This window comes from Monodon monoceros, unplaced genomic scaffold (genome assembly GCF_005190385.1).
Source record: "Monodon monoceros isolate NGI ecotype Baffin Bay Population unplaced genomic scaffold, NGI_Narwhal_1 Super_Scaffold_12, whole genome shotgun sequence".
In the NCBI taxonomy this organism is placed as follows: Eukaryota; Metazoa; Chordata; class Mammalia; order Artiodactyla; family Monodontidae; genus Monodon; species Monodon monoceros.
Window position 1 is genome coordinate 94,660,518 of NW_021703768.1, and position 144,179 is coordinate 94,804,696.

The window sequence follows — 144,179 nt, forward strand, 5'->3', positions numbered from 1 at the left end:
AGAAATTCAAAAAAAAAAAAAAAGAGATGAACAAACCAAAGCTGCTGACAGCAAGCACTCACGGTCTGCCTGAGACAATGGACAGTAAACAGGTAATTACTGCCCAGCGTGCGAAGTTCTCTAGCAGAAGCACATAAGCAGAACCAGGGAGCAACAGGGTGGGAGAAAGACTATAATGGGCCAGTGTCTTGCTTTGTCTAATTCAGCTGGGCAGGTGAAACTGGACTTTTAAGTTGACAGTTGAAGGATAAGAGTTCAGAAGGGCAGGTAGAGGACGTTCTAGGCTGAGAGGCGGTCTGCGCAAAGTCAAGAACAGAGAGAGCAGAGTGCCTTCAGGTATCACGGGTTGGGCAGAGGGGAATGACCAAAGGTGAGGCTGGAAAGGGAGGCAGGGCTTAGGTCTCCAGGGCCTGACACAGCATTATGCTAAGGAGATACATGTTACCCCGTGGACAGCACTTCTCAAACTTTAACGTTCACAAGACTCACTGGGGAGCTCATTAAAATAGATGCTGATTCTGTGGGTCCGAGCGTTACCTTTTCTAACAAGTGCCAGGTGATGCTGCTGCTGCTGCAATGAAGTGGTTTTCAGGCCTCACTGAGGTAGCAGATATTCGCCAATTCCAATAGCTGAAATGGATCACCTGCGTGCTAAGATATGCCACCTTTAATCCTTTGAGAGGAACGGTTTGGGGTGGGACCTGGGCCAACAGAGCCTCTAGGATTGTGCCCATAAGCTGCCTCCTGGGCTGACTGTGGGTGCCCTACCACCTTTTCTATGTGTTCTATGATGTGAGGAGGGTGGAGAAGGCAAGCCAGTCCAAACAAGCAGCTCTACACTGTAAGAACCACAATCTGGTTTTCTACGGAGAAAACACAGTGCTGCAACAAATAGCCCGTTACCCAAAGCAGCTGAGACTGGTTGTCGGCGTGGCCCAGAGCCTTCCCTCCTCAAGCATTAAGCGTTAGGAGATTGAAATCTTGGTTCTAGTTCACCTCTGCAGGGGACTCAGTTCATCCAGGCTGTGGTGGTGTCTGTGGCAGCCCAGCTCTACCAAGCTCAACGTTTCCACTACGCAGGGGCAACAAAGGAGTGGTGGAAATGAGAAATGAGAATCTTGTTCTATGACTTTCCAGATATAATCGTTTATTTTTTATAAGTTATTTTAAGTCATTCCTTAGTCCTTTCTCAAATTATAACAGAGATGATTAAATTGGCCATTTTTCCTAATAACCGGTAACAGAAATCTGGAAAAGGAAAATGCCAGGCTGCGTAAAATAAATGGAAACTTGAATTTCTGCTGAGTTGATTGGTCTTGAGGTCACCATCATATGTAAGCGTGTGAATATAAACACATTCACACGTATGTGGTTGCATGTGCAGGTCCTTTTATAGAAGCTGGTCACACACGTTGCCTCTGCAGAGGGCTGCAGAATGCGGGTTGGTGTGGGAGGAGAGTTCCTCATCAACAGTACCCTTTTTGTCCTGTTTAAAGTTTTTCTGATATAACTGCTTACCTTTTAAAAAAAAAGAGAAGACAGATGTCTCAGTGGTTGAAAAGCATGATGACACTTGCAGCACCCTTTAGTCTGCTGGTTTGGGCAGTAACACTTTCCTCCTGGGCCACCTCGTCTTGAAGCTCTTCTTGTTCTGCGTGTTTAAGGGGAAAAGATGAAAGTCATCAGGTCTCCTGAAGCTAAATTACCCAGAGCCTGAGTAATTTATTAAGGAACTAAACCTTTGAAATAAATTCCCCGTAAGTCAGAATTTTTTTCAATTGTGTCCTCAGTTGACAGTTTCTGCCCTCTCTTCAGAAAACGGTGAAATATAATAGAAATGAGATGTAAGATTACAAAATAAAAATGAACTGGAAGGAAAGACATATCTTTTTAACACAGGGAAACATCTTCATTGATGCCCTTCCTACCACCTTCTCTTCCCCAAACACACTATGACAGATCTCTGGGGAAAAGCATATTCCAGGTAGATGCCATACTGACTATTAACATTTAATGGATAACTTTCATTATGGTATTATATATTTATAAGCAGAGAAGAAGCATCGTGTCTTCCATAAACACTATGAGTATTAAACATACAAGTTATAACCCAGTGTGCAACCTGCTCTGACTTAAAATCTCATTTTAGTGAACTGGAGTGAGTTCTCTGAAGTCATTTAGACACTAAGGTAATATTGGTACATGCCTGTTGTAGAAATGAAAGCTGAAATAATTTGGTTTGGAGCTCTATGTCCTGTAATCTGTATTTCCTCTCCTCATAGAAGGTAGTACAATGTTTGAAAAAAACTTAGAAGTAGTGCTTCCTGAAACTCGTTTGTCTACTTACATATTAATAGGCCTTCCACTTAGAAATTCTCCCTGCATTTTTACATTTCATCTAGGAGAGATTTAGAGATAATATCTAAATATTTCAACGTAGTAATTAACATTAAGCCAGTCCCCACTTCCTCAATGTTTTCAATAAAGACATCTTCCTTCTCCAGTGTTGGACATAACCGCATCGAGCTAGGTCTGACAGAGAAAATCCAAGAGCTGCTGGGATCCTTACCTCTTTTGTTCTCTTCCAAATCTTCAGGCTTCTTAGTACTGAGGAACTTCTGGTGTTGGGCAGGGTGGGGCGGGGCCGCGTGGGGCGGGGCCGCGTGGGGAGGTACATACATATACTTTGCCTCCTAAAGACCCTGCTCCCAACTACCATTTAAGAGACATACATTTGTCAACCTGAAGTCACCTTAAGCTCATCTACTCTCCATGTTAGAATGGACCTTTTGAGTTATTTAATACAGTGATTCTTAAACCTGGCTTCTCTTCAGAATTACCTGTGGAACTTAAATAGATTCCTGTCTCTACCATAACCTTCTGAATGAAAAGTTTGGAGGTGAGTCTCACCTTTTTCAAGTGCAGTTCTGAATTTGTCAATCCAAATTCTGAATGTATCTCTATAATATGAGAAAAAAATTTTGTATAACACAAACCATTATCACAACTAACAAAATTTAAAATAATTATTTAATATCACTAAATATCTAGTTCATATCAAATTTCCCTAGTCCTCTCAAAAACGTCTTTTGAAAGTTAGTTTGCTTAAATTAGGACCCAAGCCCAAGTCAGGTCCATGTGTTCCTATGTCTCTTACATTTCTTTTAATCTAGAACAGTCTACCTTATCCCTCTCCTTCCACTTCCTTATGCCATTGGCTTGTTGAAGAAACCAGATTTATCTTTAGGATGTGCTACCTCTGACACAGTTGGATGCTTCCTCGTGGTGCCATTTTACTTTTCCCATTTCACTGGTGAGATCTAGACATTAGCTCTAGCAGATTGATTAGCTTCAGTCTGCGCTGTTTGGGCAAGGATACTTTGTAGCTAGTACTGTGTACCTCACTCTGCATTAATCAGGAGGCTCTTACTGATTGTTCTCCTTTTAGAGACAGCAGGGTTAATTAGTGGATTCAGGTGCTGGCAGCACGCGCCTTACTTTTTTTTTTTTTGCGGTACGCGGGCCTCTCACTGTTGTGGCCTCTTCCGTTGCGGAGCACAGACTCCGGACGCGCAGGCTCAGCGGCCATGGCTCACGGGCCCAGCCGCTCCGCGGCATGTGGGATCTTCCCGGACCGGGGCACGAACCCGTGTCCCCTGCATCGGCAGGCGGACTCTCAACCACTGTGCCACCAGGGAAGCCCGAGCCTTCCATTTTAACATTCTCCATCACCTTTTCTCCTAATGGTTTCAGTATCCACTGATGGTTTTAGCCTAGAGTCTATGAGCATTTGCAAAATAATTCTTTTCTGCCATCATTCCTTTTACATTTAAACTGAGAATTTTTCTGAAAACTGGAACTTTCCCTCATCAACTAGGATGATTTGTTTACTCTGAAAATGCAGGTTGTTCAAGAACAGGCAACAGGAATGCTGACTTTTAGAGAAATGAGGTAATGCTCTAAAATAATGGTGTCCGTTTTCCTGTTTGACACTTCCCTGTCCAAGCTGACTGTCATCTGAAAGTGAGTCTAGCTATGCACTGCCAGCCTGCAGTCCTCTGCTTCCTCCCTGGCTCCCAGCTGAGCTTACCTTCTCCAGGGCAGGGAGCTTACTGGTTCCATTCCAGCTTCACACAGCTCTGACGTTGCAGTCCTTTATCTTTCTCACATACGGATTCATTTATCAATTCCACTATTCGAAAAATATTATTTGTTGTGCATGTTTAAAGTTTTGAGCAGTCCAGTTACTGGTGGAGCCAGAATGTGACTAAGGAGGGGTATATGTTAAGATTAACCCCTAATCCTCACAAGCTCTAAAGCCAGCTCAAATGATCACACAATAAACAGAGTTCGGTGATATGCAAATCAACTTCAAGGCAAGTCCCCTAGGCCTCACCGTCTTAAGATGGCCACCCCCTAAGCCCACACTAAACAGAAATTCTAGAGTTGGCACTGAATCTAAACCTTATTCCACAGAACAGCTCTTCAGCTATTTGAATATGATAAATATGGCCCATTTCTCCTTGCCCTCCTAGAAAGCCTGATCTTCCCACTTCTGACCTTTTTAATATGTGGTACCTTGAAACCAACAGTACACAGTGGTGTCATCACCTCCTTCATTTTAGCTGCCCTACTTCTATTAAAATGATACTTTAATAGGCAGGGATAGTAACTTTGAAAAACTGTTGATTTTTTTTGCCTTTGCATTTCTTGTTCCACCAGAGGCACTCATTTACCTTGAGAGGTTTAGCATATTACAGCAATGAGGAAGGGAGGGAATAAGCAGCTTTAGAGTTTGTAGCAAAATAAGAATCATAAAGCTAGCCTTTGTCATTTGAGAAAGGATTTTATAAATTAAACTGCAGTTTAAGGACTTCCCTGGTGGGGCAGTAGTTAAGAATCTGCCTGCCAATGCAGGGGACACAGGTTCCAGCCCTACTCTGGGAGGATCCCACATGCCGATGAGCAACTAAGCCCGTGTGCCACAACTACTAAGCCTGCACTCTAGAGGCCACGAGCCACAACTACTGAGCCTGTGTGCCACAGCTACTGAAGCCCATGCGCCTAGAGCCCGTGCTCCGCAACAAGAGAAGCCACCACAATGAGAAGCCCACGCACAGCAACGAAGACCCAATGCAGCCAAAAATAAATAAAAAACAAAAACAAAAAAAACCCCTCCAGTTAACATGTCAAGGCAATGGTAGAGAGAACTCAGAAAATGAAGAAAGTCCCTGCCACAAACGAAGGCGAGAAATCTTATTTACTCCCAGCCCTGGGAAAGTGTGGAAAGGATGAAAGAGATAGGCAGAGGAGAGGAGGTGCGTGGAATGCCTACTTGCAAGGTCTAGACAGGTGTGAAGGAAACTAAGGACATAGGGCCTGGTAGTCTGTCAGTACTGCCCTTAGATCCAGGCAAGAGCACCCCATTCCAATGCTCCCCATAAGACTGGTGGGTCCCCTTTCTAGAGCATGCCCCCAGCTACCAGAGATCATGGAATTCCCGTGTGAGCCCACTTCCAGGGCCTCCATGGGGTTCTCTCTTGGGTCCCTTTTGGACTGTGCTGCCAGGGTGTGTGTTCACACTTGGATCCAAGGTGTGATGATGGAGCAGCTGCCTGGGGGAGGTGGAGATGACACGGAGCTTGTCAAGGTGTGGGAGGGGGCCTAGGGTGGGGAAAGAGGGCTGGCCATGGGCTGGGAACCCTGAGGAGGCCAAGATTTCTAGATCTGAGCCTGAGTTTCCTTTGAGATGCTTGATAGGGTGATGTTGGTAGGGTAGGAGGCTGGACACGTATGTGGGCGAAGATCACCTGACTCAGACTGTGTGGGGTAAAGAGAAGCCTGTGCTCAGATGGAGGAGGTGCAGGGGGGTGGAGAGAGATCAAGTGGGTGTGAAAGAGCCACCCCCTACACTCCCTCCAAGAAGAAGAAGTGAATGTGGAATCTGTGGCTCTCTCTAATGACTGCAGGGAGCCAGGGCTGGCAGGCTAGCAAATCAGGGAGAAATCTTTCCCCTTTGCCTGCTCTGCTCCAGCCCAGCAGCACCGACTGCCAAATCATGGCCTGGAGTGGAAAATGAAGTTAATTGTGCATTTATGCTATTCACAATTATTTGGTATGACTTGCTTTCCCCCCCACCAAATCTGTTATTATATTTGTCAGTCTAGGAGGATAGAACATAATTTTCTGGTGTGATTTGTAACTCTTAAATATTTAGACATGTGGTACGTGAAGTGGCCTTCTGACCTGCTTCTCCAGGCTTCCTAGAAGAGGCTGCAGTCCTAGGAGAAATAGTTTTAGCTTACCTCTACACCCAGGGTGGCTCAGTACCATTAAGTGGAAGGGGAGGTTACTAGATAAATGAAATGACAGTGTTTCAGGAATAAAGACCTAGGAGCTTCTGCATAGGCCAAAGAGATGGGGTGGGGTGGGGTGGGGTGGGGTGTGTGTGTGTGTGTGTGTGTGTGTGTGTGTGTGTGTGTGTGTGAAGGGGACAGGAGGGTGCAGATACAGTGTCACTAAAATCAGGGAGATTGGCGGTGGCCTGGGATTAGAGCAAAAAGGCCATAGTGCTGGGACTGTGCAATTAGCGGTAAATGGCAGCAACCCACCTGCAAAGGCCACACTAGACTGGCGGCAGACACCTTAGTAGACACCAGATCAAAACAGCAACCTGCAACAGAGGCCCCCACGAACTGCCAGGAGGCACATATACTCAGCCAACAAGGAGCAAGAGAGAAAAAAAAAAACACTGATATCAGAAGAGACTGAGATTGTTAGCTGACAAATTTAAATGACCCCGCTCCTTAGCCTCCGCTACCGCTTGATAGACGAAGATACGGGCAAATGAAGATTGGGTCCATTTGAGAAAATAAATGTCATATTTTCTTTGCATAGCTGAGCATTCATTACATTTCAACCCTATTACCACAGACTAAGATCACATTAGCTTTTTTGGAGTGGGAGCAAAGAGCACATTGTTGAATCGCACTCAGCTTACTGTTAACTAAAACTTTTTAAAATTTACATTTGCAAATAATTATGGGGTTCTTACTTGCTTCTCCTGCCCAAGCTGCTTTTTCTAAATCAGTGATTGGTTCTCAAATTTCAGTGTGCATCAGAGCCATGTGAGGTCTTTCAAGAGTTTTAAGATTTTCTCATACAGGTTTTGGACCTCAAGTTTACATATATGTTTCTTGTTTTTTTTTTCTTTTTTTGCAATCATAAAAGGGATCTTCTCTTCAAGAACATCTTCTAACTAGTTTAGGTTTATATACATATATAGTCTTTTATTCTTTTTAGTAAACATTTTTATTGAACTGTAATTATACGTACAGAAAAGTGCACAGATCATAAGTGTACAGCTTGATAAATATTCATAAAGTGAATGCACCTATGTAACCAGCACCTAAATTATGAAACAGAACATCGCCAGCACCACAGACTCTGCCTTGTACTCTTCCAGTCCCTGTGGAGCAAAAGAAACCAGTTGAAAACTAATGCGTCGATTATGATTCCACTTAAAGAAAGTTCAAAACCAGACATAACTGATGGTGATTTAAGTCATGATAGTGCTTACCTTTGAGGAGGGAGGTAGTGATTGAATGAGGGCACTAATTTCTGACACCATAGACAATTTTGCCCATTTTGAACTTCATCTAAATGGAATCAGAGTATGCACTCTTTTGTGTCTGGTGAAGGCTACCGATAGTTGTATGTTAGTTGTATGCAATTGCTACTTTACTAAGTTCTCTTATAGCTTTTCAACAAATTCCTTTGTGCTTTCCAGATATAAAATCATATTTTAAAAGTTTTCCTCTTCCTTTTCAATTCACGTCTTTGTTTTCTTTTGTCTCACTGACTAAATCCCCCAACACAAAGTTAAATAGTAGAGGAGATAGTGGGCCTTGTTCCTGACTTTAGTATCGACATTAAGATGCTGGCTTTTGGGCACAGGTACACTGTCAATGAATTACGCATCAATTTCTACTTATTGAGTGTATTTAACATAAATGTTAAATTTTGTCAAGTGTCTTTTCTGCAAAGATGGAGATAATCATATGATTTTTCTCCTTAACTCTTTTAATATGATGAATATTAATGGATTGTCTAATAATATTCTTGCATTCCTATAATAAATCCAACTTACTCATGACTTAATATTTTTTGAAAGTGCTGTTGAATTGTTTGCTAATGTACTGTTAACATTTATGTACTGATATATTCATAAGTGAGAGCGGTCTATAATTTTCTCTTTGGTACAAACTTTGTCAGGTTTTAGAAACAATGCTTATCATGTTCACTTTACAAAATGAATTTAGAAGCCTTTTTTGTGTTTTTTGCCCTCAAGAGTCTCTTTATAGCCCCTGGAAATGTTTAAACAACATTAGGATTATTTAATCATGACAGTTTGGTAGAAATACCCTTGAAACAATCTGGGCCTGATTTTTTTTTTTGTAAAGAGTCCATTTGTTTTGAATTTCTGTATCTACTTTGGTAATCTTGGCAATTGGCATTTTTCTAAGAAAGGTTATTATTTTCTAATTTATTATATAAAATTACTCAAAGTAGTGTTATAATTTTGAAAAATTTCCTGTTTTATGTTCTCTCTCTTGTCATTTAAACTTTTGTGTTTTTGCTTCCTCCCTTTTTTTCTTGAAAAGATTGTCTGGTGGTTTGTCTATCTTGTCTTCCCTCCTTCCCCCTTTTAATTAATCCCTTCCTTCTACTTCCTTTTGGTTTGCTTTTTCCTCCAGTTTTTAAGACTCAATTGTGTAATTCTTAGCTTTTCTCATTTTTATTGATATTGCTCTAAAATTATAAATTTCCTGTCATAATGGCTTTTTTTTAAGTCAATAAATACTAGGTTTTCATCAGTCTTGTGGTCATGTCCTGCTGGTGTGCTTCCAATGTCTGTGGGGATATTGGGCTGCTTATTCTTTTATTCCTTAAAACAACTTTGAATGGGCTTTGACTGTAATCCTTCTCAGGTTTTGTTGTTTTTGGGTGAAATGAGTTTTCCTGTACTTTTAGGAGGAAGGGGTGCCCTAGGACGACTTTTCTTTGCTCTATGGCCCTAAAGTTCCTCTTTCATTTTCAAAAAGTGATTTAAAAGATTATCTATGTCCACATATAATGTCTAGGTATATTGACTTTCCTTCCCAACATTTATCTGGACTCTCTCTTCTCGTTGTCCTATTGTACCTATCCTGTCCAATTTGGATTCTAATTCTAGCTAGGCTTTATCTCATTAGTCTTAAGATGTAGACAGGACAGGGCCCAGACTGCTCTAGCACAATCATCAGACCATATCATATTGCTCTAACACTTACCTGCAAATGGGGACCTGTAGAACCCCTCCCAGTTTCAGCTTTTGTTCTCAGACTGGCCCACTGTACTTTCTAGTGAGAAACTGGGGGCAATGCTATTGTTCTATTCTCAAGGCTGTCAGAAACCAGCTGCCTGCCTTTCACTTCCTCCCACACAGATGCTGAAACTATGTTGGTCAGTGGTTTGTCCTTAAAAAACTGTATTCTAAAGTTCATGGGGACACCCTGTCATCTAGTTTTGTAGAATAGCTATCCTAGTTACTCTGGATTCGAATGGGGAGATTCAGAAACTACAGTGCTGCCATCATCTTCCTCGAGTTTAAACTCTGTGAGATCTCTATTACAGAAAAGAGAGGTTTTAAAAACAATTTTATGATGGTTATGACAAATTATAATTAGGAATTTACTTTATTTACTTAGTACTATGCTAAGTACTTTATATGTATTACCTCATTTGATCTTCAAACAATCTTGTGAGTTAGATTTTTCCCCCCTCATTTTATCAAAGGGGAAGTTAGGGTCCAAGATTACACTGGTGAACTGGCAGATCTAGGATTTAAACCCAAGTCATCTGACTCCAGAGCACCTCCTTACTATACTGACTCTCAAATATTATCAGGCCCAACAGTTTCAAACTATGTACCACTGTCGGCAAAACTTCTATTTGAATTTGAATATTTATAAATAATTATTTAAAGATCTAATTAAAATGTACACATATTATAGGTCAAATCTAAAAGCACTGTAGATGATAAATAGGTTGAATTGTGTTATACGACCTGATGAACCTTGTTTTCATGCATATGCTCAAAACAAGGCCTCTCCAACCATAGTCTAAAAAATACCATACTGGAGTTGGCCGTAGAGCATAGGGAACAGAGTTACTGAGACTTCATATTCCCCTTCTTATTCTATCACCACTGCTAAAGAACCAAGTATATATATGAAATAGTGCTTATAATTTATTTTATTAATACTTTCCTTGTAGGTAACTATTTAGAAAAAGTTGGGAATAGTTTCTCCACAATTCACAATGGGCTGGTATTTTTTTGGTCAATATGCTGCTGTGGAATGTGAACATTCACTGGCCCATAAAGTTTCACAAGGAGGTCTCTCACGAGTATATCAATTAGAATCATATTGTAATATATAATCTTATGCTATTAAATTACACAAGGAGTTAGAAAATATTTAGTAGTTTTTTGAAATACTTTGACCTTGGAATTCTCCTTCATACGAATACGGTTACTATTACTAACTTTTTAAGCTTCCAACCACTAATGGCAATTCAGGAAAAAAAAAAATGGGGGCTTTTTGAATAGTTCTAAAGCGGTTACATATATGCCATTTTAACTCCTGATGTCTACGAAATGAGTTAGTTTGAGATGTAGATGTCTTAATTTGTCAGAATTTAAACTGGTACAAACTGGAATAACTCGTGGAAGGATGACATCTGTTGTTAGGCTTATTTTATCCCCACCATCAGAAAACTGATTTTATTTCTAATTAAAAAAAAATTTTTTTTTGACTTTGGCAAATTGAGGTTTAAAACTAAGCATGCCAATAATAAATGAATCATTTCTCCAAGTATATACTAGGTTTCCTTTGGGAAGGACCATTGTTTAAGGGTATTTTTTCTCCACTCTAGGAAAGAAATTAAAATAAAAATTTAAATATTACAATACCTAAACAGTGATATTAGTAACTTAGTTTTTATACTGATACTTGTAAAACTAACAGTCCAACATTTATTATCACCAAGACTTTAAATGAAACCCAGTCCCTCTGGTGAAGAGACTTCCTTCTCCATTTCAGCACTACTCTCATAACTTTGAACGTCATAGAGCAACAGTGACAGATGTAATTTATTGATAAATTGATTACTAATAAAAATGAGTTTTTATACTAATTCCTTTACAATTAGCTAGGTCACAGAATGAAGAAAACAAAACAAAGAAAAGCAAAACCCCAGTCCTTAACCCCTAAACGGTACATTTCCTTCCCACTTACCTGAAAATACAAAAATATGAATGACCGTGTATGGAGCTACACCATTAACTTTACTTGAGTGGTGCTATTTTTTTTACTTAAATGTTTACTTATTTCATTTGAAAAAATTAGAAAATCATCAGTTTGAAATTTGAGCAGCTAACACACTGGGGCAACAAACTAAAAATAACAATCCAAATGGCTAAAAATAACTCAGTTATAAAAGTACGAGTATAATTTACAGTATCACATATCTCAGAAAAAGAAACAAAACCATTAAATGGCTTTCCTTCTAGATAAGACTGTTTTCTCTGCAGAAAGGAAAAAAAAGGAACTAATGATTTGAGATTAAAATCAAACATAACTGTTATTTACCCCAGCAACATCTAAAATAAATGACCCGCACAGCACAAAACTTCCCCATTCACAATCACATAGAGTTATATTACTTGTCCCTCAGTTACATAATAGTCTTCTTAAAACAATCTCCCTTTAGAAAATTATTGTATTAGTTAAGCCTATTCATTCTTGCTATGAAGTTAATTTCATTTGTATAGGCCACAAAAGTTTAATTGGCACATTTTACTTAAGTCAAAATAAGTCTTCTTTTTAAAAATTATGGGATCATCTGTTTTCAAAGAATAATCCCAGATACTTAATTCATTAAAGCAATGTTCTACCATCAGCAGTCAAGCTTTTTAAATGATCACTAAGTGTTCACCTGAAGATTATCAACGCTATGTGAACTGTAAACTTCTTTTGAAGATTTGTATTTATGATACAATTTTGTACTGAAGAGCTTTTTAAAAAGATAACCTTCATACATACAGTTAGTTTGCCTCAAAGAACTTAGAAATACAGTATATAAACATTTAAGAACCACAACAGAGTCCACTGTGGTTCAAACTTCAACAAAGATTTCCTTGAAACCTAGTACGAAGGTTACTGGCTCAAGACCATATACCAAAGTGACATTAGCACAAGATTCGATTGTAAGACTCTACCTCTTAAAAAAAAGAGCACACTTGGTTATACATGGCTTTTAACCTTGAGCTACAGTTAGGCTACAAATCCCCCCACCCTCCCAATCTAAAGTTAGTCATGTGGAGATGTGTACATTCTCTGAGCACTGTTTAGAGTCCTTGGTTTTCCAGCTCTGATGTAGATCTCGAAGGCGCTCAGAAGTCCGTGTGCTTACGTTCAGGGCAGGATGAACTTTACAAATGCCACTTTCCTCCATTAGTGACAGGCCACAAATTCCAAAGTATGCATGCAAAGCATCTGAAAATAAGGCAGTTTTATCACAACAGGCATTCTTATTTGTACAAAATATTTTAGCTACTTATCAGCCCATCACTACATTAAAAATAAATTTAGAAAAATACTAAATACAGTTTTTGAAATATTTGCTGTCTCAAACCCCAAATTTTTAAAAACCAGGTGATCAAAATCAGATGATACATTATGCAAGAAAACATCACTAACAAAGGAGAACAGTTCCTAGCTGAAGGAGTGACATTACCAACATCCTCTGTGATTAAAGAACAAAAAGGAAGAGTACCAGTGATATAAAAGACTTCTCACTCTAACGGGTTTTCCCTTTTGCTTACTATAGAATATGGAAACAAGGAGCTTTATATCATAAACAGAAATTTTTTCTTAAAAGTGAAAATAAACCTCAGAATCTAAGTAGCATTAGCCCTCCCCCCTAAGTTTTACCTCTGACAGTTCCTAAACCATATATGATGACAATACTATGTTAAATGAAAGAAGCTTAGGCAAAATAATCCATTCTGGAATGCTGTACCATATTTAACTTCCCTATTTCAGGTAATGTCAGTCATTCTAAAAATATATGACCTGACAATAAAAACAAACTCACACGTTCTATTTGGTCATAATAATGTGAGTGTTCATACCATAACAATTCTTCTACAGTGGCCTCACTACTGTTTCCCATCTTTCAGGGGGCAGCAACTTTCTTCCATTAAATGGCCACTGAAATCACAAGGCTGTTGCTTGCCTGAGAGCCTTATATGACTTCTGAAAGGGCTCAGAGCTCTGCAGTTATGGGAACGCTACAAAATGCAGATTTTGTAGCAGTCAAAATTTTTTTCTGTTTTTGAGTTCGTCATCATTTATGGTCTCATGAGCTATTAAAGTTCAAAACATCTTTTGTGTCAAAAGAATTAAAGAGAAAGTTTTACTCACAAAAGTATCATTTACTTTTCAAAAAAGGAATGACAGATAGTTGTGCTTACTCAATGTTATTTGTGAAAAAGTTATTTCACCAATGAAGGTCCATGTTAATCCCCTTTTATGTCTTTTTCAGAGAATACTTAGGTTTCTTCTAGCTCATTTTCCTCTAATTTTCAGACCACAAAAAATAAACTTGATTTTTCCTATACTATTATAGTTTTCTTGCAGTTTTTCTAAAATTAAAAAGCAACATTAAATTTTATTGTACAGAAATAAGGAAACTTTTCTAGGAAAAGAATGCAACAGAAAATACACTTAGAATAAATAAAATAGGATCTTACACTTTCCAGTAATGTAAGAATAATTTTTTTTTCTCAAAAGGATGTTTTGTAAAAGCTAATGAAATAGAAGTTAAATGTTTCAATCCTCAAAAACAAAAAAAAAAAAACCAAAAAACCCTCTTTGTCTGTAGGTGATGACATATTCAAGCACTTCAGAGTTGAAATATATATTTTCCTCATAAGTTTTTCCTATAAATGTATATAAAATCTCTGTGTCAAATCTGCTACTAGATTGATTTATTAGAACCAAGAATAAGCTAATTTAAAAAACTCTTACTAAAATGATTTTTATAACAGCTCTGGGAACAGATCTTTTCCACATAAATTCAATTTATCATACAAAGACTCCCTATGCTCTGTAATGTACAGGAACTGAAGACATTGTAACATATCTATAAAAAATATTACATCCAAGTATTTACTCAAATGTTAAACAACTGATCTCTCTAGAAAAAAGCTCCAAGAATTTTCTTTTAAAAAAGCTACTGTAAAACATCAAAATGTATCTCAGTATGTTTATATAACAAATGCTTTTCAAGAGACTGTCATTTCCCTATTCCCATTATTTGTTAAAACAGTACATTATTTTTTAAAATAGTACCATGTACTGATTGAAAACAATGGAATCAATACCAAAAGAACTGTTTTCTTGAGGCACTTTTCAAACATATTTATAGCTATGTGTTACAGATATCAAAATTTTAAAATATTATTTTGCTTTAGAAATTAAAAGCATTGTACATTTTTTAAAAAGAAGCATAGTTTGCATGAAAATACACGTAAATATGGATGTCAGGAAATATTCCTGCTCACTTCAGGTAAAAAAACATGATTCCATGAGCCCCTTATTTATACTTCAATTCAGGTACATATCCTGACCGTAACTGTTCTATGACAAGAGAGGAGGTGAAGAGGTTCTAGACTAATAATAAAAACCATGACACTACTGCAATGCTGCAAAAACAATCATTCCTTAAATCTAGTGTCATATATTTATAGCTAATACTTGGTCAATTTGCTTATCAAAAGTGTCAGTGTTCTGACTTATTTTTAACAAAGTCTTGAATTGAGTTTTTTGGAAGCTATAAATAGATTCATTTTGTTGGAGGTGAAACCTAAGGGGGAAGGGCAAGCAGCTTGGAGAACGATGCTAGCGGTGGGAGAGGAGCCAAATCCTGGGAAGGCCTTGTGTGCAATGCCAACTGACTCTGAGTGCTAAGAAAGTTTTTCAACAATTGTAACAGACTTAACAGAAGAGTTTAGATTAGAGGTTCTCTTTTGCATCAGAGATCCCTTTGGGAGTCTGAAAAGAGCTTTGGCCCCTTTCCTCTCATTTAAGCAAATGTACATACACACACACAGTGTCACTAGGAGGGGCACTGGACTACAGGAAGACTGGTAAGACATTTTCAGAATCCTAGGCCTGAACTTGGGCCTAGTGCCACCAAAGTTTTGGGGCAGGGCAGAGCACGGAGATGATGAGCTGTGTTGGCAGGCTAGGCCTGAGGGGTCTGTAGATGGCATCCATGTAGTTACTGACTTTATTATAGTAGAGCATGCAGCTTAGACTATGGTCTGTCTAGGTTTGGAAAATAGCAGAATTATCCACATATTTTGAAGAAATGTCATTATTTCTGAAGAACCCTTTTAAAAGTACTTATGAAATACAAGAATCCTCTGTTCTTCACATCTATGCCTTTCCTGAGCTGGGAAAGCATGGAATATTGTATTGTCTGAATCTATTTGGTTCCTGGGTTTTAGAGTGAATGGTCTGAGAGTTCATATAGCAAAAGTATTCATCTAAAAAAATAACCTGAATCTGCCAAAATTCAGAGAATAAGAGTATGGACAGTGAGGGGCACCTGTATTCAGGATTTGAGATTTCTGATTTAATGACTTACGAAAAGAGTAAGAACTAGCTCCCTTTTGGATTTAAGAGTAATTTATTCTGCAGAGCTCAAGTGATAGCTAGTAATCCTAAAGATCTTGGATGAACCAATTCTATTTTGGAAAGGGACCATTCAGACCATCTGCCTTACTGCTCGCAACAAGATGAAACACTGCTAAGTGAAATATATGGAAAAAAGGGCAAACTATACCAATACATCTTGATAATCAAATCCTTCCTTTACACCCCAAAGACCCTAAATCTACCGTAAACTTAAACAATTTACCTTTTTAAAAACATTATTTAAAGTAAGTTTACAACTGTGCCTATATTTTCTACCATATGCCCTTTCTGACAAAGATGCTTGAAGATCTACTCAAAAAATAAACAAAAGTTGCTCTGGATTTATACAAAAAGTAAATTACCTGGATGACTATCTGGCCACTTGGCAAATCCCCCTACGAGGCGATCTTGAGTTGATAAGATATAATTTCTATTTTTCTCGAAGTTAGTATACTGGAAAATTTTCAGAAGCTGAAATGACATTACAAATATAAATTTATTGACATAAAACTTTCATATTGACCTTTGGCTCAATTTTCAGATATATGTAATTTAAATATGCTTTTCTCTAATTAAGTAAGGCTCTCAGAGCAAGCCTAGGGGGCTTGAGCATTTAAAATTCTCAACCACATTAACTTTTTTTTATCATCTTATCAAATATACTCTCCTTTTCTTGACCCACTCACTATTTCCTTCTTTTGAACCATACCCAACTGACTTCTCTGCATCACATTTAGCTACATTCAAAACACAACTTCCCAGTATGTTCAACTTCATCAGTTATTTTTAAAAGGGCAATTTAATTAACCTATATTCTAACTCTTATGACAGGCTTTTGAACTATTAGTTACAAATTGCTGGTAATGAAAACTAAAAATATTTCAAAAAAAGAGCAACAAAAATTATTAACCACGTGCTAGAGACAGTTTTGTTTGAGAAGAGTAAAAAATTAAAGCTCTTTAATTAGGAAAGATACAAGGTGAGACAAATACAATTTTAGCATAAAAAAATTATGTAGCTTAAAGATTTAGGACATGTATTTGTCCTTTCTCTGAAGATCCCATTCAATAGAAAAAAATAAAGGATTGTCAAACTGTGAAGAGAACGGGGTCAGAGAGTGGTGAGCAGTAGATAAGAAAGTTCAAGAAGTGTCACAAAGCAGCTGAAAGTGTGTCAATAAATCAGAGAGCCACGAAAGGTATTAATGATTAATAAAGAAGCATTATTTCTCAAAAAGAGAAACAAGACCAATAATAAGGTTATGGTACAAATAAGAAACCAACTTATTCATTCATTTGGTTTAATTAATAGAATATAAGCAGAGACTCTTTAGACTCCTGATGCTAGAAACATTTTTCATCAAGTGGCACATAGGTCATTACATAGAAAGAAAGAACAATAATCTTAACACTGTACTTGGTTTAGCAATAAAAAGTATTTATACAGCCCTAATATGTGATTACTGGTTTTCAAATTTTAAAAAAGGCAAAGCATAAAATATTTGATTACTGTTACTGCACAAAATATGAATGTCACCTAAGTTGATGTTGTAAAAGTAAAGGTAAAGGTAAACTGAAAGGTTTAGAAGGGAGAAGAAGAGAAATGGTTCAGAACTAAAAAAAATATATACCAGTAACAATATGCTGGAAAAAGGGGAGGCCAAATCTTCATTTTTCATGGTTGGGAATATGTTTTCATAGCTGGGATAATGCCTAAAGGTGTTAAGTCAAGAAATCAGCATATTTAAAGTTATTATTTAAAGTTATCCATAAGAATTAAAAATTTTAAAAAGGTTTAAAAGTAGTTGCCTTTAGAAAGTTGTCAAAGACCACCAAGGTCATATCAAAAAGACTCAAGAAACAACTTGAAGGGGCTCCTACTGGCTAAAGATGGGACAATTTGAGCATCAAAAAGAACAATGTAATGGACTAAAATGGACAAAATATATTAAAATCTATGAGTTCACAGTGATACTCAAAGGGTAAAAAAGAAAAAACCCTAAAACCCAATTATTTTATTGGAAAACTTTAGAGGATGCTAGGGAACCAACTCACTGACTGAATGAACATTATTAAAATTAAGAGAAAGAATCATCTGCCTTTCTCGGTATAACCATACCTTAAGTTAAAGTGAAATTCTTCTTTATAAAAGAATCCTAGTTAATAAATTTAGAGGGAATGATAGAATATCACCATATAGCAACCCCCAATGACATAATGGACCTAAGTAATGATCCTCAACAGCTGCTAAAACCATTCCGTAAGAAGATGATGAAGCTTTTATACATCGGCAACAAACAATCCAAAAGAAAACTAAGAAAGCAATTCCACTCATAACAGCTTCCAAAAGAATTTAAATACTTAGGAATAAACCTATCTAAGCAGGCGAAAGATCTGTATGCAAAAAACTACCAAACACTGGTGAAAGATTAAAGATCTAAATAAATGGATAAACATTCCATCATCATGGATAGGAAGACCTGACATTGTTAAGATGTCAACACTACTCAAAGCAATCTACAGATTCAATGTAAACTCTATCAAAATTTCAACAGCCTTTTCCCTAAGAAATGGTAAAGCCAATCCTTGAATTCACATGAAATTGCAAGGGGCCCTGAAGAGCCAAAACAATCTTTAAAAAGAAAAACGTCAAGAACTCATACTTCCTGATGTTGAAACTTATTACAAAGCTACAGTAATTAAAACAGTAAGGACCAATGCAATAGAATGGAGAGCCCAGAAATAAACAGATGATTTTCGACAAAGGTGCCAAGACAATTTAATGGGTAAAGAACTGTCTTTACAACAAATGGCATTGGGAAAGCTGGATGTCCACATGTAAAAGGATGAAGCTGAAGCTCTTGCTTTATACCATATACAAAAATCAACTCAAAGTGGATCAAAGACCTAAGTTCAAGAACTAAAACTATAAAACCGTTGGAATAAAACATCGGGGAAAATCTTCGTAACATTGGATTTGGCAATGATTTCATGGAATAACAACCAAAAGCACGGGCAACAAAAGAAAAAATAGATAAATTGGACATTTCACCAAAGAAGATACACAGGATGGCCAATAAGCACATCAAAAGGTGCTCGATATCACTAATCATTAGGGAAATGCAAATCAAAACCACAATGAGATGTCACCACATAGCCATTAGGATGGTATTATAAAAAAAAAAAAAACAGAAAAAACAGATATTGGTGAGAATGTAGAGAAATTGGAACCCTTATACATTGCTAGTGGGAATGTAAAATGGTGCAGCCACTGTGGAAAATAGTTTGGTGGTTTCTCAAAAAGTTGAACACATAATTACCATGTAATACACCGATTCCACTCCTAGGTAATTATCCAGAAACAGATATTTATTTTACACCAGTGCTCACTGCCACCATATTTACAATAGCCAAAAGGTGAAAACAATCCAAGTGTCCATCAACAGATGAACAGAAAAACAAAATGTGGTATATACATAAAACAGGTATATTTACTCAACCATAAGAAGGAACGAAATTTTGATATATGTGACAAAATGGATGGAGCTTGAGAAATATAAGCCAGACACAGGACACAGTAGATTATATGATTCTATTTATATGATGTACCTAGAATAAGTAAATTCAGAGACAAAAAGTAGAATAGAGGTTAGCAGGGGCTGGAGGGATGGGAGAATGGGGAGTTACTGTTTAATGAGCACAGTTTATGTTTAGGATGATGAAAATGTTTGGGGTATAGACAGTGGTATTGGTTACACAACACTGTGCTTTGTACACTTATAAATAATTAAACTTTATTACATTACGTATCTTTTAACACCATAAAAAAAAGTGAAGAAGGCTCATGGGGAACTTTATAATGGATGAATCTGTTTTGACAACTCTGGAGCCCTTTGATCAAAAGGAGAGCCAGCCAGAGATTATATGCCTCTTGATGTGATGCAATAGGAAATATATATCATCCTGACTTGATATTTAATGATAAGGAACTATGGCTGATTTCTTAGAAGTGATATTACAGTTCCAGTTTTTAAAAAGCTCTTTTTGTTTAGCGATTATACTGAAAATTTTCCAGATAATATAAAATATGGTATCTGGGATTTGCTTTAAAATATTAGTCAGTGAGGGTGAGGGAAGTGGATAAGTATATGGATGAATGAAGGCTGGCTTTGGGATGACAACTGTTGAGATTGGTTGATGAACATATTAAGGGTTCATTATACACTATTCTCTCTTCTTTTGGGTATGTTTGAAATTTTTCATAATTATAAAAATTAATATGGTGCACCTGAGGAATGGCACTAGAAGTCAGGAGACAGAGACTACTGCCTTCATTTTAAATCGTTCTATTTTCCCAATTCATTTCAACCACATGTATGAATTTTGTTTAAGAGAAAAAATTAGGATATTATAGTAAGTCCCCACATACGAACCTTTAAGTTGTGAACATTCAAAGATGCGAACGTGCATTCACATGTCCAATCGCGTAAGTCAGTTCACATGTCTGGCGTATACTGTCAGATGCGTGCATCGTCTACAAGTGGTTGTGCTTTTGTGTACTCTACTGTACAGTACTGTATAGAGTACAGTAGTACAGTATCTTTATTTCAAGCTAGATCTGCAAGAGGACGACTTCATTGAATTCCTTGCTGTGCAACAGGAGAAGTTTACTAATGAAGACCTGATGGAACTGGAGGCCCAGAGAAAGGATGAAGAGAGACAAGAGGAAGAAGTGGTAACTGAAGAACCGAAGAGATTCATGATGCAGGAAATGGCAAGGGGATTTTCTTTATTTGAGGAGACACTGTTAGTTTTTGAGGCACAGGACCCGAATGCAGAACGGTACACGAAGGTTGCAGCAGCCATTCAGAATGCAATCCAGTGCTAGCGTGTCATCTATGACGAGAAAAAAAGAGCTACTAACCAGACATCACTGGATCGTTTTTTCAAGAGAGTAGATAGAACTGAATCCAGCAAGGAACCAGAACCTGTGCCATCCACGTCAGGCGTGAGTGAAATTGCAGCTTGCCCTCCGTCTCCTGTTGCTGACGATCCTTTGGCTCTACCATCTCCCACCTCCTCTCCCATCTCCAGTCAGTAACTCTTCTTGCCTGTTCACTCAAGGCCAGCCCCTGTATGCCAGCTGTGGTACTGCACTATAGTACTTTTCAAAGTACTATACTGTAGGATTAAAAATGTTTTACTTTTTGTGTTTGTTTTTTACATATTATTTGTGTGAAAAGTATTATAAACCTATTACAGTACAGTACTATACAGCCGATTGTGTTAGTTGGGTACCTAGGCTAACTCTGTTAGACTTACAAACAAACTGGACTTACAAATGCACTCTCGGAACGCAACTTGTTCATATGCAGGGGACTTACTGTGTATAGATGATGAACATAGACTTTTGTTAGATTCCTGAATATCAGGCCTAGGTGATATGTTTTAAAGGCAAAAAGGGCAATTTTAAGGTATTGAAAACTTGTGGGTATGCAATGGCTAATAAGCTTATGTATTTAGGTACATCAAAAGGTAGTAGAGATGGGGAAAATGTATGAACATATTAATCAATACATTTCAGAAGGCTTATACAAATAAATTAATACAAAATAGAAAACCTTAGATGGTTTCTAAAGGAATGACCCATGGTTTACCTTTTAAGATTAAATTTTCCCATAAACCCTTTACTGGTATGTTCAGACAGATCTCCTCACTAGACAGACCACCGATCAGTTTCAGGTAAAAGTTTTTTATGACATTACACCTACTTTCTTACATAGGTTCTGGGACACTAGAGCTTTATAAGAATAGAAATTTCTAAGTAGTACAACAGATAACTGAATTCTGTGGAAAAACCATACAGAGACTAGCTTTGCCAGAGCAACAGGAAAAACCTTTTGCCCTAAACCTAACAATATTTAATGAACATTACAAAGACCAAACCCTTTACGCACCGTTTTTTTATTAACAAAGAGTAAAGGTTTCTCATTTTTATTATTTCTCTTACCTTTAGAGTTGCTCCCACCCAAAAAGAATAACAGGTGTCGACAGGCTTATTAGGTCTTCCATGATAACCATTTTGTTGTCTCATTATACACCACCTCTTTATCCTGTTCAATTCTTTTTCTGAAAAAACTTCTTCTAGTTTACCCATCAGGCACAGTGATGCAATGCCACAAAAAGTTGATCCTCCTGTTAATTAAAACCACACAATACTTTAAACTTATTAGATGTCTAGGAAAATAATATGAAATGATTGAAGAAAAAAAGGGTTAAATAACTCTAGAAAATAGTGAAATAAAATTAAAAGACAATTAATTTTACTTTTATTTCACTATTTTATTTACCTTAATTTCACTATTTAAAATAACCACTAAGCACTGGAGTCTTCAATATGAACTTGATGAAATAGAAAAAAATTAAAATAACTTAAGGCCGTAAGAACAATTTTTTAAATGAAAAAAGATTTAGAAAGTAGTTCAAAATTATATGGTTAATGGGAGAGTTGAAACTAAAATCTAGAACTCCTACTCCCTGTCTACTACTCTATCACCTGAGTCTGATTTTAATTCCCTTAAAGACAGTGTATTGATTATGAATTGAGGTTCCATCTGCCTAAAGCTACAGACTGATTTTCACATATAACATAAACTAGAAGCTTATATGTCAGCTTAAGAAATTTAAGGAAGAAAAGTTTCAGCAAAGGGCAAGAGTGTGTGTGTGTGTGTGTATGTATGTATGTGTATGTGTGTGTGTGTGTGTGTGTGTGCGTGCGTGTGTGTTGGGGATGGGGGTAGTATGGAGAAGAAAACTGTATCTGGAAGTAGATGCACAATACAGGTCCATGCTCACTATGGTAGACTGACTAATGCCCCCCAGTGATATCCAGGTCCTAATCCCTGAACATGGGCATGCTACCTTATATGGCAAAAAGGACTCTGCAAATGTGATGGAAGTTAAGGATCTTGAGAAGGGGAGATCATCCTGGATGGGGTGTACCCTAAGTGTAACCACAAGTGTCCCTATAAAAGGGGGGCAGAGGGAGATTAAACTACAATCAAAGAGGAGGCATTGTGACTATGGAAGCAGAGACTAAAGTGATGAGACAAGAAGTCAAAGAATGTCAGCAGCCACCAGAAGCTGAAAGAGACAAAGGAACAGATTATCCCCTGGAGCCTCCAGAAAAAACCTGCTCTGCTGGCATCTTGATTTGAAGCCCTGTAAGATGCAGTTCAGACTTCTGGCCTCTGGAACTGTAAGAGAATAAATTTGTGTTGTTTTATACCCCTAAGTTTATTAAAATGTTACAGCATCAATAGAACCAATATAGTCACAAAGGTAATTACTTTCCTCGGGAAATGAAAAGTCAGTATTTTTCCATAAAGGAAAAAACAACAACAAAAAAACCCCCGCCACTTTCCATTGGCGTTATCTGCTGTCAACTCCAAACAATTTGAAAATACTTATATTTCCAACTTATTACAACTTGACCTAGTGATTTTTATTAATTCCATCTCTTTAAATAGATTGTTCCTAATATGCCTCATCCTGTAACTTTCCTTCTGGTGTTACAAATCTTGGCTGTATTCTCTGGCAAAGGAAAAGTGAGCATTTTCTCTAGAAAATGCAAGGCAGCTATCACATTAAAAGAGTCACTGTCAAAAAATAAAAATAAATAAATAAAAGGGTCACACTGTAAGAACTATTTAGTCTTCAGAATTTTTCCCAATGGAAAAAAAAAAGGGAGATCTATGTTAGTCATGAGTGAATTAAAATAAAAGTAAAACAAATTTATCATAACCTTTTAGAATAATTTCTATTTAGCAACTATCAATCTTATTTCCCCTTCAATGACCTACTAGTTTCAATTTCTCTTTCATGAGAAGCTGGCCATGACTTCAGGTATTATTACATCATTAAATATAAAGCCTCTAAGAGAAAGTACATAATCTTTAAAACTATCTACCAAGAAATAAAGACACACTTAATTGTTACTCTCCAAAATAATTGTTCGGATTTTTTAAAGCAAACTGGCACAATTCAAAATAAAAATACTCTTTACTTTGCCCAAATGACCAGATTTTGAAAATGACAATTTCTGAAGTAAGCCTGGTCTCTGAGTAGCCAAACACAGTCATTACAAAGTCTATTCTTTAAGCTAAAATTCACTTATCAACATTTACCCCTGAGAGGTTCCTGTGTAAACAATTTTAGAACACCAGTTCTAAAAATCTGGATTAAAAGTAGGATGTTAGAAGAGTGTTAGAGGCAGACAAAAACAGCAAGAAAAGACAGGTAACATTATGACAATAAGTACAGTAAGAAAAAGCAGGCACGAGAACTCAACTAGAATATCCTTTTGGGGCTAAATAGGATTAGGTCAATGATTCCTACAAGCTTCAAAAAACTTTGAGAATGTTACATCACTATATATATTAAAGTACAATTTAAGAATTCCTTCTCATAATAATGATCTGAATTCATCAAGAAAAGATTAAATTCTGTTCATTATGCCCTGGTTGAAGAAGGTTATGAAAATAACCTTCTGTATCGAAGGCATGTAAGAGTACGAGAATATTAAGGCACATACAAATAAGAGAAAGATTTCCACCTGAAATTGCTGAAAGTTTGCCACCTAAAGTGGAATGCTTCAGTTATATGGATAATTAATGTACACAGAATACCACTGTCATAAAAAAATCACAGCTGGGAGGGACTGGTTCTCTCTTTACAACCTACCCCAGTTCTTCCAGTTGCAGGGTAAAGGAGATGTTACTGACTCTGGTTCTGTTTGCTATGCTTTACTTATGTTTTAACTTATTGTTCCCATAAGGTTTTAAAGCTCGTTTTTAAGCATTCTCTTAGTATCTATTTGTATATACCAAATAATTTGAAAGAATCTATGTGCTCTGAAATGTGTAATTTAAGATGGTCAACAAACATACAGCTAAAGTAGAAAGCTAAGTAAACAGGTACACAAATAAGTACATCATTTTACTCTTAAACACCACATGAAAAAGGTAAAGTGAGGTAGATTCAAGGGAGTTGAATGCTTAGACGAAATCAGGCCAAGTAAAGTTTAATACTTCTCTTCTGGATTAAGGAGTAGAGATATTCTAAAAGAATCATGGAATCAAATGAATATATGTGAACTTTTACATTATGAATCTCAAGAGGAAAAGTAGTTTCAATCCTAGCGAAGTAGGAAAATCTAATTCTTCCAAAACACATGAACATTTTCCCCTAAAACTGTACTATCATAAAAGAATCACTAGGATAAACAGAATCATAACATTTGATAATCATGGCCTAGAAGGGTACAATGTGCCTATTTAGTTCTCGTGACAAATGGACTCCAGGCTAAGCAGGTGTTGGAGAACAGCAGTTGAGTTAAAAAGAAAAAGAAAACAGTATATTAAGTAGCATTTAGACTGCAGAATTAGGACAAAGAACACATGAAAAAACTTGATTAACATCAAACTGTAGCAGAAGTACACATTCTAAATTCAGCCTTCCCAGCTTTCGGATGCAGAGTGGAATACAGCATAACTAACTCATCGAATATGTACTGGACAACTACAATATTCAAGGGCATATGGAGTATGACATAAATAAGACACGATCAGCTTACAACCTAGCAGAGAAGGTAAACAGAAGTAAACGGTACAAACCAAGTATTACGGGAATATAGAAAAGGGAGAAATTGCTTAGGGCTGGGGGGACAAGAAACAATGAAAGATTTTACAAAGAATGTGACAGTGAAACTAAGCATAGAAAGATGGGTAAAATTTGAAGTTTAAGAAAAGGGAAATGAAGAGAAGTAGAGGGGAAGCATTTCAAGTATAGGAAAAAGAACATTAGTAAAGTCCAGGGGTGAGAAGGCATGTAAGAACATTTGGAGAATACATTTTCTCTGCAACCTAGAGCACATGGAAGGGATCTCTCACATTACAAAGCTAGGCTGGCACTGGACCACGGAGAACTACACTAAGAGATTTAAATATGGGCAGAATGGTACTGCTGAACAAGCATAGGGTTTCAAGACACTTACCTGATATGTGAGCCTAGGAGTTAAGTTACTTACCTTCTCTGAGTAAAACGACAATAATCACTGTAGTGGTTTTATACTGTGTTAACTTGGCTAAGCTAGAACTGTTTCCCAGAATCCCCTTCTTTATATGGTCTGAAGCTAGAGAAATCTGTGTGAGATCTCTAAGGTGGAAGTGAAGCAGTAGCCATTGCCCTGGTTGTGGGCACAGAAGGTAAGAGACAAGGGTAGAGGTGCTGTGAGAGTCTAGCTTGCCCTTATTCTCCCATATACTTGGAATCCAAGTTCTTTCTACTTCTTGCTCTAGTGACACCAGGCCCACGAATGGATGTACAAACAACAGCCTTCCAGTTACATTCTGGCAGCTGGATGCACCTGGCTCTCCAGATTCCCCTGCAAGGTCTCACTTGTCCACCTGTGCCAGTGCCTCAGGAGAGCTTGTCAGTGACTCTTTCCTGATCCACCTACTACCCCTTTCAGGGCCTTACTTCTCCATCTTCTTCCACAACCATGTAAAATCTTACTCCTATAATAAATTCCTAGTCTTTAATATTCATAGTGATTTTGCTTCTGATTGAATCTAACTAATACAAAGATGTCCACTCTCGGAGGGCTAGTGTGAGGATTAAGTGAGAATAACTGTTAGCTGGCACAGAGCAGCTGCTTAATAAATAAATTCTTTTCCTTTTAAGTCTGTAAAAGGTTATAAACTGGTGACTAATGGAGGACTGGTGTGACTGGCAAGTTAAGAACAACAACAAAAAACAGAACAGGAGATTAAACGCCCCAAATTCTGGATTTCTGGCTCTCTGAAAAATCAGTAGATCAGAATAGTTCCACATTCCTGAGTAGCAAAAACAGACTTGGAAGGAAGGAAAGAGCAGAATGATGGTTTTTAAAAATGTGCAGCTTGAGAGATATAAAGGTAGCTAGCTCTGCCTGGCAGGCACACAGAAAGGCAGTATGCAGCTCAGAAGCAACAGTATAGATTTGGAAACAAAGTGTGGGTGCCATCACCCCAGGGATGATTGACAAGGAACCATCTGTTAGTTCATTTAACTATGTGCCACATGTTACAAGTGTGGGAGATAAAACAGTGAATAAAACAGGCCAAAACCTCTGATCTCATGAGGCATATATTATGTGGAGACAGACAATAAACAAATAAATAAAATAAAAGTGATATGGAGAAAAATAAAGCCAGAAAGGGGGACAGAGAATGGGGTATGTATCTGTGGTTGGTGTGCAATTCTAAACAGGAGATGTGTTTGTGGGTGGTTTGCAATTTTAAAAAGGGGGCTTTTCCAAAAATATCATTTGAGCCAATACCTGAAGGATGTGAAGTGAAGCCAGGTGTTTGCTAGGGATGGGAGTGGAGGATTCTATATAGCAGGAATAGCAAGTATAAGAGTCCTGATATTTAGAAAGATGAATGATCCAAAGAAAAGAAGAAAGTTGGACTAAGATAAAGAGGTGAGAGGAAGAAACAAAAATAGTGAAGGAGCCAGAAACAACTTGTCAGGAAGAAGAACAAGAGGAATTGATACTTCAAGAAAGAAGGGGGAGAGGCTAACAGCTTCATTTGCTTCAATAAATAGAAGATGAGGAATGAGAAAAAAAACACTGGATTTGAAATGTAGACCATTCATGACTTTAAAAGAAATATTTCATTTAAGTTGCTGAATCTTACACAGAAAAATTAAAGAACAAGCCATTTGTGTAGAAGGGCAAATAGCATACCTGGACCACTATTCTAAAAAGATTAATAAAAGGAGAAAAAGGGAGAACACCATGACTTCAGAGTGCCCAATCTGCAAGACTACTTTTTAGAAAGAGGTTTCTCTTGCCAGTGTAGACAGTGATAAGATAGGGAAGGGAGGCTATACCAAAGCCTTCTAGAGTAGTACTTCTCAGCCTATCTAACCTCACAGCACACAAGAACATTAAAACGTCTGACATTTGCAGAACACACAGCGGTGACCTGAGGAGCGAGCTCCTGGCACCTAAACGGGAGCTCTAGACACCTAGGTCTTGGCTGCTCCAAAGGCTCAGGCGGCAATAGCTTGGCATGCCTACAGCCCATTTGCAGCACACCCTGTACTGTGGCACCCTGAGTAGGAAGCCCTCCTCTCGGGCTTTAGACCTTAAATCTACCAAGACAAAAAGAGTGTAAAAGGAAGATGTAAGCTTTTTGGCATGAACCACAGCCCATCAATGATGATCTTGCTGGGTGTGATCCTACTCGAGTCATACTGACTCCAAATCACTACTTGTGTGACTCAGCAAGACTTTTTTTTCCATCAGAGAGTATCATGTTTGAGCGGCCCTCTCTGTTTCATATCCCAGAGAACGTAATCCCATTTTCTGGGGAACAACAGTGTTTGTTCCACAGGTCTCCTGCACTGCAAAGTATCTCCTCCGCCTGAGTGCCCATTAACATGCTTTACGATAGTAAGCCCAGACCTCGTCTTCTCAGAAATTCTTATAGATGCCAGATTTCCTCTTTGTGCAACTACAAGTATATCCCTCCTTACCAAGTGGTGATGACCAGTGACATAATTGCTACTGCCACCCCCAATCTCATATAGACATACACAAGAATTATGATGTCCTAATTATAGTATGGCTTCAGAGGAAAATCCAAGACAGTTTTCTATACGCCCCTTAGTGACACGTATACTCTACAAATACCACCGAAGGAGGGAGTGAAAATGTCAGAGAGGGAAGAGATACCTGATAGGACAGGTCCTAGGGAAAGCACAAGGAATGTGTTTTAAAAAAATGTTTATACATGGTTTACAGTTTACAAACCAGTTTCCCTCATATCTCTAAAAATAATTTTAAAGAAAGATATAATTATTTCTACTCTGTTGATGAGGAAATCCTCAGAGAGATTAAGTAAGGGGCCTAGGCCACATAGCTAGTGTTAGGGCTGAGACCTGAATATTGATGTGTTCTTTCTACTCTATCGTGCTAGCAGAGGGATGGACACACAGGTGAGCACAAAAACACTGCTGTGATGAAGAGGAAACAAGGATTTCACTCAGAGAGCCTCCCTGATCTGGGCTCTTTTTTAAAAAAAAAAAAAGGAGCAAGGAAGTACATTTACTTCTACACGATATATTCCACTTGAAAGAGTTCAGGCTATTGATGTTTTGACAAACTAAGTGACTATCGCTCACTCTGGTTCTGCCAAAATTGAGGAAAAGTGTGAAAGGAGAGACTGTATTAAAGTACGTAGTGAACATATGCTATGTGGCAAAATGTTTTATCACTATGACTTAGGACAATTATATTAAGGAAGGTAAAAAAATTTTTTTCTTCACAAATTCATTCATTCATGTTTAATATTCTGTATCTAGCTTTTTAGTATTACACCAAAGAAGAAAACATGCTGTTTTCTAACAATATTTTAAATCATCCCAAGATGTTTTCATGCAACTAACAGCTGAAATGATCACCAGAAAGTGCTGTTTGAACATTCTGGTCTGAATAATCTCTGAATGGTTACTGACCTAGGAGAGGCTCGAGTTGGCACAGCAGTGTCAACAGAGAGAAGTAGGAAAGAAGACAGTCAGGCTGCACCAAGAGTTGAGACAGACTTCTGAGGTCCTACATGTTGAAGATACCATGATGTTATTTGAAGGAACAAAAGAAACTACATGTCCATTTATTTTAAGATGCCTTACCATGAGATTCAAGTCCAGCTCCCTGTGCCAACCCATTGTCATAGGACTGAAAAAGAAAAATATGTTCAGTTTAATAGGGAAATAATAATAAATAAATAAGTTGTCATTATGCTAATTTTTTGCCTCTTGATCTAATTTCAGTTCTCCTTTATATTTTTCAAAATATGCACTCTTTCCCACAATGAAATAGATCTAGGCATTTTCAAGTACCTGCTCTTGTCTTATTCACCAAGCCAAATCAGTAAATGTATGCACTAGGCATATTCTGAGAATAGACTGTTCAAAGATGGCACCTACATATTTAATTTCTACCCAATAAGAAGCCCCAACCTTTATTCCTCTCCCACTTTCAAGAATATATGAATTTAAGGAAAATGTAAGGATTTTATACTCCTATAACATTATAAACACAAATCTATTTTGAGGCTCTTAGGTAGCCAATGATAATGGTGCCTGCCTAAATTTGAATCTCCCCACATATCCCACAAAATCAAAACAGGATAAGAACAATACAACTACATAAAACTGAAACCTTGTCAAAGCTAGAAGACATGCTCAAGCTTCAAATTTCCTGTCTATAGAAGAAGAAACATCAAATCCCACACTCCTGACATACTTTTGCAGAGAGCAAGGGCAATCTATAAAAACTTGAGAGGAAGAGAGAGGAGGGGCGCTAATGGCAGGTCTTAGATTACCTAAAATCACTAGCTTAAATCACTAGGAAAAGCCTGAGTGTGAAATACAGGCAATCCTTGCTTTGCACAGTTCCAATATACACAGATTCCAGGTACCCCCGCTTAGTTAAGTAACATAGTATGGTTCAAATTTCAGTAATAACAATATATTAACAGTTAGCAACTGCATAAAGTACAAACTTGCTGCTAGCTCCTCAGTCCACAAACCATTACATACATAATAGATGTGTATCACAATCAGTGACCAATCACGTCACCTTTTTCAAAGTCTGTAGTAATTGGTCACTGCACGTTTTTCAGTTCACACAGACAGCAAGGTGTGGCTGTGCTGTCTCTTTGTCTTTTAGTGATAAACCCACATGATGTTTTAAAAACATAATCAAAAAAGGAGACTGGCTACCAAAGATGAAAGTGCAGTAAAGAAATGAAAAGCAGTTAACACTGAAAGTGAAATTGAGATCAAACAGAGTAATATAAGAAACAGCTATCATGACAGTGCTGGCTGATTGAGACTAGATATGCAGTCAGAAAAATCAAGTGAAGGCGAAATATCTACATAAATGAGGAAAGTGGCTCTGATGAAAAAGATGGAGATGTTCTAGAGAAGAGATGCTGGCCAAAACTTCACATAAAAGGAACTCTCAGATATTTCACAACAATGAAAATGCAAAGGACAGAATGTTGGAAGCTGATACAAACTTAGAAAGGAGTATGATCATTTACCAAGACAGAAAAGATGCCTGCTCCATATTATAAATTATATAATGAGAAGACAAACAGTGCTGTTCAAGCTACTATTGATGAATGTTTTTACACAGAAAACACTTTAATATTCAATATTGCTAATGTTTTAAATTATGATGTACTAATAAATAAACATTGGTTTTACCATTTAAAAATTCTGTGTACATTTATAACAGTAATAGTTTTTAATGTTTTGGCAAAAAATTATAAAGGTCACAGAACAAGTGTCATTTTTCCCACTGATGATTAAAATCACTGTGCATCATTTCAGCCTGCAAGACCATCATTACAGTCTGGCACTACCAGGCAAAGCGAGGATGCCTGTACTGTAGGAGCTCTGGTAACACTGAACAGTGACTACAGAGAAAAGACCGAGGAGAGTGTGCAAGTCAAGGTGGCAGCATTCAATGGGCATAAGTCTGGTGAAGACAGTTAAAAAAGGAAGGGAGAAGGGCCCACTGAAGACCAAATAAATGAAAACTCCAAAGAGCAAAATGCAAAAACCCGGGAAACAAAAGAGAACCTTTCTCCTACCAGAAAATCACAGAACTCACAAACCTTCCCCAATCACTAAACAAACAAACAAACAAAAAGACACTCTAAATTAAAGAAATCATACTTTGTTTCTCTGCACTGAAAAGAGGGCACTCTTAAACTAGGAATTCTTGTAAGAAAAAAAAAATCCACTAATGACTAAACAGAAAAAGACAAATCTACACAAAGTAACTCTGAGATGAAAACACAACAATCAGAATGAAAACATCCCAGTATAGGAAAATCTGCCTTCACCTCCAAAAAATGGTGATAAAGCAAAGGAAAACTGTAATACAGCACCCCAAACTCAATTGCATATCCTCAAATAAGCATTCGGGAATATGAAAAGAGATTTAACGTTAAAAAATGAAAAGGATAAACAGTAGGAAGAAATAAAAATTAAATGATTTCAGGAAAACATAGTAAGGGACATTTAAGAAAGGCTGAAAACAGCAAAGAGAATACAAATGAGATAAAGAAGTAAAAAGGGTCAGAGAGAAAGTGGTTGAAATGAAAGATAAGCAAAGAAAGAAAACACACTAAACTGGAATACCTAAAGAAAAAGGAAAAATAATGGACTACAAGTAGGGGTCAGCAAACTGGGGACTACAGGTTAAATTTGGCCTGTGGCCTGGTTTTGTACAGTCCTAAAGTTAAGAAAATGGTCAAACTCATTCCTAATAAAATAAATGCAAATTAAAAACACTGAGATACCATTTTTCACCCATCACATTGGTAAAAATAAAAACTGTGTGAAAACACATTCTATTGGTGACACTGTGTGGACACAGGCACTCTCATACACTGGTGGGAATATAAATTGGTTCATACCTTTTGTAGAGAAAATGGGCAATATCTGATAAACTTTATGTATGCATTTACTTTTTTTATACAGCAGGTTCTTATTAGTTATCTATTTTATACATATTGGTGTATATATGTCATTTCCAATCTCCCAATTCACCATACCCTCCGCTTTCCCCCCTTGATGTCCATACTTTTGTTCTCTACATCTGTGTCCCTATTTCTGCCTTGCAAACTGGTTCATCTGTACCATTTTTCTAGATTCCACATATACGCGTTAATATACACTATTTGTTTTTCTCTTTCTGACTTCACTCTGCATGACAGTCTCTAGGTCCATCCATGTCTCTGCAAATGACCCAATTTCGTTCCTTTTTTATGGCTGAGTAATATTCCATTGTATGCATGTACCACATCTTCTTTATCCATTCGTCTGTCGATGGGCATTTAGGCTGCTTCCATAACCTGGCTATTGTAAACAGTGCTGCAATGAACACTGGGGTGCATGTGTCTTTTTGAATTATGGTTTTCTCTGGGTATATGCCCAGCAGTGGGATTGCTGCGTCATATGGTAATTCTTTTTTTTTCCTTTATGTTTATTTTTTCATTTTGAAAAAAGCATACATACGCTTTTTAAAAATTATTAACATAAAACTCTAGAAAAGCATAACATATTTTTTTAAATTTATTTTATCAAAGGTATATACATTCATCATTTAGAAAGTTAAATGGTACTGAAAAATTTATAACAAAAATTTATAACAAAACAGTGATTCCCTGCATCATTCCTCACACTCCTCCAGTACCCTTTTCCAGAGGCAACCACTTTTCAGTATTTGGCCATTTCTTCTGGAGTATACATCTTGGTGCTTCCAAATAATATGCCTAGATCATACTGTTTCAAATTGTGACTTTTAGACATATTCTATCATTTATTATGGTAGATAAGCATCCAACTCTCTTACACCCCATTCCCCTCTGTTCCTGTGCCCCATGCTCCGAGGATACTACACTTTGCTTAAATCAACTTCTGTGATTATGTAACCTGTCTACGAAAATACAATTCACAGTTGAGCATTGTGGACTATGGTTGTTTATTTTCTTATTTTTCCTGAAATTAACTGTTACCTTTTCCCCCATTTGTGTGTTTTACTTTGTACTGAGCGTCTAATAGACACAGCTTCTGAGAGACACAGTCAACCACCATTAGACACCTACCAGTGTCTGTCTTTCTCTTGAACAGAGCCCCCCCACTCCTCCATCCTTGTCCTATCTGGGTTGAGTGCTCTCCACACTGTTGCGGAGCTGTCATCTGGGGACTTCCCTTCACTGTCAACCTTGGAACTTCCTATGTTTTTCACCTGAGTTGGATTTCTTATCTCTTCCTCTTTCTTGGTTTACTCTTTTGTTTTGGTGGAGAACATCCTCTAGGAGTCAAGGCAAAGAAGGATCTTTCCTTTGTCCCAGTGTTATGAAATTTCACAGTAATGTTCCTGGGTTTGAGCCTATTTTCATCCATTATAATGGGCCCTCAGTGGTCCTTTCAGGATATCTGGAAACTCAGATCTTTCCCTTCTGAGAAATCTTCTTGAACTTTTTTTTAACATCTTTATTGGAGTATAACTGCTTTACAATGTTGTGTTAGTTTCTGCTGTATAACAAAGTGAATCAGCTATACGTATACATATATCACCATATCCCCTCCCTCTAGAGTCTCCCTCCCACCCTCCCTATCCCACCCCTCTAGGTGGTCACAAAGCACTGACCTGCTCTCGCTGTGCTATGCGGCTGCTTCCCACTAGCTATTTTATATTTAGTAGTGTATATATGTCAATGCTACTCTCTCACGTCGCCCTAGCTTACCCTTCCCCCTACCCGTGTCCTCAACTCAATTCTCTATATCTGCATCTTTATTCCCGTCCTGCCCCTAGGGTCATAAGAAACATTTTTTTTTTTTAGATTCCATATATACGTGTTAGCATACGGTAGTTGTTTTTCTCTTTCTGACTTACTTCACTCTGTATGACAGACTCTAGGTCCATCTACCTCACTACAAATAACTCAATTTCATTTCCTTTTATGGCTGAGTAATATTCCATTGTATATATGTGCCACATCTGCTTCATCCATTCATCGGCCGATGGACACTTAGGTTGCTTCCATGTCCTGGCTATTGTAAATAGTGCTGCAGTGAACATTGGGGTACATGTCTCTTTTTGAATTATGGTTTTCTCAGGGTATATGCCCAGTAGTGGGACTGCTGGATCATATGGTAGTTCTATTTTTAGTTTTCTAAGGAACCTCCATACTGTTCTCCATAGCGGCTGTATCAATTTACATTCCCACCAACAGTGCAAGAGGGTTCCCTTTTCTCCACACCCTCTCCAGCATTTGTTGTTTGTAGACTTTTTCATGATGGCCATTCTGACCGGTGTGAGGTGATACCTCATTGTAGTTTTGATTTGCATTTCTCTAATGATTAGTGATGTTGATCAGCTTTTCATGTGCCTCTTGGCCATCTGTATGTCTTCTATGGAGAAATGTCTATTTAGGTCTTATGCCCATTTTTTGATTGGGGTGTTTGTTTTTTTAATATTGAGCTGCATGAGCTGTTTATATATTTTGCAGATTAATCGTCTGTCCATTGCTTCATTTGCAAATATGTTCTCCCATTCTGAGGGTTGTCTTTTCGTCTTGTTTATAGTTTCCTTTGCTGTGCAAAAGCTTTTAAGTTTCATTAGGTCCCATTTGTTTTTGTTTTTATTTCCATTACTCTAGGAGGTAGGTGATAAAAGATCTTGCTGTGATTTATGTCGAAGTGTTCTTCCTATGTTTTCCTCTAAGAGTTTGATAGTGTCTGGCCTTACATTTAGGTCTTTAATCCATTTTGATTTTATTTTTGTTTATGGTGTTAGGGAGTGTTCTAATTTCATTTTTTTACATGTAGCTGTCCAGTTTCCCCAGCACCACTTACTGAAGGAATTGTCTCTTCTCCATTGTATAGCCTTGCTTCCTTTGTCATAGATTAGTTGACCATAGGTGCGTGGGTTAATCTCTGGGCTTTCTATCCTGTTCCATTGATCTATATTTCTGTTTTTGTGCCAGTACCATATTGTCTTCATTACTGTACCTCTGTGGTATAGTCTGAAGTCAGGGAGTCTGATTCCTCCAGCTTCGTTTATTTCCCTCGAGATTGCTTTGGCTGTTCGGGGTCTTTTTTGTCTCCATACAAATTTTAAGATTTTTTGTTCTAGTTCCGCAAAAAATGCCATTGGTAGTTTGATAGGGGTTGCATTGAATCTGTAGATTGCTTTGGGTAGTATAGTCATTTTCACAATATTGATTCTTCCAATCCAAGAACATGGTATATCTCTCCATCTGTCTGTGTCATCTTTGATTCCTTTCATCACTGTCTTATTGTTTTCTGAGTACAGGTCTTTTACCTCCTTAGGTAGGTTTATTCCTAGGTATTTAATTTTTTTTGTGGCAATGGTGAATGGGATCGCTTCCTTAATTTCTCTTTCTGATCTTTCGTTTTAGTGTCTAGGAATGCAAGAGATTTCTGTGCATTAATTTTGTATCTTGCAATTCCACCAAATTCATTGATTAGCTCTAGCAGTTTTCTGCTGGCATCTTTAGGATTTTCTGTGTATAGTATCATGTCATCTGCAAACAGTGACAGTTTTACTTCTTCTTTTCCGATTTGGATTCCTTTTATTTCTTTTTCTTCTGATTGCCGTGGCTAGGACTTCCAAAACTATGTTGAATAATAGTGGCGAGAGTGGACATCCTTATCTTGTTCCTGATCTTAGAGGAAATGCTTTCAGTTTTTCACCATTGAGAATAATACTTGCTGTGGGTTTGTCGTATATGGCCTTTATTATGTTGAGGCACGTTCCCTCTATAACCACTTTCTGAAGAGTTTTTATCCTAAATGGTGTTGAATTTTGTCAAAACCTTTTTCTGTATCTATTGAGATGATCATATGGCTTTTATTCTTCAATCTGTTAATATGGCGTATCACACTGATTGATTTGCGTATGCTGAAGAATCCTTGCATCCCTGGGATAAATCCCACTGGATCATGGTGTATGATCCTTTTAATGTGTTGTTGGATTCTGTTTGCCAGTATTTTGTTGAGTGTTTTGCATCTATATTCCTCAGTGATATTGGTCTGTAATTTTTTTTGGTAGATCTCTGTCTAGTTTTGGTATCAGGGTGATGGTGGCCTAGTAGAATGAGTTTGGGAGTGTTCCCTCCTCTGCAATTTTTTGGAAGAGTTTGAGAAGGATGGGTGTTAGCTCTTCTCTAAATGTTTGATAGAATTCACCTGTGAAGCTATCTGGTCCTGGACTTTTGTTTGTTGGAAGATTTTTAATCACAGTTTCAATTTCATTACTTGTGATTGGTCTGTTCATATTTTCTATTTCTTCCTGGTTCAGTCTTGGAAGGTTATACCTTTTGAAGAATTTGTCCATTTCTTCCAGATTGTCCATTTTATTGGCACAGAGTTGGTTGTAGCAGTCTTTTATGATGCTTTGTATTTCTGCAGTGTCCATTGTAACTTCTTTTTCATTTCTAATTTTATTGATTTGCGTCCTCTCCCTCTGTTTCTTGATGAGTCTGGCTAAAGTTTTATTAATTTTGTTTACCTTCTCAAAGAACCAGCTTTCAGATTTATTGATCTTTGCTACTGTTTTCTTTGTTTCAATTTCATGTATTTCTGCTCTGATGTTTATGATTTCTTTCCTTCTACTAACTTTGGGTTTTGTTTGTTCTTCTTTCTCTAGTTCCTTTAGGTGTAAGGTTAGATTGTTTATAGGTTTTGGATCATCGTGTTTTTGTTGTCATTTGTGTCTAAGTATTTTCTGATTTCTTCTTTGATTTCTTCAGTGATCTCTTGGTTATTTAGTACATATTGTTTAGCCTCCATGTGTTTGTTTTTTACTGTTTTTTTCCCTGTAATTTATTTCTAATCTCATAGCGTTGTGGTTGGAAAAGATGCTTGATATGATTTCAATTTTCTTAAATTTACCGAAGCTTTATTTGTGACCCAAGATGTGATCTATCCTTGAGAATGTTCCATGTGCACTTAAGAAAGTGTAACCTGCTGTTTTCAGATGGAATGTCCTATAGATATCAATGAAATCTATCTGGTATATTTTGTCATTTAAAGCTTGCGTTTCCCTATTAATTTTCTGTCTGGATGATCTGTCCATTAGTGTAACTGAGGTGTTAAAGTCCCCCACTATTATTGTGTTACTGTCGATTTCCTCTTTTATAGCTTTTAGCATCTGCCTTATGTATTGAGGTGCTCCTATGTTGGGTACATATATGTTTGTAATTGTTATTGTCTTCTTCTTGGATTTTGGTCCCTTGATCATTAGGTAGTGTCCTTTCTTGTCTTTTGTAACATTCATTAATTTAAAGTCTATTTTATGTGATATAAATATTGCTACTCCAGCTTTCTATTGATTTCCACTGCATGCAATATCTTTTTCCATCCTCTCACTTTCAGTCTGAATGTGTCCCTAGGTCTGATGTGAGTCTTTTGTAGACAGCATATATATGGATCTTGTTTTTCTATCCATTCAGTGAACCTGTGTCTTTTGGTTGGAGTATTTAATCCATTCACATTTAAGGTAATTATCAATATGTATATTCCTATTTTCTTAATTGTTTTGGGTTTGTTTTTGTATGTCCTTTTTTTCTCTTGTGTTTCCCACTTAGAGAAGTTCCTTTAGCATTTGTTGTAGAGCTGGTTTGGTGGTGCTGAATTCTCTTAGCTTTTGCTTGTCTGTAAAGCTTTTGATTTCTCTGTCGAATCTGAATGAGATCCTTGCCAGGTAGAGTAATCTTGATTGTTGGTTGTTCCCTTTCATCACTTTAAAATATCCATGTCACTCCCTTCTGCCTTGTAGAGTTTCTGCTGAGAAATAAGCTGTTAATAACCTTATGGGAGTTCCCTTGTATGTTATTTGTCGTTTCTCCCTTGCTGCTTTTAATAGTTTTTGTTTGTCTTTAATTTATGGCAATTTGATTACTATGTGTCTCGGCATGTTTCTCTTTGGGTTTATCCTGCCTGGGACTCTCTGCGCTTCCCGGACCTGGGTGGCTATTTCCTTTCCCACATTAGGGAAGTTCTAGACTATAATCTCTTCAAATATTTTCGTGGGTCCTTTCTCTCTCTCTTCTCCTTCTGGGACCCCTATAATGCAAATATTGGTGCATTTAATGTTGTTCCAGAGGTCTCTTAGGCTGTCTTCATTTATTTTCATTCCTTTTTCTTTATTCTGTTCCGTGGCAATGAATTCCACCGTTCTGTCTTCCAGGTCACTTATCCGTTCTTCTGCCTCAGTTATTCTGCTATTGATTCCTTCTAGTGTATTTTTCATTTCAGTTATTGTATTGCTCATCTCTGTTTGTTTGTTCTTTAATTCTTCTAGGTTGTTGTTAAACATTTCTTGCATCTTCTTGATCTTTGCCACCATCCTTTTTCTGAGGTCCTGGATCATCTTCACTCTCATTATTCTGAATTCTTTTTCTGGAAGGTTGCCTATCTCCACTTCATTTAATTGTTTTTCTGGGGTTTTATCTTGTTCCTTCATCTGGTACACAGTCCTCTGCCTTTTCATTTTGTCCATCTTTCTGCGTATGTGGTTTTTCGTTCCGCAGGATGCAGGATTGTAGTTCTTGCTTCTGCTGTCTGACCTGTGGTGGATGAGGCTATCTAAGAGACTTGTGCAGGCTTCCTGATGGGAGGGATTGGTGGTGGGTAGACGTGGGTTTTGCTCTGATGAGCAGAGCTCAGTTAAAACTTCAATCCACTTGTCTGCTGATGGGTGAGGCTGAGTTCCCTCCCTGTTGGTTGTTCAGCCTGAGGTGACCCAGCACTGGAGCCTACAGGCTCTTTGGTGGGGCTAATGGTGGACTCTGGGAGGGCTCATGCCAAGGAGTACTTCCCAGAACTTCTGCTGCCAGTGTCCTTGTCCCCACGGTGAGCCACAGCCTCCCCCCACCTCTGCAGGAGACCCTCCAACACTAGCAGGTAGGTCTGGTTCAGTCTCCTATGGGTCACTGCCCCTTCCCCCTGGGTCCTGATACACACACTACTTTGTGTGTGCCCTCCAAGAGTGGAGTCTCTGTTACCCCCAGTCCTGTCAAAGTCCTGGCATCAAATCCCGCTGGCCTTCAAAGTCTGATTCTCTGTGAATTCCTCCTCCCATTGCTGGACCCGTACGTTGGGAAGTCTGACATGGGGCTCAGAACCTTCACTCCAGTGTGTGGACTTCTGTGGTCTAACTGTTTTCCAGTTTGTGAGTCACCCACCCAGTGGTTATGGGATTTGATTTTACTGTGATTGTGCCCCTACCGTCTCGTTGCAGTTTCTCCTTTGTCTTTGGACGTGGGGTATCTTTTTTGGTGAGTTCCAGTGTCTTCCTGTCGATGACTGTTCAGCAGTTAGTTGTGATTCTGGTGCTCTTGCAAGAGGGAGTGAGTGCATGTCCTTCTACTCCGCCACTTTGAACCAATCCCCCCGTATGCATTTACTTTTTGATTAAGCAATTCCACTGCTAGGAATTTATTCTGAAGTTATATCCCCAACAATACATAAATACACATGTATAAGGTATGAATTTTAACACTGTTCGCATTTGGAAAATATGTAACCTATATACAGAAGAGTTGGAAAAAGCTATGATATGTGCACATGATGGAGTACTACAAAACTGTTAAAAAAGAAATGAGGAAAATTTCTATGACCTGATATAGAGTGGTTTTCAAGCTATATTGTTAAATGTAAAAAGCAAACTGAAAAAAGTACTCTTTTGAGTAAGAAAGCAGAAATAAAAATGTACATATCTGTTCATCAAAAAGAAGTACAGGGAGGCCTAACCAAAAACTAATGAGAACGTTTACCTACAGAGTGAATGGGAACAAGGTGGTAAACATGGGAGTTAGGAAGGGGGTGGAGATAGAAGGAACAGGAAGCCCTGTGAGTTACACATCTCTGAATATAACTTTTTGTATAGTTATGACTTTCAAAACCGAGTTAATATTTCACATATTAAAGAAATAAAATCAACAAAGTTGGGGGGGAATCCTAAAATAGAATCCAAACAGAAACAAATAAACAACTTTATTTCAAATAAATTAACATAAACAAACTAAAGGTTGGGGGTGGAGGGAATAAAAGAAGTAACTCAAGTGTTTCTTAAATGTAACATTTTGACTATATACCTTCAGGCTCTAAACAAAAAGAACCAATGCATTCTGGATAATAGTAGACAGGTTTGTCACTCTCTGAGAAGGGAGTTACAAATGAAAAAAGGAAGGTTAAAATGAACCTAGTGGTATTGGATTAAAACTTGAGGTATTAGTGTGAACTCACGGTTTTTGATTGATAGAGAAAAAGATATAGATGTGTATAAGTGTGTAAGGGGGATGTCTGTGTATACATATATACATTTCCTACCTCTGAGAGAGGGGCTAGAAGCAGTGATATCCCAGTACCAATAAGCACATTTTGTGCCCAAATCGTGGTTTCTAAACATCACCCTCCAATAAGAACTAAAACTCCTTGAAGAAATGACCAATTTCAGAACTGAGGCTGGGAAATTAAACTATGTACCTGGAATATCTTGTACCAGAAGACAAGGAGGTGCTCAAAGAATGAAGGGGACATACCAAAAGGGCACAAGGGGTTTTTGCTGGCTGAAGGGGTGAAGGGGTTTTTGCTGGCTGAATCTGGGACAGCATCAAAATAAATAATGATAGTTACAGATAATAACCCATTGAGTAAAACAAGAATCTAGAGTGCCTGTTTAAATTAAATAAATAAATAAGTAGATAAAGGTGAAGGGAAGGCTTTCCATAACTGTAGAATTTTAACTGATAATTACAGAATGAATGATAGAGCTGGAAAATATCAATGCATACTAATACTAGTGGAAAAGTTTGATGAGGGACAGGATATTTATACAGTCTCCAAGTATCTCACCATGAGATACTAAATAATTACAAAGGGAAAAATGCTAACTTTACAGAGGAAAATCTGGCATACACCACCTTAACCAAGTGATTAAAGTTAACATCACCAATAATAGAGCAAATCAACATGTTGTATCTCCAAATACAATGCACTGAGAAGAACATGGTGTTATTTCTGCAATATTCATGCCAAAATGTATATCTCCCACTTTTGTCTATAACATAAATCTCCTTTCCTCTTAAAACTCCTTTTATAAAGCAGAAACTAACACACCATTGTAAAGCAATTATACTCCAATAAAGATGTTAAAACTCCTTTAAAGGTTTCGTCTTTCTGCCTCCACAGGCTTTTAAAAACCTGTGCTATTATAGATTCTATAAAATCTGATTCACATTCACACATTCAATTAAAAATAACTCCATTCCTCTAAGAACTTACATTTTTGTTCTGAAATGTGGACTAGTAAAAGTTGAATTAACAGCCTAAAATATTCTAATCTATAAAAATTTCATATTTAGGAAGTAAAATAGACCTGGGAAGCAGCACTTCTATTTCTCTGGTTGTATATGAGAGACTAAGAAGTAGAGCAAAGGATAGTTCTGGCTGAGACTAAACTAAGTTTTCCTTACTATTGTTGATAAAAAGACTAAATTGTATTGTGTGAAAGAATAAAATTTCTACTTGATATTCTCCTTAAAATAAACCTTAGAGTAAAAAAAAACCCACATAAAAGTATTAAGAAACCAAAAGTGATCCAAAAATCTACTGTCAGCCCAGTCAATCTTGCTAGTCAAAATAGCTTAAGGAACTCACACCTCACACCCAATATAGGAATAATCTCACCAAGGGCACTGTAATTCTCCTTTATGCTTGGCTGCGACTTCCCAATGATCCCTATTAAGATAGGTTATCAACATTTACCTTTGAGATTTTACTATTTTTTGCTTCTAAGGCTGACTAATCTCTTTCTGCTAAAGACAGTTTCTTTGGACACAATCAGATTACATTTAAAATTTAACGGCTAAAGAGTCAAACTTTCCTTGAATATTATTCTTAAATGGCTATTCTGATATATGATGTACCCAGAAAGCAATCTTATTATCCTTATTTCCAAATTATTGCTAGAAGAGATGAGGCATGCCCCAGCCCCCATATATCAGCAGTAATAACTTAAAGCAGAGTCAATTTATCAACATAACTCACCATACTTCTTCTAATATAGTTGATGGCTTTTTTCATATCCATGCCAGACCAGTTGTTGAGCATATAGCAAATACAGGAAGCACAGTATACAAATCGCATGTCATTTTCACTGCCTTCAGGTACTGCACAAAAACTGAAAATAATAACCATATGATTTACTGCACTATAATTTATTTTTTTGTAGGGGGGTTAGTTAGAAACACCTACTTCATGTCTTCACTCACAGAAAAAGCTATCACTAAATACAGATTTAAAAACCATATACTACTTGTATTATTCAATAAAGGACTATTAATTTGAGTAATATAAAACTATCTCTAAATCAACACTGTACTCCCAAGTTCAATTTCTGGGTAGCTTAACATACTAACACAGTTACTCTTTCCCAGATGCCACCACTCAGAGTAAGTTTCTTTGCTCTCAGCCATGGAAAGCTATGGCACAGTGGCTTGAGAATTAATAGCAGAAAAAGTAGCAGGGCCCTATTGGGTAGTAAGAAATTCTCAAGTCCAAGTTCTGCTTATGTGAAATTTCTTCTCAATGTATATATACAGATAACCATTAATTAACTGATCATATTGGTTTTTGTTTTTGTTTTTGTTTTTGTTTTTGTGGTACGCGGGCCTCTCACCATTGTGGCATCTCCCGTTGCGGAGCACAGGCTCTGGACGCGCAGGCCCAGCAGCCATGGCTCACGGGCCCAGCCGCTCCGCAGCACATGGGATCCTCCCAGACCAGGGTATGAACCAGCGTCCCCTGCATCGGCAGGCGGACTCTCAACCACTGCGCCATCAGGGAAGCCCCGATCATATTGTTTTAATTTTCACATATTTAATTAGTTTTAGAGAAGTACATAATAGTTTGTATTTCATATCTATTCTTTTATTTATAAATAAGGATAAGATAGCAGTGACCAAAGACTATAATGAATTATTGAGAAATTAGTCACATGTACTTGCTGAGGTAAATATTTAGTTTTATAGTATTTCCAATTAATGTCAATTTACCTTATATGTTTCCACTAATTTTCCCCTCATCAACAGCAGTGTTTTTAAAATACTGACAGGAAAATAGACACAGCAGTAGATGGGCTACAGCAATAACAACGTGGCAGGATTTGTTTGCAAAGTCTTTTCTTTAGATAGCATCACTACTGCTTTATCACTTCCTAAACTTAAAAAAAATGTTTCACCTTAAAACTTTTTTTTTGTTAGACACACCACTTAAACCATCAAATATTAATGAACTCACTACTTTTTCTATCCTTTAATAATATCACAGAAACTACCTACACTAGACTATAATAATATTCAATGTTCATCCCTTTTTCCCCCATCACTATGTCTTAAGGCATAAAAGTTTAGATTAAATGTATGTCTGCTTCAAAATGTCCATTTTTTTAACCCAGAATGTAAATTAAAGTAGATCCTAATCCTGAAACTATTAAACCATTTATTTATGGATCTATTATCGCCTTTAAAAAAAAGAAAAATGAACTAAGAAAAAATGGAATTGTTATTGTGATTACTTTTATTTTCATTCACATAAGAAATATTTCACTGATTAGGCACTTAAACCGTATGTATACAGTGAACTTTAGGTGGTTCTAATAAGAGTTTATGATAAACTCTACAATTCTAGTATAGTATTATATCTATTTTTAATTCCAAATGAATTTTCTTAAAAAAAAAAAAAAGACAAGTAACAAAGAATGACCCATACCTTCCATCTTCTAGCTGAAGGGCTCTCAAGCCTGCTAAGCAAGCTTCTTTATTTACTCGGCTTAGGTCATCTCCAAGAATAACTAAGCATGAAAGGCCAGTGTAGGTCATTGCTATGTGGCCACTATCATAAGGATGAGCTGTTCCAGGATTCTAGATTCAAAATTAATAATGTTAATTAGAAAACTGAAATGAGATCTTATTTCATTATGCAATTTGACAAGGTTTTAGTAAACAGTAAAATTAAATGTTGTTTATACTGATTTGCATAGACATCTGATAGAGACAAACAAAACTCAATTTCGTGTATGTCTCAACATAAGTATTATTGAATACTTTCCAGGCTACATAATTTTCAATTTTATCCTCAAGTTTATGGAAGTAGATCTGATATTCAAATAAGCCAAATTATTTCAACCTCCTATTTGACCAACCATATCACTTATAATTTAAGTCTTATAAAGTTAGAAAAGCATGTAGAAATAATTATTTTTTATGCTGTGCAAATTCAAATTAAATACCACAGTAGTGATCACCATTTAAAAATCCTACAAAACAATACAGTTGAAAAACATTATTCTATTCTCATATGGTTTAATTATTTGAGTCTCTAATAATATTAACACTTAGAATGACAAAAAAATGCAAAGAAGAGCTCAAGATACTAATATTGAAAAATTCTCTAGAAATAAAACAATCTAATTTTTAAAGTTTAAATTACCAAATGAGTATTGATTGCAAAAAGTCTTTTGTGAAGACTGTTAGACTAGTAATTGCCCAGGCAGAGCTGGGGAGTCAAACTAGGAAACTCATATAACCAGAGTATTTATTAGATTAGTTTCACTGATTTGACTGTTTCAACAAAACTATCAACAGTTATCAAACATCTCTTAAGGTTTATAAAATATGTGACTCCTTGTAGGAAATCCTGTAGACTCTAGCTGGCACTGGCATAGATAAAATTAATTTAAAAACTTATTAAAGTAAAAGTATAAATGTAAAACCAAGTAACTTTACATTCTGCAATACACAAAGCATTTAAAGTTTTATAATTATTTTCAACAGCCAATCCTGTTTGGTTATTTTAAAAAGATGATTTCACTTAAAAAATGTAAAATTTCACATTGTACTATTTCTCAGTTTAAGAGAGTTTTAATTTTGATAGAATAAGAGTGTATTTTAAATTCATCTTTCTCACAGGATTTCCTTCTGTTTTAGTTTGGGCTCATCAATAATTGCTTCAAATACTAGAATAACTGCCCATAACATTAGAAAGTTAAAATGAAGCTTGTACCAAGATTTTGGTTAAAACAGACTCCTCTGCTTTCTACAATAAATGCTAACTTCTACACTACTGTAAGGCATCAAATCCTGGCTCTACTACTCACTGCTGCATTTCCTCATTCTGGAACATGGAGATATTAGTACCTCTTTCACAGGGTTACTGTGAGGATTAAATAAAATTACTGTCTATACAGATGCTAGTTATCTTACTGATGATGATGCAAGTGCAAGGCAAATATCAAAAGGGCCACTACTTCTTTGGAGTCACGACTCAAGGGTCTTGAAACCACTAGTGACTTAATCAGAATACTTTGCTGCTCACTGACCTTCTGTAGTTCTTCATAGAATAAGTTTGCAAAGGTGTTCAATATCCTCTATAATCTGAACTCACCCCACCCATCCAGCCTTACATATACAATTCCTTATATGGTCTCACAAATACAACAAGCAAATTTTCACTGTGGTATTTCTTTCACTCTGAGCTCCTCCTTAGAACTCAAGCTTTAATACTCCTGGATATCCTATTCCACATTTATAATTGCCTCCTTAGAAATCCTGTAACATTTCATTTTTTCGTACTCAAACTAAGTATCTGCTACGTTAAAAACACTGTGGGGAATCCGAACAGAAATCAAATGTGGACCTTAACCTTGAAGGGAGAAGAGGGCTACTTGAATAAGTACACTACAAAGTAGAATGCTGTATGTGTCACGATGGAGATAGAATAATACATGGATAAAGGATTGTTTTCTGCAGCAGAAGAGGAGCTTGGTTAGGTACAGGTGAAGAGGCGGCGTTACAGGTAGAAGGAAAAGTAAAAGGAAAGCAGAGAAGGAAGATTCCAGGCTATGTAGTATGTGTTAAGGACAGTACATAATTTAATAGAGAATATGGGATTTGCTGAAGGAAAACAGTGAGAAAAGGGGGTTGAGAAGATCCATTAGTGTTTCTCAAAAAGTGTTCTATGGCCACTAAAGGTCCTGGACATTTTTCAGGTAAGTGAATGGCCCATAGGTGGTTTCAGACGAAAAAGCGAAGATACTATTTACATACTGTATTGAAAAATCGTATGTGCCTCCTCAGATTCTCTTGGCTTCATCTGTCTCCTGGATTCTCAGCCACCACCCTAAGTGACAACTCCTTGTGGCCCTATATGATTCCAGCTAGAGTCTCTAGCTCCCTCTAGCACTTAAGATTCAGATTAATGCAACACAGAATGGAATGAGACCTAGCTTCCCCAGAAAATGCCAGGGTCTCGATGAATTAAGGGCCCAAAATGGGTTTCAGGAGACTCTGTGAATCAAAGGCAAAAAATGTTTTCTCCTTACATTTTATCCTTTTGTTTCGAAAATGCCTTGGAAGGGGGTGAGAGAGTAAGGGGGCTGTCTCTTAAAAGTAATGTTATCAAAGAACTGTTTTACCCCAACAAGTTTAAGTATACATCTGTATAGGGTATGGTGCTGTATAATGGTCATTATTATCAGTGTCATGACTTTTAGATATCCTGTCCATTATGACTAAATGGAGAGCTACCTCTATTCAGGACTGGCTTAAGTTGGAAAGTATTATATGTATGGGGGAAAAGGACAATTTTTATGGATCCTTAGTTTCTAGATTCTCTGAAACTAAGAGAATGTATGCAATTGGCATACATGATTGGAGACACCTTAGCAAAGTCATATGACTTTGACACAGGCATGGGCAGAGGAAGAAAGTTGAAGCAGTGCCTCTATCAAATCATGTCACCTTTTCCAAAATCACTGCTATTTATTCCAAAATTTTGAAGCAGAGTATGGAAAAATTGGCAACATGTCATTTACCTTCAGCTTGGAAAGGGATATAAATCTTGATGTACTCAGTGTAGCCAGATATTGGCTTGTAACCATTATATAAGCAGACTGACCCCCATCAAGGAAAAAGTTTCTATTTTGTGAGGTCTCTTTCCACAAAATGATGAAGTTTTGCTCTGCCTTCTATTGTAGAAAAATATTTTATGCACAGATGAAACACCTACAAAAGTTTGTTTGGGGTCTGCTTCTTTGAAGAAGAAAAAAAGCTTCTCATATGTTAGGATTCACTGCTTTCTATACCTGCATGTGCTGGTACCAAAGCCTCTGCCTATAAGTCTGAAGACAGTCTGCCTACCGTCAGGAAGGTCATCATAATTCATCACTACTTGGGTCTCCAATCACTGCTTAGCAAGAGCTTTCTCTTTCATTCCTAAGAAATGTGAACCAAATATAAAGTCCTTCTGTAACACATGGTTCATTGGTTTCTTAGAGAACAAGAATCATGTTCTTGAGTGCTTTATTTCCATTTTCTCCAAGAAATCACCAATAATTTTTACACACACACACACACACACACACAATAGTAAGAAAGACAATTTTTTAACAACAGGAATTTCTGTTCATTTATATACTGTGCATTCTTCTAGAAGTAAGGTGGGTATAGCTTTCCCTTAAAAAGTTCCAGTTCATAACACACAGTTTATTAGACAGTATTTAGCTACACTGAAACTTGGAGGCCTGGTTCTTTCTGTTACTTTCTTAGTTTTCTTTCTTACTAAAATCTCTCCACTCCCTCTCCTCCTTCCTCCTAATGCAAAGAGAACTAACCTTTGATGGATTGAATGGAATACCCAGGTATGAAGAGCCTCGGAAACCACAGCGATTTAGATTTGATCCTGGAAAATAAAAATATGTACTTATTTTAAATGTAACTTATTTTTGTACAGATTCTAAAGCAGTTCAGTTATACAGTCTCTCAGAAACAGAGTATTTTAGTACCAAAGTTTTGTCACTGTCTCCATTTTCATGCTAGGCAACACTGAATGTCTGCTCTAGGAGCTTTATGGGAATTTCTTCATTTAATTTCCAAACCAGTCCAAACCAAAACAATGACCTCCTACCAGGTACCTTTAATTTAAGCCTAACTCACTGAGTACAAAATGCTTTCATACTTTTCCTAAATGACCATTTTCATGTCATCAACATATTCAATCCCTCATGTTACAGAACAGAAAGCAGAAGCCCAGATGTTAAGTGACATGTTCAAGGTAATAGCTGGTTAGCAACATAAAAGGATCTAGAAACCTAATGTCCCATCTAGTGCCTTTTTACTTTAACTCATGGCTTCTTTACAGGGGAGCAAGGTAAAGGTATAAACTGCTCTACAGTCACAGAAAATATATGTACTTTGTATTTTAGTATTAGACCTTCATTCTAAGTCCAATACTTTGCTTTGAAGTACAAAAGAACACTGTAAGTTAGCACTTAGTCTCTAGTTATTCAAACTATGTTTACTCACACTGATATTTTTCCTACCTAAAATTTTTCAAGATGTCAATGGAATATAACTGGGAACTTAACAAAGGAAATATCTACATCCATGAAAAGGGAACTCTTGTGACTACTGCTGGGAATGTAAATCGTTGCAGCCACTATGGAAAACAGTATGGAGGTTCCTCAAAATATTAAAAATAGAACCACCATGATCCAGCAATTTCACTTCTGGGTATATATATCCCCCCAAAAATGACATCATTATCTCAAAGAGATATCTGTACTCCCACGTTCATTGCAGCATTATTCACAACAGCCAAGGCGTGAAAACGACCTAAGTGTCCAAAGATGGATGAATGGATAGAGAAAATGTGAGCTATATACAGATAAAATGTCATATGTGTTACACATACACAGACACAAACAGACACACACACACACACAAGGGAATATTATTCAGCCATCAAAAAGACAGAAATCCTGCCTTTTACAACAACATGAATGAGCCTTGAGGGCATTATGCTAAGCGAAATAAACCAGACAGAGAAAGACATATAGTGTATGTTCTTACTTATATGTGTAATCTAAAAAAGCTGAACTCATAGAAATAGAGAGTAGAATAGTAGTTGTCAGGGCTGGCAGCGGAGATGTTGGCCAAAGGGTACAAACTTTTAACTATAAGATGAATAAGTTTTGGGGATTTAATGTTATGTACAGCATGGTGATTATAGTTAACAATACAGTATTGTATACTTGGAAGTTAAGACCTTAAATAATAAACCTTAAATTTTATCACCACACACACAAAAAGGCAATTATGTAAAGGGAATGGAGGTGCTAACTAACCTTATTGTGGTAATCATTTCACAGTATATATGTGTATCAAATAATCATGCTGTACACCTTAAATTTATATATATGTCAATATTATCTCCAGAAAGCTGGAAAAAAATTAAAAAATATAAATGAAAAAAATGGTCATACCCACAATAAGAAAATAATTATGGTTTTGAGAACTATTATAAAATCAGCATGATAAAAATAGAAGGTAGGAATGTAGTACCAACAGACTGTACATGCATTGCTAATAAAAAAAAAACCAAGTTGGGCTTCCCTGGTGGCGCAGTGGTTGAGAGTCCACCTGCCGATGCAGGGGACACGGGTTCGTGCCCCGGTCCGGGAGGATCCCACATTCCGCGGAGCGGCTGGGCCTGTGAGCCATGGCCGCTGAGCCTGTGCGTCCGGAGCCTGTGCTCCGCAACGGGAGAGGCCACAACAGTGAGAGGCCCGCGTACCGCAAAAAAAAAAACAAAAAAAACCAAGTTGACTTAAAAACAGGTTCCGAGGTGAGGAACTAGCTTCATATCTCTTATGACTGGTACATGACTAATCATAATAACTGGTTTTCAGGTACTATAAACTATTCAGCTTTATACACCCGAAATACTTAGAATAGTAGCTTATACATTAATTCTTTGAGTAATTTAGGAAACTATCCCTAAATTTAAAACTCTCCACCAAGCATCTTCCCCCATTAACAAAAAAATTATTTAAAAAAGAATGCTATCTAATGGTGATAACGATTTTGATGAACATGGTTCTTTTATCTTTGCTTAAGAATTTTAAATTGGTAAGCCATTTAAGACTTGCCAATATATAATGAGTTATACAAAGGCTCATACCTTCTGACTGGTAATGATGCACCTGAAAATCCACTCCAGTAACTTCAAATATGAGATGGTCATATGCACAGAAACACTCACTATACTCACTATAGTATTATGATGGTAAAAATTTTGAAGTGACACAAAAATCCAACAGGTTAAATATAACATACTATATATATATATATATATAACTATACTCAAAAGAACATTATACTGCTATGAAAAGTAATGATTAGGGAAAACTGCATAGTAACATAGAGAAATATATATGCTCAAGTTAAAAGAAAAAGCAGGATACAAAAATATATGTGTATTATGTTTATAATTAGGCAAAGTGGGCTTATCATCAAAGCCTGGAAGAGAATAAATAAAATAATACTGTGTGGGAGGATATGAATAAAGGTGAATTTTGTTCTCTTTATTAGTCATTGTTGTCATCACAAACTACTACAAACTTAGCAACTTAAAACAACACCCATTTATCATCTCACAGTTCTGTAAGGTCAGAAGTCCAAGGCAGGTCTCACCAGGCTAAAAATCAAAGTGTTGGTAGGGCTACATTCCTTATTAGAGACTCTGGGGAACAATCTGCCTCCAAGTTCATTCAAGTTATTTGGCAGAATCAAGTTCCTTATGGTTTTAAGACTAAGATCTCCATTCCTTTGCTAGCTGTCAGCTGGGGGACCCCCTTAGCTCCTAAAGGGCACTCTTGCCATTTCTTGCATCTGGGCCCCTGTATCTCAGAATCAGCAATGGTGCTCAAGTCCGCCTCATGCTTAGACTCTCTCTGGCTTCCCCTTCTGCAGCATCTCTCTTTTTCCCTCTTTAATCTGCAGTTCTCTGACTGACTCTTCTGCCTTCTTCTTTACTAAGGGCTTATGTGATTATACTGTGCCTGTATGTATAACACTCATCGACAATCTCATTTTAAGGTCAGCTAATCAGTAACCTTAACTTCACCTGCAAATTCTGTAGAACTCAGTGTTTGATTAAATAACCAGGGAACAGGAATTTTGGTGGGAGAGGGGGCAACATCTTTAGAATTCTGCCTAATACTCCTTCCAATACTCCAAATTGGATGTAACACTGTACTTTTAAAATCTAAAATTAAATTATCCCTTCCTTACCAAGCCATGGGTGCCTTTATCCTTTTATTGTCACTTGTTTTAATCCATCTTTAATTGGGCGAGGGGTAGCGTCAAAAGGTATATTTTCCTAGGCTCTATATTTGATCTGATGCCTAAAATGTTTTCCTATTATGACTTAAAATTTTTGCAATCAGTTTTATTTCCTTCAGACTGCCTTTTTAAAAGCTATCCTTTCAAGCTACTGATTTGCTGATAGTTTTCTATGAAAATCAAATCCTATTTCTACTTTTGATGGAAGAAAGCTCTGATTCCATGTTTCAGGTCTGAGTTTATACTTCCCTTAGGAAGCCTTTCTGGAGCCCCCACTAAGTTCGTTAGGCTAACTAAGTAACTTAGTTAGCCTCTGTCAGCCTTACAGAGGCTGACATATAGTAGGGGTTTAATAAATATCTGTTTCTCAATGAAATTATTTCCTTAGAAATAAATGAATGGAATTTCTATTTGCTCATTTCTGTGTTTTTATATCACTTAAATTATTAACTTTTCTGAAAAGTAGCAGAAATACTGATGCTCAAAAACACCACATAAGGTTAGGAGCTGTGGCATGGACACTTGGAATCAAACTCAATAACCTATTCTTGCTAGCACTGTGTTCTATAGGCAAGTAACAACCTCTCTGAGCTGGTTCCCTCCATTTTTGAACTAGGAACAATAATATACTACAATCAATATTTAGCAGGGTTCTTCTAAAGGTTCAAGGGCATGTTTAGATGGTGTTCAGCACAGTGACTAAGGCTCAATAAATAGTAACCATTTAACATGAGCTAATTAGATGTTATCAAAAGTGAAATAGGAGGAAATTAACAGCTTCTGTTACAATTTATCAAGGAAAGTTTCTTTAAAATAAAAATACCTTTTCTTCCATTTTCAAAATGGAGTACATATCATCATCTTAAAAAATTCATTAGGCCATTCTTTCTGGTTCCTGTCAAGATTTGTCGTTCTTTTATAATTGTGCGTTCTTTTATAATTCTAGTGAGCTTACCTATTCACGATAATTATTAAAATATAAACATGCAATTTATTCCAAATTTACAACTGCATGCAAATTCAGGATACAGTTTAAACCTCTTTGGAGGTTTTTAGATAGCGCCATCTAGTGTTCCTATTCAGTAGTAACGAAGCAAACAAAGTGGGATCTGGCTGACCAACAGAATCAAGTACAGTTTGGAAAAATATAGATGCTCTTGGGTCCTAACCTCAGCCCACATCAAAACTCTCACAGTAGGGCCTGAACAATCATATATAAGAAAGAAAAATAATCCCTGTCTGATACACAGTCAGAATTGAGAACCACTGATTTGGTGAATGCATACATAAAGTCAAACTAGTTTCCTTGTTTTATGGAAGCAGTCTAGATAGCTATGTATCAAAAAACCCAGATTACTTTAAAAAAATGAAACTGGGTCTATGGAAAGAAAAGGAAAATAGCAAAAATGGGCATATGCAGATGGATATAATACATATATGTGTATTTATGTGTGAGCACGTAGAGGGATGTGTTATTAGAGAATATAACAAGTTTAGCTATCAACCATAAGGAAAACAATCCCTTTATCTGCATGCTTGCACATGAAAGTCAATTATTAAGCTACAAGGCTGACTCCTGCTTGATGACTGCGTCATATCTCATTTACAACCTAGGATTTTACTACTAAGCTCATATAAACACCAATTATATGTCAAGCATCACAAAGACAATGCATTTAGATATTCTCTAAAAAGCAAAGAAAATGATTATAAACCTGTAGAATGTAAAACTTTAATGAGTTTAAAAAGACTTATTTTAATCAGCAGAGTTATTTTGCTTTTCATAAGAAAATGTGTTTCCCCTCTTTTAGGAGAAAATTTTATTGTGAATGATAAAATAAAAATACATTAAAAATTATATTTAGGTGCTTCTAATAAAGGACGACTCTTGGGCTAAAATATCATATTACTAATGGTGGTCATGCTGCTTAAATATAGTTCAAAACTTGTTTTGGTCATGTTCTTAACTTTCTAATTCTCATTTTGAATGTTAGGTTTTTGCAATAAGCAAAGAGAATTCAAGAGAGGAATGTGGTGATTTAATGTAAAAATGGACGTTTATATTTTATGGCTATAGAAGTAATTCCTCACAGGTCTCAAGAAACACAAGGTTTCCTAGTAAAAGGACACACCTTACATAACTGTTTCAGGATGTCAAGAGAGACCCAGACAAGGTACATAAAATATTATATAATTTAAAAAGTGGGTTTTTTTAAATCTATTTTCTAAATTTCACAGATTAGTTTTAGAACAGGGCAATTAAACAGAAGGCAGGTGGGAGATTTTCTCTCATAGAGATTAGAAATTTAATAGTGTTTCATCCAACCAAATGGTAAACTGATTATTTGGAATTGCAGGTGGACTGTGAAAAGACCTGTAGTACAGCCTACCAGACATGTGACTAGGGGCAATTGGGGACATCAACCGACCAACCACTGTGAGACTATCTTTGCAAAAAGTTCTTGATCTACAATGCTTCCCAAACAGGTGCTCTATAATTTCTAAAATCTGCAACATGCTCAATTTAGCCACATGAAACTATACTTACATTTTCAGCATGTTGTTAAAAAAAAAGGCACAAGCTGACTGAAAAATCTACTAAAAAACTGAAATCATTAAACATTTTACCTTTTAATATTAAACCAGCTTATCTACAATTCCAAACACTTAATTCTAATGTTTTATGAGCTCTGTTATGGAAGAGATACCAGATTTATTTTCCTTTATCACCATAAGACATCCTCAGAGTTCTCATGAAAAAATCCATATCTTACAGAAAAACATACATGATAAACAGAGCATCTATTGCATGGGACTAGTATTAGAAAAACTGAAAATTAGAAACAGAAAACTGTATTCTAATTTTGCCCCTAGCATTAACTAGCTATATGACTGTGGACAAATCATTACTCTCTCTGGATCTTAATATCCTCATTTGTAAAATGATGGACTATAATATTCCTTGTTTGGTTCTAGTTCCAAAATTCTCTGGTTGTGTCCCTGATCAGAGAGGGTAACACAAAATTCCCAGCCTGATCCCTTGTGTTTCCTAAATACTTCCTGATATTGATGAGAAGGGCCCCAACTCTCCAATGGTCTGACCACACACTTATTACTAGGATACCACAGGGTCTTTACAACCCTGGAATTAAGTGGAAGGCCAGAGTTAATCGTGATTAAATATTCACAATGTACTTAAGTTCCATTCATGATAGTCTCCACTAGGGCCCTATATACTTCACCAGTAAAGCAGCACTGGGGCCTGGAGTCAGAAGCCAGGGATTTCAGTCTGACTCTATTACTTTGCATCTGTGTATGGCCTCGGGCAAGTCTCTTAATCACTCTGCCTCTCATTTTCTTCTCCACTTCTGGGGAAGGCAGATTAGGGGAAGAACAAATTTGATGATGTCTGAAAATTACAAAATATTAAATAATGTACAGCATTGCTTCTGCCAGTAGCAAAATATGGATATTTGTGTATAATCATATAAATGGGTTTAGTTTTTGTTTATTTTTGTTGTGTTTTGAAGAGCGGTTAAGCTAAAGTTTTTTAAGTTGAATTTTAATACAGAAACATATTTATTCTAAGCATTCAAACAATGCAGATATATAGAATAAAACTAAAGTACCTTATCCTGCCATCCCCTACCTCTGTTTTCATCTACTTCCCCCTCCACAAAGACTGTCTATGCACGCTTTCAGAGTTTTTCCTATACATTGATGTTAATAGATCAGTAAAACAAAACACCCCTGTACATACATGTTGGCATTTATCATTTAACTATATTTGAGGAACAGTTTCATGTCGGTACATATATAGATCTACCTCAGTCACTTTACTACTGGGCTGTACTCTTTACTGAACCATAGTTTATTTAACTGTTTCACTTTTGGTGGATATTTATTTTGTTTCTAATTTCTTACTGTAACAAACAATGCCAAAACATTCTTCTATACAGATTTTTGCGCACATGTATTAGTTTCCTGAGATAAGTAACAACTTACCATAAATCTGGTGGCTTTAAACAACAGAAATTTATTCTCTCATACTTCTGGAGCCCAGAAGTCCAAAATCAAGTTGTTAGCAGGGTTGGTTCCTTCTGGAGGCTCTAAGGGAAAATCCATTTTATGCCCCCTCTTAGTTTCTGGTGGCTGTGGGGAGTCCTGATGTTCCTTACCATGTGGACCCATCACTCTAATCTCTGCATCTGTCTTCATATGGCCTTCCCCTCTGTGTCTCAAATCTCCCTCTCCTTTCTCTTGGAAGGACACCAGTCACTGATCTTGAGATCCTTACCTTAATTATACCTGCAAAGACCCTTATTCCAAATATGGTCATATCCTGAGGTTCTGGATGGGCATATATTTTGGGGGCCATTATTTAACTAATTACAACACACACGAGAATATGTGAGGATAAAAAGTTACACTGCTAAAATGCTCTTCCAAAGGCTGCAATAATTTTTACTTCCACCAAAAGAATATTAAAGTGCTCTTTTCCCCACATTCCTACAAACTTTTAAAAACTTTTTGCTAAATTGATTTGTTAGATAAAAAATGTTAACATCCTTGTTTCTATTGCATCTCCCTAACTTCTAGTATCCATTAATCCTCTTTTCATGTATTTAATGACTATCTGTACTTCTTTTGCAAACTACCTATTCATAAATTTTGTCATTTTCTAAATGGCAATGTGTCATTTTTTTTTTATCGTTAACAATTCCTTATAGTTTGGATATTAATATTTTGTCTGGTATATATATTGGCACAATCTCCTCCAAGTCCGTCAGTTATCCAACTTTATCTTTCCCTACATAACATTTAAAAATATTTATTTAGTCAAATTTTTCCTTTATGGTCTCTGGGTTTTGTTTAAGACTTTTAAGATTTTTAAATTCCCTAAGATTTTATGTGATACCACAAAGTAGGACAAATACAGAGCTAAGAGTTACAGAAAGCATGTTCTATGCAGTCTGCAAATGTCTTATGAATGAGAAAATATTTGAGGAGCCAGAGGACGCTCTAGGCTAAACGTGAAAATAGAGAAAAGAAGAAAAGTAGGAAAAGGTGTAGGTAATTTAGCAGTCCAAACAACTGTTGATAACACAAAAATGCTCTAGGCACCAAAAGGGAAAAGAAATGTAAGACTGACGCATTCACTGCCCTCCAGAAGTTTACAATTCAGATGTAAGCAAAAATATTTTAAGCAACAGTTAAGCAACAATGACTTAAAAAAAAAATTAGCAATGGGCTTCAATCCAATGAAGTCCATGTAGTTGAAAGTACAATGGGAAAGAGAATTCTGATGGATCTTAAGAGATGGTGAGTACACCCTAATTCAAAAAAATTTTTAACTTTCATCAAAGTTAACTTTCATCAAGTAATGAACTTCTGCAAAGTAAACTCACCTGTATAACTAGCACTCAGCTCAAGAAAAAGTGCATGACCAGCAACCTAGAAGCCCCATCCTACTTCCTTCTTGTCACGCCCCAAAAGCTCAGATTCGTTTTACCTACATTTTCACTTTGTATTAATAGAATAATACACTATATACTTCTTTATCTCAAAACATGTTTGTGACATTTATCCAAATTTCTGCATGTAGGTCTAAATTGTTCTTTCCCATTACTGTATACTACTCCATTGTGTGAATTATAATATATCATTTATCTATTATACCAATGATGGGTAGTTTGTATATTCCTACTCTGGACTCCTGTGAAAAATACTGCTATCAACATTCTAGTACATATCTTTTGGTGAATACATTTTTTCATTTCTGTTGGATACCTACTAGGGAGTAGAACTGCTGGTTCATAGAATGTACATATGTTCAGTTTTAGTAAATATTGCTAAATAGTAGTTGTAAAATAGTAGTTACAGTTGTGCAACATTCTCATCAACATTTGATATTTTCCATTTTGGCCGTTCTAGTGAGTATGTAGCAAACACAATTATTAGGGATAATATGAAAGTCCAGATAACAGCAAAGCTCTCACAACAAAAGATCAAATAATGAGAAAAGTAAGAAGGCTTCAAAAAGAATATGGGTATTAATTAGCTGGAGCTGGCAAACAGTCCTTAAAGGTAGATAAAAATATAAGAAAAGACAGAAAGTAGGAAGCATAGTGAATAAGTGACTAGTGTTCTGGTAACTGTAACCTATAGCATGAGTCTCTCACTAAAATGCTATGGTCCCTACATTTCTAGAGAGACAATAGCTATTTTATTCCAAGGAAATGACTATCATAAATAATTTTAAAAATAATATATATTTTAACAAAAACTTATAACAATAGCTTTCCTATGTACCACAGTGTATAATTTCATATCTGAATCAGTGAAATATATTTAAGAAAATACAATGTATAATTTGATTAGGACATGTATTTTTAGTAAATAAAAATTATACATAATCTATAACAAAACTACCTTACATCTGTCTAATATCTAAGTTTTTTAAAAGTTCCAGACTTTCACTTAAAGTAGTGAAAAAAAAAATCCTGATTAAAAAAGGAAAACACAAATTATTCCCATTTTGTAGGTGACTAGAACTGTGACCTCACTGCAGCCACAAGCTCTCAGGGAATGAGAACCATATCTTATAATTTATCACAGCCCCTCTCCACAAGTTTAGCAGAGTACTGTTAGCAAAACATTCAATAAATCCTACTCACCAACATGTTAGAATCTATAACTACTCAGCAATATATCATATATGCTGCTTCATGTAGTTGGTGAAAAATGATTAGATATTTATGTAATAAAATTCTGATAGATCTAAAAATGCTTAATCATTTTTTAACAAGAATTCATCAACAGGCACAGAATTTTTAAATTATGTATTAAAAAATACTACAGGGCTTCCCCGGTGGCGCAGTGGTTGAGAGAGTCCGCCTGCCGATGCAGGGGACACAGGTTCATGCCCCGGTCCGGGAAGATCCCACATGCCACGGAGCAGCTGGGCCCGTGGGCCATGGCCGCTGAGCCTGCGCCTCCGGAGCCTGTGCTCCGCAACGGGAGAGGCCACAACAGTGAGAGGCCTGCATACCGCAAAAAAAACAACAACAACAACAACAAAAAAACTACTACAAACTTCAAGAACAATAAAGTAGAAAGCCACAAACCATGTCCAACAGCATCTGCTAACAGATCAAAGCACTTTATTTCTAAATAAAGCTTTAGCTTATTATTTCCCCAAAGTTCACCTGGGTGAGATTTATACATGATTACTCCAACCAATGAACCACACAGTTAATTTATAAATGCTGACTCTTAAAAGAAAGGTAAGTAGTGACCACAGACAAAAATTGCATGATTTTCTGTGAGTTTATCTGCTTGCTCTAACTCAATTCAATGTTAGAATTTCTAACATTTATAAGTTAAATAGATATTAGGTATTTTACACTTAATGGAGTGAACAACAGAGTTTATAAAACTTGTGTGTATTTAGCTGATCAATAATTTATGAATTTTGAGAATTTATTTGATAAAAATGTATAAAGTTTTAAGAAGCATAAAAATGACTGAAGTATAAATAAGAGCTCTAAGAAACCATTAAAGAAATACTAATGGAACTTTAGAGGAAAAATGGCCAAGAGATTGGAATGAAACTTTTTGACAGCAATGAGTTTTTCACTGAAGAGACAAAAAGAATGGTTGGGAATGAAAAATAGAGTGAATGCTACAAAACTAATCAAACATAAATATGGACTACAATACTGCTCAACAAGCAGTCGTGAGCATGGAAATATGCAACACAGCATGGTGTACAGCTGTGAATCTCCATCCAACCTTAGACATCGCTAAATTGTTCTCTCCAGAGATTAATGACTAACTAGACTTGGTCATCACTGTGTTTGAACAGAAAGGGAGTGTTACAAGGAAAACACAGATGAATAAAATATGTTAATAGTTTAGGAACAAATACTAAGATTTCCGAGTGCAACACATGTTATGCCAGGTACAACTAGTCACACTAAAAACAAAATGCTAAAAACTCACTCACTGTCTTCTGTGGGAAGGACCTGCAGGGAGTAAATCCACTCGATTATATCATCCTTGTTCACCACATCTAAGGAGTCCAACATATCCAGCCCAGACAGCGCAAAAAATGCAATAGTCAATCTAAAAGAGAAAAATATAAAATTCCATCTTAACTATCAAACCAATGAAGTCTTTCTGGTTCAGAAAAATAATAAACTCATTCCAACTTTACGATAATTTAAACAATATTCCCAACTTGCAAAAGCCGAAAAAACCAATTTATTCTTATAAGTTAATAGTATCAATCAAACCTTTGTTTTAATTTTTAATAAAGGGACATTTAAGGGTTAAGAAATCAACCCTACTCATCTGAAGTATACATGAATTCACTGAAACCAGTTTATGAGCAACCTGAAGGCTAAAAGTAGATTTGAAAAAGAGAATTCCCTGCACCTAATCAGTATATATAAGGCCAAAAAGGTGGAAAATATATAAAAATCTCAATTTTCACTGATTTGCCAAGAGCAATTATGCTTGTAGCTGGTGCTTAATTCTTAAGGATGTTAGAATAAATCTATCATTATTCAAATTTGTTTATGAATAATGTGACCTCTCGGAAAAAATTTATAATGAATTTTGGGGAATAAGGAACACTTTTAAAAATGCAAATGCATTTCAGTTTCCATTTTCCTAGAGACGAACATTTTTCTTCTTTTTTTTTTTTTTCTTTTTGCTGTACGCGGGCCTCTCACTGTTGTGGCCTCTCCCGTTGCGGAGCACAGGCTCCGGACGCGCAGGCTCAGCAGCCATGGCTCACGGGCCCAGCCGCTCCGTGGCATGTGGGATTTTCCTGGACCGGGGCACGAACCCGTGTCCCCTGCATCAGCAGGCGGACTCTCAACCACTGCGCCACCAGGGAAGCCCGAGACAAACATTTTTGATGAAATGGAACACTATAAAGCAGTATCTTTCCCCTCCAAGATTGTGCACTAAATCAGAAATCTAAGCCTTGTGCTTTCGTATAAAAACTAGTCCCCTTAGTGGTAGCTTTTTACTTAAAGAGTTTGTTTCATATATTTCCTTTCCTGTTGAGATGCATTCTACAATGTTTGGTTGAGCATGGTTATCTCGTTTCCATATTCTAATAATTCCTATGACTAATACTGATAAACTAATACTTCAAATTATCTGGTCTAAAATCTTCTAGCAGAGCCACTTGATGCATTCTATAACCTTCTAAACAGAGGTTCCAAGAGAAAATTAAGCCTTAATGCCCTAAGGCAACCATTGTATATAATTAACTTCTCTGCATCTAGAATGGTATTACCAACTTTAGGGGAAATGAGAAAATAGTCACTCATTTTTTTAAAGGGTATAATTCTCTCTCTGATCCCTGGCTGAAAAGGCTGGCATCCATTAGATAACAGGAGGAGAAATCAGAGAGCAATTTAATTCCAACCAAAGCTTAAAGGCAAAAACTAAAACTGAGATACTGGTACACTCAAGAACAATACATTTTAGGGCTTCCCTGGTGGCGCAGTGGTTGAGAGTCCGTCTGCCGATGCAGGGGACACGGGTTCGTGCCCCAGTCCGGGAAGATCCCACATGCCATGGAGCGGCTGGGCCTGTGAGCCATGGCCACTGAGCCTGCGCGTCCGGAGCCTGTGCTCTGCAATGGGAGAGGCCACAACAGTGAGAGGCCCGCGTACAACAACAAAAAAAAAAATTAAGAAAAAAAGAACAATACATTTTAGGAAACTCACATTATCGAGAGAGTATTACTATGTACTAGGCACTGGGCTAGGAAATTTCTCATATATTATCTCAATTTAATTCTAACAACTCACTGAAATCCACTTGAATTAGGGAGGTGATTTATCTGGATAAGATCAGGAATAAATTAAGGGCAGTGGAACACCTTTATGTGGGAAGCAGTAGTTCAGAGCCCAGATCTGCAATAAAATGAGCTAGCCTCAAATCCTAGGTTGGTCAATTTCTAGCCATATGTAATCTGGTTAGGTTACCAAACCTTTTCTAAGTCTTTTCTAAGTCAGCTTCCTTATCTGTAAATCATTAAACTTCACACAGTTATTGTGCTTACCTGCTCAAAAGCAAGCACTAAATAAGTGGAAGCTATTATTATTAGTATTTCCCTGATTTGAAGGGACAGGACTAACTTACACTATACAGGCCTTTTCATTAGTTGGCAACTTCCACCATCCCCCCAACTGCTCTTCTCCAAAACAAAATATTTTAGACATGAGGAACATTTTTACCTAACAGTACTCACATGTGAAAATCACTGCTCTTGGTGCTAATTATGTTTCATGAGATAAGGTCTGCCTTGTGCATGATATGCACTCAATTTATTGAATTACCTAACAAATAAAAGACCTGCAATACTACATCTAGCCCTCCTGGAGAGCTATCATAGGGTTCAGTTTGGCTGTAATCTATAAAGTGAATGACGACAGTCTGGTAAAATTAAGCATCTAATATTTTAGTTTATTAAATCATTATTACAGAGAAAAGCAAAAGGAAGAGAGATAAAAGTGAGGAACAACATGAGGTGTTGATAAAACAATCATCTTCCTGTTACTAAAAAATGTTGTAAGAAAACATATCCAAAGGGCTATAAAAATAAGTAGGTATTATTTCCTAAGTTAAAAGCAGAAATTATCTAGTCCATCTCTTTAATTTTCTAGTTCAAGATAAGAAAGTCCAAAGAATTGAAGTAACTTGAGATTTCAGTGCTAGATAACCAATGAAAACTACTCAAGGAATTCTGAGCCCAAGGGGTGTTTCTCAAATGTGGTGCAATTAGTATCAGCTTAAAAACAAACAACTTAATACACCACCAACAAAACCAGGAGAGGCCTAGGCCTTACTCCACGACAAAGGTATCATAAATTCTAGATGGAAGGTAGGGTCTGGGACCTGGTGTTTGGGTAAGTGGGGACGGGGTGGAGGATGGGGAGCTTCCCAGATGATTCTAAAGGGCAGCCAGGCTTTAGAAGCACAGCGATTCTCCACTAGGGCAATACTGTTCCCCAGCGGACATTCTGAAGACAATTTTGGTTTTCACCACTAGGGAAGGGTACTATTTGGCATCTAGTTGGTGAAAGCCAGGGATGCTGCTAAATGTACTATGATGCACAAGACAGCCCCAGTCAACAAAGAAGTGTCTGGCCCAAAATGTCAACAGTGCTGAGGTCTAGAAACTCTCCTCTAAAGTCATACTGTTATCTGTATATAAGAGATACCTGAATGATCTTTTTGTTTTACTTGCTCCACGGTATGGATGCAAACACCAGAATTCAGTCATCCAATGGTAAACTATTTTGAAGTCCTGCATACTTAACTATTAAAAGCTTCTCGAGGTCCAGCATTTTCAACTCATAGCAGTTTAGACTAAGGTTTATAGGATTAACAACACTATAGTGAAAAGCCTGTTTATCAAGTTAAACACCCAGCAGTGGCTGGCAGACAGAACCAAGAAGTCAGTTTGGAGCAAACATCCAGACTTCCTCTAAGGATAATAAGAAAGTATTCCTTTTCTGACCACACTAGAGTTCTCAAGTAGTCCTAAAACACTGAGAGGGAGAGAATTAAATAAGTCACATGGAATAAAAAGGAATTCTGGGCTGTGGGCCTCTGGGAGAAATAATGTAGGGTTTTGTGGTGCCCAGTTGACTGCTGCTTGGGGCAGAGACTGCTTGGCAACCTGCCTTGGTTCAGGCATCTAGAGGGGTAATCTTGCCAATGCATGCACCTAAAATCAGGCCAGTGAAGTGATTTTTACTTTATTACTTCTTTGGAGAGCATCTGTCTGTTTTCTTCCTTTCTTCTTTTCCCTAGAATTGAACTCTGAAAAACTGAACTAAGCCATGTCTTCCTGCCCCTTCTCCTCCTCTGGACAGTACATATAAAAAGTTTATCTTACTTGGATGAACAAGTAACATCCCCACCACCGCCCCTCCCCCCCCACCCCCACAATCAAGTTGCTTCACCAATAGATCAATTTGCAGGTAAACTAAATGATGTTTCTAAGCGCTACTACAGATAACATTCTCTTCCTTTCTAAATCTGCTCCTTTTGCCTCTTGTTCTCTAGACCAGTTGCTAGTTGCAACCCTAGAATTCTGGGATGACTCCTTCTTTCTTCATCCCCTCCTTTCTATCCCTAATTTTGCTGTCCCAGCACTTGACTCCTGGACTATTGCAACAGCTTCCTAATTGGTGCCCCTGGTTCTGGTTTTGTCCCACTTGATACAATAACCAATCTCAAATCCAATGATCACTCTAAAATGCATATCTAACCAGAAAGATCCACTGCTTGGCAACTGCCCGTCACTTACATGATATCAAATTCCCAGGTTCTTGACATGGCAAAGAAAGCCTATGTCTACCTCTCCATACTAAATTCCTACCACACCTGCCTTACATTTTGAACAACTGTCAGAGAACTGACTGGTGTTTCCCTGCTCAATACTCACTTATCTATCTTTATTGTCTTTATTTATTGTCCTTTTGCCTATAATCCACCCACCCACACAAATACTCAATACATTCTTTAATATTTAGCTCCAGGGTTACTTCTTCCAGGAAGCCTCAGACTCTTCCTCGAGTCTCTCTTCAGGTTGATTAGGTGCTTCCGGAATGCCCTGTGAATATCACAATCACCGTGCAAACAATATCAACGTGGGCCAGGGGATCAGCAGCATCAGCCTCACCTGGGAGCCTGTCACAACTGCAGCATCTCAGACCCTACCCAGACCTATGTAATGAGAACCTGCATTTTAACAAGATCCCCAGGTGATTCATATGCACATTAGAGCTGGGAAGCACTGTTGTATTAAATAATCTGTTTGTACTTTTGTTTCTCCTATTAGGCAAACCGTCTCAAACTTTAGTGTGCATCAGAACTACCTGGGATGCTTATTATGAACCTAGACTCCCAGGCCCATACAGAAAGTCGAATGCAGTAGATCTGGGGAGGGGCTCAGGTATGTGTATTTTTATAAGTACTCTGTTATCACTGATTAAAAGCCTCCCTCACCAACACACTTCGAGAGACACACTGCCAGACTGTGATATACTTCAGATAATGGAGAGAACAAAAGGACAGAGAAGTTGCTGGCTGGTAGGCAGCTCAATGGTTACAACACAGGATACAAAGGGGATACGGAGGAAACCAGAATAGAAAGATTATGAATGTCTTGGGGGCGGGGGAAAAATCATCTAAACCCTTCCTCTAGAAGAGCTGGGTCTGTAAAAATAACATAAAAGAAAATGGTCAATATTTTGCTCCCCAATTTAAAAAGGCCTACTCTAATGCCCACTGCCCAAACACAAATGACAACAATATCACATAACCAAAAAGCTCTCTAAGCCACTCATGAAAAGAAACCTGTTAACTGACAAAGCTCACAATCCAAGGTCTATATTCACTTGAGTTAACTAGTAACCATCACTTTTCAGAAGTTAATATAAAAGAAAAACCTCGAGTGAATCAACAAACAGTATACCTTATAATTTTCATAAAGCCACTGCTATTAGAAAAATTAAAATTATTCTATTGATCGGGCTAAAAGAAACAGGGAAATAGAATAATTTTGTCAAAATGGTGGGTCAGAAAATAAGGGTCTAAATGTCTAGTTCAATATTAGCCTTCCTAGGAGTCAGCTGTTTCACATCTATCAGTAAAAAGAAATGAACACAGGAAAACCTGAATCATTGCTTTATACCTATCCCCATACCCAGATACATGGTAGCCCCTCAATAAATGCTTGTGGAATTGAACTATAATACTAGCTAAGAATTATGACTCAGTTAATACATTGTTTTATCTTAAAACTCTATTAGTAAAAATTTCGTGACCAGTCACCTTTGCTTAAAAAGTTGGAGCTTCTCCACAAGCATCTTAAAGTCAATTATGAGTCACATACACCACAAAAGGACTTAATGCTGAACTAAGGAAAGTAAAGAATGTGAATCAGGAAAGAGAAAAATTGAAAAACTTAAAAAAAATCACCACAAAACCCAGTATGTGCATATTATCTTAAATGTGGTTATGAATTGAGCCATTTAAAAAAACCAAAATGATAAAACACTTAAGTGACAAACATGAGGCATAAAAAGGATATAATTAATATCTCTTAAACTAGTGCAGTGTGATATTACATATCTATTATCTAATATACAATGCCTGGTGTAAATCCTAAATCATACTACGTTATTAAATCTATTGTTAAGTTAGTTGTTTAATCAGACAATTTATGCTGCGAGCAGGATTACAGTTTACTGCCAACATGCGTTAGTCTGTATGATTTTGTCCTTGCTGAATTTTATAGACCAAACACACTAGCATTTTGAAAATGCAACCACAGACCTGTGATAGCTACAAGCAAAGTTCAACTGTTTAACAGTCAAAATAGGATGGATGTTTTTCTTTATTCAAATGCTTTAAATTAACATAAAATTAATCCTCATAAAATATGTGATTTATCAATGTATTTCTAAACATCCCATATCATTACAATCAATGACTGAGTCTTGGAAATGTTAATTTAGATCGAGGTATGGGCTCTGCTAGTCAATCAATATACATAGATGGAGAAAGGAATATAAACGATGCTTCACTCTTTCTTTAGCAAAAATCTGTTCATCCTTCAGGGCTCAGCTCGGAATAGTCATTCAACAAATATGTCTGTATTGCCTTCTCTTATGCCAGATATTAGTCAAGGTTCTAGTGCAATGCTGTCCAGTAGGACTTTTTGAGATGACGTAAATGTTGAGATAGAAACAAACGCCACAGGCCAATGTGGTGACCGAGCACTTGAAAAGTGGTATCTACTGGAAACAGAGGAAGTGAATTTTTAATCTTATTTCATTTTAATTAATTCAAATTTAAATAACCAAATGTGGCTACCAAATTGGACAGGGCAGCCCTGGTATTACAGAGGTAAACAAGAAAGACAAAAATCCTGCCTTCATGAAGTCTACAATCCTGTGTGAAAGAAGGGTATCATCAATATATAATTTCAGGTGGTGACTAGAAGTAGTCTCCTTTGGAAAGGGTGATTAGGGAAGGTCTCTCTAAGGAAATCTGGGTTAGGAACCTGCCCTATTGAAACTGCCTGTACGTCTTGTTCAGCTGTCCTCCAGCACCTACCATAATAAATATTTTTTGACCATGTATGCGAAAGTAATCTATAAAACTTCCAAAACTGAAGTGTTCAAAATACACCACAGACTCAGTCACGAAAATACGGAAAAGATCAGAGCAAAACCAACTGGCTCTCTCTTCCAAGCCAGTCCCATGAAGCTTTGGAGTCTCACTTCAAAACACAACAGTGCAAAGCAAAGATCGCCGCCTCCTTTCGTTATTCTCATCCCCAGACGTTTACTCTTAATGACTAACTCACAGTTTCTTAGCCTCTGCCAGATCACAGTCCTCAGACCACCCCAACTCACAATGCTATTGGAAATAAACTTTAACAGGCTGCTTCCAGCAACACTGCACCTCTTTCGCCAATCCTATCATTAGATTCACGATTCCTGGAAAGTTCTTATCTACGCAAACCTTAGAGGCTCCCTACCGCTCCTATACACTGAACACCATACAGACATTCAATTAAGAATTAATGACTTTATGGACGAAAGGGAAGCACTGGAGAGGCTATTTAGGTAAAATACGATGACAAACCCTTTGTCTTTTTCTGTTTATACTCGGAAGCGAGGCCAAGGGACTCACAGGTTCGGAGCAGGGTAAAAAGGAAGCTCAAAGTTGAGACGAAAACATGGTTGAGAAATGAAAAGGTCGAAACCTGTAGATTCCAAAAGCCCTCGACTTACAGCTCGCCCCAGCCCTCTCGCCGTAGCTCGCGGGAGCGAGGGTGACTGCAGCCCGGCCCGGGAGGGGAAGCAGTGCCGGGTGGGCGGTGGCGCAGCCCTCAGCGGGCGCCCACTTAGCCATCAGGCTCCGCAGCGCCTTTCCGGGGGGCCGGGCCCTGTGTCAGCCTTGCTGACTGTGGCCACCAGTTACCTGCTAGTCTCGAGCGAAGAGTAGCGCTCCGGCAAGACCTGGAGGCAGCGCTGGAAGAACCGCACGTGCCGGTCCCGTAGGAAATCCAGCCGCTCTCCCTCTCCACTCCCAGCCGGCCGCTCTTCTTCCGTGGCCGCCATGCTGCTACGGAAACGACGTCCGCCGCGACCCGGAAGCAGTTGGCTCGCGGCGCGAAGAAAACCCAAGGGGAAACACCTGGGGGTCGGGTGGGGAGGGCAAGTGCGCCCTCCGCTTCCCACTTCGGTGATTGAAGCTACACGCTGTCAACGGAAGGCCTTACGCGGCGCTTTCTCCCTCCCATTTCTCCGTAGGTAGCGCACGACCCCGCCTTTTCTACTCTAAGCTCCAAAGGTTTGGAAACACCTCGCAAGCCTTGTAAAATTCAGCCCACAAATCCACAAATCCTTCCAGAACTTTTATCTTAGATATTTGGGAGGAAGTGCAAGGTCAGTAGCTTCAAGTTCGCTTTGAGAAAAGTAAGGCCTTAAAGAGCATGAAGGTGGTACATATGAAAATAGAGATGGGCCAGTATAAATTTGCCAACAGACTCATTTTTGGAAGGCCACAGTTTTAAGCTGAATGGATGGAGAAACTCAATCTACAAATCAAATTATTTGGTTATGGGGATAACCAAATGCTTATTAAATAATTATCGACACACAGACACACACACACACACACTCCCTGTTCACTCGCATGCGAGGATTTGTATCATTTGCTTTTACGGGACAAAGATTTTACTCCTTGAGTCAATGTGTCATCCAGCATCAACGTTGGATCAATTTGCAACGGAAAATATGTGCAACGTGTTCTCTACGCATATGCTAAAAAAATGAAATAACATAGGCTTCTAGCTTTTTTTTTTCTTCTTCAAAAAGAGGGATTTAAGTTGCTTCAACCATATATTCTTCCCTTTAAAAGTTTACGATTCAGTCTTGGGGGAAAAAAATCCACGCAAGGATCAGGCCTGAACTTGGTTTTTATAATCAACTAATAGAAGTTTGGGCATAATTTCAATTGTTAGCTTTCTTAGAAAATGTATTTCTTAAAAAACATACCATGTGGGCTGGAGTTATCCTAATTCACTAATCCAAAGCACCTTGCATAATGTTAGGTACTAGTAACTGATTATTCACAGGTACTCCTGCATGTCTTTAACAAATATTGCATTAACAACTGCCAGGTAGGGGCAGAGGGCTGTCCTTGGTGCTTCCCTACAAATACAGAGGCCAACAGTCCTTGCCCTTTAGGTATGCCCAGTTTAGAGGAGTTTTCACTCCATTATTACGATGAAGATCTTTCTCTCTCACTTACACATATACACCACAAAATGTCTGAAGATGTTCAAAGTGAAATTACATCACACACACATAACTTACTAGAATCAATTATGCACATTCTATATAAGCTCAGAAAGACAATCCTATTCAACCTGGCCCTTAAAGGGGAGCCAATATTTCATCTGATTCTCAGCCCAAGAACCACTAATCTGATCCAAATCTGGAGGAAATACTTCTATGGTGGACTCATTGAGAGATAATATACCTCCTAGGTAAGTAATCACCCACCTTTTCATGGGTGATTCTGACCATACAAGATTTTTGACATACATGTGACAGAATCTAACCCCCTACATAAATTGTCACTCTACATTATTAAGAAGTATAAATAGCACAAGTCTTCAAAGTATAGGAATGATAGAGTATCTATAAAATTGAATACTATTTATCCATTAAATGATAATGTTTGAACTATACAGAAACAGAAAAATATGTGATGTAATGTTAAGCGATTACAGTGTAATATCTAAAATGTATTCTAAGACTACCTATTTAAAATATGTAGGTGTATTTCTGGAAGAAATTACCTTAGGGTAGTGGAATTATGGGTGCTTTATAACATTTTTCCTTTAGTGTTTTTTTCTAAATTTCTTATTAATATACTTTTTAATCTGGTAAAAGAAATGTTTATTTGACATCTCTTCTATGAGCCTGTAACTGTAGACATTATTAATTATGTTTATTCTACGTCCTTTATACAAAGGATCCATATGATAAATTCCTCATTTATTTTATCAATAGATTCAGTTAGAAGGACTAGTTTCTTCAAAATACTTCCATAATTACTTTTATTAAAAAAAACAAAACAAAAAATAAAACAAAAAGCTATAAGAACCATATCACCCAGTAAGCTTACCATAGATGCAGGAAACTAAAAGCTGTATTTGTGTACAACAAAAAGCAACATGTCAGAAAGTAATGTATAAGAAACCTTTACTTTTCTGTATCTTGTCGCTGTTCAATTCTGTTTTTAAATTTACTTGTCCTGTTCTTTGTTTTATTTCTAAACTGCCTCAAATCATTTTAAAAAGTTAAGGAGAACAAGTACAATAAATGAAATGGGCATTCCTGATTAAGGATGTTTTATATTAATTCTCTCATTTTGCGCCAATAATTGTATAATCAGAATTCAGTTTCCATAATTTGGAGGCCATCTACTTTGAATATTAACTTTGAAATATGAAAAGGTTTTGACTACTACTCATAGTAAATTTCTGAGTCATTTGACCTAAATACATCAAATGACAAAGATACTCTAACATAAAAGTTATAAGAAATGAGTTTCTATATTTATTATGTATATGATACCTTTCCTATAAGATGGGAACTAATTAAAGTTAGGAACTAAGATTTTTTTAATATGAAAAGTTGAGTCAAATTAAGTTAAATTGTGTTTTCATTTACAAAAGTTTGGAAATTTTAAAATTAACTCTTTTGACCAAATATATTAGTCTAGCAATTTTAAAACATTTTAAATACCACTAAGAGAAATCATAGTATTCTAAAGCCAGCTCATTTCAGATAATGTTTCAAAACAGAAGATTTTCATATTTTGAGGCAAACAAAGCAGAAAAGAAAACTGCATCAGCCAAGAAGATGTGAAAGACACAAGATTTTATAAATGTGTGGAGTCCAGAAAGGCTGAAAGGAGATTTGGAATAGCTAAAGGAAACCAAAAAGATTAAATATAAATAATAGGGTATATATGAGATGAGAGGCATATTTTTAAAATAAATATTCTCTATATAAAACAAAGCATGCTTCAAACAAATACAAAATATTTGGTACACAAAAATGTAGTAACTGACAAATTACCAATTTGTTAAACTTATAAAAAGTACCAACTTATTTCATAACTCAAAAAAAAAAAACTTTACATTTTTGTTACTCAGGCTAATTTAGCTCCAAGTTATAAATCTTACAATTTTGGTTTAAAAATGTTACTCTAAGATTGTCTCAATTTATTTTGCTATGCAGTGACAAAAACAAAGTATCTTTCAAATGTTCTAAGTATTTAAATGAAATACTGTTTCTAACATAGACTTATTCAAGGAACTTTTACATCAATAATAGGCCAACTTGTACATTAATTACCCTCTTAGTATAAACAGGAAATACTAATGACAATGCCTCATGGAACTTAATACCTGCCAATTCACATGCAACACAATAATCAATCTGACTAGGCTAGTAATATTTCAAGAACACAGTTAGTCACTCTCTCCTATAACGGAATATGCTAACATTCTCATCAACTGAATGCCAATTTCATTATCCCATATTCTTTTCTAAACTCCTTGTCTCCAGGTTGGAATAGCCCTAAGGAGAAGAAGAAAAGAGCAATTACAAATATATAGGTTATTTTTTAAAAGTTCTGATTAAATGTTAACTTTAAAAAAGTATATAGATTTGTTTTATCAACTTTTTATTATAAAACACAATATACATACATAAACTGCATAAAATATATACAATTTATATGCAGTTTATTAAATTATTACAGAGTGAACACCCATTCTAACTCCTTTTTACCTATGTGGGATATGTAGAAGTGGCCCAGAGCCTGTTGGTCCTATCTTTTTGGTGCGTTCTTCCCAACCTTTGGTAGGTTTGTAAACTCTAGAGGGATCTCTACTAATGTTGTTTTCAACCTGTAATCAGAAGTAAAATGAGTGCCAGTTAATTTATATGAACTATTAAGTTTGTACTTGTAAGATCCTTAGTAACAGACAGCAGTTTTAAGGAAAATACTTGATATTCGCTAGACAGAAATAAAACCGTTTCAGTAAACTTATAATTGTACTCATATAGCTAAAATAAAATTTGGATTATATCAATCTATTAATAAAGTGTTAATTTAGGGGGTTTTTCTAGTTCAATTATTTTTTTTTTTTGTGGTACGCAGGCCTCTCACCGTTGTGGCCTCTCCCGTTGCAGAGCACAGGCTGCGGAGGCGCAGGCTCAGTGACCATGGCTCACGGGCCCAGCCGCTCCACAGCATGTGGGATCTTCCCGGACCGGGGCACAAACCTGTGTCCCCTGCATCGGCAGGCGGTGGGAAGCCCAAGTTCAATTATTTTATTCTACTTCCGCTGTTGTATTTTTTTCTATTTCTATCATGAGGGAAATGTAATGCAGCAAAGTATGATAGTGATATAGCCAGACAATAAATTTAAGATAAATAAACACCAGTAAGTCCTTTGTTTTATCCATGAGAGTCACCAGTATCTTTATCACCAATGAAATTAAACAATGCTCATAGCTGCTATAGGTCTAAAATATAGGCTCATATAGGAAGAATGAAGAAAAGAATGAAGAGTAGGAAGAGAAGGAATTTAGGGTAAAAGGAAATGAGGTGCTTATAATGTGAAATGGTAGAATTCAAACAACAGCTGCTTAAGTTGTACCAAGTTATTTTTTGTAATATGTAAATAAATAAGTGTGAAATAAAGGAGATGGATAAAAAGAAAATGGATTTTATGTTTGTATCCTTACAAATCAATGAATTAGGATAATAACAATGAAAATAAATTAATCTCAGGACTGAGTACCTTTTCTTTTAATTTTGCCAGTTTTCTTTGTTTTTCTGCCTTTTCATCTTCCTTTGATTGTCTATCTAGAATTTTCAATTCAAGTTTATGTAAATCCTAAAAGACATATACCAACAAAAAAGATAACATTAAGAAATTAAAATTAGCTAGAATATGTTTCAAAGTTTATTAAAGTAAACTTTAATAAAGTTTAAAGTAAAATTAAATTACCTTAAGTAGCAATACTCCTTTAATATCAACTTTTTCCAAAAAAGGTAAGAGCTTTATTTTCTGAATATAAATGTAATACATGCACATCCTTTCTGAATCACCTTCTTTTAGGTGTTTCTTGTTTTATGGCTCAGTCTAAAACTTCCTTTTAATGGGTGAGTTAGCCTATTTTCACTTATCAATACAGATATGTCTGGTTTTAGACCTCTCATATATTTTCTGTATAACAGGTTTTCTTTTTTTTCCTAAGCCTTTAATTATGTGACCTGCTTGCCTTTTTGGGGAGTGGATCTTTTGTTATTTAGGGAGATTTTTATATATGAACCAAAAGAAATCCCACTAGTAATGTGTTTTTTTTTCTATTATTTTTCTTTGTATTTCCCTTATTTTTTGCTTTATGAGTGTTGTTCCTATGTATTCTGATGCATATAACAATTCATAGCACTTACCTCTCATTTGTACTCTTTTTCATTTTAAAGTACCCTTCCTTGTCTTTTTTAATACATTTGGACTGAATTCCACCCTGTCGGATAATAAGATTGCAACTTCTTTCTTTGATTAGGATTTTTCTTATATACATTTGTTTAAAATCACCTGTAATCCTCTCAGCAATAACCTTGATTCCTTTAAGTATATGTTGAGTATCTATAATATGCTAGACCCTAGGGTAAAGGATGAACAAAAAGGGCAAAACCTCTGCCTTCATGGAGCTTACATTATGGTAGGGAGATGGACAGTGAACTAGTAAGCAAATCACCTATAGGGAAAAGCCAGCCAGTTTGGCAGAGAAAACAAGACATTCATGGCCTGGCCTGTGGCTACCTTTCCAGCCTTGTCTCCTGCTGGTTCCCATCTCCCAGTTGATGCCCTAAAAATACTGAAGTGTTTACAGTTTCCCCCACAAACTACTCTGTTACACTCCTCCAAGCTGCCCATTCATGTTCACTCTACTAAGAAAGATCTCCCCTTTCCTTCCCCTTTCTTCTCTTCCAAGACTCAACTCAAGTATCACCTTCTGTCTCACACTCACAGTTATGGTAAGCTTTCCTTCTTGCACATCCACCTCCGAAAGTTCTCTGTCCACACCTCAATCACCACACTGTTTACCATATTATACTGAAGTCCTCTATTTGCACACCAGTCTTTCCCAGCAGACTATAATCTACTAGAAAGCAGGGAGCGTGGCCCACTTATTTTGGTGTACTAATGCTAGGTCCAGGCCAGATATATAAGAAGGATTCAATTAATTTTTGCTGAACTGAACCTGGAAGTAATACCTCCATGTGTATCACTGAAAAATTATTTAGGAAATGTATTTACTCACTCTTTCTTGAAACCTGGAAATTTCATCAGCAGTGGTTTTTCTTTTTTCTGCCTTTTCTGTCTTTTCCCTAATCTCCTTTTCAAGTCTCAAAAATTCTTCTTGTTCTTTCTTCTGCTGGGTATAAGTTTCTAGCAGCAATTTTAGTTTACATTGGCGTTGACGTTCTTTCTGCTGCTTTTTCTCCTTCTCTTCCTCTTCTTTTAACTGGGAAGCATATTTCATTGACATTTCTATACTTTTCTGTTTTTTCCAAGCTTCAACTGCCAATTTCTGCTTCTTTCTTTGTTCTTCTTTTTGCTTTTGATTATCTTCCTGTTTATTATGAAAAAGCATTGGTATGTTCTCTGCTTTTTCCTTTAACTTGAAAATTTCCTCCTTTTTTTGCTGCTTTTTTGTTTTCCAATTCTGAATAGACTAAATGGTTAAAACATAGCAAGAAAAAATATTTTTAATAGCCAAAAGCATTTTATTTTTTATTTTATTTTTTTATTTGGCCACACTGTGCAGCATGCGGGATCTTACTTCCCCAACCAGTGATCGAACCTGGGCCCCGGCAGTGAAAGAGCTGAGTCCTAACCACTGGACTGCCAGAAAATTCCCACCAAAAACATTTTAAAATACAACCTCAAATCCACCTTTCTTTCTAGAATAGTGATGCAGGATGCTAGTTGCTTAGTTTTTAAAAGTGTTTTTTTAAACCAATGCAGGTTTTTTCTATTTCTATTTGTAAAAAATTTAATGTATCTTTTAAAACACTGAATAATGGCTATTCCATCAGCCTTTCTCTTCCTCTTTTAATCCCCAGGTACACAAGGACAACACCTCATTAAGTATCTTCCTCCCCTTTACCTCCTTTTACCTCCTTCATTTGTGTTCAGGGGAAACATCCCTTTCCTCTGATCATTTCATTTCTGCTTCCAAATCCTCTTTCTAGGCTTAGAATCCTTTCTGAGTGACCTATCTCTGGTCAAAATATCAGAAGAGGAATTAAAAGTGGGGTAGTTGAGAGTATGTGCTCTGAAGCCAGGTATCTGGGACCAAATCCTGGTTTTGCCATTTACTAGGTGTAACCTTGGACGAGCCGCTAAATGTCTCTGTCCTCATTTTGCTCATCTGTAAGTGGTAGGCAGCACTTCTCAAACAGGGTTGTTGTGAAGTTTAAATGAGTAAATGCCTGGCACACAGTGCTTCATAAGTGTAAAAAAAAAAAAAAAGTAAAAAGTAAAATAGCTTCAGATCTTTATATATAGGTATGTAAAGATTATTTAAAATTCTAGCAGCCTTCTCTGCCATAAAGGAAACATCCACTGAATTACTTTCCCCTCAAGTTGGGAAATCATTTCCTCAACTTTCCTTATGGTATATCATTCATTTTCATTAAATAAATCCTTATGCTATGTGTACTATACGCAAGACAATGTGACGGGAACCATAGAAGATTAAAACAATACCAAATGCCATCTAGTATAGTGCTACTCAAAGTACTGGTCCACAACAATATCAGGAATTCATGCCAGGATGTAAATCAGTGTACTGCTTCCTCAATGAGAAAGTTTTCTATGAAAAAACAGCCACCTGAACTAAATAGTGTACTTACTGGGTAGCTGATTCTCATGCAATCATGATAGCTCACTGAAGACCAGAATAGTTTGCAAACTAACATCCAGTCCATGCACCAAGTTTGAGCAGCACTGCTTGAGGTGAGATATGTACATAAATACTAGAATACAGAATGTGCCATCGCACATCACACAAGACGTATAAACAAGTACTAGTGAAATTCTGAGCGGACTATTTATGTTTGAGTGAGCAGAAAGGAAGCAGCATCTGATCTGGGCAGATTTGGGCAGGTTGATAGTGGAAGGGGGAAGAAAGAAGGAGGTTCCAAAAAGTGAGAACAAGATAAGCAAGGGTAGTTGGGCCAGAAAGTTCATGGAATGTATGAAAATAAGTATGTTCATTTAGGCAAAACACAGGATATATTAAAGGAAGTGGGAGATAAAAATGGTAAATTTCCTACTCAACATTTTAAACTCAACAGATTTGAAACTGCATTCCTGGTGCTGTACCCCCAAACTTCCCTCTTCTCTTCCACCATGTCCTACTTCAGTAAATGACACCTCCACTTTCACACCCCCTCTTACCTCACCCCTACATCCAATCAATCATCAGATATCAGGAAACAGAGTGGCTGGGAATAAGAAGAGAAAGCCGGAATCCAGGTGGTTTACCTTCATTACAAGAAGCATTGTGTCTGTTCCTTTTCCCTAGAGAGGTGGTTCTCAAACTTTAGCTTGTTAACATAATAACCTAGAGTACTTGTTTAAACACAGATTTTGGGGCCCTGCCCCCAGAGTTGAGATTAGGTCTGGGGTTGGGGCCTGCTAAATTCTAACAAGTTCCCAGGTGATGCTGACTTTGCTGGTCCACAGACCACTTTGCTGGCCTGCGGACCTCAAGTTTTCAGTATCGTGGAGAAAAAAATCCCAAATAATTCTTAATTGCTTGTTATTTTGAGTTTTTAAAAATGACTTATGTTTCAAAGTTTTTCTTAAAGTTTCAAGTCTCAGCCTTACGAACATTCAACTTATTTTGGACAGAAACAACTGCAACAACAAATGCCAGCTATTTCTTCTAAAACTTTAGACTACACGTGCAATCAAATATTTCTTTAATGCTCCTTAGGTATGTTGTTTGTTGAATTGTCATACCTTTCTTGTTAAACCAATCGAGTTAAAGTTTATCTAGCTGAAGTCTACAAAAAAGTGACTCAGACTTAGACTATCTAAACCCATGGTTCTTGACCAGGGGCAATTTTTACCCTCCAGGGGACATCTGGTAATGTCTGGAAATATTTTTGATAATCACAATTCAGGGGATGCTACCAGCATCTAATGGGTGGAGGTCAAGGATGCTGCTAACCATCCTACGATGCACAGGAGAGCCCCCAGAGCAAAGAATTATCCAGCCCAAATGGTCAACAATGCCAATGTTGAGAAATCCTGATCTAAACCAGAGCCAGAATAATATTTTTGTGAAAATGGAACTTTTTAGGTATTTGCTGCAATTAAGAGTTACCCCTTTACTCTGGAGTTGCCAAAATTTTGAGTCTTTTAAAATAAACAATGAGGCTGAAATGCCAAAACTAAAAGAAACTTTTGAGTCAAAGAGCTTTCTTTCTACTGCCTCTTTATTTTCTGTTGAAAATAATGTGGCCTTTGCTGGTAAGATGACTTTTATCAAAAGCCTGGGTAAATCTGCATTTCCCACACTTCTAGTGGACACAGAGGGTGTTGCCCACTGTCAGACGTTTTCTGACCCACTGTATTATTTACTGGAGTAGATATGCTGGATGTTGAGGATGTCCAACTATAGTTCCACTAAAATGACTTCACTTCTCAATGCCTCAGTTTCACCCTCTATAAGATGGGGGGAAAAACTGTAACATACCTCACGGGGTTGTTGTAAAGTTAATAATACATGTTAAAAAGTTTAGCACAGTCCTAGAACACAAAAATATACAACAAATAATAACTATTATCATTGTTATTACCTCTTTTTTCCTTTCTTCTAGGGCCAGAAATTTTTGATACCATTTCTCATGCTGTTGAACTTCATCCTGTGTTCTTCCAGGAAGGTGTTCAAGAACTTCTCCCATAAATGCTGGCTTCCCTTTATGCTTGTTTCTCACCTTTACAAAGTTCTGGTGATCATAATCATCCCAGCCCCCTTGTCGCCCTCCTGCTTGCTGAAGGAATTTTTCAAACTCTACCACTTCTTCTGGAAGAGTACTTGGTGTTACTTTGTCTACAGGAACTTTGCTCGACATTGCTCTGAAAGCTTTCTCTGTTTCTGAATTATCCAAAGCCCATGTGTCAATTTTTCTTGATATGGCACACAACTCATTATTAGTTGTCTTCTCTTCTTTAATAAGCTCTTCATAGCTAAAATTTTAAAAATAAAGTTTGAAAAATAAGATACAAACCAATCCATATTAACCCTTCATTTTTCTTCAAATTTTATTATTCCCAACTCTTTTGATGTCATCTTCTCCACTTTACATTATTAACATTTATAAATCTAAGCCTTAAAAGAGTTTCCTCAGAGAAAAAACAATCTTTCAAATTCTTATTTGAGATTTTATAGTGTCCAAATATAAATGAAAATTCTCTTCAAACATGAAAAGCAGTCTAAAACCTAAAGCAAAAGAAAAGAGGTTTTATATTGCCTTTGTGTAAGACTAGTATTAAATACATAACAATAGTTTACATACAACAGTCTAGTGAAGTTATTGAAAAAAAGGTAAATAATTGTATATTAAAATGTATTTAAAACATACATCAACCTCTGCTCTTCCTTAAAAGTGTTAATTGCATTTTCAATTTCTTCCATCATTTCTCTGAGCTTTTCAACAACTGTAAAAAGAAAAATAGGAAAAATTATGTCATATTTTATTATGACTAAGAATTAAAAATTAGGAAGAAAATTAGAATGTTCCCTTAATTTAAAAACATTTCTTAGGGGGCTTCCCTGGAGGCGCAGTGGTTGGGGGTCCGCCTGCCGGTGTGGGGGGACGCAGGTTCGTACCCCCGTCCGGGAAGATCCCACATGCCGCAGTGCAGCTGGGCCCGTGCGCCATGGCCGCTGGGCCTGCGCGTCCGGAGCCTGTGCTCTGCGGCGGGGGAGGCCGCAGCGGTGAGAGGTCCGCGTACCGCAAAAATTATATATATATATATAACACATTTCTTAGCCTAAAGGATAAGAAAAAAATGTGCTTTTAAAAAGTGAATTTTTATGATTGCAGTTTTTTGTTTTTGTTTTCTTCTTTTTTGCAGTACGCGGGCTTCTCACCGCTGTGGCCTCTCCCATTGCGGAGCACAGGCTCCGGACGCGCAGGCTCAGCGGCCATGGCTCACGGGCCTAGCCGCTCCGCGGCATGTGGAATCTTCCAGGACGGGGGTACGAACCTGTGTCCCCCGCATCGGCAGGCGGACTCTCAACCACTGCGCCACCCGGGAAGCCCCGATTGCAGTTTTTTGATTACAGATTTTTTCCTATGCACATATCTTAAATATTTTTACCAAAAAAATATTTTATACCACATATATTTTTTTGTGACATGCTCTTTTTCTATAACAAAATGTTGTAGTTAACTTTCCATATCAATATACATATGGCTACTTCATTCTTTTTATGGCTACATGGTATTTCATTGTCTAATGCTACCCTAATTCATTTAATTAATTCTCCAACTGATGAACCTTTAAATAGATGCAATGCTGCAGTAACTATCTTTGCATACATATTTTTGCATGCTCAAATAAATATTTTTAATTTTTATTTTATATCAGAGTATAGTTGATTAACAATGTTGTGCTAGTTTCAGGTGTACAGCAAGGTGATTCAGTTATACATACACATGTATCTATTCTTTCTCAATTCTTTTCCCATTTAGGTTATTACAGAATATCGAGCAGCGTTCCCTGTGCTACACAGTAGGTCCTTGTTGGCTCTCTATTTTAAACATAGCAGTGTGTACATGTCAATCCCAAACTCTAAGTCTATCCCTGCCGCCTCAAATAAATACTTTTAGAGGATAATTGATAACCTTAAATGCTAAATCAAAAAAGTATGCCCACTTTACAGTATGCTAAATACTGTCACACTGTCCTTCAAAGAGGCTCTATCTCTTTACAGTACTTGAGAGTGCTCCTTCCCATGTAATTCTAGCCAGTTCCAAAATAACCAAAAATTTATTGTCATTGATTTGACATTTTTATAATAATTAATAAGCCTGAGCACCTTTTCACATGTGTTTTGTGTTTCTTTTGCTATAATATGCAACTTACAATTTTTGCCCATTTTTCTGTTGCTCTAATTTGTAGGTACTCTTTACACATTATGGATATTAGCTTTTTAAGTTACATATATACTGCTAATGTTTTCCTAATTTGTATTTCAACTTTGCTTATGGTTTTGAGGTATTTTTTAATAGTCAATTATGTCCACTTTTTTCTTTATGGTTTCTGATCTTTGTCATTCTTATAAATTATAATACAATTATAAAAATATTAACCCATGTTCCTTTCTAATATTTTAATGGTTTCATGTATTAATTTTATAAATAATAATATTTACTATTTTTTATTGCTTGCTATGTTATAAGCAGTGCATAAATGCTTTATGTGCATTGTCTCACTTCATTCCTGCAACAACTCTATGAGTTAGGTTGTATGATTATCTCCATTTTAGAGCGAAGTAAATGAAAGCTCAAAGAGATCAGGTAACTTGCCTAAAATCACTTAACTGATAGTTCAGGGATTTGACCCAACATGTGTCTGATTCTTAAGTCCATACATCTTGAGCACTTTACTGCATTGCTTTGATCTCTCAGAAATGAATGTTGGCTTAAGCAAGGAGGTAAGGATACAATTTTGTTTTTCACAAATGACTAGAATTTGCCCCAATACTACTTAGCCATTCCCTTAGGTATTTGAAATGCCTCTGAAAGGCAATAATTTCAAAAAGCAAATGATGGGAAAACACTAGGCTAAGAATCAAGAAATCAGTCTTTTTTTCCCCTTCATCAGCTGAATCTGAATCTTTGCATACCACAGATTCTTCATCCTGTATGTGACACTATTATCTGTTCTGTCTACTTCATCATTTGTAAGGGTTTGATAGCATTTTAAAGATAAAAAAATACATAAACACCAGATATTACAGTTTTCTGATGTATCCTTATTAATCCCTAACCAAAAAGTAGGGCTTAGCTCCTCTATTAATGCCAAATAGAAAAATTCTTACTAGAAAAGTATAAACTCTTCTAATGAACAAAATAAAAAACTAATACGTGAGAAAAAATATAAAATCTAAATTTACTTACAATCAGGTGTAGGCTTCACATCTTTTAACTGATGCTGAAGTTTCTTTACATTGTTGTGTATTTTGGCCAATTGTTGCTGGATTTTTACTCCTGTAAGGGAGAAGTATGTACTTTAAAATAACTCTATGACAAATGTGGTTCAGGATTCTTCACACAAGACTGATCACCACTATTTAATAAATGATAGTGAAGAGCAATTAAATAATGAACAAAAGATGGTTATTTATAAGTGTCAAAACAGCCTGAACAAACTCTTGCTCTAACTAAACCATCTCTCAATTTCCTCTAATGTTTTAAAGCACAATAGGCTAAATCTTACTATAACCTGTGCCAAGGAAATGTCCTTGGAAATATTTTTTTAAACTCTAGAGACTGAGTTATTGGACACTCAAATACATGGATCAGTAGCATAGGTTTAGTCATGTTTTGTTCTTTAACAGTTTTTTTCTTTCTCTTTTAATTTGTTATAATTTATGGACATAGATTTTGACCTCAACTACTGTTGGAATATTAAAACTGTCTAACCAATATTAATTCTATGAATACTGACAAACTTCCTAGTGAGAATTAACTTCATCTAACCACATACTCTAAGATGGGGCTGGTGATACCCACTGGTGTCACAGTCATGGCCTTGAGGAGATGTCTCAGGTGCCATTTACTGGTATGTATGCTACAGGTTGCCAAGCTCAGCCAAAGGACCAGTCTGAAGTAAAGTGTTACGCCCACAATAAAAGCCTGAAGAACAGAAGAGGGTCTCAAAGCCATTTTCAGATGTTCCATATCAGCAGCAGGAAGACTGGATTCTTCTTTCATATTTTCTTTCTGAAGTTGTAATCTTACTTTAATATTTACTTAAATTATTAGGCTAAAGTCAAATATTCACATTCATATACCTATTCATATATAGTAATATTTTATCATCTTTGGGTATTTTACTTATGCACCCCCCTTATTTTTTTGCAACTTTTCCACAAATGAACATGAGGCACCAAAAGGCTCTGTTCAAAAGTCCTTAAAAGCAATTATTTTTTAAAAAGTTTACCTTTAGGCCTGAAGCCAGTGCTAATATTAAAAACAAACCTCAAATATGTGTATGTGACTTTGGCTTGTTCTATTTTTTATTAAAATTCAAGTGTTCCATAAATGTAGAAGCTTTATCCAATGTATCTTACAGAGTCTTACTGTTGAAACTTTAGGTCAAGAAACTTCCCTAGTAAAGTAATCAGGAAAGTGTTTTTTGTTGTTTTATTTTTGCCATAGTTTGATCAGCTACAGTGATACTGCTATAGGGCAAATGATCTTTTTATTTTTTTAATTAATTTATTTATTTACTATTTTTTTTGGCTGCGTTGGGTCCTCTTTGCTGTGCGTGGGTTTCGGTAGTTGTGGCTTGCAGGCTCTAGAGCACAGGCTCAGTAGTTGTGGCACACGGGCTCAGTTGCTCCGCGGCATGTGGGATTTTCCCGGACCAGGGCTCGAACCCACGTCCCCTGAATTGGCAGGCGGATTCTTAACCACTGCGCCACCAAGGAAGTCCGGGCAAATGATCTTTTATTAAGTCATTTGGAACTGACATTCTGCACTGTAGGCAAACCATTCAAATACAATATTACATAAATTCAGGCTAAAATTGTGGCATGATATTTGATGTAAGGAATATGTATTTAGTACTCCTGAGCTGTAATATGTGAAGGGGAAATTTCTGTATCTTTATACTAACACAGTGCATTCCTTCTTCTCCTAGATAAAATAAACACAAAGTGTGAATAAAGAGAGGCAAAATTGTAGAAGAGAAATAAAATGATAAAAATAAAGTTGCCTTAAAGGGGGGAAAATCAAATAATTTAAAATGCACAGAATGGAGACACTCTACTTAATGGCATGACTGAGAGACAGAAAGATCAGCCTTGCTGTTGTCTGTAAAAGAACTGAGGGACATTAAGAAATCTTAAACAAGGGATGCTTAGATTCCTTTATGAATCAAAGAGGAGAACTGGAAATTTGGCATTTATGTTAGGTCTTATCATTCCAACACAAGAGGGAGAATGATTCTTGCCACTATCTCACAAAAGATGACTTTTTAAAATAGCGCAATCTTACATTCTGAAAGGAAAAACTTATAAAAATATCCTTTTAATTGACTATAAGGGAGTCCCATGAGCAGTATAATCTCTATATAATAAGTCTTAATATTTTATAAAGCTTAGTGGGTTGATAACCATTATTTTTCCTTTAATCAAAGCTAAGATGTTTTTATTATTATAACATAAGGACTTTGCAGCATATAAAATCTACTCTACAAGGAAACAAAGTATTCTTGTAGAATTCTTTTTTAAGGCCAACATTTAGTACACTGTTAACAATGATTAATATTCATAACAAACAACAGAACATATTCACTGTACAACCTCTAAGGCACTTTCTTATATATTATTTCATCAGATGCACAGACAGCTCTACTATGGTAGAAATGGTAGGTTTTATATCACAGACAAGTAAACTCCAGTTTAAGCAATTATGTGACTTGACCACTTCATACCACTAAGTACAGGCTCTGAATCTGTTGATGCTTACTTAGTCCGGGGCTCAGTCAGTAAGATCGTGGTGATGAGCTAAGATCAGACAGCCCAGGAATCAATTTCCCTTTACTTTAAAAAAATTTAATAGCATTAATTGATTTGACAACCAGAAAACAAAACCCTCTTTTTCCTATTAAAATTAAAGAAATATACACAGAAAACAATCCAGTCAGAATAACTAGTGACCCCAAAAAATAAATACATACCCCTAAAAGATAAACTCATTACCAGCTAGAAAGTACCTTGATAGAGAAAATAACACAGTCAATGAACAAAGACAAAGCACAGGGCAAAACTATAACTTTATATCTCAGGTTTTGCTCATCATGAACTCAACTTACTGTCTGTTTTCCGGCTGTTAATCAATTTATTTTCCAATTCTTCCAGCATACTATGTTCAATTCTGAAGTCACTTTTTTGGTAGTAGAAATGATTGTGTTTATCTTTTTCTATGTTAATAACTCTTTAGGGAAAGAAACAAATAGTGTAAATATGATTTAAGTATATTTTTAATTGTTTAAAATATGAAGATACTTACAATCTGTACTTTATATTTGGATTAATTCATCTAAGGATTCAAAATATAATTACTTGGATCAATAAGGCTAAGGAGTCAAAATAGTAGTTAGAAAACTGTTAAGTTCAACTAAAATCAAGAGTAATTTGAATTGTTACTTAAGTTACAAAATGTTAATTTAAGAAAGTTTAATCATAGACTTGCTTTGAAAACACATAAACTTTTGGCTATTGATTCCAACTCAATCTCACTGTGGGCTGAAAACTGTCACCACTGCTGATGGCTGCTTTCAACAGGAGATACTGTTAACTTTGTAGCATGAGCCAAGACATTTAACCTCTCCAGGCATGAACATCCTCATCAATAAAAAGTGAATAATAACAACTCACCACTACCCAACAGGGCTGTGATTAATATTGTATGAGATAATATATGTGAGGGATCTTTATACAGTAAAATGCACTATGGAAATGCAAGTTATTAATATTAGTAAAACTAAAACTTCAAAAGGCAAACAATCTAGGAATTTTCGTATATTTAAGGGATACTGTCTACATTTACATCAAAGCTTCCTTCGTCTCATCCTTGCTCCTTGGCTTTAGTCCATCTACCTATTGGTAGGTAGGACTTTTAATGTTAGCTTGAACCCCGGGGTAAAAGAAGACAATTACCATCAAGAAACTTTTTTTAGTTGGACACAGAAATTTACTTTCTCAACGCCTGTTTTCTTTCTCCCACAAGGTGGAAATTAACATGACTTCTCCACTAATCCTGAATTTAATGAGTGGTGGAGTATCTCTGGCCACTGACTTAATTTCATATAACCCGAGGGGCAACTATCTAAGGTAGAGTTTCCCAATCTTTTTCACTTGCCACACATAGAGGAAAATTTAATATCCATAAGGCATACTGGGGTAAACAGATGAGAATGGCACAGGCCCTACCTGGCTGCCCCAAAGGCTGAAGAGGTCATAACTTGCACGTATGTTGGGAAAGGAAGGAAGGGGTAGAACAGAGACGTCAAGCAGATGTCAGTCTGCAGGTCAACTCTAACAGATTGAGGGTAGCTACTGGAGTCCTGCACTGAGGACTCCAGCCCATCTAGTCTCTGGTTGGGGTGGGGGAAGTTACTATGATCAAATAGAAATGTTTGTCATGGACACAGGATATGCGATGACAGTAAGTATGTTTTGATATTCCTGGATTAGAAATATTAACCTATGAAGACATTCAAAATGTAATAATGGAGACAAATTGCCAAACATATGAAAAGGTGTTCAACCTCACTCATAATACGAGAAATGAATATTAAAACTATACCATGGTAACACTGTATACCTATCAGACTAGGGAAAAAAATCAAAACTTTAAATAATATATTCTGATGATAAAACTGTGATGAAATGGGTCCTCTCATATATTGTTGGTGAAATCATAAATTGCCTATGGAGGACAATTTAGCAATATTCATCACATTTGCAAATTCATATACCTTTAACCCAGCATTTCTACTTCTAGGAATTGTTCCTAAAGATACACTCACACATGTGCAAAATAATGTGAACCTATGTGGAAACTGCAATTAATTCAGCATTATTTGTTATGAGATTTACTATAACCTAAATGTCTATCACTAAGGGGCAGGTTAAATAAATGATGGTACACTCCTACAGTGGAATACAATGCAGCAGTACCGTGTTCTATGTACTGATAAGAAAAGATCTCCAAGATATACTCTTTTTTAACAAAGGTTTTATACGAAAATGTTCGATATAGCCAAAAGTAGAGAATGGTAAACTGACTCCCCTCAGATAGCTTCATACAATATATACCTCATATCACTCTGACTCACTCAACAATTTTACCTTTTTCCTTCTTGGTTCAGCTACCTTTTCTTATCTTTTCTCTTCCTTTTTTGCTTAAGTATTCTCAAGTAAATCTACTACATTATATAGTTTCACCCCAACATACTTCAGTGTGCATTTCTAGAGATTATGGATACTTGACATATATAATTATAATGCCATTATCATGCCTGACAAAATCAATAATTCCTTGGTATCTAGGATATATTCTTAAGTTAAAAAAACAAAACAAGATGCAGAACAGTGTACACAGTATGCTACCATTTATATAAAAAAGGAACCATCTGAATATGTCTTTTTATTTCCTTATAAGTACCTAAAATATCTCTGGAAGGATACACAAGAAACTAAAACTACTAGCTGAGGGGAAGGGAAGTGTTTGAATCAAAGACCTTCCACTGTAGACCCTTTGATATGAACTGATTTTTGAATTATGTGAATGTATAACCTATTCTGAAAATAAAACAATTATATTACAAATGGTGTTCTTTCCTTTGCATCCAATGAGAATTGTTGGATTCAATTTCAATGGATTTTTCTAATACTCTTTCAATGAGTTTTTCTAAAACCTTACAACAGATGAAGGAAGATTAATCAGAGTTACAAAACCTACCCATACTGATAGACAAGGTATCTATCTATACTGGCATAATCTACTGGTGTGCTATATATATGGACATTAACCGCCTGGTGGATTACCCTATCTAGAGAGAAACATGACCAGAATTCTTAACCTAGAGTCCAATTCTATCTAAGGTAATACATTTTGGAAATTTTAAAAAATTTGTATTTTATCAAATTCTGAGTATTAAAAATATAAGAATTATACAAATACAGTGAGAATTCAATCTCACAAGACTACAGTACGGTCTAACTTTTCAAAATTCGAACAGTACACTTTTTATTGGTAGAATTTCTAAACAGACCCAACTGCCACTAATTCTGGTCCAGAGACTATTTCTTACAAATGACTCCTTTTCTCTTGGTTCCTTAGCAAACTGATATTGTATAAATTCAGAGCAGTGTTTGTACAAAGCCTCCAACTATAGGATAGGGTTGGGTGTTCTGAATACTAATTCTTTTATCTTTACTCATGATATTCATCATATCATATGGTGCTACTGATAATGTTAAACATTGAGTAAGTATCACTGGTTATTTTAAAAATACATATACACTAAAACTTAAATGCCAACTTCTCAATTATTCTAGTCATAATGTGCAGGATGGATCTGAAAGGGCAGAGACCAAGGAATGGAAACCAACGAAAAGGCCAATAAAAAAACCTCAAGGGTACAGCACAGACGTTTCAGTAAAATTATTCACTCACTCAAAAAGATTTACTAAGTGCTCACCTTGGTAAGTAAAAATGTATTTAATCTGTTACTTGATATATGTGATCTAAAGAAATAACTTTTGTTTTTGTTAATATACACTGTCTCAAAATGGTAAAAATAAATAAAATTTAAATAACTATACTTAAAATTAACTTTATACTAAATAGTTTATTATCATTTGTCTATTTCACACTTCTCACCTTTCTCTTGTTTTACATCTGAAAGACTAGTGACTAGAATTTCATAACTTAGTGTGGGATTGGATAGGGTGGAGTAGAATTTTTATACTGTTCACCATAAAATGGCTAGTAATGTTATTTGAAGATAATGTTTTTATACTTACTGATTTTTAAATTTTTCTGCTGTACGTATGAATTCTGCTTTCTTAGTCCGACTAACGTTCTGCTTCCAGTTTTGAAGCTGAAAAGGACGAATTCCACCTGAAGTACCAAAACAGCCATCACTCTGAATAGAAAACAAAAATAAATTTATCCTCAATAATAAAAATGGTAGGAGATGAAGGTGGAATTTTTTTCAGAGAAAAAACATCAATGATGGAGTTTCTCAGGGGATAATTTGGGGGCCAATCTTATTTAATTTTTAAAAATACATTTTGTGGAAGAAGGAATATCTATCTTAAAATGCTAAATTAGTAAGTAAGATATGTAAAGTCTTCAGGGATTTTCAGAAAAATATCTAATTCTTTCATTCAATCAGTCATTTATCAATATGTATTGAACACTTATGATGTGACAGGTGCTGCACTAGAAACTAGGGAAACAATGATAGCCCATGATAATATGGCCCTTGACTTAAAGTCTAGTGAGGGGAACAGACTTAAAAAGAAAAGAGTAAAAAAGCAATAAATTAAAAACAAAAACACGGTAAGTACTATTAAGGAAATAAACAATGTTGAGATGAAGATAATGGGGCAAAGCATTATTTTTTTTTCTTTTTTTTTTCAGTTAGAATGGCCACAGAAGGTCTATTTGAGGGGATGATTTTTAAGGAAGAATGGAGCCAGCCATGCCAAAAACTATAGGGAAAGGTGTGCCAGGCAGAGGGACTAGCACGTGCAAAAGCCCTAGAGCAGGAAAAACCTTGGCTAGTTAAAGCAGAGAAAAGGCAACTGTGACACGAGATTAGTAAAGTGCAGAGTAAAGTAGGAGATAAGGATACAGAGGTAGGCAAGTAGCACATCACCCCAGCATTTTAAGTCACTAGGGGAGTCTGGATTTTACTGAAGGGTTTAGAGTAGGAGAATGCCACAATACACTTAATTTTTTTTTTTTTTTTTTTGCAGTACGCAGGCCTCTCACTGTTGTGGCCTCTCCCATTGCGGAGCACAGGCTCCAGACGCGCAGGCTCACGGGCCTAGCCACTCCGCGGCATGTGGGATCCTCTGGACCGGGGCACGAACCCGTGTCCCCTGCATCGGCAGGCGGACTCTCAACCACTGCGCCACCAGGGAAGCCCATATACACTTAATTTTTAAAGGAAATCCTTCTGGCTATTTTTTTGGAGAATAAATTGATGGAAGGTGGAGGAGGAGGTGAGGCAAGACTGGAAGCAGGAGAATCAATGAGGCAGGTGACACAGCAACACAGACAAGGAAAGATGGTGTTCAGGGCTACCAGGGTGATGGTGAAGATTAAAAGTAAGAAGACTAAATATATCTGGGAGGTATAACCAAGAGGAATTGCTGACAGCCTGGATGTGGGAGAAAAAGAAAAAAGGAAACAAGCCTTTAAATTTTGAGAAGCAAGCAAGAATAAAGTAATGAATTTAGGAAATACTTCTAAAATTGGGATATAATCCACTTACCATATAAAATGTATACATAAAGTTTACAATTCAGTGGTTTTTAGTATATTCACAAAGTCGTGCAACTATCAACAGTATCTAGTACCAGAATATTTCCATCATACCAAAAAGAAACCCTGTACTCATTAAGCAGTCACTCCCCATACCCGTAGGCAGCCATTAATCTATTTTCCAGCTCTTGATTTGCCTATTCTGGACAATTAATATAAACAGGATCATACAACATGCAACCTTTTCTGTCTGGTTTCTTTCACTTAGTAAATTTTTTTTAATTTATTTAATGTATTTATTTTTTTTTGGCTGCGTTGGGTTGTTGTTGCTGCTCGGTCTTTCTCTAGTTGTGGCGAGCAGGGGCTACTCTTTGTTGCGGTGCATGGGTTTCTCATCACGGTGGCTTCTCTTGTTGCCGAGCACGGGCTCTAGGCGCGTGGGCTTCAGTAGTTGTGGCTCGCAGGCTCTAGAGCGCAGGCTCAGTAGTTGCAACGCACGGGCTTAGCTGCTCCATGGCATGTGGGATCTTCCTGGACCAGGGATTGAACCCATGTCCCCTGCGTTGGCAGGCAGACTCTCAACCACTGAGCCACCAGGGAAGTCCCTAGTATAATGTTTTTTAAGATTTATCCACGTTGTACCATGAATCTGTACTTCATTACTTTTTATGGCTAAGTCATATTCCATACAGATCTAGCATATTTTGTTTATCTACTCATCAGTTAATGGACAATGGGATTACTTTCACTATTTGGTCAATATGAATAATGCTACTAAGAACACTTGTGTACAAGTTTAAGTATGAACATATGTTTTCAATTTTCTTGGGTATATACCTAGCAGTGGAATTTCTGGATCATAGGTAACTCATTTTTACTTTCCCATTTAAAAACTTCGTGTTGTTGTTTCTTTTTTTAAGCTGTAAGTCTTCTTATAATTCCCTTATCAGATAAATGATCTGCAAATATTTTCACCAATTCAGAGTTGCCTTTTCACTTCCCTGATAATGTCTTTTGAAACACAAAGGTTTTGAAAAAGTGCCAAACTGTTTTCCACACTGGCTGCACCATTTTACATTTCCACCAGCACTATATGGGGGTTCCAGTTTCTTCACATCCTCACTGACACTTGTTATTGTCTATCTTTTTTTATTACAGTCATCCTAATAGATGTGAAATGGTATCTCACAGTGGTTTTTCGTTAGTCCATAATGACTAATGATACTGAGTATCTTTCCATGTACTTATTGGCTATTTCTTTGGAGGAATATCTACTTATCTCCTTCCCTATATTTAAAATTGGGTTGTGTTTTTATTTTTGAGTTGTAAGAGTTATTTATATATTTTAGATATGTCCTTATCAAAATATGATTTGTAAATATTTTCTCCCATTCTTTGAGCTGTCTTTTCACCTTCTTGATAATGTCATTTGAAGCACAGAGTTTTAAATTTTGCTGAAGTCCAATTTATTTTATCTTCAGCTGCTTGTGCATTAGATGTCATATAGAAGACACCATTACCTAATTAAAGGTCATGAGGACTTACATCTAAGTTTTCTTCTAAGAGTTTTACAGTTTTATCTCTCACATTTAGGTTTCTAATCCATTTTGAGTTAATTTTTATATGTGGTGTGTGAGAGAAGTCCAACTTCACTCTTTTGTATGTGAATACACCATCTGTTGAAAAGACTATTCTTTCCTTATTGAACTATATTAGCACCCTTGTTGAAAATCAATTGCCCACAAATGTAAGGGTTTACTCTTAACTCTCACTGGTATGTCTATCCTTGTGCCAGTACCATACTGTTTGATTACTGTAGCTTCACAGTAAATTCTGAAATTAAGAAGTGGGAGTTCTCCAACTTTGTTCTTTTTCAAAATTGTTTTGACTATTTTGGGTCCCTTGAATTTCCCATATGAATTTTAGGATCAGATTGACAGTTTCTGCAAAAAAAAACAAAAAAAGACAGCTGAGATACCGATAGGGATTGCATTGAATCTGTAAATCAATTCAGGGAGTACTGCCATCTCACGAATATTAAGTCTTCATATTCATGAACACAAAATGTTCGTTTAGGTAGGTTTTCTTTAATTTCTCTCAATGATGTTTCTGAGTTTTCGAAACATATGTTTCAAAAACTTAAACGTGTTGCACTTCTTTTGCTAAATTCATTCCTATGTATTTTATTCTTCGTTATACTATGGAATATTAAATTTTTTAATTGAAGTATAGTTGATTTACAGTATTGTGTTAGTTTAGATGTACAGCAAAATGATTCTTACATTTTTTTCAGATTCTTTTCAATTATAGGTTATTACAAGATATTGAATATAGTTCCCTGTGCTATATAGTAAATCTCTGTTCTTTATCTGTTTTATATATAGTGGTATGTATCCATTAATCCCATACTCCTAATTTATCCCTGCTCCCCCTCTTTCCCCTTTGGTAACCATACTTTTGTTGTTTTTGTTTTTTCTGTGAGTCTGTTTCTGTCTTGTAAAACTTGATCGGTATTATTTTTTAGATTCTGCATATAAGCGATATCATATACTATTTGTCTTTCTCTGTCTGACTTACTTCACTCAGTATGATAATCTCTAGGTCCATCTGTGTTGCTGCAAATGGCAATATTTCATTCTTTTTTATTGCTGAGTAATACTCCAAAATGGCACTATTTTCTTAATTTCATTTTTGAATGGTCCATTACTACTGTATAGAAGTACGACTGATTTTTGTACATTGCTCGTTTCCTGCAAGTTCCTGCAAACAGCTGAACTTGTTTATTAGCTCTAATAGTTTTTTTGGAGGATTAGTTAGGACTTTTTATATACAAGATCATGTCATCTGCAAATAAGGATAGTTTTATTTCTTCTTTTCCAATCTGAATGCTTTTTGTTTTTCTTGCCTAGTTGCCTGGCTAGAATCTCCAGTGAGTAAAGTGGTGAGAGTGGATATTCTTATCTTATTCCTGATCTTATGGGAAGTCTTCAATCTTTTGTCATTAAGTATTATGTTAGAGGTTGGTGTTTCATAGATGCCTTTAACAGGCAGAGGAGTTTCCTTCTATTGCTAACTTGTCGAATATTTTTATCATGAAAGAGTGCTGGATATTTTCAGTTGCTGTTTCTGCATCTATTGAGATGATTATATGGTTTTTGTCCTTTATTCTATTAATATGTTCTATTATGTTGATTGATTTTCATATACCTGGAATAAATCCCAACTAATCATGGTGTAAAATCCTCCCCTATGTTGTTAGGTTTGGCTTGATAGTGTTTTGTTGAGAATCTTTGCATTTGTATGCATAAGACATACTGATCTGTTATTTTCTTTCTTGTGATGTCTAATTTTGGTATCAAGGTAACAATGGCCTTATAGAATGAGTTGAGAAGTGTTCCCTTCTCTATTTTATGAAAGAAATTTGTTATCAACCAAAAAAACCCTGACATTTATATTTACCTCTACATTTGTCTTTATTATTATATATTACAAATATATTTATATGTACCTTTATTATAATAATATATTATCATACATTACCTTTATTATTATATACCTTTACATTATACTGACTTTTATATTTACCTCTATATTTACCTTTACCAGTACTCTTTATCGATATTATTCTTCACTTGGATTTGAATTATTACCTAGTATCTTTTTACTTTTGCTCGAAGGACTTCCTTTAGTATTCCTTGTAGGGCAGATATGCTGGCAATGAATCCTCTCAGTTTTTTAAAATCTGGGATTGTCTAAATTTCTCCATTTTTTTTCACTAAAGATTTTTACATTTTACTTGAGAAATGTGTGTAGAGAATACAATTTTTAAAAATTTGTTCATTAGCTTATAAGTATAATATAATCTTGATCATATGGGGAAATTATGTTTAGCTGAGGAAAATATGCTCCAATTCTGAGAAGTACTATACAGCTGACCCTTGAAAAATACAGATTGGAAGCAGGTGCACTTATACACAGATTTTTTCCAATAAATATACTGGAAAAAATTTTGGAGATTTGTGACAATTTGAAAAAAAACAGACGAATCACACAGCCTAGAAATATCAAAAAAATTAAGAAAAAGTTAGGTATGTCATGAATGCATGAAATATATGTAGATACTAGTCTATCCTGACATAGGCATAAGGTGAGTGATAGTCATATAAAATTAATAATGCATTAGTTTTCTTACTGTTTTATAACTTTGCTTTCAAAGAATTACATTACCGTACAGTATGCTTTTCTCTCTCTTAATTGGAGAAAGTGCCTAGCAGCCTAACATCACAGGTAAGTGGTTTTTGAAAAAAATGGAACAATGTTCCCAATGTTACATTATGAATATGACAATAATATTGTATGCCATAAAAATTTTATAATGATTCATTCATTGGTGTATAGGCTAGGCTATTGTGAAGCAAACATATCGACTATATTAGGCTACCATAAAGCAATCATATTGCTGCTCTTCATTATCAGTGCATGGACCATTATATTTGTAAATAAATATGAATTTCTTCTTCACATTATTTTTTCATTTTTGATATCTAGTGTTAGTAATACATACAACATCTAGTGTTTTGTATAAGACAATACTGATGCAGATACTGACTGGCAATTCATCTTACAAACAAATCATGTAAACTTACAGTATCGATAAGTACAGTACAGTACTGTTAATGTATTTTTGCCTCCTTATGATTCTATTAGTAACATTTTACTTTCTCTAGCCTATTTAATTGTACCAATACAGTATAATGACTATATACAGTCATTATATGACTGTATACAATACAGTCATATTATATGACTGTATACAATACAGTATAACAAAATATGTGCTAACTGACCAAAAGATCAACAGTAGGCTATTAGTAGTTAGGTTTTTGAGGAGTCAAAAGCTATACATAGATTTCTGACTATGCAGGAGTTGGTGCCTCTAACCCTCGTGCTGTTTAAGGGTCAAGTGCACTTACTTGTTCTAGTTATGTGAATTTCAGGGATGCGGACTTCTAGGAGAATTTACATGGGAGCCAATAGAGGACCTGTGCATATGTTTTCAATTTTCCATAGTCTACCATTATCCATTATATTTTACTGCCATTATATTTTGGGGACAATAGAGTGAAGATGTCCTTATAATTAGTGGCAGCAAATTTTGTAGCCTAGGTTTCCATTTTATATGTTTTTTATGAAAAATAACTTGGCAAACAATAAAGTCTTTAGGTTTTACTAGGCTGTAAGGGATAAAACTATATTTTTAAAAAATCAACTCACTTAGAGCTTGAGTTAGCATGTTTCATTGGCAGAAACACTATGCTGGAAACAGAGCCTCTATTGAGATGTATATCTAATAACAGAAATCGAGGCAAATTATTTAATATCTTTAAGTCTCAACTTTATTTTTAAAGTTATTTTTATGAAAATATTTTATTAGATAAAGTCCAAGCTCCCTTTGAATTCCAATCTCCTTTGATATTTAAATTGAGATATAATTGACATATAACATTATATTAGTTTCAGATGTACAATACGATTCAATATTTGTATATATTGCAAAATGCTCACCACAAGTCTAGTTAGCATCCATTACCACAGTTACAAATTGTTTTTCTTGTGACGAGAACTTTTTAGATCTACTCTCTTAGCAACTACTGTTAACTAGTCACCATGCTGTACATTACATCCCCAGGACTTATTTATTTTATAACTAAGTTTGTACCTTTTGACTACCTTTATCCGTTTTGCCCAGCCCCTATCCCCTGCCTCTGACAACCACCAACCTGTTCTTTGTACCTATGAGTTTAATTTTTATTTTAGATTCCACATTTAAGTGAGATCATATGGTATTTGTCTTTCTCTGTCTGACTTATTTCATTTGACATAATGTCCTCAAGGTCCATCCACATTTTTGTAAATGGCAAGGTTTCCTTCTTTTTATGGTTGAATAGTATTCCAGTGGAGTGTGTGTGTATAATATTTTCTTTATCCATTCATCATTAGTGGTCATAGGTTGCTTCCATTTCTTGGCTATTGTAAATAATGCCACAGTGAACACTGGGGTGCATGTATCTTTTCAAGTTAGTGTTTTCATTTCCTTCAGATAAATACCCAGAATCGGAATTGCTGGATCATATCGTAGTTCTATTTTTAATTATTTGAGGAACCCCCATACTGTTTTCCAGAGAGGCTAATCCAATTTATATCCCTACCAACAGTGCACAAGGGTTCACTTTTCTCCACATCCTCACCAACACTTGTTATTTCTTGTCCCTTTGATAACAGCTATTCTAAAATGTGCAGTTTTGATTTGCATTTCCCTGATGATTAATGATGCTGAGCATCTTTTCATGTACCTGTTGGTCATCTGTATGTCTTCTTGAGGAAAATGCCTATTCAGTTCCTTTGCCCATTTTCCAATCTGATTTTTTTTTTTTTTTGCTATTGAGTTGTACAGGTATATACTTTGGATATTAACTCCTTATATGACTTGCAAATGTTTTCTCTCGTTCAGTAGGTTGTCTTTTCATTTTGTTGATGTTCCCTTTGCTGTGCAGACTCTTTTTAGTTTGATGTAGTCTCCTTCATTTTTAGACAATTATTTTTCTGGACACAGAATTCTTGGTTGAGAGTCCTTTTCTTTCAGGACTATGAAAGAGTCCTTTTCTTTCAGGACTATTTTGACTATGTCTATCATTACATGCCTTTGGAGTCCAAGGTTTCTGTTGAGAAACCAGTTTTTACTGAGGATCCCTTGTATGTGTTGAGTTGCTTCTCTGTTGGTGCTTTCAAGATTTTCTTTTTGTCTTTGTCTTTTCTACAGTTTGATTATGACATGTCTAGGTATGGATCTCTTTGAGTTTATTCTACTTGGAGTTCACTGAGTTCCAACTATGTGTAGATTCATATTTCACCCATCATTTCTTCAAATATTCTTTTCCCCCCTTTTCTCTTTCCTCTCCTTCTGGGACTCTCATTAGCTGTGACACTTGATGGTATCTCACAGGTCTCTAAGGCTCTGTTCATTTTTCTTCATTCTTTTTTTCTTTCTGTTCCTCAGTCTGGATAATCTGAACTGACCTATCTTCTGCCAGCTCAAATCTAGTGTTGAGTCCCTCTAGTGAATTGAGTTCTTGTATTTTTTAACTCCAAAATTTCTATTTGATTCTTTTATTATAATTTTTCACTTTATAGATATTTTCTATTTGGTGAGACACCATTCTCATAGTTTGTTTTATTTCTTTAGAAATGGTTTCCTTTAGATTTTTGAACATATTTAAAGTAGATGATTTAAAGTCTTTGTCTATTATGTCCAACGTTTGGTCATCTTAAGGGACAGTTTCTTTTTACTGTTCTTGTTTTTTTTAATTCTTCTGTGTGTGGACCATACTTTCTTGTTTCTTTGCACATCTCATAATTTGTCTGTCAAATACTCAACACTTTAAATAATATAATGTGGCAACTCTGAAAATGAGATTCTTTCCCCTCTCCAAGGTTGTTTGTTGTCACTGTTTGTTTAGTCACTTTTCTGAACCAATTCGGTAAAGTCTGTATTCTTTGTTTGTGTGGCACTGAAATCCCTGTTTTGTTAGCTTAGTTGTCAGTGAACAATCGGTTGGTCAAAGATTTTCTTAGATGTCTTGAACCAATTAAGTCCCCAGTCTTTGCTGAGGTGGTCTAAGTACATGCTGGAGCATGCCATCAGTACCCGGGCAAGCAGTTTAAAACTCTACTTTAGCCTTCACTTCCTGTTGCACAGAGTTTCAAGACCAGCCAAAGGTGAGAGCTCAGGCCTTCTTAGGCCTTCTCTGGTTGCATTCATTTCCTATCACTACTATAACAAACTTACCAAAGATTAGTTTACCACAAACTTAGAGGCTTAAACAACACAAATTTATTCTCTTACAATTCTGGAGGTCAAGTCTAAAATTAAGGTGTTGGCAGGATTGTGTTCTTTCTGGAGATTCAGAGGAGAATCTATTACTTCCTTACCTTTTTTTCAGCTTTTAGAGGCCACCTTCATTCCTTGGTTCATGGCCCCTTCCTCACATAACTTCACCCTCTTGCTTCCACTGTTACCTCTCCTACTGGTTCTGATCCTCCTGCTTCCCTCTTACAAGGACCTTTGTGAATATATCGCCCCACCCAGATAAACTCCCCATCTAAAGATCCTCAATTTAATCATATCTGCAAAGTTCCTTTAATCATGTAAGGTCACATATTCACAGGTGCTGGGGATTAGGATGTGACTATCCTTGAGCGGGGAGGGGAATTCTGCACTCTACCACACACACACAGCCCTATTCATGTGTGTGATCTTCTAGAGGAAATCCATTTTGAGTAATCATTTAAAGTCAGAAAAGTAATGTGCTTATTACTGAAGGACCACTCCAGGCAGCCAAATTCCATAAAATACAACTCATCACAGGAAGGTCATTAGAAACAAATCAAACAGAAGACACAGCTCTATCTTGGTACAAAACCAGAACATACACTAGGTGATACGGCTAGAGATACTTCAAAAAAGTTATAATTCGGCTGCTGGAAAGATCAAGAGGGAAAGGGCATCTGAGAGGACAATCAAGAGATTCATGGTCTTCGGCCTTGAAAGGCAATGGCTGAGGAGAATTATGGACAAATTATATACAAGTATTAAAATGCACAGATAGGGTACATTATTTCTTTCCAAAATGAATGAGAAATTTATGGGATTCCACACTTCATGGAGGTTGTAAAATAAAACACAATATAAAATAGTTCTAAAACTTCAAAGATAATTATTCCAAAATAATTTAATGAAACAGTTACGGACTGAATTATCACCCCCCAAATTCACGGGTTGAGGCCCTAGATTTGGAGGAAGTAATTAAGGTTAAATGGGATCATAAGGATAGAGTCCTAATCCATTAGGACTGGTGTCTTTATAAAAAGAGGAAGAGGGCTTCCCTGGTGGCGCAGTGGTTGAGAGTCTGCCTGCCGATGCAGGGGACGTGGGTTCGTGCCCCGGTCCAGGAGGATCCCACATGCCGCAGAGCGGCTGGACCCCTGAGCCATGGCTGCTATGCCTGCGCATCCGGAGCCTATGCTCCGCAGCGGGAGAGGCCACAACAGTGAGAGGCCCGCGTACCGCCAAAAAAAGAGGAAGAGACACCAGAAAACTCTCTCTCTCTCTGCATATGCACATGTGAAGACACAGCAAGACGGTGACTCTCTACAAGCCCGAAACTAACCCTGACAGCACCTTGATCTTGGACTTCCCAGTCTGCAAAATGGTAAAAAAGTAAACTTCTGTCATTTAAGCCATTCAGTCTGTGGTATTTTGTTATGGAAGCCCTAGCAGGCTAATATAGGAACTTTAGCTACTTTGGCGGACATCTCTAATATCATGAGGAAAATTATCTCTTCTCAGGAAAACATTAGTTGGTTTCACTGTTAGAGTCAATAGGAATACTCATTCATGAAATCCTACGACAAATATCCAAGTTCAGTGCTAGGATGTAGAATTTGAGTGTATAGTGTGTATGTGTGTGTGTCTGTGTGTATGTGTATGTGGTATGTTGCGGGGAATACACAGAGGGATAACACATAGTTAAACTCCTCAAAAAGCACAGTATGGTACAGTAGAGATTCTAATTGGTTTTTTTTTAAACCCAAACACCCTTGAGAAATTCTACCTCACTACTGCTGTGACTGTCAGTCATGAGGCTCTGCCTTCCCTAAACTGGTGAGAGGGTATAAAGCAGAGTGTCTCAACCTCAGCACTACTGATATTTTTGACCAGGTAATTTTTTGTTTTGGGGGAGCTGTCCTTTGGCCTGTACCCACTAGATGCTAGGAGCACACACAAACACCCCACAGTCCACCTGCAGCTGTGACAACCAAAACTGTCTCCAGACTTTGCTGAATGTGAGAAACCGATGTCACAGTTGAAACAGCTCCACAGGTGATTCTGATCCAACACCAAGGAAGGCAAACCTCTGAGAATCACTGTAGTCGGCAAGAGTGTGCATCAATAACAGTATTAGGCAACTTGTGAGAAATGCAAACCAGGAGGTTAAACATGGTTATAAGAATTTGGAGAACAAATCATTTTCAACTAAAGTAAGCCAGAGAGAGCCACCAAGAGGACTAAAACACTAGGGCCATACATTTTAAAAAAGATTTTAAAAGTATTTTAAATATATCTGAAAAAATTATATATCTATTATGTATTTTTCTGTATTTTATATTTTTTTCCTGAGACATTTGGGCCAGAGTTAGAATAATAAAAAGAAATACAGAGGATGTGTGAGAAAATTTGTCTGAGGTGGAGTTTCTTGAATTTCTTGAAACAGGTAAAGACACTGTATTTCCTTAGAGGAAGAAAATGATAGAAGCTGTCCTCAGCTCATAACAGCCTTCTTTCAGGTTTGGACTAATCCACAAATATTTAATGAGCATCTACTATGTTCCTGCACTAAAGAGGCACAGCTTTTGGTGCTGGGAATACAATAGTGAATAAACTTCCAAAAGTTTCTTCCCTCATAGAGGGCAGGGTTTACATTCCCAGGCAGGGTGGAGAAAAATTTAAAAGTAAGCATAAAATATGTAATATATTATATGGTAATAAGTGCTATGGAGAAAAACAAAACCAGAAAAGACAACAGGGTGTGCTGGGTAGGGGGATTCAGTAAGGGGAGGTCAAGGAAAGAATCACTGAGCTGATGGCATTTGAACAAAGATATCTGAAGGCGGTGATGGTGCTGGCCATGAGACCATTAGAAAAGAGATTCCAAGCAGAGGGAACAGCAACTGCAAAAATCCTGAGAGAGGAGTGTGCTCCACCTGTCTGAAGGACCACCAGGAAGCCAGTATGGCTGCAGCCGACTCAGAGCAGGGGACTGGGGATGAGGTGACAGGGAGGTGGTAGGGGCAGCTCAGAGGCCCTGTGGACCACGGTAAAAACGTTTGTTTTTACTCTGAGGGATCTGAGCAGACAAGTGTCATTACTGGACTCAATCACCTGACTGTTGATAATACTTGAGGAAGGCAAGAGTGGAAGAATAGAAACCAACTAGGAAAGTATTTCTGCTGGGGGAGAAATGATGCTGTGGACCACCATGTGAGGTGGTGAGAAGAGTGGGATTCTGGACTTATTCCGAAGGTAGAACAGACAGGAACTGCCCATGCTCTGGGGTGTGGGCTGTGAGAGAAGGAGAGGTGCTCTTTGACCTGAGCAGCTGGATCCAACAATTCTCCTTGGGGGATCCTCTGGTCCTCACTGCAGAGAAACGGGTCCTGAGAAGATCTCTGGAAACACATCAGCCTCAGATCATCCCATGTTTGACTCCTCCTTGTGTTCCCAGCGCTGATACAATAATACAGCAGCCACCAGTCACTGGGCACCGAATCTCTCTCCAACCAAGCATTGTACCAGGGGCTTCCCAGACAATGTGCACGGCTCGGGAAGCTGCATATTATCAGTTCCAACGTTTAGATTAGAAACTGAGTCACCGAGAGGTTAAATATGTTCCTATCACACGCTAGGAAGAGGCAGAGCCAGCGTTTCCACCCAGATCTTCCTCCACTCCAAAACCTCAAGAGAGGCGGCTCCGTAAAAGCAGTTAAACGCACAAGCGAACAAAGCGAAACGCTGGCGTGTGCCAGGCCCCGAGCAAAGGGCTCCCGCCTCCCGGGGCTGCGCTGCAGAGCACACCTGTTCAGCCTGGGGCCCCGTCCAGCCTCTGGCGCCTGCAGCCTCCCGGCCCACGTCTGCCTCCTCCATTTACCTGTTGCGGCACAGGCGTTGCTCCCACGCGGGTCCCGGTGGCCGCGCCCGCCCCGGCCACAGCCCCCGCTACAGCTGTGGCCGCCGCAGCCACCACGACCGTCGTCAGGGCGGCCATCTTTCCCCGCCGAGCCGCTCGGTGCGCTGCGGCCCCCCAGGCCTGGGGTGGAGGGGCTCGGGCGGGGGGAGATTCTGGCTCTGCCGGGGCTGCAGGGCTTCCCCGGCAGGGAGAACGCTGCCGAGATGTGGGGTGGGGCCGGAGCGCAAGGCGGGGCGGGAGTGCAGGGCGGAGGTGGGCCGCGGTGCAAGGCGGGGCGGGGTCGGGATCAGGGCGGGGCCCGAGCGCGGGCCGGAGCGCGGGCCGGTGGCGGGCTCGGCTTCGCTGTGCTCTGCGGCGCAGTTGTATTACAGCGCACGTTATCTACTCTTTATTTGGCAAAAAGTCTTTCTCCCCGGCCCCTGTCCCCTAACCACCGGGAAAATTCATTGTTTTTCACGGTCCTACTTAAATTTATTCGTGTTATATATAGATATATGATATACATAGATATCTATATATCCATAGAGAGATATACTTTACATAATAGAACTTCTTTCTAGGTTTCTACTAAGTTCTGGTGAAACTGAGTCTAAATTTAAAAACATTATTGATGAGCCTGAACAATATATTTCACATTTTCAAACAAAACAGAGCATGCCCTACACTATCAGATATCAGACGCAGGGATGTCACACTCCTAGGACTTGGCCATTTAGAAGAGAGACTCCAAAGATACAGTGTTGGGAAGGTGGAGAAAAGCCAGAGATGACTCCTGCAGTCAAGGCATTGGCAACCAGTGGCAATTCAGCTGATTTGTGGATGCACTGCGTTTTCCTCCTTTAAAGGAATGTATTCATCCATTCATCGATTCATTAATTCAATCAATATCCAGCTGCTACTATATGCCAGACCTTGAGAATTAACTGTTGAATTAGACACACACACGAAGTTCCTTCTCTCCAAACTTCTACCAGGGAATTCAAACAAGTAAACAAACGGGGTGTTTATCGAGCACTTACTTTGTGCCAGTACTGTTCTAAACAATCTACTGAAGTAGGTACTATTATCATTTTCATTTCACGGATAATGTTAAGTAACACAAGACCATATACAAGTAGGAACTGGGATATAAGCCTAGCTGGTCTAACTCCAGAGACCATCCTGGTAGAGATGTTAAACAGGCAGATGGAGCCCAGGAAAGAGACTAGAGTTAAATATATGAATTTGGTCTTCATCTCCAAGTAGAAAACATCTTAAAAAGTGAATGAGATTACTCAGGGAGAGTATAAATTGAAGTCTGGGAACTGAGGCCTAGAGCCCTCCAACACAGATGACACAGACAGGAGGAGTTGACAGGAGAGGTCTGTGAGAAGGGAGGAAAGCCGGAATCCTATGGAAGAAAGTGTTTCAAGAATGATCAACTGTGTGGTCTGCTGCCCAAAGGTTGAGTGACATGAAAACAGACAGCTGATGGTTGGATTTGACAATGAGGAGGCCACTGGCCACCCTGACAAGAGCACCGTCAGTGGGGTGGTGAGCCTGGCTGAGACAGCTGAGGAGATGATGAAGGTGAGGGGTGGAAATAATGTCTTTAGACAACTATTTTGATGATTCTGTGATGCAGGTGATCAGTGAAATGAGGTGGTAGCTTGAAGATGTGTGATCAAAGAAGATACATGTGGGGTGTGTGTGTGTGTGTGTGTATGTTTCAAGCTGGGGACTAGTGGAGGGCATCTGTACTTTGGAGTCTAGGTCACAGATGGAAAGTTTGGTCTCTGAGAGGGGCACCTGCTCTTCCTTACTGGAGGGTTGCAGCACAAGGTGGTTGGTAGATTTGGAGACAAAAGATGGGCTGCTCTCCTTTCCCCATGCACTAGAAGGAAGAGGGAAGCTTCCGGGTATTGAGAAGGTAAGACCTCTTTAATTTATGTACTTACCTTTCACCCAAAATGAGGTCTGTTGTCACAGCACTGTCTGAGTTCCTGTAACTGTTAGTCTAGAATAATCTGGTAGCCTCAAGGGAAAACAGTCAACCAATTACTTGAATTGAGTGGTCTCTGCCAGGGACAACACTGGATTGGATACTATAAGGGAATATATTAACAGTAACAACACGCAAGATGGCCACTTTAAGATTTTTACTGTTTTATTAGGATGAAAAATTCCAAAAAATGATTAAGAATCTCGTAAACAGAAAACCAGAGCAGGCCTTTGCAACATGAAGATTAGGCAGCTGCCTGGGCCCTCACTTTGGGGCCCTTTCAGTGGCCAGAGCTACAGAATATATTCTCATTGTATAGTTTCATTTCTTACATTTTGTACCAGTTCTAACATTACATCAGAGGCTTGTCATTCCTTAATTTCTTTTATATTTGTATTTCTTTTCTCTTAAACACTAAAAATCTTGGTTCCTTAGAATATCAACATATTTACTTATTTGCTTTTTCTTGCAACAATTATGTCGTTTCAAATTACAATTCTGAAATTACCACTAACAGTAAACCTACTGAAAGAAGTTTGAGATCATTTTGTAGTTCTTTTTGCCCCTAAGAATATGTCCCGCACAGGATATTCAGTCAGAGTGTTGTGTTCAAGAGTTTACTGAAATTTCTCTTTTCTGGGTGGTAAAAGAATCTATTTTTAGGTAGTCAGATTCTTTTGATTGTATTTGTCTTCACTTTTAGTGTTTCCTCTATTTTTTTTCTTTATGGTATCCTTTTTAAAAACTATGTAAAACATATGTAATGTATGTAAAGTCAAAATGATATGACATATTTAAGGAAATCTTGCCCCCAAACACACCCTCTCCATGGCCTTTTCAACTGATCCTCTATATGTGACCATTTTTTATTAATTTCTGGCTTGCTCTTTTACATTTCTGTTTGCAAAAATGAGTATATATATGTGTTCTTATTTTTCCTTTTCTCTTACAAAAACATGTAGCATATTGTATTATTTTGCTAGTGCTGCCATAACAAAGTATCACAAACTGGGTGGTTTAAAACAATAGAAATGTATTCTCTCACAGTTCAGGAGGCCAGAAGTCCAAAATCAAGGTGGCGGCACAGTTGGTTCCTGAGTTCCTTCCTCTCCTGAGAGTGAGTTATCTGTTCCATGCCTCTCTCCCAGCACCTGTGGTCACTAGCACCCTGTAGTATTCCTTGGCTGGTGGAAGCATTACTCTAGTCATTGCCTGTATGGTTGGATGGCCTTTTCTCCTATGTGTCTGTGTCTCTGTGTCGAAATTTCCCTCTTCTTATGAGGACACCTGTCATTGGATTAGGGCTCTCCCTAATCCTGTATGACCTTATCTTTACTTTATTACATCTGTAAAGACCCTGTTTCCACATAAGGTCACATTCACAGGTACTGGGCATTAGGACTTCAGCATATCTCTTTAGAGGACACAATTCAACTCATAACACACATATAATACTCTACACCTTACATTTATCACTTAACAATATATCTTACAACTCGTTTGACGTAAGTTCACAGAAATCTTCCTCATTTTTTTAACAGATGCATAATACTCTATTTTACTCAACCAGGCATCTACTGACAGATGTTTGGGTTATTTCCAATCTTTTGCTGTGACAAGTATTGGGGAAGAAAAAATATTCCTCTACCTTTCTAGGTTCTTCTGAGAGTCTAATAATTAAATTGACATGACACAGATTAACAGGAGACAAATTTTAATTTCATACATATGGGAGTTCACAGAAACAGGAGACTCAAAGAAATGACCAAAGCAGGCAGCTTTTATACTTTTTAGACAAAGAAACAATTAATTTGTGAAGAACTGACAAAGACACTTAGGCTTGGGTATTAATTAGTGAAGAAACTAAGTGGAATTAGTTTACACAGCCTTTTCCACCCTGAATTTTCTATCCCTGGAGGTAAAAATGTCCCTAAGTCTTGGTGCTCAGAGGTTGCCTTTCAGATGGGAAATTTATTTCCTGCTTTCAGGCGGAAAGAGGGCAGGGTCAGGGAGTCCATCTTGCACTGGCTGTTTCTCAAGTAACTTGAACTCAAAGCAATCAATATGCCAAAGTAGCGTATTTTGGGGTGGCCTGCCCTGAACCCCATCACAAGTAATGATAAGTATTTCATATTTGGGGAAGTGTATCTTCAGTGGAATTGCTGAGTCAAGTGATAAATGCAAAGGCAATGTAGTTAGATATTGTTAAATTCCTTTCCATAGAAGTTGTACCATTTTGTACTCCAACTAGCAATGCCTGAGGGTGCCTGTTTCCTTATTATTTGCCATCACAGTATTTCTTCAAGTTTTTGTATTTTGGGCAATCTGAATAGGTGAAAAATGGTATCTCTCAGTAATTTTAATATACCTTTCTCTTGTTATGAATGAAGCCTTTTTTCGTAAGTGGAAGAATGTCAGTTTTTTTCTTTAAACTGTTCACATCTTTCCCCAATGGTATTTAGTCTTCCTCTTCCCAGTTTCTTTTTTTTTTTAATAGATCTTTATTGGAGTATAATTGCTTCACGATATTGTGCTAGTTTCTGTTGCACAACAAAGTGAATCAGCCATATGCATACACATGTCCCCATATCCCCTCCCTCTTGAGCCTCCCATCCATCCTCCCTATCCCACCCCTCTAGGTCATCACAAAGCACTGAGCTGATCTCCCTGTGCTGTGCGGCTGCTTCCCACTAGCCAACTGTTTTACATTCGGTAGTGTATATCTGTCGATGCTACTCTCACTTTGCCCTCCCATCCCATGTCCTCAAGTCCATTTTCTATGTCTACCTCTTTATTCCTGCCCTGCAACTAGGTTCATCAGTGCCATTTTTTGTTTTCTAGATTCCATATATATGCATTAGCATATGGTATTTGCTTTTCTCTTTCTGACTTACTTCACTCTGTATGACAGACTCTAGGTCCATCCACCTCACTACAAATAATTCAATTTTGTTTCTGTTTATGGCTGAGTAACATTCCACTGTATATATGTGCCACATCTTCTTTATCCATTCATCTGTTAATGGACATTTAGGTTGATTCCCTGTCCTGGCTATTGTAAATAGAGCTGCAATGAACATTGTGGTACATGACTCTTTTTGAATTATGGTTTTCTCAGGGTATATGCCCAGTAGTGCGATTGCTGGGTCATATGGTAGTTCTATTTTTAGTTTTTTAAGGAACCTCCATACTTTTTCCATAGTGGTTGTATCAATTTACATTCCCACCAACAGTGCAGGAGGGTTCCCTTTTCACCACACCCTTTCCAGCATTCATTGTTTCTAGATTTTTTGATAATGGCCATTCTGACCGGCGTGAGGTGATACCTCATTGTAGTTTTTATTTGCATTTCTCTAATAATTAGTGATGTTGAGCATCTTTTCATGTGCCTCTTGGCCATCTGTATGTCTTCCTTGGTGAAATGTCTATTTAGGACTTCTGCCCATTTTTTAACTGGATTGTTTGTTTTTCTGATATTGAGCCCATGAGCTGTTTGTATATTTTGGAGATTAATCCTTTGTCTGTTTCATTTGCAAATATTTTCTCCCATTCTGAGGGTTGTCTTTTTGTCTTGTTTTTGGTTTCCTTTGCTGTGCAAAAGGTTTTAAGTTTAATTAAGTCCCATTTGTTTATTTTTGTTTTTATTTCCATTACTCTAGGAGGTGGGTCAAAAAAGATCTTGCTGTAGTTTATGTCAAAAAGTGTTTTTCCTATGTTTTCCTCTAAGAGTTTTATAATGTCTGGTCTTACATTTAAGTCTTTAAGCCATTTGGGGTTTATATTTGTGTACGGTCTTCCCAGTTTTTAAGAGCTCTTTATCAATTAGGTGATTGTTATATAATGTTTTCATATAAATTGAAAATATTTTCTTCTGGGTTTTTAATTTGTTTAGTGACTTTTGCTTTTTTTTTTGCTTTGAAAAGTTTCTTTCTATTTTTATGTAGTCAAGTTTGTCAATGTTTTAGTATTTTCTTTGATGCTTCTGGATTTGTAATCATAGTTGGAAAGGCTTTTCTCACTCCCAGTTTATAAAGAAATGAATCCTTGTGTTCTTGTACAGTTTTACTTTTTACATTTATATATCTGGATAATTTGGATTTCATTCTGATATCCAGGATGAGATATGGATTCAATTTTACTTTTTCCCAAAAGGCTATCTAGTTATGCCAAAAATATTTATTTAAAACAGTATATTTCCCCAGTGATTGAGGTGTCACTTAACTTTTCACATATAATTGTTCTATTTTGAATTTTTTGTCTATTCTATCATTCTGTATATCTAGTTATGTATCAGTGAACATGCTTTTCTTATTTATAGGGAAATTATACAGTGTTTTAACATCTTACAGGGCTAGTTCCTCTCACTGTTCTTGTTTTTGGGTTTCCCTTCCTTTTCCTGCTTACTCATTTCCCAAAAGAACTTTAGACTCAACAGTCTACTTTAAGAGAAAAATCTCAATATTTTTAATGGAATCACATTAAATTTCTTTATTAACTTGGGAAGAATTAACATAAGTATGATGTAGAGTTGCCCTACCCATAAACAAGGGATGCCTTTACATTTGTTCCAGTCTACTTTTGCATCTTTGAAGAGTAAACATTTTAATCTTATTCCTAAGTTTAAAAAAAATATTCTCTTCCAACTACAAGTGTGATTTCCGCTCCCTTGACATCATCTAGCTAGTTATTCTTCGGATATATGAAACTATTGATTTTTCTTTATTAGTTTTTTATGCTGCTACTTTAATCAATTCTCTTAATTTTGGTTTTATTTTTAGAATGATTATCTTAGGGTTTCCTTTTATTCTATTACATTATCTGCAAACAGAGATCATGTTATCCCTTTCTTTCCAATTCTCACACTTCTTCCATACAGGAAGATGGAAGAAGGCTGTCAAACCTAAATGTCCATCAACAGAGGAATGGATAAAGAAGATGTGGTACACATATACAACAGAATATTACTCAGCCATAAAAAGGATTGAAATTGGGTCATTTGTAGAGATGTGGATGGACCCAGAGACTGTCATACAGAGTGAAGTAAGTCAGAAAGAGAAAAACAAATATCGTATATTAACACATATCTGTGGAATCTAGAAAAATGGTATAGATGATCTTATTTGCAAAGCAGAAATAGAGACACAGACGTAGAGAACAAATGTATTCATACCAAGGGGGAAGGGGGGTGGGAGGAATTGGAAGATTGAGATTGATATATATACACTACTGATACTGTGTATAAAATAGATAACTAATAAGGACCTACTGTATAGCATGGGGAACTCTACTCAGTGCTCTGTGGTGACCTAAATGGGAAGGAAATCCAAAAAAGAGGGGATATATGTATACGTATAGCTGATTCACTTTGCTGTGCAGTAGAAACTAACACAACATTGTAAAGCAACTATACTCCAATAAAAATTAACTTAAAAAGAAAGGCTTTCAATTTGGGTTCCCCTGAAGTCAGATCATGAAACTAGGACTTAGAAGAGGCAAATATTTTGTTTTAATAATTATGTAGAGATCACTATTGCAAACTGAACAATGGTGAAGCAGTTATGATCCATCCCAAAGCTACATAATAATATGCTGAAAATGTGTGGAATTGCTCCAGACAGTTAGGCAAAATCAAATAGACTCTTATGCCTGGGGACAAGATTTATTCTTTTATGTAGGCTTAATTATTAACAAAATATTTGTATTACTGTCTTAAATACACTAACAAATGGATAATTTTATGGTGAGCTATAGAATTCACCAGTATAAACTGACAGGTCTGGAATAAGGTTGCTTCATATTGACTTCTGAAATCAGAATAAAAGCTAATCAATAAGGGAACCCTCTTGCACTGTTGGTGGGAATGTAAACTGATACAGCCACTATGGAGAACAGTATGGAGGTTCCTTAAAAAACCAAAAATAGAACTACCATATGACCCAGCAATCCCACTACTGGGCATATATCCTGAGAAAACCATAATTCAAAAAGAGTCATGTACCACAATGTTCATTGCAGCTCTATTTACAATAGCCAGGACATGGAAACAACCTAAGTGTCCATCGACAGATGAATGGATAAAGAAGATGTGGCATATATATACAATGGAATATTACTCAGCCATAAAAAGAAACGAAACTGAGTTATTTGTAATGAGGTAGATGGACCTAGAGTCTGTCATACAGAGTGAAGTAAGTCAGAAAGAGAAAAGCAAATACCGTATGCTAACACATATATATGGAATCTAAAAAAAAAATGGTTATGAAGAACCTAGGGGCAGGATGGGAATAAAGACGCAGACCTACTAGAGAATGGACTTGAGGACATGGACGGGGGGAAGGGTAAGCTGGGACAAAGTGAGAGAGTGGCATGGACATATATACACTACCAACTATAAAATCAATAGCTAGTGGGAAGCAGCCGCATAGCACAAGGAGATCAGCTTGGTGCTTTGTGACCACCTAGAGGGGTGGGATAGGGAGGGTGGGAGGGAGGGAGATGCAAGAGGGAAGAGATATGGGGATATATGTATACGTATAGCTCATTCACTTTGTTATAAAGCAGAAACTAACACACCATTGTAAAGCAATTATACTCCAATAAAGATGTTAAAAAAAAGAAAAAAAGGATACCTCTTGATATCCCTAATGGAAAACAAAAAAGCTAATCAATATTACTTATGTAAGGGGTGATAACTTCCTCCACAATTTTTATTCTCAAATAAAAACAGTTGAACTTCCACTGACCTTTAAATGACTATCCCCATACAAAATGTTCAATTGTTTAAACTTAACTATATTTATAGAAACTGAAAAGAGAAAGTTGTGTAAAGACTTCCCAGTCTTTCAGCTCTTTTTTTATTGTTCCTCGGTAATATCGGAGTTCCCTAATCAGACACTCTCCAACAGATTGTCAGTTCCCTGATGGGGCAAAAATATTTATTGTTGAACAATAACAACAACAACAGCCAAAGCAACAACAGTGAATCTTTACACCAAATGTAGCTGTTAAGACAATTTAAAGGTAGGTCTAGATAAAAGGAAAAAATGTGAATATTTACTTTAAAAATAATAATCCTTACTTTTGATGGCCTATCATGTGCCAAACACTCTTAACAACACACACAGCTACTCTTTGCTGTAAATAAATAAAGTTTGAGAATCTTAGTCAATAAACTTTCTAAGATAATACAGCTAGAATATGGCAGAGCCAAGCATCAAGCCTGGATCTGACTTAATAGTTAAAACTTATTTTCCTAAAGCAAAAAAAACCTCCAAGTCTATTTTTCTTCTTTTGAAAAATAATTTTTTTCCTGGAGGCCAGTAGAAAATAAAGAAGATAATCACTTGTGTTTGAATGGATGTTGATTATTCTTTTGGAGGTAGTCCCAGGTTTACATCCTTCAGATCAGACTCAGGGAAATGAAAAATCTTCAGTATGGTTGACAGTTTTATGACTAAACCACTTAGTCCCAATAGAGCACTTTTCCCTGAAAATTCAAACCCATTTGATGAACATGAACCTATCGTTAAAAAATTAATTTCAGAAGTTATCACAGGGTCATTCTTCTACAGTTAGATAGAAAATTAAACTCATATATCATCTATATATTCCCTTGGATTTATGGGAAAATTTTCAGGAACTCCTAGCTCACAGGAACAAAATAACTTTTCAATTAAGTATTTAAACTCTTGCTTGAGAATTTTAAATCAAAAACAGATCTCTGTATATAAATGTGGAAGTTAAGGAATTGTACATCATGAAAATGATAAAGAAAATATTACTGAATGGTTGGGACTTCTGTAATGTTTGAGATTTTTTACAATTATCATGTATTAATTTGAGCAGCTGTACCGGCTGCCTCCAGGCTTCCTTTTATGTGAGAAAAAGAACTATTTTTAAAACCAGTGCTTTTTGAATTTTTGTTACACATAGACTGAGATAAACTTAACATTTTAACACTAGCTGGTGCTTATAACACCAGTAAATGTCTAGTGATGGGCATAATCTGGAGCACAGAGACACTGTATGGCTTGCTCATGTTGGAAGGAAAATCAACAAGCGTTAGGCCATTATCAGGGAAAGACTGTAGACACCAAACCAGGTTTCCAAGGACAGGGAAATACAAGGAAGTGCCATTCTGACTTGGGCATGGAAGTAGGCAGCACTGAAAGACTGCTCAGAGGGTGTTACACAACTGTCTGCAGGAAGTACTTGGTGGAAACCTCAGTGGAATCAAAAGAGAAAGAAAGAAAGAAAAAAGGAAAGGTTTTGGTTTTGTACAAATATGTAAAGCCAAGTGTGTGCCTGACCTGGCTATTGGTCAGTGTAAATGAATAAGACATAATGACTAGTTCTTGCAGATTTCTTTCCCCTGCCTATCAATATTTCTGCAAGGACTAGTTCTTAGCTGGGGAGGCAGGGATGTTCACTTTCTTGGCAGAGCTTGGGACTGTAGCTGTCAGACACCTATATCAGAATTGCTCTCCTTCTTTAAGGCTGCCAAGCCACAGGGAGACTACCTGGAGAAGGTCACAGACAAGGGGCTTTCAATAAAGAGTAGACTAGATAACAGATTTATAAGGTAATTCTACTTGACATATCCTGAACTCTATTCACTGAAAATAGGGACTATATTTTATAACACTCATGGAATATTCACAAAGATGACCATATATTTAGGCCACAAAAACCTCAATAAATGTCAAAAAGCAGAAATAATGCAGATATAATTTTCTGGTCACGAAAGAAATCAACTGAGAAGACAGAAAGACCCTATCACATAAAATTTTTAAAATCCTGAGTCAAAGAGGATATCAAAACTAAAATTGCAATTTAATTAGAAAACATTGGTAATATTACAAACCAATATCGAAGTAATACAGCTAAAGCCATCCTCAGCAGAAAATTAGCAGTTTCAGTAGTTACCTTAATAAATAAGAAAGAATAAAAATAAATGAACTAACCACCTAGCTGAAGAAGACAGGGGAAAAAATAATCAATAATCAAAAACGGAAAAAAGGAGAAATGAATTAAGAAATGTGAAAGAAAAAAATAATAAAATAAAAACCAGAGGAATGATAATCCTAATGAATAAATTTAACCAGTTAAGAAAGATTAACCACTAGCTAAACTGATCAAGAATTAAAATTAAGAAAGCACAAATATACATAATAAAAATACAAAGAAAAGAATCACAGGAGACTATTTTTTTCGATTATCTGCAAATAAATGTGAAGATCCAGATGAAATGAATCATTTTTCTAAGAAAACACCGTTTACTAAAGTTGGCAAATTAAAAATCTAAACATTAAATATTAAAAACCTAAGAAAAAGGAAAAAATTGTTAAAATGGTAGGCTCCCAAAGAGCACCAGGCCCTGAGGGCTTCATAGGCTGATTTTAGGAAATTTTACAGAATAAACAGACTCTAATGCTTTTTAAACTGTTCCAGAGCAGAGACAAAAAGAGGAAAACTTCCGAATTCTAATAACAGTAGCATACGTTTGTTACCAAAAACTGACAGCAATAACACGAAAAGCAAGCTACTGACAAAAATCAGTTATAAATATTGATGCAGAAAATGTTTACCAAGTTTCAGCAAACTGAATCCAGCAACATCTTAGAAGAATTAAAAGAAAACTAGTTTCCCCCACTCCCAGTATCGTAAGAATGATTCAGTTTCATTTCCTATGTTAGGAAGTGGTTGGGTACAGTTGGTTGGCTCACTCAGCATCTATTTCAGCCTCTTTTTAGTGTGCCATGTATACTGCAGAGGCTGGAAAGCTCAGAACCCTCATTTCCCAGGCTCCCTTGCAGCTAGGTTCCTCAATGTAAATTATGTTTTGCTAATCAGATACACTTGTGTGAAATTCGATTTCAGAACTCATTTAAATAGGGGAAGACATAGCAGCAAGGCACACATTTTGCTGGGACATATTATAGCAGACATAGTAAAACTCTGCAGCTGACAGTTCTAGCATTAGTTTTCTGATTCAGAGGTGACAGATAAGAAGGTGTGTTCTGGCAGCTAAGAATTCTGGTGGCAACTTCTCGTTCCCAGATCACATTAAGATGGTGTGTTCCTGGAGCTAACGGTGGGAACATGACTTTCTACTGTGGCAGAGGGAGCAGCTCTCTTGGTGGGCCAGTTCTACAGTGTGGATTTGGGAGTTATTTCTAGAGAGCTTGAACCTCTAGCTCTCCACTGATTTATAAGCAGTTCACTCCGTGTATTAAATCCCTTTCTGTTTTCTGCAAGTGAACTCTGAATGATAAAACAGATTAAAAGAAAGAAAAAATGTACAATTTTCTTCAAATATGCGGGAAAGGCATTTGATAAATTTCAGTATCCATAATTAATTTTTTAAAATCTTCATAAAATAGGAAAGATCCATATTTCTTAAAAGCCAGCATTATGTTTAATGAGGAAACATTAGAAGTATTCCCATTAAAATCAACAGCAATACAATTATGTCTACAGTCATCACTATTATTTAGCATAACTCTAGAGGTCTAACCAATGCAATAGGACAAGAGAAAGATATAAGAGGTATAAACATTGGAAGAGAGGTACATTTATTACTATTTATAGATAATTGTATACCTGGAAAACCCAATAAACTCAATTAAAAATCTGTTGCAAACAGTATGAGGACTTATGAGATGGATGGGTATCAAATTAGTGTGCAAAATTTAATTGCTTTCATCTATACAAACAACCAGTTAGAAAACATCATGGATATGTCAATTACATCTCAAAGTTAAAAAAGAAAACATAACGGAAATAAAGACCAAAATTGCAACAGCAAAAAAGAAAATATCTAAAAATAAACTGAAACATAGTGCTTAACAAAGACAACATTTTAAATTAGTAACTCTTTCAGAGAGGACTTACACAAAAGGATAACTTTCATACCCATGCATGTCTGAAAATGCTTTTATTTTGCTCATACCTGAAGGAGAGCCTGATTTGGTAGTGGACTCTAGATAGAAAGAAATTTTCCCTCAGAATGTTGAAGATATTGTTCTCTTGTCTCTTTTATCCAGTATAGCCACTGAGAAGTCCAATAGCAATCTGATTCTTTTCCATCTGTAGCTAATCTCTTGCTTTAATTTTGAAGCTCTTTAAAAAAGCAAAAACAATAGCAAATCACTTTGTTATTTACTGTCAGAGGTTTGAGCAGAACTCAAAGCCTGCCAAATCCAGCAGAGCACTGGAGTGTTCTCTCCATTATATCTGATACCATAATGCCTACTTAATGCAGAAAATATAATGCCAAAAGTGTAAGCAAAATTAATCTTCAACCAATTCAGCTCATATTCTTTAATGATTTCCTCCCAAAGACATTTGAGAACCTCACCTTTCCTAAACTACAGAGAACTCTGCATTTCAGTTTTTATCCACCAGATGTCACCTGAGAAACAATAAACAACAGTGGGGAGTCTATATTTGATTCTTTGCGAAAGAATAATATTTTCATCTTTTATGCATAAAAATTAGAATGTTCTTGCTAGGATATACCAGCAGTAGGGATATGAAGGCACATACCAGTTAAAACCCAGACAGAAAAGTAAAAACATTTACTCTCATATTCAGATTCTCAAATATAGTCAACTGACATTCAAGTCTTTTAAATAGATTGAGTTTCCCAAATTTTATACTAAATATAAGAGTTCTTTTTAGTGAAAATTGTTAGAGCAGCTTTTAATACTAATTTCTACATGATGTAAACAGTTAAAAAACTCAACTACTCATACTAGAATGTAAGCCAAAAGAATAGATACTAGTAACTCTGAAGTTCACAAACTCATTTTTACCAACAGTCTCATTCAGTCTTCGATAATCTATTATCCCCGGGTGTGTGTGACGAGACTCCTTAAATGATCTACAAACCCTGTGTGATCTGGCCCTGACCACCGTTCTTGTTTCCCACTCTTTCTCTCCTGGTTCTCCAGCTACCCTGGGCCTCATTCAGATCCCCAAATGTGCCAAGTATCCCTTTGCCTATGTTAGCAGTGCAATCTAGAGTGAACCTCTAACCCTCCCTTTATCTTATTAGTCATGATCCTTCTGCACACGGTTTGAATGTCAGTTCCCAAGGAAGCCTTCTTCGGCCACCTCCACCCCTACCGAAATTTGGATCCCTTCCTTCATTAACAGTTGTCAGCATTTGATTTGATCCAGAGAGTAGCCTCCATGGGGCACCCATATATTTACCATCTACTCATCAGTAGTGCTTAATAAATATAAATAAATTTATATTTACTTATTTATTTGTAAATAAATAATGTTTAAAATTTATTTAAAGAAAGAATTACTGAATATGGATTACAATGTTTGTACACCTCCCCTATTAGAATGCAAGTTCCATGAGGAATGAGCTTTGTTCTGCTCACTGTTCCATCCTTAGCCCAACACAAGCCCATTGCAGGCATCAATAAACATTTGTTAAATGGATCCATGAATAAATGAGTGAGTAGATATCTTCTACACAAAAAATTAGAACACATTTGGACACACATATGAAATGAGGATTAAGTTTAGACAGGGCTGCCAAACACGGGAACAAATAAATGTCTTTTTTAACAGCTATTTTTGTCCACTGGCCAAGTGGTATGCGGATGACAAAAACACTGGTTACCTATGAGGCAAGTTCTAGGTAAAATTACACTTCACTTATTTTTTTTAGTAGAAATTTTGTTTCTTATCACCCTCACTCACTCACTTAGGAACCAAGAAAAAATACAACACTAAATCCTTTCATAGGGTTTTCTTCTTTCCTGGAGAAATTACTGGAATTTGTCAAGTAGAACAGTGCAGTGCAATTATTGACTATCTCTTAGGTGGGTGCAAGGGTGAAACAACTCTTCCACCCAGCCAAGGGCTTAGATGGGGGATTTTTCCAGGCACTGCCACAACATGGCACAGGGATCCTGAATGGAATTATTCAACCAGTTATTCCACATATATTAATCACATATTCAACAGCTATTTTTAAATTGAGTAATCATTATGTGCCAGTTATACTGATTTAAGCCAGGGCTGCAAAGCCAAATGAGACATGGTCCTTGTCCCCAAGAAGCTTACTATCTTTTAGGAAAGACAGGCTTTTAGGGAAGACCAATAGCTGAAGTCCAGCATGGCCCACATAAATGCGATGTACAGGGTACCATAGGAATACACAGCTCAGTGTAAATTAGATTTGGGTCGGGGGTCAAGACAGTTTCCTTAAAGAGGAGACACCCAAGATTAGTCTTCAAGGACAAGAAACATTTAACTGTAAAAATAAAGAAAAGGCAAACAGTTTTTTTTTTTTTAATAAATTTATTTTATTTATTTATTTTTGGCTGCGTTGGGTCTTCATTGCTGCACGCAGGCTTTCTCTAGCTGCAGTGAGCGGGGATTATTACTCTTCGTTGCAGAGCACGGGCTCTAGGCACATGGGCTCAGTAGTTGTGGCACGTGAGCTCTAGAGCTCAGGCTCAGTAGTTGTGGCGCAGGGGCTTAGTTGCTCCACGGCATGTGGGATCTTCCCGGACCAGGGCTCGAATCCATGTCCCCTGCATTGGCAGGCGGATTCTTAACCACTGCGCCACCAGGAAGCCCCAAATAGCTTTTTAGAAGAGAAAATAACCTGAGGGAGAGCGCAGAGAAATGAGACACTATGGCTTGTTTAGGGAATTAGAAGAGAGTTAACTAGAAGCTAGGAGACTCTCAATGACAAGTTAATTCCTCCACTCCCACTCTCACAACCCAACCTCCCGGTGAATTTTTCTTCCTTTCTTTCTTTCTTTTTTGTTTGTGCATGAGGAAAAAATAGAGACAGTAGAAAAGTTTTCAACATGAGTGACAGTTATGGCAAACGCAGGTTTTCAAATCAGCACGAGCTACTAATACTAGTTTTCTAGAGAAAATAATTGAAGCTGGTCTTAGAGACCAGGCAAAGACTCTAGTGAGAATACACTGCAACTGCAAGAGATGCTCTTGTAGCCTGGGTTGCGAGAAACCAGAGCCTAAGGGAAAAGCTGATGAGCTGCCACTTTCTAGGGAGGTATAATCTCAGGGAAACAAGAGTGAGGGGAAAAGGAGTGAGGCAGAGGCAACGTGAGGGAGGCTTCAGTCAGCCTGTTGTTGGTAACGAGTATAGCTAATGCTCCATCTCATGCGATGTGTTCAGTAAGACCAGATAAGCTATTGCATCTCAAGGCAGCCCATCAGGAGAAGGGAAGGGAAAGGAATTTATCTGTCAGCTCTTTCCCACTCCTCACTTGCCATTGGTCAACAGTGGGGCCTGTGGGGCATTAACTACCCTGGAAAGGCATGACTCAGTGTCTCCAGGCACCAAGGGGAAGCTGAGGTTATACTGCTTTACTGAAGTGGGCATTTGTCATGTTTTTTGGCTACTCATTATCTTTGGGCTTATGTTATATTTGGAGAATGTCCAAATATAGGGTCCAGGTTCTGTCAGTCAGACCCACTTGACTGAGAACTCCATGTGGAAGTGAGCAAGGTACCTCACGCAATCCATCATGGCAGGTGGAGGGAGAAGCAGCACCTTCAAGAGACCATGACCAGAGGTCCTGGCAGTAGCCTCTAGGGTCCACCACTGGGGGCAAGAGATGAGCTGCCTAGGCCTAGGGACAGTGAGGTATCCCCTAGGACCATCCTCCTATGTAAGCTGCATGTAGCTCCTGGTCTCAGAGCATCCATAGTTGATTCTCTGGCCCTCACCAGGATTCTGAGAACTACTTAAAACCTTTAATAAAAAAATTATTTTTCCCTTAAACTAGAATGTGTTTTGTTTTTGTTTTGTGAATCAAGGACCCTGAAGGATTCATGCAGCCTAAAAATAAATTTGGGGTTGTCTTTAAATTATGACATACTTCTAATCCTAGATTTGCTCATTTATGTGAAACATGTCTCATTAATTTCTATTACATATCCTATAATCAAAGAATTCTAGAGTCATAGAAAGATCCTTTTAGAGACTATTATGTTTTATCACTCACCTTCGGCTTTGAGCAAATCTTCGTATCACTCCCACACCCATTTGAGGGAACGGAGTTTCTCCTGAAATAAACAAACAAACAAAAAGGTAGTTTATACTAGCTGAAATGTCTTTGTGTCAGCCATGCAGTGAGTAGGGCTGAGAGGGCACTCTTGGGAAATTTTATTTATGTGAGAGACAGGTGAAGGGCCTGCAGGCTGTAACCTAATTTAGTCAAAAACTTCTGGTAGAAAAAAAACAGTGACCTATAAATCAGTAATTTTCCTGTAATGTCTAGTGAAATCAGGTAACTATTTCCAGTGCTAAGTTTGTCCCCTGGTCTCTTAGCATTTAAATATGTCATGAATTTCCTTTTGATATGGTTTATTAATAAATTTGTAGGAAAAACAAAAATTTAAGGCAAAACCCACAGTGAAGATCCATAGTGAAAACTATGTACTGGGACCAAATATCTTTGTCAGGCATTGTCAAAATAAGCCTGTCAAATGCCTGGAGTTTGTCCAGGGGATCTGCGCAGTTCCCTTTAGGGAAATAGTCAAACAGCCCATAACGCTTTCTCGATTCAAATTCAAGTTCACCACACATTTCTCAACTGAGAGAGGTCCCAGTGAAGTGGCTGAGGGCTTATGGACTCTTGAGTCCGACCTAAATTTGAATCTAGATTCTCCCACTAACCTACTAGCTGTGCAAACCTTGGGCAAATTACTTCTCTGTTTCTGTCCATTTCCTTTACCTGTCTTGGTGGGCTGTCTGTGAGGTTTAAATGAAGTGATGGCTATAAAGCCCTCTGCACATGGCAGAGACCCAGCAGTCAGCAAGTAAGGCCCTGAGTTTTCCTACACACGTGTAACGTGCTCCCCCTCAGAGACCCATCTCAGAGACCCCTCAGAGACCCATCTCAGAGGAGCGCTCCATGGAGAACAGCAAAACGTATCGCTCCATGAAAGACTGGTCTTTCTAATCCACCAAATAGATGAAAAGCTTTTTTTAATTTTATAACCTCCATTTACAAAATGCATTCAGTTACATAATTAGAGCAAATGCCCAATATTTAATTTGTTTCAGTAAAATCTGGGCCCAATCCTCTTTCAATTCAATAAAAAAAAATCCTACTGCAAGACACACTTCTCATCTGTCCCACTTTGAAATTCTCACTCAAATCTGTGTCTATGTGAAATTCTGAATTCTTGCTAGAATTAATGTTCCCTAAGTCTGCCCAGATCGATGTCCAATAATTTACATGAAGAATATTAAAGCTTGGTCAAGACTATAACTCTTTCAGACAGTTTGCTTGACATTTAAAACTTCCAGTTTGAAATCTGAAATTAAATTTCTTTCTTGTTAATTGTTTGTCTGCCTTCGCTAGTATATAAGTCCTGTGAGAATCTAGAATTTCACCTGGTACATAACAGAAACTTAATAGGTCACTGTTGAATGAATGAATGCATGAATGGTGAATGAACCAGTAAGCTTTTTACCACACAACTAAAAAAATAATATCTGGGCTAGAAAATAAGATCTGTACTAGGCTAAGCTTTTTTCATCTAAAGGCACTGAGTTTTATAAGTAGTTTTAATTATTTTTAACTCTCCTCTCTTTTTCATTTCTAAAGTTAATCTAGAACCTTTCACATGTATGAACTGTGTACATTTTACCTTGTATGAAAATTTAAATATATTTTCAATGATAACACCCATGTGCTATTGACAAACGAACTAGACATGTTTGGTCCTAAGAGAGATTCCTGAAGAACGGATGCCTGCTCTCACAGCAGCCTTGTTTTGCCAGTATAGATAATTTAAGGGGCTGTTTAGATCTCTCACTCTGGGTGGAATGTTTGTCTAATTTTGGTAGTAGTACAAAAGAACTTCTGTTAGAGGTCTTTCCAAGGGTTAATGACATCATTTCTTCCATATGACAATCCGGTTTTACTTTTTGTGAAAATATTAGAGAACTACTCTCAGATACAAAATTGTTTTCCTGAATGGGCTTTTATGTGTTAATAACTTTTCATATTTTTTTAAAAACTGGAAATGGAACGATTAACAAAAAGTTCAAAAAGTGTTTATAAGTGATTTTTGTTCTCTACTGAAAGAGGGACATGACCTTTTGACCACGATGCCAGAGGAAAAATTACCTGAAAGGAAAAATTACCTGCAGGCATTTAGATGAACTCAACACTCAGGGACATTCCATTTGTCTGCTGGCTTTAAAGGCAGCTTGATGACGATTAACAACGAGGAATGGAATTGCTAGGTAAAGCACACTTCCATAGACTTTGTAAGAAGAAAAGTCCTGCCTAAATGGGAGGAGACAGGATGCATGTATCAGTAGATCACATTTCGAAAGCACATCCCAAAGAGCTCTGCTTGACACAGTCTCTGCTACTTTACTGCACTCCAACTACACCCTACTCTTTGACCTAAATTAATTTTCCCTAGAGAGTTATTTTTTTACCTCAGACTTTTTTGGTAAGTTGTGAGGTAAAAACCTTGCTGGCTCATTCATTCTTCATTGAACAACTATTCATTAAGCACCGATTATGTACAAGGGAAATTCCAGGCTATCACAGAGCCTGGATACTAATGGTGAAGGACAGTTATCAAGTAAGCAAATACATAAGATCATTTCAGTTAGTGAGGAGGGCTACAAACAGAATGGAACAGGAAGATGTAATGGAGAATGTGAGTGGGTGATCTTGAGAGAAAATTGGTTGGGGAAGTGCCATTTGAGCTGAGACCCGCAACATAAGCAGGAACCAGCCCTGTGGAGATGTGGGACACAGGGTTCCAGGCAGAGAGAAGAGAGAGGAAAGCAAGTACAAACAGCTCAGGCAGGAGCCTCTGGACGTGCTGGGAAGGAAAGAAAGCTTATGTGATGTGTCCAAGTGAGCAAGGGGGAGACTGGTGGCAGATCGAGGTCAGAGAAGTAGCAGTGTAAGATCGTAGAATTCTGACTTTATGCTAAAAGGAGAAGTTGGTGGAAGATTTTAGTCAAGGGAGGGATGTAACCTGCTCTGTGTTGTCAAAGACGGAGCTACATGCTATGTGACAAGTGGATCTATTTTAGCTTTATAATTTGGGCTGATCCCAATTCATCCAGGAGTTCTACTGGGGTCAGTGTTACTTTTATTTTCTATTTTTTGCAAATCCAGATTAGCTTCTGCTGTTTCTCCTTATTATCTTTAGACTTGACCTCCAGAAACAGCAGGGCCTTCTAGGTGATGACCTCTCCTAGCGCCAGAGAACATGACCATCATGACCTAGTACAGGAGAAAATCAGTCCATTGCCTCATGCTTTCCTAGCAAACACATTTGTTTGTCTGACCTGGAAAAGCTATGCTGCAACTCTGCCAAAAACCAAGAATTTTTGACAGGTGAGCTATACTAGATTAATTAGAGTGACTGTAGTTTTCCCTGAAAGTATAAACCAGTTCTACCAGGTTACTGCCCTCAGGACACAGGCCTAAAACATGGCTAGCTGTATAGGTTTTCTAAGTGAGAGACTTCAGAATTATGACTGAAGGATAAATTACTTGAAGTATGAACTGTGCCAGCCCTCAATGGATGACGCAAGCCTGTTCTCCAAGACTTCAGGGTCAACTTTAACAATAACAGTGACAATAGTCACCACTTCCTGAGCACTTAGTTTTCGCCAAGCATTCATCCAACTCAGGCGTTGGCAAACTTTTGTAAAGGACCAGACAGAAAGTGTTTTCAGTTTGTGGGCCATCTGGTCTTGTTGCTAGCAGAGCTCAACTTTGCTGCTGTAGTAAGACGGCAGCTACAGGTAATACGGAAGGAACGAGTCTGGCTGTGTTCCAGCGAAACTTAATCTTCCTGAACAGGGGTGGGGCCAGATGTGGCCCACAGGACACAGCTTGACGGCTCCTGATCTAAATGACTTACTGATGACCCGTGGTCTAAGTGACTTACATGTACTAACTTATTTGATCCTCAAAACACTCTATAGCCTTTAATTTACAAATGAACCGTGGCACAGAGGGGCCATGTAACTGGCTTGGATGGCACAGCTCATCCCTTGCAGAGCTGAAGTTCACACCCACACAGAGTGACTCCAGGCACTGAGCACAGAGGCACCTCAAGTGTGCCACGGCCAGGACTAGCCCTGCGCTCAGTCGTCTACAGACTTCATCAAAGTTTACGAGTTACCTGGATTCTTTATAAGATGCCTACCTCATAGGACTGTGAAAGAACAAAAGGCTGGGGGACGGAATGAACCAAACAGTACAATGCTCGCATCAGCACAGTGCTTCGGAGGAGTGGTCAAGTCACTCCACATTTCTGTGTCCTTGTCCTTCTGATGTAATATTTGAGGGATACCAGGGGTCTCTGGGTTACTGAGGACACCTGTGCCTGGATATGTGTGATCATCTTGGCAGTTCACAGAAGAACTGTAATATTAGCAGCCTAAGAGTTTTGTACTTCTGTTTTTTTCCCCTACATATTTCATGTGATTATTGTGAAGATCAAATAAAAGGGAAAGAAATATAGAGAGCTGCGGAGAATAAAGAATTTCTGGGATAACAGAAATTCGGTAGCATAAACTATACACCCAGTGAGACGTTTTCTGCTTCATTTTATTTCTCTAAAAATATGGATAAGTATGTGTGCTCTTTAACAGCCGTGCTGGGGAACGCGCCTGGATTTTTAAGAGATTAATAGACATATCTGGAGTTAGATGCGTGGGGAGGTCTTAAATGCCCTTTGCTCAGTTTACTCCAGCTGTATCATCTGCACAGCTATAGTTCGATACCAAAGCCAGGAGGCTGACATTGGTAGAATACACAGAGCTTATTCAGTTTCACCAGCTGCACATGCCCTTATGTGTGTGTGTGTGTGTATGTGTGTGTGCACAGCTCTGTGCAATTTTATCATACGTGTAGATGAACGTAACCACCACCACAGTCAAGACACAGAACTGTTTCATCAACACAAGGCTGCCTCGTGCTACTCTTTTATAGCTATGCCCTCCCTCCTTAACCCCCGGCAACCAGTAATGTGTTCTCCATCATTCTAATTTTGTTATTTCAAGAATGTTACACAAATGGAGTCATACAGTATGTAGTATCATATATTTTGAGATTGGCTTTTTTACTCAGCATAATTCCTGTTGTGTGTAACAATAGTTGGGTTTTTTATTGCTGAGTATGGATGGATGACAGTTTGTTTAAGCATTTAGCCACTGCAGGACACTTGGGTTGTTACCAGTTTGGGGCTATTATGGATAAATCTGCAGTGAATATTCATGTACAAATTTTTGTGTAAACATAAGTTTTCATTTCTCTGGGATAAATGCCCCAAAGTACAATTGCTGGGTCATGTGGTAAGTGCATGTTTAGTATTAAAGAAACTACCCAACTGTATTCTGGAGTAACTACACCATTTTATTCCTATTTGTTTTTAAAGCATACATTAAATAAGAAAACTCCTTTGTTATTCAATATTAGCTACAATGTTTATGATTCATATTTTAAAAACTTAAACCATTTACTTTGCCACCTCATAAATTACAAAGTTAACCTTATATCAGATCTATTTTTAACTTAAATTCCACCCAATGATGGAAGAGAATGTAATCCTCTTCATGTCCCTACTACTGAATACACTTTACACAGTTCATCTTTATTGATGTTTACCTCTCTAATCTTATAAAAACAAGACAGTCTCCGCAGCACTCAAGAACATGTTTTTCTCCTCTTTTTACAAGAGGAGAGTATAAAGCAAAGCGTATAAAGCAAAAAGATTCTTCCAATATCCTGTAGTTTAAGAGCAGAAAATATAAGGTCTTATTGAGTTGACTTAAAAGTACATTTAAAAAAACCCAGAAGAAGTTGATTTTTATCCCTTTTTTTCCTTTACATTTTCATGTAGGTAGACCAAAAGATCAAACAGGAGAAACTTCTTTTTCTAAAAAAAAATCAAAAGTAAAGGTAGAAGTAAAGGTAGCATTCTATATATAAAGAACAAACAGAAATGAGGGCAGCCGAGGTGACACAATTTCATGGACTGCAGAAGAAAAAAGAGTCAATGATCTCAGCTGCAATATTAATGACTCAACTGACAGGTTTTTGTTGAGAACCCATGATATGCCAGACACTGCGCTAGGTATTGTAGGGAAATGGAAGTTTAAAAATATAGGATAAGAAGTATAATGCCATCCAAACACTTCCTGTCCAGCTGGGAGACACACGGTCCCACATGAAGAGACTGGAGAGTGAAATAGAACAACATATACTTAATGGTAATAGCTGGCACTTACACTGATTGTGGGCCAAACACTGGGCAGAGAGCTTTGCATGTTACTCGTTACTCAATCCTCACAACAACCCTATGAGGTTGCTGCCATCACTCCCATCTTACAGATGAGGAAACTGAGGCTTGGAGAGTTAGTGAAAATATCACATGTCACTTACCACAGTCTGGTTTTCTATGTTTACTGAAAATGTCCCTCTCATGTACATTATCCTTCCTGCCCCAAGAATGGAGTGAAGAGATCCCCTCTCTACAAATGTGTGTCCTGAGCTGGGATGTGGCTGTAGGGCACAATCTCCTTTGGCCAGACGAGGCACTGAGACTCATTCATATCAGTCACTGCATATTGAACTCACCTGAGCTCCAGGAAGCAGGAATTAGAGCCCAGATCTTTCCCATTCCAGAGAGCTTTTTCTCCTTCACTGTTGTTTTCTATCTTTCTTTTGGCCACAGAACCCCATTTTCAAACATTTTACACTGAAGAAAAGGAAAAAATAATTGCTTTGCTTGAAGAACAGGGTTGGGGAGGGGCCAGAGCCCCACCTGCTCTCACCAATTCCCTCCACTGGAGGCCTCCGAGGGGCTCATACTGAAGCAGTTACTATATGAAGCCCTGCTGACTTTTGACTCTCCTTTGAACAGAAGAGGCACAGAAGTATTACCCTGTTGGCCTCAACGGAGTGAGAGTCCTGATGAGAAGAGAAATGGCACCCAGACGAGCAGATGAAAGAGCCTCCCCCTCACTATGTGGGACTTGGAAGGCCCTGGTGCCCACAGAGTCCTGCTTCACCTGCCCCTCACCTGCTTGCTGACGCCAGGATGCCACAGTTACAGCACCAATGATCAAATGCAGGTACTTTTAAAGGGGTAAAAGTTTAAGCTACTGTCAGTTAGTTGCACCTAAATCTAACAAAGAACCAAAGTTTTTTAACAGGTAGGAGACAGAAGAAAATGCAGAGAAAGAAGAAAAAGACTGCTCAAACTGGGAAGCCAGGCGCTAAAAAAAATCTCTTTACTTCACAACGTTGCTGAGATCCAGCCCTGAGTGTGGAGTATGTGGCCAGAAACCTTCCTGCCAGCCGAAGCAGGTGAAATCCTGTCACAGCAGACGCAGCTCAGGGCACAAAGCAGCTGAACAAAGCATTTGCTTGGACTCCCGTACAGGACTTTTAAGCAGACAGAATACAAACGCTCAGATTTGAGAATTTGATATGAAACATGAGGTCATTTAGCTGCTCTTCAAAACAAGCAAATCTTTTAAAGTAGATTTTTACTGCTTCCAAAATTATTGTGTTCTTTGGAGGCTTTCTTTCCTACTTTGGCACCATGTGGTTTTCTTTTGATTTCTTAGATTAAAAGAAAATGATAAATATATTCAACATTTAAAAAATAAGTCCCAAATTATACATTTTCAAGAGAGGGAACTTTCACCCTTGTATTTCTGATGTGAGTCTTTGATACTCTGCCAGGATTTGACTTCGAGCCATTAATCCATTAGGATGATATAAAAATCTATGTCCTCTGCCCCCATGACCCACGCATTCAACCAAAAAAAAAACTAGCGTGACAGATGATGTTTCACAGAGCCCACTGGCAAATTTCAGGGTTAGAGATTTCCAAAAGAGGAAAATTTCCTAGAGAGTTTCTATGTAAAGATTCTTAGCAAGTCTTTCCCTTGTGACAGTTCTGAACCACTCATCTTCCTTTATGCAGAACTGAAAGATCAGAACAAGATGTCAGACTGAGCACACATACCTACCTCTCTAAATCTTTTCAATTAACAGGATACATATTTTAAAAATAAATAATAAAGTCATGCTAAAAAACAAGGACTGCCACTAATGGACTAGACATTTTGAAAATTCCCTGAAAGACAGCGAGAAGACAGGGCTGGCTGATAGAGGACGCTGCTGGAGAGGGCAAGTGTTCCCGGATCACAGACGCTGGGTCCCAGATACGGGGACACGAGGGTCCCACAACACTGGGAGTACATAGTGGTACAGGCGTTATTGATGGCAACGTGGCGGTATGGGTCAAACATTTTAAATGTGCGTGATTTTCAAACCAGAAATGAAACATCTAGCTAGTTTCCTTAGAAAAATACATATATATACGTGCCCAAAGAATACAAAGATATTCATTATGGTAATGATGGAGTTACGATATATGCATGTGATATATTCACAACAGTGGAGAAAAAAACTGTACTGACATGCAACTATCATGTACTAGTATGTAAAGGTCTCCATGACATTGTGCTAAGTTTTTTAAAAGTTTTTTAAAAGGAGTAAAACAACCCATAAAACCTAATTCCACTTACATTAAAATTTTCAATGGACATTTTTCTATCTGTAGATCTATAAATATATATGTGTATTTATACAAATGGATATAAAATCATCTGGAAGGATATATAGCAAACTGCTAGCCATGATTGTCTTCTTCTTCTATATACCTCTATATACTTTGAACTTTTAAGACAAATTAGAATATATTCTTGTTTTATGTAAATTTTGTAAACATTCAAGGTTTGAGAACAAAGAGGAAACCAGATATTTCAAACATCCAAGGCACCAGATTTAATGAAGTGCTAATTAGTAGTTCATTAGTCAAGTAAACATACAACTTCTCACTGTGCTTATTTTGAGTCTCACAGCTTTTAAAAATTGGTGTGATAGAAGTTACAGCTAGGCAGGGATAGAGTTCTGGCTCTCACTAGGCCTCCGTGGGTACTTCCCTGGCTGGGAGGGGTTGGAAGTCCCTTGCTCCAGATACTGACTGGGGAGGGAGGGAGTCTCATTACCACTGGGTGGTGGTGACTGACTCCCTGACGCCACCCCGGAGGGGGGGGAAGGAGGAGGAGTGCCTTGTTACTGACCCTGCCAGGCCCCTGCATGCTCTCACCTGACATCTCACCTGACACCGCCAAGGGAGGGGCCTGTTACCGTCTGACAGAGATGGCTTCCCACCTGGCCTTTTCTGACACCATCTCCTTCCAGCCTGATGAGGGTGGAAGTCTAGGCTCCCCACTTAACTTTCGCTGGGTGTCTGGCTGGAGGAGAGTGGTTATTATCTAAAGGCTTTCTGTCTTACTAGGCTGCCCTTTTCCGGGTCCTTTGGTTAGAGAGCGCTGGCTTTTGTTGGGCTTTTTTTTTTTTTTTTTTTTGCTATATGCCGGCCTCTCACTGTTGTGGCCTCTCCCGTTGTGGAGCACAGGCTCTGGACCCGCAGGCCCAGCGGCCATGGCTCACGGGCCCAGCTGCTCCGCGGCACGTGGGATCTTCCTGGACCGGGGCACGAACCCGTGTCCCCTGCATCGGCAGGTGGACTCTCAACCACTGCGCCACCAGGGAAGTGTTAGGCTTTTTTTGTGTCTGCAACCACTGGCTTTTCTGGGTGGCTAGCTTCTTTAGCTCCAAGTCAGGGATAAAGGAGGCAGAAGGAGAACCCAGAGAATTAAACACCAAGTTGTTCCGTGGGTTCCTCTGTCCATGGACAGTCTGCCTTCTCTCTCCACCTTTCAGATTATTTTAATTTTTGTTTTTATATATAATGTCTAGGGTTCTTAGTTGCACTTAGTGGGAGGAATAGAGAAAAGTATGTCTACTCCATCTTTCTAGAAGTGGAAGTCCACTTTTTCCTCTTAAAATGTTCCCTAGGGGGCTTCCCTGGTGGCGCAGTGGTTGAGAGTCCGCCTGCCGATGCAGGGGACACGGGTTCGTGCCCCAGTCCGGGAGGATCCCACATGCCGTGGAGCGGCTGGGCCCGTGAGCCATGGCCGCTAAGCCTGCACGTCCGGAGCCTGTGCTCCGCAACGGGAGAGGCCACAACAGTGAGAGGCCCGCGTACCGCAAATAAAAAATTAAAAAAAAGTTCTCTACTTTAATTTACAAAAAAAAACATGTTTACTCTGACAAGTGAAACAATAAAAGTATGTATAAGGAAAACAGTAATATAAACTCTGCCTCCATTACCCCCCTATTTCTACCCCCCTTTCCAAGAAAACCAATGTTCATGACCTGGGGTGTATTCTTTTCACCTATTTTTTCCATGTTATTGCAAACATATGTAAACGTAAGTATGCACTTTTGTTTCTCTAAAAGTGGTTTTCTACTTGTCAAAGATAAGCAAGCTTTGCATTATGTTGAAGTTTAGAAATTACTGGAAACACTATTATGAAAAAACAGTGGAGGGGATATAAGCAAAGTGAACTGCTGTCGAAAATCGCAGAAGATACTCTGTGCTTTCATCGTGTGGGAGAAAAACAGAGGAGAAGAGAAAGGAAAAAGAGAAAGGAAGACAATATCTAGCGATTTTTCTGAGAGTTTATATATATAACTGAAGTGATTAAAACAGGTATAATTTACATACTCTTCTGCCCCTGCAGTCTGATCCTGGGATACACTGAAGAAGGGGCTGCCCAGTGAGTGGACTACAGGAAAGATGCCCGTGAGTGTCGCTCGCTGTGTGAGTGCCCAGGGGCCACGCTGGACCAGGCCCTAACAGAAGTGTGTCTTCCTTCTCTCAGGTGAGCACCTCCCACTGCCACCCCCGGGGCCTTGAGGGTCCTGTTTGCTCACGGGAGAAAACCCCTCCATCTGCACCAAATCCTCACAGCTCAGGACCTCCGTCCAACCAGAGGGGCGGTGGAGGGGAGCTCTGGCACCTCTGCTTTAGGGAATGAGGCTGAGCAGGCTCAAGACCACAGAGCCAGGACAGAAGACAGTGGCCTCCCTCCCCACCAACACGTGTGATGGGGGTCCTGACACCTAAAGGGGAAATGAAACGTTTCCCTTTTCTCAGAGACAGTCTGCTCGGCACGATGTCAATTGATCTTTAGAGTCCTGTGGCTTCAGGAAAGAAGGAGGCCTGTTTTCCAGAGCCCAGGTCTGAGGGGGCTCACGTAACATTATTGTCAGCTTCCTCTGAGGGTTCTCCAGCTGGGGGTGAGGCTGGTCCTCCTGACTCTGAGTGACAGCAGCAGTGCCTCCTCTTCCCCACTTTTATTCAAGTCACATGGTCCACTGAAGGTCTGGCCAGGAGAATGGGGGTTGACTGCACACTGTTGGTTAATCTTCTTGTTTAGGTAGTGGGTAATGGCAGAGATTCTACAGCCATACTGCCTGCATTCCAATCCTGGCTCCAAGCCTTGTGAACTGTGACCTTGGGCCAAGTCATCTATCCTTTCTCCTCCTTGATTTACTTCTTCGTAAAGTGGATATAATAAACATAGCCCTGACATGAGGATGAAGTACTTAAATTGGAACAAGGCCAGGCACATGATAAGCGCTCCTAAAGTATCAGCTGGTTATTGTCATCTGGTTTTCTCAAACCCAGTGCTTTTCAAAAACGCACAGAGAAATTGTGATGCATCTTAAAGATGCAGTTACGGCTTTCTGTGTTTCATCAATCTCCTTTGATAATTTCTGTACAGAGGGAATAAGAAGTGAGACAAGTCAGTGACCACGGTGGAAAGGGTTGGGGAAGTGATCTCTGAACAGTGAGTCTGAGAGTGGGAGGGAAGAGATGGACAGATAGCTGGACAGCTATATCTAAGTAAGGGCAAGGGAAAAGAGGTATGTACAGTAAGTCACAGTTGTCTTACAGATTGAAAATAATTGGTAAACGGAGTTCTGTTTCATTTAAAAATACTGTAGGAAAGCTTTTGGGTCAGCATCTCTCATAGCATCTATCACGTCTTTTGTGATAGAATTTGGGAAGGTGGTGGAGGAAGGCTTTTCTTTCCTAGGAAGGTGTTGGGGTGTGATGTTGCCTACGTAAGAGACAGAGAAGAAAGGTTCTTCTCCCTTCTCTGGGCTGTAGATCAGCTTCCTCCTCCTGGTGAAGAAAGTCAACCATTCCATTTCACTGTGTCCATGTTCACCTCCAAATTTAGGGTGGCCTAGAGATTTCAGGCCTCCAGGTCACACAACTCCTCTCAAATAATGACCCGATAAAGAGGAACACTGTGTTCAGTTTTGTATCTCTGAGTGTTGCCTTTTTATTTGATTTGATGATTCTTACTCCTCCTTTAAATACAGCCAGGTTAATTGGGTGTACTGTTTGAAGCCAGGCTCAAAACAGGAGCAATTAAATTCATTAGACCTTTGAGAGATAAATTAAAATATACTTTTTTTTTCAAGAAATGGTACAACAGCTTGAAACCTGATTCACAGTTACCTTCCAATGTTCTCAATATTATGAGATGATCTAGGCGTTCAATCTTACAAAACTATTTATACCTCACTGTCCTGAAGCAAAGGAACTTCTGCTGCTGAACCTGTTCCAGGGATTTGTATGGATTTGAATAATGAATAGGGAAGTTCCTGCAGGAACACAGAGTCTCTGTCACAGAAATCTTTCATTTCTTAGAAACAGCCAGCTGGGAACAGGCCACAATACCCCACTTGTCCCCAGGCCTGTGTTATAGGGAAAAACTGACAGCCACCCCCCATCAGGTATTTCCATGTGCAATACGATACCATGGAAGAGTACGGAGTATTTATTATCAATTTTATCCTCATATGATTTTTCTCTTCCCAAGTTCAGCAGATGTTAACATAATTAGAACGTGAGGGTCTGTTTTCGTTACTGAAAACATATAAACCACTTCTGGATTTAGCTGTATAATAACCTGAATCCTCACTGACCAACCACATTAATGGATGGTGTTCTTTTTCCTTAATAAAAACCCTTTTCATTACTCTTTGATACCCTTTTTCTTTCATGTGTTTCTGTACCCTTAAAGTTAGAAAATTTCTCCATTTCTCTTCTCTCAAACCAAGACAGAGTCTCCTAATCAGTGGAAAATTCACTTTTTATTTGTAGTGTCAACTCTAGGTTTGACAAATAAGTGCTCTGGGGTGGAGACAGAAGAGTTGCCCTCCCTCACCCTACTTGGTCTTCTCTACCACCGTTCTATATGCCTCATTCCAGAAAGCAAATTTTTATGGTGTAATATAGTAAAAGAGAAATAGAAATAAGTAATATTAGATAGATAATTGAGCCCAAAACAGTTTGGTACGTTTGAGGAAATATTTCTCAAAGTGTGGTCCACGCATCCCTGACACCAGAAGAATCCCCTGGAGAGTTTGTTAAAAGTGCAGATTACTGGGCACCACCTCAGATTTATTCATTCAAAACTTTTGTGGATGGGGCCTGGGAATTCTGCATTTTTGACAATCTCCCCGAGTGATTCTGATGCTCACTAAAATTTATGGACTTTAAGATTTGCTGAACGAGTTGCTCCTTCTAGACCCCAAAAGTGTCAGTTGATAACCACTTGGAGAAAATACCTGGTCCTTAAAATACAACAGAGAGAAAAAGAAAGAATAAATAATTATTGAATGTGTAAAATGTGCCAGAAACGGTACTAGTTAGAAATTTATAAACATAATTTATTTAAATATTACAACTTCTTGTTGAGGTGTTGATTAATTTACAGTCAAAAAGTGGAACCATTCCACTCCTGGGTACATATCCCCCCAAAAACCCCAAGACACTAATTCAAGATACATGCACCCCCATGATCATAGCAGCGATGTTTACAATTGCCAAGATATGGAAGCAACCTAAGTGTCCATCAACAGATGAATGGATGAAGAAAATGTGATGTGTATATATATGTATAAAAAAGAATAAAAATTTGCAGCAACATGGGTGGACTTGGAGGGTATTATGCTTAGTGAAATAGGTCAGACAAAGACAATAATGTGTGATATCACTTACATGTGGAATCTAAAAAATAAAACAAACTAGTGAATATAAGAAAAAAAAGAGAGAGATATAGACAGGGAAGGGGGGAGGGGAAAGACAGGGATAGGGGATTAAGAGATATAAACTACTATGCATAAAATAAATGAGCTACAAGGATATATTGTGCAGCACAGGGAATACAGCCAATATTTTAAAATAACTATAAATGGAATATAGCCTTGAAAATTGTGAGTCACTATGTTGTACACCTGAAACTTATACAACATGGTATATCAACGATAAATCAAGTAAAAAAAGTGGAACCAGAATGCATAAAGAATATTCTGAAATTTAACTACTGCATCTTACACCCATCTTCTGGAGTTGGGAACAGGCTCTACGACCGCACAGAGTACAGGAAATGGACAGATGAACATTACCCAGAGACACCTCATGGTGGCCTGGAGGTGGCACTGAGTCTCTGGGATGCCTCATCACTTAGATGACCAGTCTACACTCATCATGTGTAGTTGGTTTATAAAATGGCTTTTGTCCCACATGTATGAGGAATATGGATGGAGAACAGGATATATATATATTTTCATATATCATTAAGACTATCATCACTAAAATTTTTTCAACAAGTATATCAGCTACCATTTACTGACAATGTATACTGGACTCTATGCTAAAGAGTAAATTTTCAGAATTTACTCTTCATAATGGCCCTATGAGGTAGGTGCTATTATTATATATACTTTCCAGTTAAGAAGCAAAAATGTGAAACTTGTGGACACTCGCAAAGCTAGTCAGCAGCAGAGGCTGGGATGTCTTGTTTGATTCCAAAGTCCACACACTGGAACTGATGAAGCAAAGTTCAGCTTATGTTGTGATACTTGACGGGAGAGCCAGTGTTGCTATACATCTAGAGAAAATTTTATATCTCTTTGTATATGGCTAAATAACAGAATTGAGTAGCTATGGATCACTTCCTGTTGTACATTCTTAGCCCTTCTCTCTTTTCCCAGACAACCCCAATCCCCCTTTCTCCATATTCTTCCAAGACCTTAAATGTCCACTTAATATATTTATTTACTTTTCCTTCTTTTTTCTTTTGAATTTTCTTTTATTTTTTAATACAGCAGGTTCTTATTAGTTTTCCATTTTATACATATTAGTGTATATATGTCAATCCCAATCTCCCAATTCATCACGCCACCACCACCGACCCACGCCACTTTCCCCTCTTGGTGTCCATAAGTTTGTCCTCTACATCTGTGTCTCTACTTCTGCCCTGCAAACTGGTTCATCTGTACCATTTTTCTAGGTTCCACATATATGCGTTAATATACGATATTTGTTTTTCTCTTTCTGACTTACTTCACTCTGTATGACAGTCTCTAGATCCATCCACATCTCTACAAATGCCTCAATTTTGTTCCTTTTTATGGCTGAGTATATTCCACTGTATATATGTACCACATCTTCTTTATCCATTCGTCTGTCAATGGGCATTTAGGGTGCTTCCATGACCTGGCTATTGTAAATAGTGCTACAATGAACAATGGGGTACATGTGTCTTTTTGAATTATGGTTTCCTCTGGGTATATACCCAGTAGTGGGATTGCTGGGTCACGTGGTAATTCTCTTTTTAGTTTTTTAAGGAACCTCCATAATGTCCTCCATAGGGGCTGTATCAATTTACATTCCCGCCGACAGTGCAAGAGGGTTCCCTTTTCTCCACACCCTCTCCAGCATTTGTTGTTTGTAGATTTTCTGATGATGGCCACTCTAATTGGTGTGAGGTGATACCTCACTGTAGTTTTGATTTGTATTTCTCTAATAATTAATGATGTTGTGCAGCTTTTCATATGCTTCTTGGCCATCTGTATGTCTTCTATGGAGAAATGTCTATTTAGGTCTTCTGCCCATATTTGGATTAGGTTGTTTGTTTTCTTAACATTGAGCTGTATGAGCTGTTTATATATTTTGGAGATTAATCCTTTGTCAGTTGATTCGTTTGCAAATATTTTCTCCCATTCTGAGGGTTGCCTTTTCATACTGTTTATAGTTTCCTTTGTTCTTCAAAAGCTTTGAAGTTTCAGTAGGTCCCATTTGTTTATTTTTGTTTTTATTTCCATTACTCTAGGAGGTGGATTAAAAAATACCTTGCTGTGATTTATGTCTAACAGTGTTCTTCCTATGTTTTCCTCTAAGAGTTTTATAGTGTCTGGTCTTACATTTAGGTCTCTAATCCATTTTGAGTTTATTTTTGTGTGTGGTGTTAGGGAGTATTCTAATTTCATTCTTTTACATGTAGCTGTCCAGTTTTCCCAGCACCACTTACTGAAGAGACTGTCTTTTCTCCGTTGTATATCCTTGCCTCCTTTGTCATACGTTAGTTGACCACAGGTGCATGGGTTTATCTCTGAGCTTTCTATCCTGTTCCATTGATCTCTATTTCTGTTTTTGTGCCAGTACCATATTGTCTTGATTACTGTAGCTTTGTAGTATAGTCTGAAGTCAGGGAGTCTGATTCCTGCAGCTCCTTTTTTTCCCCTCAAGACCTCTTTGGCTATTCGGCATCTTTTCTGTCTCCATACAAATTTTAAAATTTTTTGTTCTAGTTCTGTAAAAAATACCATTGGTAATTTGATAGGGATTGCAATGAATCTGTAGATTGCTTTGGGTAGTATAGTCATTTTCACAATATTGATTCTTCCAATCCAAAAACACAGTATATCTCTCCATCTGTTTGTATCATCTTTAATTTCTTTCATCAGTGTCTTATAGTTTTCTGCACAGAGGTCTTCTGTCTCCCTAGGTAGGTTTATTCCTAGGAATTTTATTCTTTTTCTTGCAATGGTAAATGGGAGTGTATCCTTAATTTCTCTTTCAGATTTTTCATCATTAGCATATAGGAATGCAAGAGATTTCTGTGCATTAATTTTGTATCCTTCAACTTTACCAAATTCATTGATTGGCTCTAGTAGTTTTCTGGTAGCATCTTTAGGATTCTCTATGTATAGTATCATGTCATCTGCAAACAGTGACAGTTTTACTTCTTCTTTTCCAATTTGTATTCCTTTTATTTCTTTTTCTTCTCTGATTGCTGTGGTTAGGACTTTCAAAACTATGTTGAATAATAGTGGTGACAGTGGACATCCTTGTCTTGTTCCTGATCTTAGAGGGAATGCTTTCAGTTTTTCACCATGGAGAATAATGTTTGCTGTGGGTTTGTCATATATGGCCTTTATTAAGTGGAGGTAGGTTCCCTCTATGCCCACTTTCTGGAGAGTTTTTATCCTAAACGGGTGCTGAATTTTGTAAAAGCTTTTTCTGTGTCTATTGAGATGATCATATGATTTTTCTTCTTCATTGTGTTAATATGGTGTATCACAATGATTTATTTGCATATACTGAAGAATCCTTGCATCCCTGGGACAAATCCCTCTTGATCATGGTATATGATCCTTTTCATGTGCTGTTGGATTCTGTTTGCTAGTATTTTGTTGAGGATTTTTGCATCTATATTCATCAGTGATATTGGTCTTTAATTTTCTTTTTTTGTAGTATCTTCATCTGGTTTTGGTATCAGGATGATGCTGGCCTCATAGAATGAGTTTGGGAGTGTTCCTTCCTCTGCAATTTTTTGGAAGAGTTTGAGAAGGATGGGTATTAGCTCTTCTCTAAATGTTTGATAGAATTCACCTGTGAAGCCATCTGGTCCTGGACTTTTGTTTGTTGGAAGATTTTTAATCACTTTTTCCATTTTAATCACTTTTCGATTTTTCAATTTCATTACTTGTGATTGGTCTGTTCATATTTTCTATTTCTTCCTGGTTCAGTCTTGGAAGGTTATGCCTTTCAAGAATTTGTCCATTTCTTCCAGGTTGTCCATTTTATTGGCACAGAGTTGCTTGTAGTGGTCTCTTAGGATGCTTTGTATTTCTGTGGTGTCCATTGTAATGTCTCCTTTTTCATTTCTAATTTTATTGATTTGAGTCCTCTCCCTCTTTTTCTTGAAGAGTCTGGCTAATGGTTTATCAATTTTGTTCATCTTCTCAAAGAACCAGCTTTTAGTTTTAATGATCTTTGCTATTGTTTTCTTTGTTTCTATTTCATTTATTTCTGCTCTGATCTTTATGATTTCTTTCCTTCTACTAACTTTTGGTTCTGTTTGTTCTTCTTTCTCTAGTACCTTTAGGTGTAAGGTTGGATGGTTTATTTGAGATGTTTGTTGTTTCTTGAGGTAGGATTGTATTGCTATAAAATTCCCTCTTAAAACTGCTTTTGCTGCATCCCACAAGTTTTGGATCGTAGTGTTTTCATTGTCATTTGTCTCTAGGTATTTTTTGATTTCCTCTCTGATTTCTTCAGCGATCTCTTGGTTATTTAGTAACATAGTGTTTAGCCTCCATGTGTTTGTGTTTTTTACGTTTTTTCCTATAATTGATTCCTAACCTCATAGCACTGTGGTCAGAAAAGATGCTAGATATGATTTCAATTTTCTTCAATTTACTGAGGCTTGATTTGTGACACAAGACATGATCAATCCTGGAGAATGTTCCATGTGCACTTGAGAAGAAAGTGTGATCTGCTGTTTTTGGATGGAATGTCCTATAAATATCAATTAAATCTATCTGGTCTATTATGTCATTTAAAGATTGTGTTTCATTATTAATTTTCTGTCTGGATGATCTGTCCATTGGTGTAAGTGAGGTGTTAAAGTCCCCACTGTGATTGTGTTACTGTCGAATTCCTCTTCTACAGCTCTTAGCAGTTGCCTTATGTATTGAGCTGCTCCTATGTGGGGTGCATGTATATTTATAATTGTTATATCTTCTTCTTGGATTGATCCCTTGATCATTATGTAGTGTCCTTCCTTGTCTCTTGTAACAATTTTTAAAGTCTATTTTATCTGATATGAGTATTGCTACTCCAGCTTTCTTTTGATTTCCATTTGCATGGAATATCTTTTTCCATCCCCTCACTTTCAGTCTGTATGTGTCCCTAGGTCTGAAGTGGGTCTCTTGTAGACATCATATATATGGGTCATGTTTTTGTATCCACTCAGTGAGCCTGTGTCTTTTGCTTGGAGCATTTAATCCATTCACGTTTAAGGTAATTATCCATATGTATGTTCCTATTACCATTTTCTTAATTGTTATGGGTTTGTTTTTGAGGTCCTTTTCTTGTCTTGTGTTTCCCACTTAGAGAAGTTCCTTTAGCATTTGTTGTAGAGCTGGTTTGGTGGTGCTGAATTCTCTTAGCTTTTGCTTGTCTGTAAAGCTTTTGATTTCTCCATCAAATCTGAATGAGATCCTTACCGGGTCGAGTAATCTTGGTTGTAGGTTCTTCCCTTTCATCACTTTAAGTATGTCATGCCACTCCCTTCTGGCTTGAAGAATTTCTTCTGTGAATCAGCTGTTAACTTTATGGGAGTTCCCTTGTATGTCATTCTTCCCTTGCTGGTTTCAATAATTTTTCTTTGTCTTTAATCTTTGCCAATTTGATTACTATGTCTCTCAGCATGTTTCTCCTTGGGTTTATCCTGTATGGGACTCTCTGCGCTTCCTGGACTTCGGTGGCTATTTCCTTTTCCATGTTAGGGGAGTTTTCAACTATAATCTCTTCAAATATTTTCTCGGGTCCTTTCTCTCTCTCTTTTCCTTCTGGGACCCCTATAATACGAATGTTGGTGCATTTAATGTTGTCCCAGAGATCTCTTAGGCTGTCTTCATTTCTTTTCATCCTTTTTTAAAATTCTGTTCCACAGCAGTAAATTCCACCATTCTATCTTCCAGGTCACTTATCCATTCTTCTGCCTCAGTTATTCTGCTATTGATTCCTTCTAGTGTATTTTTCATTTCAGTTATTGTACTGTTCATCTCTGTTTGTTCTTTAATTCTTCTAGGTCTTTGTTTAACATTTTTTGCATCTTCTGGATCTTTGCCTCCATTCTTTTGCCAAGGTCCTGGATCATCTTCCCTATCGTTATTCTGAATTCTTTTTCTGGAAGGTTGCCTATCTCCACTTCATTCAGTTGTTTTTCTGGGGTTTTATCTTGTTCTTTCATCTGGTACATAGCCCTCTGCCTTTTCATCTTTTCTGTCTTTCTGTGAATGTAGTTTTTCTTCCACAGGCTGAAGGATTGTAGTTCTTCTTGCTTCTGCAGTCTGCCCTCTGGTGGATCAGGCTATCTAAGAGGGTTGTGCAAGTTTCCTGATGGGAGGGACTGGTGGTGGGTAGAGGTAGCTGTTGCTCTGGTGGGCAGAGCTCAGTAAAACTTTAATCTGCTTGTCTGCTGATGGGTGGGGCTGGGTTCTCTCCCTCTTGGTTGTTTGGCCTGAGGCAACCCAACACTGGATCCTACCGGGGCTCTTTGGTGGAGCTAATGGTGGACTCTGGGAGGGCTCACACCAAGGAGTATTTCCCAGAACTTCTGCTGCCAGTGTCCTTGTCCTCATGGTGAGACACAGCCACCCCCAGCCTCTGCAGGAGGCCCTCCAACACTAGCAGGTAGGTCTGGTTCAGTCTCCTATGGGGTCACTGCTCCTTCCCCTGGGTCCCTGATGCACACACTACTTTGTGTGTGCCCTCCAAGAGTGGAGTCTCTGTTTCCCCTAGTCCTGTCAAAGTCCTGCAGTCAAATCCCGCTAGCCTTCAAGGTCTGATTCTCTGGGAATTCCTCCTCCTGTTGCTGGACCCCTCGGTTGGGAAGCCTGATGTGGGGCTCAGAACCTTCACTCCAGTGGGTGGACTTCTGTGGTATAAGTGTTCTCCAGTTTGTGAGTCACCCACCCAGCAGTTACGGGATTTGATTTTATTGTGATTTCGCCCCTCTTACCATCTCATTGTGGCTTCTCCTTTGTCTTTGGATGTGGGGTATCCTTTTGGTGAGTTCCAGTGTCTTCCTGTCGATGGTTGTTCAGCAGTTAGTTGTGATTCCAGTGCTCTCACAAGACAGAGTGAGAGCACATCCTTCTACTCTGCCATCTTGAACCAATGCCTGTCCACTTAATTTAAAGTGAGGAGACATTATCTTGTTGCAGATGAGAGTTGTGCTGGGTTTTACAGGGATATGGTAGAATTTATACTAACCTGTGTTATTTTTAAGGCATTCCAGTTAGAGCTGCCCAGTTATCAGTGTACACTAAACTGTGAGTGGACATGGATAATGATTAAACATAATAAGTTTCACTTCATCTATTAAGACTTCTCATATAAGGGCCCAGGAACATTTGGTCCCCCACCAACATATTATACACATGGCAAATCTTACATTAAAAGAATATTAGTCAAATGCTTCAAGTAAGAAAAATTAAACTTGTCTGCTAAGGAAAAATATTTAAACTTTTTTACCCATTTACCAGCAAACAACTGTTGGGAGATAATTCTCCACAGGGACTCTTGAATTTCTGCATGTCTTGTGAATAGTGGCACAGGCTGCTTTTGTTCTTATATATCTTTTCAAGAATGTTTATACAGAGAACAGCCTTGGAAGACAAAGATCATGTCTCCCTCTGGAACAAAGAACAGGCATGCTTACTGCCTTTATAAAATATTTGGCTTCCCTAAGCTCAGAGTTTCTCCCTTATAATGTCACTCACTGCATTTCGAGGTGTCACCTGGCCTTCTTAGAATCACCACGTGGGAACTGGGGCTCAAGGAACTGGAACAGAAAATGATACTCTGGCTACTGTTAATGCCAGGAGTGAAAAAGTTCTTTATTTCTGACCTAGAGGTGTTGTATCTTTGGCCAAGATCCATTAAACTATGGCAGGCTAACTTGTTAAGCTTGCAAATGGTGTGAAATCTCAGACTCTTAAGAGTCCTTGACAACAGCAAATCATTATTATTGTTTGTATTGTTGGTAACTATTTTTTGAGCACCTAATGTGAATCAATGAACAAAACTCTATTCTAAGTAATGTACCATATGACCTCATTTAATCCCTACTACCTTGTTGTGAAGTAGATAACATTAACACCATTCTATAGCTGATGATACTGAGACTAAAAGAGCAGGCACTGATGGCTGCCTTTCTATTAGCCATTTCCCCCTTCTCAATTATATTCTGACTTTTATTCTGATATCCACCCCTTTTGCGCCCAGCAAGGAAGTCATCCCTTCCTCTAACTTTAAGGGTGAGCCTATCCCATTTTTCCATTTTTGAACTTTATTCTAAGCTAATAAGGGCATGACATTCCCCTAGCCATAGAAACTGGTTAGAAAATGAACACATTATCCAGTATGGGAAAAGGGAAATGGGGGACAGTGAACTAGGGAACTTCTGAGAAAGAAGTTTTCTTGCTCGTACACAAAGCCATAGGGAAAGATAGACTCTCTTCCTCCAAATGGTGATATGTGCCAGCAGGGTAATCAGAATGAATGCTGGACATAATACTGAAGCAGGGTCTGGAGTTCCCTGTTGTGCCCTATATCACCCCCTTAGGTGCTAGACTGTGGTAAAGTCCTGGGGTGTGATGCTGCAGCAGCTGGATGTTGGGGGACACTTAGCAGGTACTTATCAACTGGTACCAAAATACTCTAATACATTAATAACTGGTAAGGCTATACTAGGATGTTCAAGTGTGATGCCTGAAACTGCTACATCCATCCCCTACCAGTCAGAGGAAGAAGCTCACACAGAGGAGGGCAGAGCCGGAACAGTCACAGAGGGATGGCGAGAGAGCCCCTGACAGCTGCCCTCTCTACACTTTTTCAATTAAAAGACTACAGATTCCTTTTTCATCTAAGCTAGTTTCAATCTGGATTTCAGTTACCTGCAGTCAAAAGCATCCACAGAAACATTAAGTAACTACTGGGTTGGCCAAAAGGTTTGTTCGGTTTTTTCCGTAAGATGGCTCTAGTAGGGCTTAGTTGTCTTTAACTTCATTTGAAACAATTTTGTTCGATTGTATTGTGACAGCTGTCATATCAGCGTGCATTTAAAAAAAAAACTTATCAAAACTGGTGAATTTTTGTGTAGCCATTTTAATATTGAAGATGGAAGAAAAAAGCAACATCTTTGGCATATTATGCTTTATTATTTCAAGAAAGGTAAAAACACAATGGAAATGCAAAAAAAGATTTGGGTAGTGTATGGAGAAGGTGCTGTGACTGATCGAACATGTTAAAAGTGGTTTGTTAAGTTTCATGCTGCAGGTTCCTTACTGGACGATGCTCCACAGTCGGGTAGACCAGCTGAAGTTGATAGCAACCAAATTGAGACATTAATTGAGAACAATCAACGTTATACCACGCGGGAGATAGTCAACATACCCAAAATATCCAAATCAAGTGTTGAAAATGCTTTTGCACCAGCTTGGTTATGTTCATTGCTTTGATGTTTGGATTCCTTATAAGTTAAGTGAAAATACCCTTCTCGACTGTATTTCCACATGTGATTTTCTACTTAAATGTAATGAAAATGTCCCATTTTTAAAATAAATTGTGACGGGCAATGAAAAGTGGATACTGTACAATAATGTGGGGTGGAAGAGATCGTGGGGCAAGTGAAATGAAACACCACTAACCACACCAAAGGCTGGTCTTCATCCAAAGAAGGTGATGTTGTGTATATGGTGGGATGCGAAGGGAGTCCTCTATTATAAGCTCCTTCCAGAAAACCAAACGATTCATTCCAACAAGTACTGCTCCAAATTAGACCAATTGAAAGCAGCACTTGAAGAAAAGCATCCGGAATAAGTCAACAGAAAACGCATGATCTTCCATCAGGATAATGCAAGACCGCATCTTTCTTTGATGACCAGGCAAAAACTGTTACAGCTTGGCTGGGAAGTTCTGATTCATCCACTGTATTCACCAGACATTGCACCTTCGGATTTCCATTTATTTCGGTCTTTACAAAATTCTCTTAATGGAAAAAATTTCAATTCCCTGGAAGACTGTAAAAGGTACCTAGAACAGTTCTTTGCTCAAAAAGATAAAAGGTTTTGGGAAGATGGGATTATGAAGTTGCCTCAAAAATGGCAGAAGGTAGTGGGAAAAAAGGGTAAATACATTGTTCAATAAAGTTCTTGGTGAAAATTTAAAATGTGTCTTTTATTTTTACTTAAAAACCGAAGGTACTTTTTGGCCAAACCAATACTTGGAGGGCTCAGAGTAAGTAAATAGCCACACTAGAACTGAAAAGTGTGGCTTTTGTCTGTCTGGCTTAAATGTCCCTGCTTTTTCTGATGCATCATGATGCTCCCAAGTATCAAATAAATATGAAGAAGTTATCTGCACACTGCAAAGGCTGTATTCAAATTTTAGTTACTAAGAACTCCAAGAAAAATGCAAAAGTAGTATCAGTGTTAACCCTTCTGTATATCATTGAGAGTTCTCCCCACTCCTATTAGGAAACGTACCGATATAGCCTAATAATAATAATATTAACATAGAGAAAAAATATACAATAAAATATATCTGATGTTCAGATTATTTACTGGTGGTAGATCTGACAGCTCAAGTCAGACTAGATAACCAGAAACCTGTTCCAGTAAAGGCCTTTCACATTAACAACATCTTGAGAGCACACATGAGCACGTTCTAGATTAATCCCATGATATTTTGAACATTGTCATTAGTATGTCACATCATCATTAACATCTCCTAGATTTACTTTTTTTTCATCTCACAGTCACCCCAAAGTCCAAAAATTAACCACTGTTCTGGAAAAAAAATGACTTGGACTGTTCATATTTCTTTGCTCAATCAAGAATCCATGTAAATGGGGATTCTCCTGGTGGCGCAGTGGTTAAGAATCCACCTGACAATGCAGGGTACACGGGCTCGAGCCCAGGTCCAGGAAGATCCCAAATGATGCAGAGCAACTAAGCCTGTGCGTCACAACTACAGAGTCTGCGCTCTAGAGCCTGTGCGCCACAACTACTGAGCCTGCGTGCCACAGCTTCTGAAGCCCACGCGCCTAGAGCCCATGCTCCACAACGAGAAGCCACCGCAATAAGAAGCCCACGCACCACAATGAAGAGTAGCCCCCACTCACCGCAACTAGAAAAGTCCGCTCGCAGCAACGAAGGCTCAATACAGCCAAAAATAAATAAATTTGTAAGAAAGGAAAAAAAAGGATCCATGTAAATGAATACTATACATTTGCATCTAGCTTAATTAATGGTCTTTGACAGTGTTTTCCGGTAATCTAATATATATACTTCTTAAAATAAAATATTTGTACATATTTAGAGCTCACTTACTCATAAAATGTTAAGAGTTAGAAAGCTCTTAAAGACTTCCAGTTCAAACTTTCTTATTTTATATGTGAGAAAACTGTGGCATGGAGAGGTTAAGTGGTGAAGGCAGGCCACTTTAAAAATATCCTAATTTTAGCGAGCCATTGTCCTTTAAATGCATATTTGATTTTTTTTTTTTTTGGAAATACGCAAAGTCACTCAGTGTGACATGTGAATAAAAGACAGGGAGTGGGACATAGATCAAGTTGAATTAACATGTAACCTTGTAAAATATGAGTAATGAGCCTGTGATTTTGATATGGTAGATCCAAGTATAACTTAAAGGCAATGTTTTTAAACTACATTAAACAAAGAGAACATTATTTAGAATGGGGCCAAAACCTCACAAGGTTACACCGAATTTGGAACTATATTGCTAATTTTCAAAATATTTGGAAAATTTTTTCTTTTGATGATCTATTTCTCACTCAATTCCACTGTGGTAGGAGAACATACTCTAAATGACTTCAGTACCTTAATATGTGTTGAGGTGTCCTTTATGAGCTGACATACATTCAATTTTGGTAAATGTCCCATGTGCCCTTTAAAAGAGTGTGTATTCTGTTGTCTTTAAGTGGAGTACTCTGGATATCAATTAGATCAAGTGCGTTAGTTGTATTGTTTAGATCTTCTATATCTAGTGAAGCTACCTCTGCTTTTTCTATCAATTACTGAGAGATATGAAATTTCTCATTATAATTATATATTAATTCATTTCTCTTTTTAGTTATGCCCATTTTTGCTTTGTATAATTTGAAGTTATATTATTAGCTGAATTCAAATTTAGCATTTGTTCTATCTCTTTGGTGGAATGACCCTTTATCATTTTGACATAGTCCTTTGTATTAATCTGAATCCAATCAGTGGGTTAAACAGTAGGCGTTTAATAAAGTTAATAGGCTTAATAAGCAATTATTATACCCTGATAAGAGTGACTATAAAGTATAAGGAAAATCTACATGGTATCCTACATCTGAGAGAGTACTCAAGAAAGGACAAACATGGAAGGAGTTCTGACCTTGC

The 144,179-nt window shown here is 37.4% G+C and overlaps 2 protein-coding genes across 3 annotated transcripts; both read right to left on the reverse strand.

The window, feature by feature from the left end:
• Positions 1–7,126: 7,126 nt before the first annotated feature.
• On the reverse strand, positions 7,127–67,836 carry PGGT1B (protein geranylgeranyltransferase type I subunit beta). Of its 2 annotated transcripts, XM_029218055.1 has the most exons (9): positions 67,687–67,836; positions 59,663–59,781; positions 48,144–48,211; positions 44,243–44,394; positions 42,521–42,653; positions 29,549–29,594; positions 21,819–22,003; positions 16,172–16,280; positions 7,127–12,599 (listed from the first exon to the last, which is right to left on the reverse strand). In XM_029218055.1, exons 1-9 carry the CDS (start codon positions 67,824–67,826, stop codon positions 12,418–12,420), a joined length of 1,134 nt encoding a protein of 377 aa, XP_029073888.1. In that variant the 5' UTR covers positions 67,827–67,836; the 3' UTR covers positions 7,127–12,417. The 2 variants fall into 2 exon arrangements, with proteins under 2 accessions (XP_029073888.1, XP_029073889.1); XM_029218056.1 differs by lacking the exons at positions 7,127–12,599; positions 16,172–16,280 and adding an exon at positions 20,844–20,989 and having other exon boundaries at positions 67,687–67,834.
• A 2,918-nt stretch (positions 67,837–70,754) lies between these two features.
• CCDC112 (coiled-coil domain containing 112) lies at positions 70,755–101,167 on the reverse strand. The gene is made up of 10 exons (XM_029215578.1): positions 100,899–101,167; positions 87,663–87,784; positions 83,942–84,063; positions 81,019–81,108; positions 78,472–78,547; positions 77,686–78,076; positions 74,133–74,546; positions 72,599–72,694; positions 71,580–71,698; positions 70,755–71,366 (listed from the first exon to the last, which is right to left on the reverse strand). Exons 1-10 carry the CDS (start codon positions 101,013–101,015, stop codon positions 71,336–71,338), a joined length of 1,578 nt encoding a protein of 525 aa, XP_029071411.1. The 5' UTR covers positions 101,016–101,167; the 3' UTR covers positions 70,755–71,335.
• Between the last annotated feature and the right edge of the window lie 43,012 nt (positions 101,168–144,179).

Excerpts from the sequence above, each read along its gene's own strand:
- CCDC112 (XM_029215578.1), bottom strand. The coding sequence starts at position 101,015 with ATGGCCGCCCTGACGACGGTCGTGGTGGCTGCGGCGGCCACAGCTGTA. Across the intron at positions 74,547-77,685 it reads TAGAAGAAAGGAAAAAAGAG|TCTATTCAGAATTGGAAAAC; the intron begins GTAATAACAATG and ends TTAACCATTTAG. Across the intron at positions 72,695-74,132 it reads TTTCCAGGTTTCAAGAAAGA|GATTTACATAAACTTGAATT; the intron begins GTGAGTAAATAC and ends TATGTCTTTTAG.
- PGGT1B (XM_029218055.1), bottom strand. The coding sequence starts at position 67,826 with ATGGCGGCCACGGAAGAAGAGCGGCCGGCTGGGAGTGGAGAGGGAGAG. Across the intron at positions 44,395-48,143 it reads TTCCATTCAATCCATCAAAG|AATCCTGGAACAGCTCATCC; the intron begins GTTAGTTCTCTT and ends TTTTGAATCTAG. Across the intron at positions 16,281-21,818 it reads GGGTGGGAGCAACTCTAAAG|CTTCTGAAAATTTTCCAGTA; the intron begins GTAAGAGAAATA and ends ATGTCATTTCAG.